The sequence below is a fragment of the Phyllobates terribilis genome, unplaced genomic scaffold (assembly GCF_046119375.1).
Source record: "Phyllobates terribilis strain yellow unplaced genomic scaffold, ASM4611937v1 Scaffold_2__4_contigs__length_985480577, whole genome shotgun sequence".
In the NCBI taxonomy this organism is placed as follows: domain Eukaryota; kingdom Metazoa; phylum Chordata; class Amphibia; order Anura; family Dendrobatidae; genus Phyllobates; species Phyllobates terribilis.
In genome coordinates this window covers 211835813-211979991 of record NW_027362762.1, presented here as the reverse complement: position 1 = coordinate 211979991, position 144179 = coordinate 211835813, and the positions used below count along the sequence as shown (strand labels likewise).

The window sequence follows — 144179 nt, the reverse complement described above, 5'->3', positions numbered from 1 at the left end:
TGCCGACTCGTAAAAAGATAGGGCTTGATCTTCAGGAGGAGACATTTGCGGTCCCACTTTGATTGGGGACCGTAGATGTTTATGAGCCGAAGCTCCTGTCCCCCCATGAAGACATCTAAAACCAAGCACCTTCCCATTTCTACTTCGATAACCCTCTGGCATTCTACCGCTGCGGTCTTAAAAAGGACCACCACCCCGCTATACAGCTCGGCCGCAAGAGACCAGTATGAGGGCCCACACCTCCACTCACTCCTTGCCTTGTGAATGGCCCCCATGTCAGTTAGTCTGGTCTCCTGCAAAAATAAAATTTCAGCCTCAAACCGGGTGAGAAAATCAAAGGCCGTAAATCTAGCCGCATCTGATTTTATGCTGGCGACATTAATGGACGCCAGCGTCAACGGGGTGGGTGCAGCCATTGGGTGATCGAATTAGATGGCTTTCTTCTTCCCTCCACCCCCCTCACCGTCCGACAAAGACCCCTTGCTGTCACGCTCACGGCGTTTGAGGGACACTGTCATATCCATAGCACCCCCCTCCCCTTTTTTCCTCACCCCCAGGTTCAGGGACAGTCCCTCCCCGAGAGGAAGATGGCATACCCCCCGAGGGAAGGACCTCGCCGTCCTCCACAGGCCCCTCAGGTGGCTCCCCCGGCTCTTTGCCCTCGACCCCCGCCACATCAGGGTCCTCGAGGACTCCAAACCGGTTGGAGACAAAGATCAGAGGGGAGATCGTGGAGCCCTCCGCCGGCACCTTGCTGGTCAAGGGGGGGGCAGATTTTTTAACCCCCTTCCCACTGATCTTCCTCGTCCTCCTTCGCCTCTTTTTTTGGGTTTCACTGTCACCCTCTGCTGTATGCTGAGCGTCCACGTCCTCCTCAAAACTTTCATATTGGGAGGAATCTGAGAGCGCAGCTGCCTCCTCCTTCTCCATCCTCCTGGTCTCCTCACTCAGCGCCTCCTCCCCCAGGGCCTCAGTGGCACCGGTCGAGACCCCCAGAGGGGGGGGCAGTCATCTCCCCAGTTGACTGGGGATCCCCCTGCCCTTCCCCAACCAGGCGCCTCTCCTGCCTCCGATGATAAGAGGGGCCCCGGACCTTCTTGTTCTTCACTGGCCCCTCAGCCTCCCCGCTTCCACCAGCCTCAGGCTCAGCAGAGGGCGCACTGCTGGGATCCACCCCGACACGGCCACCCTCCGCCTGACCAAAGACGGCGTTGGCGAAGGAACGAGGGCAGCGACTGAACGGATGCCCGACGGCATCACACAGGTGGCACCGAACCGTACCACAGGAGGCGGCGAGATGGCCTATCCCACCACACAGGGTGCATTTCTGCACCCTGCATGCTGCACTAAAGTGCCTGGGATCACCGCACCTGTGGCACACTTTCGGCTGCCCCTGGTAGAAAACCAGGATCCTGTCCCTCCCAAGGAAAGCCAAGGAAGGGATGTGGGTGACAGTGCCGCTGGACCTCTTCAACCTCATCATGAAGGTCCAGCCCCCTGACCAAATGCCCTCGTCCATGATCTTTTTTGGTGCCTCCACCACTTCTCCGTACCTGCTGAGCCAGGTCATGATATCGACTCCCGAAAGTGACTCATTGCACGTCAGCACAGTCATCTTCTTAGGGCCATTCTGGCGGGATATCGCCTCCGCGACAAGACCCCGCCATTTGGGCGTCTCTTTTGCCAGCTCATAGTTCGACCAGAAAAGCTCCATACCCTCCGGCCGAACAAAGCTAACATCAAAGATGGAGAAGCCAAAAGGATGTATCAGGGCAAAAATGTCATTCGCCCTGAATCCCATCTCCAGGAGGAGCTTCACTACCCTTGATCTTGGTGGGCACGCATCATTACCCCTCCACCGGAGACGGACCACATTTCTCCTGGACACCCCCCGCCCGGCTGTAGGGAGAGACCATACAGTCTCTCCCCCCTTTTTCTCTTGGAAAGCGGCCTGTCCAAAGTTGTCCAACCAAAAGGACAGGTCCACATCCCTCCCCTCTACTTGGATCGTCCGATCCCCACGCCTCAGGGCCTGCACGAGACGGCGGTGGAAATCTCCCTCTCCTGAGCCTGAAGGTGAGGAAGACCCCGCCACAGCCAGTGAAAAATTCATTCCGGCGCCGCCATTAGCGCCGGCACCCCTCACTTGATTGGACGGTGGACCGGCCCTCACCTCACCATTCACCCCACTTGCATCACCAGCCTCACCACTCACCCTGCCCCCTCGCAAAACTGGCCATTCATCCATTTCCACACATTCCCCATTTTCTCCATTTTTTCCATTTTCACCATTGGCGCCATTCACACCATAAACCTGCGTTTTTTCTCCCCCCCCTGCGTTTTTCCCCTCCCCCCACTCATATCCTGCCCCTCCCCTGCCACTCTCACACCAGACCCCGTCTCATTATTCCCTCCTTTGTTATTATATTTCATATTACTCACATTAACCATAGTGTGCTGATTAGGAGCAGCTGGTGTTATCCTATGGAGCCTGGGCTTAGGAATGGGTGCCTTGGGTGTAGTCTCCTCTTTCCTTCCACAGCCCTCACTGCTGCCGACCAAACTGGACACGCCCCCTGTCTTAGCAGAGCCTGCAGCCACAGTGGGAGCTGCTGCAGAGCGTTGCTCCTCCATTCCCGCCTGCAGAACGTTTCCCCTGAGGGGACCAGCCACCGCCGAGGACCCCACCGACCCAGGTAAGACCATGCCAGCGGGGGCCCCCAACGGTGCGACCCCCCCTCCCGTGGATGGGGGCGGGGCCACAGTTGCTACTGTAGTTTTAACTGTTCTTACTGATTTTGCTGATGTTTTTGCTTCTCTGGGTTTTAAAACTGGCACCGGGACTTCTGCAGACCCTGGCAGCGCCGTGCCCCCTGCCAAAGTGGCAGTCAGGGACACGGCCGGCTGTGTAGCCGCAGTTTCAACCCCCAAACGCCCGCCCTCACTCACTGCCGGAGCCGAGGCCCCTATGGCCCCTGATGGTGGCAGGCACACAGGGGACCCCGGCGACACCACCCCCACCGCCGGTGGTGCGGTCCGGGACATGGCCGGCTGCACCTCAGCCACGACAGACCTCTCGCCCCTTGATGTTACCGGCGCCAAGGCCCCCGCAGCCCCAGGTGGAAACAGGCCAGCAGGGGGCCCCGGCTGGCCGGCCCCCTCCGCCGAGCATGCGGGCGGGGGTAGGATGGCGGCGGCTATCACAGCCGACCCCTTGCTGTTACTAGCCGGCCTCGGGGCCCCCGCAGATCCGGTAGATGATGCACTTGCCAGGGACCCCAGTAGCACAACCTCCCCCACCAAGGTGAGGTTGCGGGTCAGCCGGACCTCCGCCACCATCTTCATGTTAGGTACCCTTCCCCCATCCATGCTACAGCCAGCATGGATGGCATCCTTCACCATAGTTACATTTTTCTTCCCGCCCTCTTGCACTGGGCCCACACCAGAAACCAGGCCGGGGTGGGAAGCGGGTACATAGTGGGACCCGGGGGTCCCAGGAAGGGGGACATACACAAGTTTTTCTTCCATTCTGATTTTATTCCTCCCTTTTTTCTTCCTCACCTTCCCAGTTGCCTCATCCAGGCAGCCCTCGCCCCCAAATGTAAACTGGGAGAAATCCACACCCGGGGACTCGAGCCGCCAGATCTGGCGCATGAGGTAACCCCCCTCGCCACCACTGTTACTACTCCCACCATCATCCTCCACACTACTGGCGTCCGATGGGAGCGCGACTTGGTGAGGGTCTAATAGCCCACTATGTGTGACCTGGTGATCACTTACCAGGTCCCCAGGCAGGCTGTCCGGCTTCTTCTCCTCCTCCTCCATGACAGACTCCTTGATCTTGGCAGGCTCCTTGGCCTCCTCCACCTCTGCCTGGGTCGGACAACCAGACCCCACTGGTGCCCCCCAGAACCTTTCATCGTTTATTAGTTTCTCTTTGAAGGGTCCCGCATTCAACACTAATTCTGCCTTCCTGTCCTCTGCCAGTGTGATGGAACTTTTCAGCTCTTCAACTCGGGACGACAGGGCTGGTCTCTGGTTCTTCGAAGCGTAGTTTGCAGCCTGCCGGGCACACCGCAGCTCCTCCCGAAGTCGCTTCAAGATCTTGCATACCTCTTTGTGCTCGCTGAGGTACAAGTTGAGGTGGGAGCCATAGGTGGTTATAGGCTCCCCCGTGGCCTGGACACCCCAGTCCTTGGGGACTGCCGCTGTACCCCAGCAAGCACCAGGTTCCCCTCCGGGAGGAGAGATCCCCTCTGCCCCCAGCCCAGCTGCAGCCCGCGCCCTGCCGCCTCTCTCCGGCTGCACCGCCTTGGCCTCTTTGGCCACTTTGGCCTTTTTGGTGCCCCACATCTCAGGGGAGGCCTATAGAAATAATAATAAAAATAAAAGTCCCAGCAAGTCCACACAGTCCAAAAAAATGGGACTCCCACCCCCGGTATCAACCGAGGGGTGGGAGACAGGGGACAAGCCCCACTATAGTCCACAAACCACCCTCCTTCCTCCGGATCCAAGGGTGGGGGTCCTTCCAGGAAAAAAAACCTTCCGGCCCAGGAGCTCCAAAATCACAACCACTCTCCTCAGCAGCAGTCCTCCCACTGACCAAACAGGAATTACCGCGGCTGCTGGCACCAGACTTGCCCTCCAATAGATCCTTGTAAAAGGATTTAAAGTATACTCATTCAAATTACAGAGCCAATTTAAATTACAGAGCTTAGACCTGCCTCCACCGCGGGGGGTCTTGACCCACCAGCGGACAGCCACCAGTATTGGGAGAGGGGGGCTGGCCGTCAGGGTCCACTGCGGCTCTGGCACAAACCCGACGACACGGAGGTCGCACGGGCAGGAACGGACTGGCTGTGTTGGCTTCGCACTCCAGCGTAGTCCCTCTGCCCGCTCGCGTCTGTAACCTCAAAGGGATGCGCAAACGGCTTTTCTTCCCAGGGCTGTTCCCCGCCCAGCAGGAACGTGGGGGAGCTCAGGTCGGCCTTCCACCGTACTCCCTTACCTCCATCGCCCTCTTTCCTTCTTCCATTCTCCATCTAACCCCTCAGCTCTGTGGTGTCCGCTCTCACTCCAGCTCTCTCCTTCTCACAGGTGGACTACCACATGTATTCACACTGTGGTGAATATTTTGGGCCCAGGCATAAGAAGTCATCGAGGTAATGGATAATATGTGCCCCCTTAGAAACGTCCATGACGACCCATTCAAGGAAGCAACTAAGCGCCTCAAATAGTGAGCAGGATATGGAGCACCCCATGGGCAAACAGCGATCTATATAGTATGCTCCTTCCCAGAAGCAGCCCAATAGGCGGACACTATTCGGAGGCACAGGTAGTAAGTAACCAGAACGCCCCCTCAATGTCTGTTTTGGCCATTAGGGTGCCCCTTCCCAACTTCTTGACCCGCCTGTTTGCCTTGTCAAAGGAGGTATAGGATATACTACTGTACTTGGTTCCGCGTCGATGTTGTCGTTTACTGACCTGCCCCTTGGATATGACAAATGGTGGATTAGTCCGAATGTATTGGGTTCCTTTTTTGGCACGGCTCCCAACGGGGATACCACTACGTCTTGTAAGGAAAGTGTTCTGAATGGAACCGCCATTCTACCTAAAGATATTTCTTTTTTTAATTTTCTTGTCACGACGTCTGGGTGTTGGTAGGCTGATTTTAGATTTTTACTCCAGCCTTTCTTGATTTTCATGACATGCCTATATCTGTGTCTCCTCCTCCTTTTACTCCTCCACCTCTTTTCTTTTCGCATGACTATATGTACAGTACTTGTCACTTTTCCATGTGTTAGTTGTGTTTTCTGAGCAGTTTGTCAGCTTTTGGACACCTTTTGAAGGTGTTTTCTATGTGTTTTTATTTACCTGCCATTGGTTTTAACGGTGTTCGACGAACCGAACCGAACCCGAACACTACGGGGGTGGCTCAACACTATTCAGGAGCATTATAATAACACTGCTATCATTAAGGGCATCGTGTTGCAGAGGACCAGAGAAGATGGAATTCTGCAGAGACGAGCTGTGGATGGGAAAAGTCGTCATGGCACCAGGGCCTGCGAGGTACCTAGATCTAAGAGTGGCTAAATACATTAGCTAAATGCAGGTTTTAAATGACTGCTGATCTGATATATCAAGCAGATTGTCAGTCGTTTAATAGCCTGTTTAGAAAGTCTGTGACTGCACTTTTATGTGCACAGGACAATCTTTACATGATCGTCCTGTGCACATAGAATAGAATTGTTCTTGTCAGCATGTGATCACAGGACAATGTGCTGCCAAGAAAAATTATATTTAAATGGCACCTGTCAGCCCCCAAATGACAATTAAACTACATAACCATTTATTTAGGGAACGTAGCCCATATGAAAATAATACCAGACATAAACAGTTTATCCTAATAATGGGAAAGAAAAATGCAAATGAGGGGGCATCGGTGCTCTTTTGGCGTGGCCTATGTCTTGGTGCACCATTACACCCTTCTAGTTGTATGTTAAAGCCAGTTCTCTGTGTCGATTGACAGCGCTCCATTGGTAGGAGCGAGCGCTGCCTAAAATCACTGCGCTCCAAGTGTCATTGTGGCCGTGCACACAAGTGTGGTTGCTGGTGCGTTTTTATTTCTGGTTCCTGCCGGTCTTTGGCCGCCGCTTGAGCAGCTTCAGTGAGGAGGATGAGGGGTGTTTAAGTGAGCAGACAGCATGTACACATCACATGGTGCTGTCCTCCCTGAAGTCACTCACTACACTTCCCGATGCATCGAGCGGTAATCACGGACAGGCAGGATCCACGCATCAGAGTACATCTGTAACCACAATGTGCGCACACCCGCAATGTCACTTGAAGCACTCGCTGTTTTCAACTAACTGCTGTCAATACAAGGGACTAGCTTTAATATGCAAATATTAGGGCATAACAGTGCACCAAGGCCTAGACCACGCCAAGGATGCACTGAAGCGCCCTCCTTTGTATATTAAATAAATGTGGATTTTTTTAGCAAATGTTAAGTTAAACTGTATACATCTCGTATGATTTTTGTATGTGCTACGTTCCCTGTTATAAATGTTTATGCAGTTTAATTGCCATTTTGTGGGTGACAGTCTCCCTTTAATTAACCCTAGAACGCATGACCATAAAAATCTACACTTTCACATACCTGGGGCCTTTTAGGCCCGTGTGCAAATAATAAATAAATGAACAACTGAAAATGACAAACAACTATATACCTGAGGAATACCTAGAGTTTCAAAATTCTAACTAAAGAAATCTTGCAGAAAATAGAAAACAATTAACAGGGCGGGCCTGCGAGGCCCCAGGTATGCATTCTAGGGTTAAGATTAAAAATTTCACCCTACGAACTAATGCTTTGCTCCTGCATCAGGTGATTGACAGCCTATTTAGGTAAACCGATAATCGGCTGCAGTGTAAATGCACCTTAAAGAGTAAACGTTTGAGAGATTATTTTTTTAGGATCATTAGTTCTGAGCAGATCTGTGGGGAACATCGTCCCAAGTCACCCACCAATCGATCAAAGACCTTAGAAAAGCACAGCTCATAAGACAGGAGAGCACTCAGAGCAGAGTGGATGCAGTAGAAAGTCATAGTCCTGTCTCCTGAGCTGTGCACTTCTAAGAGGTCTTTTGACAATCAGTGGGGGTCTTAGCACACATTGCTGCACCATCCTTAGAATTAGTGTACCCAAAACATCAGCACCTGATGAAGGTGGCTGTGTCCACCGAAATGCGTTGTGTGTATATTAATAAATCAGTCCTTTTAATATTTTTGCCCTGTTATTGGCGCTCTGGTACCGCTATTCATATTCTCTGAAAGACTTCTATTTTAACCTTTTCGGTCGACAGAACTTGTTTCCAAAATGTATCAGGCTTGTTTAGATGTTCTTTTGCATACTTCTGATGCTGAATTTTATGGTGAGGCTGCAGGAGAGGTTTTCTTCTGATGACTCTTCCATGAAGGTCATATTTGTGCAGGTGTCTCTGAACAGTAGAACAATGAACCACAAAGCTAGAGTCTGCTAAATCTTTCTGTAGGTCTTTTGAGGTTAAGCGGGGGTTCTGATTTGCCTCTCTAGCAATCGTACGAACAGCTCTCACTGAAATTTTGCTTGGTCTTCCAGACCTTATCTTGACCTTCACTGTTCCTGTTAACTGCCATTTCTTAATTACATTTCAAACTGAGGAAAGGGCAACTTGAAAACACTTTGCTATCTTCTTTTAGCCTTCTCCTGCTTTATGGGCCTCCACCATTTTCATTTTCAGAGTGCTAGGCAGCTGCTTAGAATAACCCATGGCTGCTGTTTTTTTTTGGCATAAAGTTAGAGGAGGCTTGGTTTTCATAAATCTGGGAAATTTTTATCACCTGGCATTTCATAACGATGGTAGTGAACAAGCCATAACCCTAACAGGCTAATTAAGGTCAGAAACCTTGGTCAAAATTATCAAAGCACACAAATCTCCAAGGGTGCCCAAACTTTTGCATAGGCCCATTTCCCGTATTGTAATTTTTTAAAATGAAAAAAAAAAACTATATATTTATTTGCCTAAAATACAACTGAAATATGTCATCTTTAACAATATGCCTTTTAGAGATCATTTCATCTTCAACTTGCTTAACTGTTCACAATAACAGAGATTTTGACCAGGGGTGCCCAAACTTTTACATGCCACTGTATTTGTGACCTGGAACAGATATGTACCTAATTAATGGACTTCAAATCATGGACCAACTTAGAAATCCTGAATACAAATTTGATTTTTAACTTGATTCAGAATGACAACTAACCAAACAACCATGAAAAACAAGTTCAGAAAACCAACTGAAATCTCTAATGAATGTCCAGTTTAAGGGGTTATTCTCAGGTTGTGTCTTCAGGAGCACACTGGTCTGCACACATCTCTGTGATCTCCTTACTTCCTGGCTGCTGGGGGCTGAGCACGCCTTGAGTGACAGTTCTGGTGAGTATTTTCCTTCTGAGCTTATGTTGCACATTTAGTCTGTGAGTACTTTTCTATTATCACTGTATTTGTATATAATGATGGCAGTGCCTTTGAACACGGAGCAGTGATTAGGAGAACTGCTTTGGAAATTGCTGGGGGCAGGTGAATTTGCAGGACTGATAACAGCAGCCCAAGAGCTGAAAGAGTAGGTAACTGCTGTACAGAAATCAATCGACTGGTGAAAGGTGACTGGGATCTTATTTTTTAACTCCTCAGCCTGGAATGTAGCTACTGCATATTCTCCGTCAGTCTCCTCGGAAACAAGCAATACACTTGGTAAGATAAGAGCTCTCACAGTAGGAGAATGACAGCAGATACAAAAACAAGTCAATTGCAAACTTGCTAATTTTCATGCTGTATAGCTAACTTAAGCAATTTACTAACATGACATTACCCGATTAAGGCATTGTGCTCTACATAGGACCTGTTTGAGATCTACTATTACCCTATCTAGGTGTTAAAGGATCAGCTGGTCCCTGAAATAAGGCCTTTAGAGGAACATTTATGTTTATATGCAGGTTGTATTTTTTTGGAGGAGATACAATTTGATTCATACTTTTGTAATTTGCTGCTACAAAGGAAGCAGTTGCCAAGCCATGCAAGACCCCATCATTTATTTAGTATAGAAATCACAATTCCAGTATACATTTAACTATATTACATTTCTTAATGTTTCTTAATATACCCATCAGTTATTACAGAATATTAAATGTAATAAATAATGAAAAGCGGAAGGCATGATACAGAAGCTGAAATAGCACTATTGTCAACAATATAATTTTAATTAATTTCAGGGCAGTCATTGAAAGGAAATATTGCACACTGTATATATTTTTTTTGCCACAATCTATTGCTAAGAGAAATTAGGCTGCAACTGTGCAGAGAAAACAGATCCTATACAAGCAAGTGTGCCCCTTTAGGACTTCTGATTTACTAAGAGGGCTCTGGGACAGAAATATGCAAATCCTATATCTATTTCACCGATTTAAGATATAGGGCAGAGCAAATGGTTTCTTTTCATAATGTATCACTTTGATAGAAAGTCAGGAAACCCATCAAAGCAAGCAGGTGTCACTGCCTGACACAAGCGCTGGACCAGAAAAAACTGTTTGCTTTGATTATACTTCCTCTCGCTTATGATTAAATTATACGTTTTTATTATATGACCTCTAAGGAAACATTTACTTTAATTTTGGAGGACATCACACTCTAATGCCTGAAATTGTTCTGCTACATCCATATTTTTATATTGAAGCATCTAATGAGCGTGTGAAAAAGTCAATGTGAAAGGAGGAGGAGCAGGGTCAGCTGTGACATGAGCTGTATGTAGAGGTGTGACCTGTGATTGCAATCCTGCCTCTGATGAGAAGGAAACTGCTATAAACTGTTCCTAAGAGAACAGGAGTTATGAGTCTAAATTAGCAACTTTCAATATCACTACTATTATTTTGTTTTTGTTTTTTTACAAAAATTATGACATGGAGAGAAAAAAAAGCATTGCTAAAAAATAAAAAAAAAATACATGTAACACAAAATCCTGATTAAAACAATAGTTTATTTTCCGATGATAGCTTCCCTTTGAGTTCATAAAGTTAACATAACTGGTCTACAATCTTTAGTATCTTTAGAAAGATGTTTATGAGAACCCAACATAGAGTGCCTAGAAAAAATATTCTTATCCTGTGAACTTTTAGGCTGTGTGCCCACGATGCGTTTTTTAAGCGTTTCCGAAGAGGCAAATACGCTGCTGGAACGCTTAAAAAACGCATGGTAGAAGGCCTGCCATGTTCCCCAATGATAATCCGCATGTGCTGTGCACATGCTGCGGAAATTTCTGCTGCGGGTTATCATTACGGAAAAAAACGCAGCACTACCAATTATTTTGCGGAAGAGCTGCGTTTTCGGCGCCATTGACTTGCATTAGATCGCATGGATTCCGCATCACTGTATGCGTAGATGCGCATTCCACGCGTTCTAATGTGCGGATGGTACCCAGGTCTAGTGAAGAGGAGACTCTCCTCCGGACCTGGGTACCATAGAGAACTGTAAAAAAAAAGAATAAAATAAAAAATAAATATTATACTTACCTTCTGGCGGCCCCCGATGCGCTCCTCCTTGCTTGCCGGCAGTTCGTGATGGACTGAAGGACCTGCGCTGACGTCATAGTCATGTGACGGGTCACGCGATGCTGACATCGGCAGGTCCTTCAGTCTACCGCTGCCGGCAGCCAGGACGGAGGGAATCAAGACTGCGGGGGCCATCGGAAGGTAAGTATAGATATTATTTTTTATTTTTTACCATTCTTTAAGGTCACACTATATAAATCCATGCCGTTTGCATGGATTTATATAGTGTGACCAAGCTGACAAGCACTTTCCAAGTGATGCTAAAATCTCTTGGAAAGCGCTTGTCAACCCGCATGCGGAAATGCAAGTGAAGAACGCTTCACATCCGCATGTCCCTGGCAGGAAAAACGCATGTACAATCCGCATATACAATCCACATGCGTTTTTTTCTGCCAGGGAGATGCTGAAACGCTCAGGAAAAAATCCTGAGCATTCCTGCATTGTGGGCACATAGCCTAACACATTTTTTCAAGTTATGTCCACAAACTTAAAAGTATTTTATTGGGATATTATGTAATATATGAACACAAAGTAGCAAGTATTTCTGAAGTATAGAGGAAATGATACATTATTTTTTTATTATTTTGAAAATATAAATCTGAAAATTGTGACGTGCATTTGTATTCAGCCCCCTGTAATCTGATACCCTAAAATAAAATACTGATGTAGCGTCGGCGTCTCTGCCTCCTGCTGGGCAGAGACGCCGATCCCCTCACCGCCGCGGTCCTGGTCCGTTATCCTCCCGCTCCCCTTCTGCATCTGCTCGGGGTGACCACACCATGCGCAGTTCCCCGGGTACTGTACTTAGGGCCAATGGCCAATGGCTGGAGGACTGCCCTTATATAAGGCACCTCCTCCAAAATGGAGTTGCCTGTGCAAGGTTGTTGTTTGTGTGCTAACACTCTCTCCAGCCCTCAGGTTCCAGTGCCTGCCAGCCTGTCTTTCAGCCATGCCTACCTGCCTGTCATCAGCCGTGCCCGCCTGCCTGTCTATCAGCTGTGTCCGCCTGCCTGTCTAGCAGCCGTGCCCGCCTGCTTGTCTACCCGCATCACCTGCCTGTCTAACAGTAGTGCTCATTTGCTGTGCCTGTCGATTCAGCCATCAGTCCCGTGGGAGTCGCCTGCTCTCACACAAGGTGGGTCCCAGAGTGGCACCTGGTTCACCTTCCCAGTCCCTCCTTGGTTCACGGAGTCGACTAAGCCGCTGTGTGGCCAAGGTCGGTCCGGGTAGGCACTTAGTTATGCCCCTCTGGTCCCTCCTTGTATCACAGCACAGAGGTTCCACCACCCGGATCCGTAACAACTGAGTGACCAATTGCCTCCAGAAGTCACATACTTAATAAATTGAGTCCACCTGTGTGTAATTTATTCTCAGTATAACTACAGTTGCTCTGTCAAGGCCTCAGAGGTTTGCTTGAGAACATTAGGAATCAAACAGAATAATGAAAAGCAAAGAGCACACCAGATACAGTACAGACCAATAGTTTGGACACACCTTCTCATTTAAAGATTTTTCTGTATTTTCATGACTATGAAAATTGTACATTCACACTGAAGGCATCAAAACTATGAATTAACACATGTGGAATTATATACTTAACAAAAAAGTGTGAAACAACTGAAAATATGTCTTATATTGTAGGTTCTTCAAAGTAGCCACCTTTTGCTTTGATGACTGCTTTGCACACTCTTGGCATTCTCTTGATGAGCTTCAAGAGGTAGTCACCGGAAATGGTCTTCCAACAATCTTGAAGGAGTTCCCAGAGATGCTTAGCACTTGTTGGCCCTTTTGCCTTCACTCTGCGGTCCAGCTCACCCCAAACCATCTCGATTGTGTTCAGGTCTGGTGACTGTGGAGGCCAGGTCATCTGGCGTAGTACCCCATCACTCTCCTCCTTGGTCAAATAGCCCTTGCACAGCCTGGAGATGTGTTTAGGGTCATTGTCCTGTTGAAAAATAAATGATGGTCCAACTAAACACAATAATAGCATGCCGCTGCAAGATGCTGTGGCAGCCATGCTGGTTCAGTATGCCTTCAATTTTGAATAAATCGCCAACAGTGTCACCAGCAAAGCACACCATCACACCTCCTCCTCCTCCATGCTCCACGGTGGGTACCAGGCATGTAGAGTCCATCCGTTCACCTTTTCTGCGTCTCACAAAGACACGGTGGTTGGAACCAAAGATCTCAAATTTGGACTCATCAGACCAAAGCACAGATTTCCACTGGTCTAATGTCCATTCCTTGTGTTCTTTAGCCCAAACAAGTCTCTTCTGCTTGTTGCCTGTCATTAGCAGTGGTTTCCTAGCAGCTATTTTACCATGAAGACCTGCTGCACAAAGTCTCCTCTTAACAGTTGTTGTAGAGATGTGTCTGCTGCTAGAACTCTGTGCGGCATTGACCTGGTCTCTAATCTGAGCTGCTGTTAACCTGCGATTTCTGAGGCTGGTGACTCGGATAAACTTATCCTCAGAAGTAGAGGTGACTTTTGGTCTTCCTTTATTGGGGCGGTCCTCATGTGAGACAGTTTCTTTGTAGCGCTTGATGTTTTTTGCAACTGCACTTGGGGACACTTTCAAAGTTTTCCCAATTTTTCGCACTGACTGACCTTCATTTCTTAAAGTAATGATGGCCACTCATTTTTCTTTACTTAGCTGCTTTTTTCTTGCCATAATACAAATTCTAACAGTCTATTCAGTTGGACTATCAGCTGTGTATTCATCAGACTTCTGCACAACACAACTAACCCCATTTATAAGGCAAGAAATCCCACTTATTAAACCTGACAGGGCACACCTGTGAAGTGAAAACCATTTCCGGTGACTACCTCTTGAAGCTCATCAAGAGAATGCCAAGAGTGTGCAAAGCAGTCATCAAAGCAAAAGGTGGCTACTTTGAAGAACCTAGAATATAAGACATGTTTTCAGTTGTTCATACTTTTTTATTAAGTATATGATTCCACATGTGTTAATTCATAGTTTTGATGCCTTCATTGTGAATGTACAATTTTCATAGTCATGAAAATACAGAAAAATCTTTAAAATGAGAAGGTGTGTCCAAACTTTTGGTCTGTACTGTATGTCAGCTCTAAAGTTGTGGAAAAGAGTAAAGTAGGGTTAGGTTATAAAAAAAAGTATCCCAAGCTCTGAAAATCTCATAAAGAACTGTTTAATCCATCATTTAAAAGTGAAAGGAGTATGGCACAACTGCAAACCTATCAAGGCATGGCCGTCCACCTAGAGTGACATCCCAAGCTAGGAGAGCACTAATTAGAGAAGCAGCCAAGAGGTCCATGGTCACTCTGCAGAAGCTGATATTCTACATCACTGCAAAGTCCCTGGCAGCCCAACTCCTCCCACTTTTCAACACCTGACCCAGCTACGCTGCTCCTCCCCCCTGTCAGGGAATTTGCAGTGATTTAGAATAGCAGTTCTAATGATGACTCATGCAGGGAAAAGAGACTTCCTGTTTTTACATAGACCTTAGAAGGGTTCAGCTAGTCTGTTCTTAATCACGTGATGTCACAGACTTAATGGAAGAGAGAAGAATTAACTGAGTAAAAGGGCAAAATTAGCAATTATAAGTACACAGTGCTATATCATATCTTGATTGCAATATATTAAGATTATAAAAACTTTGATGGGGGTACTTCTTTAAGTTTGTGGGTGTAACATGGAAAAATGTAGAAAAGTTCAGAGGGTATGGATATTTTTTCAAAGATGTATTTAGGACATTTTTTTTGCATTGGCTTCTACTGTTAAAGATCTGAAGCTACATGTGGAGCCAAGGCTTTCACATGGTTTGAGAGCTGAACCTAAAATTTAACAGCACTATTATCCAGCTGGAGCCAAGAGAATCTGCCCACCCGAATGTGTTGGTTGATGTGAAACATACCTTTCTATCATAGTAGGCTTTTTGTTAAAAACTTTTATAGAGCTTGTCAGATGCAAGGGATGGGTAAAAAAATAATAAAATGATGTATAATCACTTTCTTTTTAAACACCAGAGATGCAACATGGATAAAACTGGGGATCTCTTGCAGGTGACTGGACTGACGTATCATCAAAGGGCAACCACTTTATGTACTATATGACCCTCTTAATGTTTTTATAAGTTGGCTTCGGAATCTGTTGCTGGCAAAATAGTAAAGGATAGGGTTGACACAACTATTGGAAAAGGCAATGCTAATAGTGAATGGTATAAAAACATTGAGATTATTAATAGTCCCACAGTTAGTAATAATTCCAAAGCGAGCTAACAATTTGAAGATGTTCATTATGTGAAGTGGCAACCAGCATATCAAGAAGGCTAGCACCATAGACACCACAACCCTTAAAATTTTATCACTTTTGGCTTTCTTCACTTTATTCTTAGCAGAATTCAGAATGATTTTATATATCATATAATAACAGACGCCTTGTATAATAAAAGGTATCACAAACCCAACCACATACTTCATTAAGTCCAAAAATATTGGCCAAAACAAGCTGTTTGGTGGGTACCTATTTGTACAGACAACGTGGTGAAAATGGTACGAGTAGTACGTCTGTCGGAAGTACAATGAAGGGATGCTCATCACAAAAGCTGAAACCCAAATGAGAAAGGTAACAATTTTTGCCTTGGCAAGAGTTCGCTTTTTTAGGGACTCCATAGGACGCACAAAACCAAAGTAACGGTCTATACTGAGGCAAGTAAGCAAGAAAATGCTGGCGTACATGTTCATTGATGACACTGTAGCACAGAATTTACACATTGCAGAACCAAAAATCCATTTGTAATTTCCCGAAATATCTACTGCCCAGAGTGGTAACGTGGCAACAAAAAGCAAGTCAGCGATGGCTAGATTCACAATGTAAATATTGGCCACTGACTTTTTGTGGAGGCAGCATGACAGACCCACAAGTATGATCATGTTTCCAACAATCCCTATTAGGAAGATAAGTATGTACAGTACAGGAATAACAACGAAATGATAGGAAGCACCGCTTTTCAGATGCGAGCAGTTTGTCCGGTCAACAGCACTAGGACTGTGGAATATGACATGAAGTGATCTAGTTGTTGCATTTGAAGATAACACATCCATGATCAGAGAGAAGAAACAGTGGCCCAAAACCTGAAAGAAAATTAGTTTGTGAGTGTATTTTTATGGAAAGCACAAGGAAAGGTTCTTTTTATTGCAAACTATAAGTGAATAACATATTTTATAAAGTATGGCAAACAACATATCAGGAAATACCCATATATGTATATACTGTATACCATAGACATTTGAATTATTTCTGGTAGATACATACACTGTTTTGGGTTCTGTAATGCAAACACAGCCTTTTTATTGTCCAAATGACTTAGACCTAACTTGCTAGGGGAAAATTGATGGTAACCAGAGATTACCAACAGCATGTTTAATATCACACTGCAGTTTTCCACATTTTAAGCTACCTAAATTATATAAGTGGTCTAAAAATGATCTCTTTTGGGGAGAGGGGGCAAAAATACATGTATTGCTGTTGTTTATAGACAGGTAGTGCAAACGGACTAAGCAGTGGCAGTTTTACATGGTTGGGTGCAACAATTATCCATTTTTAGGGGTTGATGTGGAAACCTATATCGAATGTTTTAGGAGAAGCTCAAAAGGTTTCATACATTTGCCAGTTTTGATCAAATCAGGGAGTCGATCGATCAGAGACAAGAGGACACAGCCATTGTCAGTATACGGGCTTGTCAGACTCTCAGATACCCAGTCAGAAATCTTTATTACAACCCCACAGATATGAAAAGGGGGGTGGCTTTACAGGCTTTACGTTACAGTAATTTTTATAATATAATACGACTGTTCTGAGGAAAAAATGTGGCTAACATATGTTAGCCACAGGCTTTGCGTTACCTAACGGAGCAGATATTTTAATTGGGGAAAGAAAGTATTTTAATTGGGAATAACAAGGTTGTATCCAGAATTTTTCTATGCCTTCTTGTAACAAAGAAAATTTAACAGAAAGACAGCTCTATATCAAAGACAATTCCCTGTGTTATTCCTTTTTATGAATAACCCTTATAAAGTTAATACTAAAATACAAAATTATCAAAAATATATGAATTGTCTAAATAATAATCAAAGCAAAGTATAAATATTTACCATAACAGGAGGTATAAACATCTTGCACTTTACTAAGTGAAGAAGCGTGTTATCTTTTTCATAAGCCGTCCAAAAATTATCCCTTTCATTAAGGAGACAAAACTGGTGTACTGTATGGTTCTGAAAGTGAAGAAGTAATGGCCTCTTAACTAGAAGTTTAAAAAATTAAGCTTTTGAGGGTCCACAACTGGTTTGCTTATCACAAAATGATTAGGCAATTAGAAAGACTTTTTACAAAGCTGTTCAAAAGTGATCCTCTTTTTTTCTGGAGACAAAACAGTTGCATTGTTATGAACATGAATAAGTTATGGACTGTTGTCACTAAACCTCTTAAAAAATGAGCCCTACTTTTAGAGCAGTTTCTTAATGTTACAAAAACATGAGAGTACATTTCCGAGCATCTGCAGTACTGTATAACACTATAAAACACAGTGGGCTGTCAGGAGGTGTTTGGCTGGCAAGGCTGTGCAGTGGCTGCAGCAAGAGCAGCACAGTAGAGAGTTAAGACAGGGCAGGCAAGGAGATGCTTGGCAGTTTAGAGCCAGCAATGGCAGCAGTACTAAAGTATGGATGACATGATGGACAGAGGGGAGATGCCCGGCAGAGTGTGGTCCATCGTCAATGGTGGCAGAAGAATGATATAGACGGCATTCGATGGACAGCCATGCAGGTAAATAGATTGTATGACCAATTTAATCAATGGCGGTGCGTGAAAGTCTGCATTGATCCGTGCCTGATTAATTTTCACAAATATTATGTTTTTCACACTTGTAATGTATAACTTCGGTCCCCTTTGGTTGGATTTGGTTTGGAAATCCATTGGCCATGCTGAACACCCTTTCTGACATTACACTGTAGGCTGGAGATGATAGTAGCAAACTGGGCCAGTTTATGTTACTGGTCCAATTTGTTCACTTAGAAAAACAAGGGATCTAGGTACAAAGTATCTGCTTAAAAAAGGGCACAGTCTAGGTAAGACTGAAACTGGCTGTTTAGGTTGTGCAAATCCATTTTACTGATATGCATAACTGATGCTGCTGCTGTCTCGGTTATTTCTACAATTGTTAATTTTGTGGAAGAAAATTGTATGTATAGAAATTTTAAACAACTTGGCCTTTTTTGATAATTTTTCCCTGTCTGCTCTGCCCTGTGCAGAGACTGAACATTCGGAGAAGCAGAGACTCTGCAGGGAGCGCATAATGGAAACGAGATTATACGTGCGGTCGACAACTGTCCACTGTGCAAAAGTTTCAACAATTTGTGAACGCCTATTTCTCTGGTAATACACCAATTCCCCAGCCCCAAACATTTCTTAACAATTTTGGAAAAAATTTATCATTTTTTGACAGAAAGTTTTGTTTAAGGAATTCAAAGTATTTTTACTTATTCATTTTAAACAACTTTGCCTTCAATGACCTGCTCTGCGCAGGGGCCACACACATATAAGTGTTGATTTTGCATGGAGCGCATAGTGGTCACCTGTTCATACATGCGGTAACCTTCCACTGTGTAAAAGCTTCAACGATTAGGGAATCGGATTTTCCTGCTAATATGACAATTCCACCACCCCAAAAACTTCTGAACAATTCTGGAAAAAATATATAATTTTGGTAAATAAGAGTATAGTTATGGAAGTCAATGAATTTTGGTTTGATAATTTTCAACAATTTTGCACTTTCTGACAATTTTTTTCTTTCTGGTCTGCCCTGGCAGTGGAAAGAGTTTTCCTGGTCAGACATATGATTGGCAACCGTTCACTGTGCAAAACTTTTACCAATTAATGAACACAGATTTTCCTGCTAATGTGCCAATTCCACCACCCCTAAAATTTCCCAACAATTTTGGAAAACAATTATTTATTTATTTTAATTCAATTATGAAGTTCAGAGAATTTTGGTTGGATAATTTTCAACAATTTTGCTCTTTCTCACCATCAGGGTAGGGTACTACCAGGAATATACTACAAAAAAACTGACCATCACTTCAGAATAAGGCAAGTATGAACAGGTGAAAGCTGCTATGACTGCATAATATTAGAATAAAAGAATACAGCAGCATTTTGCATATGATATGCATGCAAACATTGAATATATAAATTTTATATTGTATTAGATTTTGTTATTGTTATATAGAATACAATTATAAAATTAATGTACTTAGTGAACAAATTAGCCAGTTCATTAGAGCCCACCAGCCATGACAAGCCATACCTTCCTTTGATGGGACCATAAACCTAAGGGCTCTTTCAGACGTCAGTATTTCAGGTACGTGTGGTAACAGTTTCCACACATACCGGAGACACTGACACACGTCAGTCTGCACACATGTCAGTGTGTTTCCATGGACTGTGTGTCCGTGTGATCCACACGTAGATATGTCCATTTTTTTGGCCAGCAGCATAGATCACACGGACACATTCAAGTCAATGGGTCCGTGAAAACACATATCACACACAGATGCCATCCATGTGACACATACCGGAGCTTGGGAATCAGCTGTACATTTAGCGCTGTTCCCAAGCACCGGGTGCTGAACGCTGCCCTCATCATAGTCTTCTGCCGGCTCTGTGATCAGAAAACTATTAGGCCGGTTTCACACGTCCAGATATTTCCAGTAACAGAAAAACCCCTACTGGAGATATCCATGTCTTTGTGTCCGTTTGCACCTGTGTGGCACACGGGTGCCGTCCGTGTGCCACATCATGAGCACACGTACCAGCATTTGGGAATCAGCGGTACAGTTAGCGATGTTCCCAAGTGCTGGGTGCTGAACGCTGCTCTCATCATTGTCCCTTGCTCGTGCTGTGATCAGCACCAGCAGGGACAATGATGAGAGTAGTAGGGTCTACTCCCGATGTCTCCACCTGTATAATCAAGATTAAAATAAAAAAATTCCTATACTCACCTGTCCTAAGAGTCCCCTGCTGTAATCCATGTGACTGTCCAGCAGAGGAGCCAGGGAGGATGACTCCTGCAGCGAGTGGGCCCTGGACCTCTGCTGAGCTCAGTGAGTGACAGGACACCGCTCGCTGAGTGCAGCTCCGGGGCACACTCGCCGCAGGAGTCATTCTCCCCGGCTCCTCTGCTGAGCGGTCGCATGGATTACAGTGGGGGACACTTAGGACAGGTGAGTATAAGGATTTTTTTATTTTATTCTTATTTTTAAAGGTGGAGACACCGGGAGCAGACACTACTGCTGTCATCATTTTCCCTGTTGGTGCTGATCAAAGCACGAGCAAGGGACAATGATGAGAGCAGCGTTCAGCACCCGGCGCTTGGGAATATCGCTAACTGTACCGCTGATTCCGAAATGCCGGTATGTGTGCTCCTGATGCGGCACACGGACTGCACCCGTGTGCCACACAGGTGCAAACGGACACAAGGACATGAATATCTCCGGTACGGGTTTTTCTGTTACCGGAAATATTTGGACGTGTGAAACCGGCCTAATAGTTATAAAACATGCCTCGTTTGGGCTAAAAGCCTACAAATTTACAGAGCAGTTAGGATTCAGCACTAAATAAAAATAGCCTTAGGCTGATGGGAGTTGTGCTCTGCCAAACATGGAGGAAGTTACCACCTCCAATAGTATGTTTTAAAAAATACAACTGACAATCATTTCAGAATAAAGTAAGTGTGAAAAGGCACAAACTACTATGACTGCATAATATACAAACAAAAGAATACAGCAGAACTCTGTATATGCTAAGATGTATGCAAACATTGACTATATAAATTTTGGACAGCATTGCTGCTATCTATTTATCTGTATTTGTACACCATATCATGTTATACATTGAAGCATGTACTTAAATAAAAACCTACATACAGGGGTGTAATAATACATTTTTAGGCAAAAAAACCATTACATATTTCGGGGAAAGTTTTCTAGTTGGTGTTCATTTTCTGTGGATTGCTGTAGTTGACATTTCAAAAAAACTCTACAGTAATAATTATCTGGCTAGAATAGTGATATTTGCACCTATTGAGATTCCAGTAGCAGCAATGAGTAACCTACCATTGCATAAAATGACAGCATATCAGAAGACAAGTATTCAAAATCATTTATACCTTCCAGTGACATCAATACTTACACATAACATCCTGGAAATGTTTCTTTACAGACAATATATCTGGATTTTATAAAGAAAAAACTTACCAAATCCCTTGGAATCACTTCTATGGGTAGTCATTTGTTTCCAGATTTCTGCTCTTAGACATCCTGTCTGAACAGTGACAACAGCTGAATACAGAGCTTTGTTTGCAATGGACTTTCATAGGGATTACATGTATAGAACACATTTATAGTTGGGTTTCAGGATTTTTCCACAGTGTAGTATCAGAGCAACATCATCCTCCATCCATTCTTCTGTCTACTATGAACAGTGCAGAACTTTCCTAGACATCTAGCAATCTGTCATCCACTTTGATTGTGTTAGGGTCGATCACTGGACTTAGCATCTGGGTGGAGTGTATCTGTCTGCCTACAGCAATAAGAAGCCCTCCCTGTAGTTAATTTATACAGCATGTAGTCTTCATGGATGATTCATCTGAGTGTTCAGGGAACAGTATATATGTCATCACTGGCGCTTTTCAATAGCGAAAGACAGCACAAGATCATTGAACCGGAGTATTATAATAGTCTTTATTCATCACTAATTTTCTCCCTGTATGGCTCGTTACAACATATCAGTACTTTACTACATAAAAGAAAATGTAAATCTTATTACCAGGGGAACCTTTTGAAAAGGTCTCCCAGATGATACTAGTACTCTAAATGATATCCCTACAATAACTGTGACAGTTCTTGTTTTCCAGGAAAATGCTAAGTTTTGTGGAATACAAAGGTTTAGTAGTGAGCTCCTCAAATAATGCTACAGTATGTACAGATGCATACAGGGTCGGACTGGAGCACTGGGACACCGGACGATTCTCCGGTGGGCCCTGGGTCCTGGGCTGGACCCCGAGCAGGACGTAGAGGGGGCCCGCTGGTTTCAACTGAATGTGCATCCGAGCACGCACATTTAGTTGAACTGAGTTGTGGTGCAGTAGTTAAAGGGAGCACTGACGTCAGCCGCCGGCCTCTGATAGGTTGACAGCCATTTTAACACTACGGCACCGGATTTGAAGGAAGAGGACGCTGTGTGGCGCCTGGAGCGCAGGCAGCATAGAGGAATCTTTTTTTTTTCTTTTTCTTCTGTGGATGCGCAATGAGGCGGGGCCAGCACAAGGGACATGGGACCAAGGCAAGCAACATGAGCCCAGGACAAGGGACACATGGGGCCAGGACAAGGGACATGGGCCCAGAACAAAGAATATATGAGCCAGGACAAGGGACATATGGGGCAGGACAAGGGACATATGGGCCAGGACAAGGGACATATGGGCCATGACAAGGGACATGGGGCCAGGATAAGGGGCAAATGAGCCCAGTACAAGGGACATATGGACCAGGACAAGGGACATGGGGACATAACAAGGGGCATGGGGATAGGACAAGGGACATGGGGCCAGGATAAGGGACAAATGGGCCCAGTACAAGGGACATATGGACCAGGACAAGGGACATGGGGACAGGGCAAGGGACATGGGGTCTGGACAAGGAACATAGGGACCAGGACAAGGGACATGGGCCAGGACAAGAAACAAATGAACCACGACAAAGGACATATTGGCCAGGACAAGAAACATGGGGTCAGGACAAGAGACATGGGGCCAGTACAAGGGAAATATGGGCCAGGACCAGGGATAAATGGGCCAGGACATAGGACATATTGGTCAAGACAAGGAACATATTGGCCAGGACAAGGGACAATGGGGCCAGGAACAGAGACAAATGGGCCTGGACAAGGGAAAAATGGGCCAAGACATGGGGACCAGGACAAAGGACATAGGGGCCAGGACAAGGGACATAGGGGCCCAAGACAGGAGAATATTGGGTCCTTGGATGGTGGACATGGGGGCCAGGATGGGGAACATAAGGGCATAAAATGGGGTAACATAGGGTCCCAGGATGGGGGACATTATTAATTAAATAATGGGGCCAGGTTAATGGACTTAATTACTGTATGGAGGCCAAGATTAGGAACATACATTAATAGCTTATGGTGGCAAGTAGGTACATACAGTACAGACCAAAAGTTTGGACACACCTTTTCATTTAAAGATTTTTCTGTATTTTCATGACTATGAAAATTATACATTCACACTGAAGGCATCAAAACTATGAATTAACACATGTGGAATTATATAATTAACAAAAAAGTGTGAAACAACTGAAAATATGTCTTATATTCTAGGTTCTTCAAAGTAGACCCCTTTTGCTTTGATGACTGCTTTGCACACTTTTGGCATTCTCTTGATCGGTTCAAGAGGTAGTCACCGGAAATGGTCTTCCAACAATCTTGAAGGAGTTCCCAGAGATGCTTAGCACTTGTTGGCCCTTTTGCCTTCACTCTGCGGTCCAGCTCACAACAAACCATCTTGATTGCGTTCAAGTCTGGTGACTGTGGAGGCCAGGTCATCTGGCATAGCACCCCATCACTCTCCTTCTTGGTCAAATAGCCCTTACACAGCCTGGAGGTGTGTTTGGGGTCATTGTCCTATTGAAAAATAAATGATGGTCCAACTAAACGCAAACCTAATGGAATAGCATGCCACTGCAAGATGCTGTGGTAGCCATGCTGGTTCAGTATACCTTCAATTTTGAATAAATCCCCAACAGTGTCACCAGCAAAGCACCCCCACACCATCACACCTCCTCCTCCATGCTTCAGGGTGGGAACCAGGCATGTAGAGTCGATCCGTTCACCTTTTCTGCGTCGCACAAAGACACGGTGGTTGGAACCAAAGATCTCAAATTTGGACTCATCAGACCAAAGCACAGATTTCCACTGGTCTAATGTCCATTCCTTGTGTTCTTTAGCCCAAACAAGTCTCTTCTGCTTGTTGCCTGTCCTTAGCAGTGGTTTCCTAGCAGCTATTTTACCATGAAGGCCTGCTGCACAAAGTCTCCTCTTAACAGTTGTTGTAGAGATGTGTCTGCTGCTAGAACTCTGTGTGGCATTGACCTGGTCTCTAATCTGAGCTGCTGTTAACCTGCGATTTCTGAGTCTGGTAACTCGAATAAACTAATCCTCAAAAGCAGAGGTGACTCTTGGTCTTCCTTTCTTTGTAGCGCTTGATGTTTTTTGCAACTGCACTTGGGGACACTTTCAAAGTTTTCCCAATTTTTCGGACTGACTGACCTTCATTTCTTAAAGTAATGATGGCCACTCGTGTTTATTTACTTAGCTGCTTTTTTCTTGCCATAATACAAATTCTAACAGTCTATTCAGTAGGACTATCAGCTGTGTATCCACCAGACTTCTGCACAACACAACTGATGGTCCCAACCCCATTTATAAGGCAAGAAATCCCACTTATTAAACCTGACAGGGCACACCTGTGAAGTGAAAACCATTTCCGGTGACCACCTCTTGAAGCTCATCAAGAGAATGCCAAGAGTGTGCAAAGCAGTCATCAAAGCAAAAGGTGGCTACTTTGAAGAACCTAGAATCTAAGACATATTTTCAGTCATTTCACACCTTTTTGTTAAGTATATAATTCCACATGTGTTAATTCATAGTTTTGATGCCTTCAGTGTGAATGTACAATTTTCATAGTCATGAAAATACAGAAAAATCTTAAAATGAGAAGGTGTGTCCAAACTTTTGGTCTGTACTGTAATTACTGTAGGGACCAATTAGGGGACATTATTTTTGCTGTATTATAATTTACTTTTTAGAATACTGTAGTCCATGGGGGGAGCAAAAAAGGGAGGTTCTGTTACTGTGCAGGGCGGCACTATGTCGCTTTTTTTCTTCATCTGGCATTGTGTATAAGTCGAGTAATAAGTGGGGAATGTGCTCTGGAAGCGATCAGCTATTGATAACTGTGTGTTGTTTTCTGCAGAGACGAGTCCTGGCTGGAAGAAGTGATGGCAGTCTGTGCTAGATGAAGAAGAAAAGCGAAGATGAAGGACTTCCCCTAGAGATGTCACTGGTAAGTGTAACGTACGTGGTAGTGAAACCACTGTGTGTCATGGACCGAGAAGAGCCTGAAAGGGCATGACTAGGCGAACACCTGACTCTTCGCTAGAGCCCCTGCTACTCCAGGACAGACCTCGAACATACGGAATAGGAAGGTTCGGCTGGTACAGACAGGTACGGCAGGTATATAGGAACAGCAGGTGCTGGCAGACATGGCTGGTATACAGGCAGGCACGGCAGGTACTGGCAGGTATGGCTGGTATACAGGCAGGCACGGCAGGTACGGCTGGTAAACAGGCAGGCACTGCAGGTGCTGACAGGTACGGCTGGTAAACAGGAAGGCACAGAAGATGAAGGCAGGTACAGACTGGTATACCATAACAGGGGACCTGAGAACTAGCAAGCATGCAAACAAGTAGAGTGAACAATTTGCTCTGACACCTCCCAACAGGTGGAGGTGACTTACATAATAAGTGTCTTCCAGCCATTGGCTGGGGACACTTTAGGATGGTATGCGCTGTCTCTTTAAGAGAACAGGAGAACGCGCACCCTAAGCGCAGTGCCTGTGGATATGCCAGGCATGTGCAGATCCCGGGAGACCGCAGCAGGAGGAGGCACAGGCCGAGGGTCGGGGCAGTGAGTAAGCCAGCATTCCAGCCAGGGGGAGAGGAGAATGGGGATCATGCAGGTACACCGGTGCTACAGTGAATCAGTGTGTTACCTGTACACTTACACTATATACTATATAAAGAGCTCCTGTGTATAATGTCACTGATAATCCCTGTATTACCTTTACACTGACACTATATACAGAGCTCCTGTGTATAATGTCACCAGTGATCCCTGTATTACTTGTTCACTATACACTATATACAGAGCTCCTGTGTATAATGTCACTGGTGATCACTATATTAGCTGTACACTATACACTATATACAGAGCTTCTGTGTATAATGCCATTGGTGATCTGTGTATTACCTGTACACTTACACTATATAGAGAGCTCAAGTGTATAATGTAACTGGTGGTAATAACACTGTTGTTAGTATTGTGGTTTTTATTAATGAACAGCATTGTAATATTCGGTCACTGTGTTGTAATATGTGGTCCGGTCATGGTGTGGCGGTATTTATCCCTGTATGTGGTATTATTCGGTCATCATGTGATCTGGTCATGGTGTGATGGTGTTTGTCCCTTGTATGTGGTATTATTTGGTCACTTTGTGGTAGTAATATGTGGCCCTGTCATGGTGTGGCTGTATTTCTCCCTTGTGCAATATGTGGTATTATTCAGTCACTATGTGTTGGTTATATGTAGGCCAGTCATGGTGTGGTGGTATTTCTCCCTTATATGTAGTATTATTCAATCACTCTGTGTTCTGGTCATGGTGTGGCGGTATTTCTCCTTTGTACAGTATGTGGTATTATTCTGTCACTATATGGTGGTAATATGTAGTCCAGTCCTGGTGTGGCGGTATTTCTCCCTTGAATGTGGTATTATTGGTCTTGGTATAGTGGATTGTGTTGCGATTGGCGGTCATTTGTTCTCTCTGATATTAATTAGGAGAAGATTCTTTATTTCCATTAGTGATTAAATGCTTGGAACAAGATGCACTTACAGGGGTTATCCGGTGAAAACAAGTAATCACCTCTCCACAGGATAAGTGATAAATTATTGATTGGTGGGGTTCTGACTGCTGGGACCCGCACTGATCGGCAGAATGTGGAGCTTTTACCTCCATTAGACTGGTGTGGCATGTGCGACTTGACTACTGATCCATTCATTCACTCAATGGCTGCGAGTGCTGCGCTTCTTTTCTTCTGGAAACCCCAAAGAGAATGAATGGAGCTGCGGTCAGACATCCCACCTGCCTCTCCATTTTAAAATGGGGATAAAAGTGTCATGTCAGGGATAAAAGTTCCCCATTCTTCCGATCGGTGCAGTTTCCAATGGTCGGACTCAAATGATCAATACATTATCACCTATCCTGTAGATCCCATGGATCGGTGTGTTTTAACCAAAGAAGCCCTTTGACGTAAACTACCATAATTGTACATCCCAGTTATGGTGTGCGCACAGTAGATGTGCAGGAGCCTGCTGTGTTTTACAGTCGATGCTCCACTATAACAGAGACAACCTATTTAGGGATGATAGGGGAGTCAGGGTGTTGTTAGATCTGCTTAGGGGTCTCCACTCCCCCATTCCCTAGATGTTGAGCTTACCCCCTTTTCCCGTCGTCATACGCTGGGTTCTTCCCATACCTAGCATGACATTATATGACTGGGGGCATGACACCTCCAACAGACAATGGTACGAGATGTACCCCTTGAACCCGGCTCTGACCCTCCTGGGTCCTTGGATGCTCCTCAGATGTGGTCTTGGGCCCCTTCTTTTGCGGATCCCAGAAAGGTGACCTACTTGACTGCTCAGGGAGTTCTCCTCAGCCAAATATATTTCCACAAGGCTCACAAGGTCATCTGCATTCTGTGGATCTGACGCGCCCCCTGGGCCTGTGTTGTGTAGCGTTGCGCACGCAGGGAATACCCGGAGCCGGATCTGTCGGGGTTAGTAGTCCTCGTGGCGGTGACCCGGTCCGTGCCCAGGGTGTCAAACTAAGTGGCGGAATTTAGCAGAAGATGTTATAGTGTTCGACTACGCCACCCGTTGAATGCGGTTATGAAGCCGCCGCTGCAGGGCAGACCGCTGAGGCCGGTGGTACAGTTGTGCAGCGTGGGTAGTATAACCCCCAACGGGAGGGGTATGGCCTCAGGGCAGCAGACGTGGATGATGGGGATAGCAGAATTGCACGCAGGCACCAGGAACCACTCAGAGACGGTGCGGTGTAGTTCAGGGTCTTTACTGGTGGCAAAGGTAGACCCTCCCGGGAGTACTGGCTAGCGATCGGGGCCTGGTCAGTCCGTGAGCAGATAGGATCTCCCCCGGCCAGGCGGAGTTGTAGGCCTCCCCAACTAATTGTACTCTTCCTGGCTACCTTGCTAGAAGCGGGTAAAAGTAGCCCACGTCCCTGAGTGTACCGTGTGGTGCTCACCCGTATGGCCGGTGACTCGGGGCCTTCTGGTAGCCTCCGCTCCACGACGGCGGTGCTGGTCCCTTGCGTGTGACCGTGCCTTCGGGTTTCTTGGCCAGAGGACCTGAAATCCCCTGCCGGACGGTTTCTGCTGCTGGGTATGGAACAGTCCCCACAGCCTCGGACTCCGTGTCCGGTGAGATCTCTTCAGTCAGGACGAGCTCTACAGCTTCCAGTCCTGGACCCCTTTTATCACTGCTCCCACAGAGCTCCTGATCTTGCTCTCCCTGCATCTGCTCCACTCCCGACCAGACTGTGTCTCTGTCTGGGACTCCTCTTCTTCTCTTCTTTTTTTTTTTTAACCCCACCTCAGCCCCAGTTTATATAGGGGAAGTTCTTCCCCTCCCAGGACTGGGCAGGAGGTGTGGCATGCTTAGGGTTCCTGACCAGGAGACCTCCCACCTGCTCACAGACGTAATATTGCTATTACTGTGGTAACCAGAACCCTGGGGTGCCACATTCCCCCCTAGTAAAATTTAGTACTCCGGGACTAAACATATTTTTGAAAACATAACAGGGTATAAACAGGAACAATACAATAAGGAAAAACACGTTAGGGTGGTCACGGAGTGTCCGCAACCGGGTGCAATTTTTGAAGCAAAAAGGGTGTCCATTTCACCAAAGAACGGGGAGCCGTAACCAGGTAGGGGTCTGTCCTGCCCCGAGTCTTTAACAGTCTATAGTCCGTTCCTGGGTTACGCTCCAAACATATATACAACAGGGTTCCGGTTAATCCACAAAAGACACCTATAAAATAACTGGAAAAACATAATTATTTACAAGCAACAGTAAACAGGTAAATACCAATAAGACAGTCTGAACACTTTAGATCCTCCAACGTACGGGCAACTGGCCTCTATTGGCCCTAGTAGACCTACGGAGCTTACTGACCGGTCCTGAGCTACAGGGTGTAGGAGCTGTCAAAGGTAAGCTGGGCAGCTGTCTACGGACTCTTTGGCTCACTAGGGGCATGGCAGGCTCACTATAAGCAGAGGGTCGATTCTCCTGGTCTGCTTGTGTGGGGTCTTCTGCCTCCTGGACCGGCTGCTCTTCCAGCTCTACCTGTTTTTCCGTAGGCACTTGGGATGCTGGCTGGAGGAAGGTGAGGACGGGTACCACAACAGCGCCATTTACCTGTGTCCAAGACCGAGGGAAGTCTCCGAGTACAGTACTGACCATCTCTTCCCTTTCCTCTGCGGGTCGAGGGTTTTCTTGATCTTCTTCAGGGTTTCGTAGCTGCTCGGGACACTTCTTCAGGTGATCTCGGGAGACAATGGCTGTGGTTTCTCCTCCATCCTTACTGATTGTGCAGATTTTTGGGTTTTCATGGCTTGATGGCAGTACGGTGTACGGGTCCTTCTCCCACTGGTCGTCCAACTTGTGGAGCCGTCTTTTCCTCTTCAAGACCTGCTCTCCAGGTACCAGGGGAACAGCGGGAGCACACTGGTTGTAAGTCTTCTCCTGTCTTTCTCTTGCTTGACGGAGACTTCGCTCAACGCTCTCCTGTACTTTCCGGTACTGCTGCTGCCTCTCTGTGTCCCAGTCTGCTTCTGGTGAAGTGTCCTCGGGTGTCAGGACTCCCATATCCAGATCAACAGGCAGCTTACCAGGTCTTGCTCTCATTAGGTAAGCCGGAGTACAGTTGGTAGAACCTACAGGGATGTGGTTGTATAGGTCCACCAGATCAGGCAGTTTCTCAGGCCACAGACTGCGTTCTTCCAGGGGCAATGTTTTCAGAAGGTCTATCACCACCTGGTTCATCTTCTCGCAAAGTCCATTGGTTTGCGGATGATAGGGTGTTGTTCTTATCTTCCGGCAGCCATACAGAGTGCAGAACTCCTGGAAGACTTCCGCTTCAAAGGCAGGTCCTTGGTCCGTCAGCACCTGCTCTGGGTATCCGTGTGGACGACAGAAGTGCTGCTGGAAGGCTCTAGCTGCTGTTTGAGTCGTTAAGTCCTTGACGGGGACTACAACCAAGAACCGGGAGTAGTGATCCACGATGGTTAACGCATAGACGTAGCCACTTCTGCTGGGGGTCAATTTTACATGGTCCAAGGCTACCAGTTCCAACGGCTGCCTGGTGACGATGGACTGCAGGGGAGTCTTCTGGCTGGCACGGTCCTTCCTTCTTAGGTTGCATGGGCCACAGTCTCTGCACCACCTCTCGATGGTCCCTCTCATGCCTACCCAGTGGAACCGCCCGCGCAGCAGGAACTCCAGCTTCTTCCATCCGAAGTGCCCAGCTCCGTCGTGGTATGCCTCCAGTACCATAGCCGCGTCTCTTCTTGGCACCACTACTTGCCAGATCAGTTCATGCGTCCGGGAGTTAACCATTCTGCGGCACAACTTCCCCTTGTAAAGAAACAGTCGACTCTTCTCAGCCCACAGTTGCTTGGTCTCCTCCGGAGCGTCTGGGTCAAGGCGGGCATCTGGCCGAGTCAGCATCTCCTTCACTAGTCGGACGGCGGGGTCACTGTCTTGTGTTTCCGCCCAGTTGTAATGAGGTAAGGGGTTGAACGTAGCGGATTGCTTACCCCTTACACGGTGGGAATACTGGGTAGTCCCATGACGGTGAAACGAGGGGAGTTCAACTTCTTCCAGTTCCTCTGGATCTTCCCCTACGTCCGGTAGGTTTGGCATTCTGGACAAGGCATCCGCGTTGGTATTGGAGCGTCCTGCCCGGTATTTGATCGTGAACTCATAGTTGGACAGGCGGGCCATCCATCTCTGCTCCAGGGCACCGAGTCTTGCAGTGTCCAGGTGTGTCAACGGGTTGTTATCCGTGTACACGGTGAACCGCGAAGAGGCGAGGTAGTGCTTAAAACGTTCGGTGACTGCCCACACTACCGCCAGGAACACTAGCTTGAATGAGCTGTAATTCTCAGGGTTTCTTTCGGTGGATCGCAGTTTTCGGCTGGCGTAAGCAATTACCCGTTCTCTCCCCTGCTGGATCTGGGACAGTACGGCTCCTAGCCCGATGTTACTTGCGTCGGTGTAGAGGATAAAGGGCTGGCTGTAATCAGGGTACGCCAGGATTTCATCCCCCGTGAGGGCCATCTTCAGCTGGCGGAAGGACTCTTCTTCCAGCTTCTCCCATCTGAAGGGCGGCTTCTGGTTCTTGACCTTCCTGGACTGGCCTATCAGGAGGTCCTGCATAGGAGCTGCCTTTTTGGTGAAACCGGGAATGAATATTCGGTAGTAGCCTACCAACCCGAGGAACTGCCGCACTTCCTTTACGCTGGAGGGTCTTGGCCATTCCTTAATCGCGGTGATCTTATCAGGGTCAGGAGCCACTCCGTCAGCACTCACCACGTGTCCCAGGTACTGCACTTTTGGTTTTAGCAGGTGACACTTCGACGGTTTCACCTTCAGACCGTAGTTTGCCAGGGCTTCGAACACTTCCGCCAGGTGTTTCAGGTGGTCCTCGTAGGTTTTGGAATAAACTATAACATCGTCCAGGTACAGCAGGACCGTCTCAAAGTTCCGGTGTCCCAGACAGCATTCCATCAATCGTTGGAAGGTTCCTGGTGCGTTGCAGAGTCCGAACGGCATGCAGGTAAACTCGCTAAGTCCCATCGGGGTAGTGAATGCGGTCTTCTCCCGGTCCGCCTCTGCGACAGGAACCTGCCAGTACCCGCTAGTGAGATCCAAAGTGGAGAAGAAGTTAGCAGATTTTAAAGCAGCCAAAGACTCCTCTATCCTTGGTAAGGGGTACGCATCTTTGTGTGTGATACGGTTGATTTTCCGGTAATCTACACACATTCTCATGGTGTTGTCTTTTTTTTTAACCAAGACTAGTGGAGCTGCCCAGGGGCTACAGCTATCCCTGATTACCCCAGCCTCCTTCATGTCTCTAAGCATCCCCTTGGCATGTTGGTAGTGTGCAGGGGGTACGGGCCGATACCTCTCTTTTATGGGAGGATGGTCTCCCGTGGGGATGTGATGTTCCACTCCCTTTACTCGCCCGAAGTCCAGCGGGTGTTTACTGAACACTCTCTCGTATTCCTGGATCACCCGGTAGACTCCCTGCTTTTGGTGAGCAGGTGTGGAGTCAGTACCCAAATGCAGTTGCTGACACCAGTCCTCCATTTGTTGCTTAGAGCCGTTACCTTCCTCTGGATGAGATGGAGGCAAGGGTTCCACGGACTGTACAGAATTTTGGTTGATGGTATACAATTTGGCTAGCGTAGCATACCGGGGCAGGTACACTTCCCTCTTCCCGATATTTATTATGCGAACGGGCACCCTCCCATGGCGTACATCAACTACCCCCCGTGCCGTCAAAATGGTGGGCCTACTATCTGAGTAGACTGGTTCTACCATTGCCTGGTAATCTCTACCTCTCAGACCAATAGCTGCCCGGCACCAAATCATCATTTCACTTTTCGGGGGCATGGCAATAGGGAAAGGGTCACACATTCTCACGCTACCAATCTCACCACCGGAGAGTTCCACCTGTTGCCGTCGCATCAGTGCCCGGATCTCTTTTTGGAGCACTCGCTGCTGGCCGGAGCTGGCGTTCTTGGCAACCTGCTGTAAAATGAGAATCACCTCTGCAAGACAATTTTCAATCACATTAGTTCCTAGAGTTATCTTTGGGTGACTCTCGCGCTTGTCAATGTCTACAATGATCAGTCCCTGTGCTGCCAGTTCGACTTTACCGATTTTAATGGTCATCTCTTTAAATCCGATCTGTGGCACGGGCTGACCATTGCTGGCGATGATACTCAAGTCGTCGTCTGGGTAGCGGGTTATATCCGAGTCATTCCAGTACTGCTTGAAGAGCACGTACGGGATGGTGGTGACCTGTGACCTGGTGTCAAGTAGGGCACTCATAGGAATGCCATCCAGTACTACAGGCAAGACTGGACGTCCTCCCACGTATTTGTCACGCCAGTTCGATGGGCCTGGTGATCTTATTCCTAGGGGTTGGCCCTCTACCCCAGGTTGTGCCAGTACCTTGCCATATGTCCGGGTTGATTGCAGCGGCGGCAGATGGGTTGTCCGTCCTCGTTGTATCGGTCGCTGGGTCTTCCTCTGGCCGGTGGGGTCCTCCTTGGTCGGCGCCACGGGATATCCTCTGGTCCGGATGCCAGCTGGATCTTCCCTGGAGTAGAAACCTGTAAAGACTGCACAGTTCGGGTTAGCGCGGCAACGCTTCTAGTTAGCTCTTGTACCTGACGGTGCAGGTCTGTAGCCGGGTCATTGTTTAAAGCCTGCGCATCAGCTCCCACAGGCCCTGCCGACAAGGGCGCCATCTCCTGGTGGTAAATGGTAGCAGGGCGTTTGTGGGTCACAGCGCCACCTGGTGCCGGTTCTCGGAGCACCCGGATGGCTCTGTCCTTGAACTGTGCAAAGTCCAGATGAGGGTCCTGTAAGGCCATTGCTCGCAACTGGGTTCGGTGGGCATTGCAATGTAGACCCTCTATATATTGTTCAGTCAACAACTTGTCTTCGTTTCCCACGCCGTCAGGGTCGGCCTGCTTAATGGCTCTCAGGGCCTCTTGTAGGTTTAGTGCATAGTCCCTTATATTCTCATGTGCTCGCTGCTTGCACCCGTAGAATCTAAGCTTGATCTCGGCTGAGGTACGGGTATCAAAGGTGTCCTTCAGCCGGGCTAGTATCTCTGCGACAGTCCTCCTCCTCCCAAGTGGCCAGGACTTTACCTCCCTTTGGGCTGCCCCTGTTAATTGAGCCACCAGGATGCTCACTTTTTGCTCTTCTGTGAGGGGGTTCACCTGGAAGAGGCTATCCAGCCTTTCTCTGAAGTCATTTAGGGTATGGGACTCCCCTGAGTACTGGGGTAGCCAGGCTGCCCCCGGGATGTAGGGCATGGTGAAAGGCATGACCGCAGCAGCGGTGGTGCTGGCGGTGGCTGTAGCAGTGAAGCTCTCCTCCGTATCCGACATCCTCCTCCCCCCTAGTGGACCGTGGCCTACCTTGCGATGATCCTCTTCCGTAGGCCGCGGCTCCGCAGTGGATCGTCAGGGTTGAGGACCTTCCGTCGCGCTCCTGTGACGTCGGCGTCTGCTGGGCTCCTTCCAGGACCTTACGCAACGTCCGGACGTGAGGCGGGGCTTCAGTTCTCGCGCGCTTTCGGAGTCCACGCCCCTCTTCTTCTCGCGCGGCGTCCTCGAGATGGCGTCCAATGGCGGGAAAACTCCACGGATGGCGGGAAGAAGGCAAAAGATGGCGTCGGATGGCGGGAAAACTCCACGGTTGGCGGGAAGAAGGCAAAAGATGGCGTCGGATGGCGGGAATCTTCACCACAGGTAAGTTTAACAGTCTTTTTCAGGCACGCAGTACCCGGTGGTTGCGGGCACGAGATCCTACCGACTACGCCAAAGTTGACGCGCCCCCTGGGCCTGTGTTGTGTAGCGTTGCGCACGCGGGGAATACCCGGAGCCGGATCTGTCGGGGTTAGTAGTCCTCGTGGCGGTGACCCGGTCCGTGCCCAGGGTGTCAAACTAAGTGGCGGAATTTAGCAGAAGATGTTATAGTGTTCGACTACACCACCCGTTGAATGCGGTTATGAAGCCGCCGCTGCAGGGCAGACCGCTGAGGCCGGTGGTACAGTTGTGCAGCGTGGGTAGTATAACCCCCAACGGGAGGGGTATGGCCTCAGGGCAGCAGACGTGGATGATGGGGATAGCAGAATTGCACGCAGGCACCAGGAACCACTCAGAGACGGTGCGGTGTAGTTCAGGGTCTTTACTGGTGGCAAAGGTAGACCCTCCCGGGAGTACTGGCTAGCGATCGGGGCCTGGTCAGTCCGTGAGCAGATAGGATCTCCCCCGGCCAGGCGGAGTTGTAGGCCTCCCCAACTAATTGTACTCTTCCTGGCTACCTTGCTAGAAGCGGGTAAAAGTAGCCCACGTCCCTGAGTGTACCGTGTGATGCTCACCCGTATGGCCGGTGACTCGGGGCCTTCTGGTAGCCTCCGCTCCACGACGGCGGTGCTGGTCCCTTGCGTGTGACCGTGCCTTCGGGTTTCTTGGCCAGAGGACCTGAAATCCCCTGCCGGACGGTTTCTGCTGCTGGGTATGGAACAGTCCCCACAGCCTCGGACTCCATGTCCGGTGAGATCTCTTCAGTCAGGACGAGCTCTACAGCTTCCAGTCCTGGACCCCTTTTATCACTGCTCCCACAGAGCTCCTGATCTTGCTCTCCCTGCATCTGCTCCACTCCCGACCAGACTGTGTCTCTGTCTGGGACTCCTCTTCTTCTCTTCTTTTTTTTTTTTAACCCCACCTCAGACCCAGTTTATATAGGGGAAGTTCTTCCCCTCCCAGGACTGGGCAGGAGGTGTGGCATGCTTAGGGTTCCTGACCAGGAGACCTCCCACCTGCTCACAGACGTAATATTGCTATTACTGTGGTAACCAGAACCCTGGGGTGCCACAGATCTCCTTGGGCAATCCAGGTATGCTGAGATTTAGGTAGGGAGTGGATACATCATGCTACCACCACTCTTTCCACCATCTGTGCCAGAGAGCAGGTCTCAGGCTGCAGCAATTTTTGTACCAAGTCCAACATTTGAGACAAACATTTGGGACCTGGGAGACTTGTCCCTTTGGTAGCACCAGAGGTATGCCCATTGTGCCCTGACTGCCAAGGTGATGCTCAAACAAGCTATAATCTCCACCGTCAGCTTGCCATACTCCTTGGCATCCTGCACAACAAGATCATAGTACGCTTTCTGCTGTACCCCAGTAAGGCACGGAGCGAGGATCTCTGCCTTTTGTCAGGGGGCAGTTTCTCTTTGTTTGCCACCCTCTCAAAGACAGTCAGGAAAGCCTTCTTCCACAATGTTTTCTTCCACAGTGTTACACTCGCGCCCGGACTGACTGGCGTGAGCGTGATTAGTGATCCCACTGGACCATGAACCGATGAGTGCCTGGAGGGGCGTAACTAAGTATTAACCCGGTCCGACCAAGGTCGCATGGCGGCTCAGTCGACTCCGTGAACCAGGGAGGAATCGAGCTGAGGGACCAGGTGCTACTCCAGGTCAGACCCCGGTCACAGCTGTTGACCCACACCGGGGAATGCGGGAACAGGCAGGTTAGACTGGCATATTGACAGGTGGGTACTGGCAGGCACGGCTGGCATGCAGACAGGTGGGCACAGGCAGGCACGGCTGACATGTAGACAGGCGGGTACTGGCAGGTAGGAACGTAGGCAGGATAGGGACCAGTAGAGACTGGGATACAAGAACGGAGCCGCAGGTGCGGTAGACAAGCAGAGCAGAGCAAAACCCGCAGGTTCGGTAGACAAGCAGGGCAATGCAAAACTGCAAGTGCGGTAGACAAGCGGAGCAGAGCAAAACCCGCAGGTGCGGTGAACAAGCAGAGCAGAGCAAAGCCGCAGGTGCGGTAACCAAGCAGTGCAGAGCAAAACTCGCAGATGCGGTGAACAAGCAGAGCAGAGCAAAACCGCAGATGCGGTGAACAAGCAAAGCAGAGCAAAACCCGCAGATGTGGTGAACAAGCAGAGCAGAGCAAAATCGCAGGTGCGGTGAACAAGCAGAGCAGAGCAAAACCGCAGGTGCGGTGAACAAGCAGAGCAAAGCAAAACCCGCAGATGCGGTAGATAGGACAGGGCTCTGTTCACATGGAACAGACTGGAAAACACAAGAAGATAGCTGGAACACAGGAGTTAGATACAGAGGCAGGGAAACAGAACGAGCAGAACCAGATACACACAAGGTACTTGCAATGAAGTAGCGAGTGGACACAAAACTCACAAACAGATGTACAGAGACAACGAGTTGGAGTTAGGTGCAGGTTCAGATACTGCAGGAAAAGGGGAAGGTACAGACATAGAGACAAACAGGTAACGAACTAGGACACTGTTCAGACAAGATCTGAACCAGGAACAAGATACAGGAATGAGCCTGGGAACTCAGCCCCCAGAGTGGCGGAAACTGACTAGAAGTCACAGGTACAGGTAACAGGCCTGGGTATACAGCCCCCAGGGTGGCAGAAACAGACTAGATACAGGACAGGACCTGGCAACTCAGTTGTAAGAAACACACAGATGGAAAGTGTTGCTCTGGCCCCTCCTACTGGGTGGAGGGGGTTTAAGTATCCAGTGACTCACAGCAATTGGCTGGGGACGCATTAGGACTGCGCACACTGTAGCTTTAAGAATCAAGAAGTAACAGCGCCGCCACCCTAAGCCAGCAGACAAGAAACACACAAACAGCAGGTACTGAAGCAAACTGTGCAGCCTGGCCTGATAGGTAAGATTGCGGTCTTGCATGGTGAGAGGTGGTAAGCCATGCAAGCACGCCGCCAGGGATGTTACAGTACCCCCCCCCCCCTTTACGCCCCCTCTTCTTCAAGCCAGCAAGGATTTTCTGCAGAGAATTTGGAGGCCGATCCTTCTCTTCAAGAAAATTACCTCTTCTGTCCACTAGAGGGAGCGAAACTAGTCTCACCATCTTGGTGACTAGGATGCTTCCTCCCATCGAGCCATCCTCAGCAACAGATGAAGTGAGTGAAGTACCAGGGACAGGACACAGGAAAGTCTCTCTCCATTTGTTAATATCGGGTAGCACCCCAAAGAATTCACGGGACAACTGGAGATCCTCCACCGGGTAGGAGGGGTGCAGAGACTCGGGAGTAACCACCGCCTTGATGTACACTTTGCCAAGCTTACTGGATGAAGTGGGCGAAGTACCAGGTTCAGGGTGCAGAAAAGTCTCTTTCCATTTGTTATCAGGTAGTACCCCGGAGGATTCAGGAGGCAACTGGAGGTCATCCACTGGGTAGGAGGGGTGCAGAGACTCGGGAGTAACATCCGCTTTGATGTACACTTTGCCAAGCTTACTGGATGAAATGGGCAAAGTACCAGGTACAGGGTGCAGAAAAGTCTCTCTCCATTTGTTATCAGGTAGTACCCCAAAGGATTCAGGAGGCAACTGTAGGTCCTCCACCGGGTTGGAGGGGTGCAGAGACTCGGGGGTAACCACCGCCTTGATGTACACTTTGCCAAGCTTACTGGATGAAGTGGGCGAAGTACCAGGTTCAGGGTGCAGAAAAGTCTCTTTCCATTTGTTATCAGGTAGTACCCCGGAGGATTCAGGAGGCAACTGGAGGTCATCCACTGGGTAGGAGGGGTGCAGAGACTCGGGAGTAACATCCGCTTTGATGTACACTTTGCCAAGCTTACTGGATGAAGTGGGCCAAGTACCAGGTACAGGGTGCAGAAAAGTCTCTTTCCATTTGTTATGAGAAAGCACCCCAGAGGATTCAGGAGGCAACTGGAGGTCCTCCGCCTGGTTGGAGGGGTGCAGAGACTTGAAGGTAGCCACTGCCTTGATGGACTTATTACCAGATTTGTTAGAGATGGAGAATCCTTGCTTAGGGACCAACTTCAGTCTGGTTTCTGAGATGACACGTCTGCGAGGCGGGGCGGTGCCTAAAGCCAGATCATTGGTAGAATCATCGAGACCGTGTAGGAACAATGCCTCCGCTTCCCTTCCTTCGGAGACTTCAGCACACAGCGAGTCAGCGACTAGCAGATCTGGTGAAGATGAAGAAGAAACTGCTGACTGTCCTGAAGATATGGGGACTGGACACCCCTTGCACCTCAGCAGTCCCCAGGAAACACCATGCAGGATCTCCAGACCTGAGCGGGCACTAGATCTCTCGGCTCTGGATGACCTGAGGGTAAACCAGACAGCACCTGGAATGTGAACTTCTTCGTGTGTAATGCTTCAATCTGGAGCTTAATTTGTACAGACATATTTTGACTGTTTCTGAGAAGGGCTCGTCCTTCCACTGACAATGCCCAAACCGGCTTCTGGAGTTGTCGGACGGGAATCAAACACCGACTCTTCAAGGCTTTAAGCCCGAAACTTCCGGTTAATCCGAGGCCTTCACTTGCCACGGAGACAGTCACGGTCATCTGTGGAGAGGAAACACTAATGCCAAGGGCAGCCTCTCCCACAGGCCTAATGTCTTGGGATTCTCCAACCTTCGCTGGACAAAGACCGTCAGGGGGTCCCAAACAACCGCAGCGGGACCGCAATCCGATTTTGTGACTGAGTTCTGGCCTCTGCTTTGCCTGACGAACATAGTCATCCTTCATGGATTCTGTGCGGAAATCTGCCTCTACAGGCTGGGGAACAGAAGGTCTTTGGGAGGACAGAACCTGGCGTGACGGTTTACCTCTACGCCTTACACGTCTGGACTGCCTCTTGAGGTTGGGAAGGGAAGTATTCTGTAGAGCATTGTCATCCTGTGTTGATTCTGTGTGGGCAACAGTCTCTTCAGCTGGAGAACTGGTAGGCTACCTACACACATTACCCATCAGGGCTGCTCCAGGTTACTGGGAAGGGAAGCTTTAGCAGAAGCCTCAGGGTTAGGGTCGTCGAAGACCATTAGAAAGGCCACCAGGAAGGCCTGCAGGTCAGAGACGATAGGATCCCATGCTTCCCATAGGGGGGTGATCCAATTCAAGGCATCACCCGTTAAGTAGGACATCATGAATGCTACTTTCACCCGATCAGTGGGAAAATAGTGAGCATAGAATTTGAAATGCAGCATACATTGCTCCACAAACGCACGGCTTTGTTTTGGATCCCCATAGTAACGTGGTGGATCCGCAGGAACGAGTGCTGATAGCTCCATTTGGGCTGGTGCGTAAATCGCCTGGACCTCAGCTTGAGAAAAAATTTTTCCTTGGTGCACGTATTCGCCAGACAAGAATTCAAATGTCTCCGAGAGCGAAGGGCCGTGGGGCTCAACGGGGACCATGGCCTGAGCAAACTGTTACGCTCGCGCCCGGACTGACTGGCGTGAGCGTGATTAGAGATCCCACTGGACCATGAACCGAGGAGTGCCTGGAGGGGCGTAACTAAGTATCAACCCGGTCCGACCAAGGTCGCACGGCGGCTCAGTCGACTCCGTGAACCAGGGAGGAACCGAGCAGAGGGACCAGGTGCTACTCCAGGTCAGACCCCGGTCACAGCTGTTGACCCACACCGGGAAATGCAGGAACAGGCAGGTTAGACTGGCATATTGACAGGTGGGTACTGGCAGGCACGGCTGGTATGCAGACAGGTGGATATTGACAGGCACAGCTGGTATGCAGACAGGTGGATATTGACAGGCACAGCTGGTATGCAGACAGATGGGCACTGGCAGGCACGGCTGTCATGCAGACAGGTGGGCACAGGCAGGCACGGCTGACATGCAGACAGGCGGGTACTGGCAGGTAGGAACGTAGGCAGGATAGGGACCAGTACAGACTGGGATACAGGAACGGAGCTGCAGATGCGGTAGACAAGCAGAGCAGAGCAAACCCCGCAGGTGCGGTAGACAAGCAGAGCAAAGCAAAACCCGCAAGTGCGGTAGACAAGCGGAGCAGAGCAAAACCCGCAGGTGCGGTAAACAAGCAGAGCAAAGCAAAACCCGCAGATACGGTGAACAAGCAAAGCAGAGCAAAACCCGCAGATGCGGTGAACAAGCAAAGCAGAGCAAAACCCGCAGATGCAGTGAACAAGCAGAGCAGAGCAAAACCGCAGGTGCGGTGAACAAGCAGAGCAAAGCAAAACCCGCAGATGCGGTGAACAAGCAGAGCAGAGCAAAACCGCAGGTGCGGTAAACAAGCAGAGCAAAGCAAAACCCGCAGATGCGGTGAACAAGCAGAGCTGAGCAAAACCGCAGATGCGGTGAACAAGTAGAGCAGAGCAAAATCGCAGGTGCGGTGAACAAGCAGAGCAAAACCGCAGGTGCGGTGAACAAGCAGAGCAAAGCAAAACCCACAGATGCGGTAGACAGGACAGGGCTCTGTTCACATGGAACAGATTGGAAAACACAAGAAGATAGCTGGAACACAGGAGTTAGATACAGAGGCAGGGAAACAGAACGAGCAGAACCAGATACACACAAGGTACTTGCAATGAAGTAGCGAGTGGACACAAATCTCACAAACAGAAGTACAGAGACAACGAGTTGGAGTTAGGTGCAGGTTCAGATACTGCAGGAAAAGGGGAAGGTACAGACATAGAGACAAACAGGTAACGAACTAGGACACTGTTCAGACAGGATCTGAACCAGGAACAAGATACAGGAACGAGCCTGGGAACTCAGCCCCCAGGGTGGCATAAACTGACTAGAAGTCACAGGTACAGGTAACAGGCCTGGTTATACAGCCACCAGGGTGGCAGAAACAGACTAGATACAGGACAGGACCTGGCAAATCAGTTGCAAGAAACACACAGATGTAAAGTGTTGCTCAGGCCCCTCCTACTGGGTGGACTCACGGCAATAGGCTGAGGACGCATTAGGACTGCGCACACTGTAGCTTTAAGAATCAAGAAGTAACAGTGCCGCCACCCTAAGCCAGCAGACAAGAGACACACAAACAGCCGGTACTGGAGCAAAGTGTGCAGCCTGGCCTGATAGGTAAGATTGCGGTCTTGCATGGTGAGAGGTGGTAAGCCATGCAAGCACGCCGCCAGGGATGTTACACACAGTCATTTTCTGCAAGGCCTCCCGTACTGTTTGCCTCACACCATTACCTTCACTGCTGCTACGGTATGTGCTTCTACTGCTGCTGCATCAGGATCAATTGCTTAACAAGCTCCTCCAAACTTTCAGACTGTGTTGCAATGCTGTAGCAGCCTTTACCCAAGACATTCAATCTTTACACTGTAATCACCTGCGCTCTTTGGGGTTCGGTGCCCGCATTCTCCAAGAATTGTATGGATTCATGCTCTCAGGTAAGCACATGAGCAACGGATTCTTGTGTCAAAGCCGTGTGAGGTTTATTAAACTCCATAAACTTGCACAGCTGTTTAAATGAAAACAGCCTTTTCTTGGAACATATGTAATAACAAAAATCAGAGTCTTTTTCCAATTAAGGCAAAGCAATAACGGTGTCTCACCCAGATAGCAATTCAGGTACTAATTCAGGCTGAGTGGGCTCACATTCACTGGTGATTCAGACGCAGCTGAGCTAGTCCCAGTTTGGTCACACAAAATGGCTATTGTCCATAGCAACCAGTGATACTTGAAGTTTGGTAAGCACGACATGTGCAGTCTCCTCTCAGAGAGATTCTGGCTTGCCTCTCTGCAGCTCCAACACAACACAACCCACTCTGCTCAGCCTCCCCAGCTGACTGACTAAAAATGAATACAGGGTCTTGCTGTAGACATAGCTAACCAGGTGCACGTAATGCGGACTTTCAGTGTTTGGTTTTAACATAGTCCTAACTGGCTTTCCTACACTACTTAAATGTTTGGTACATATAAAAGATGTCATGAAGTTGTCATAAAAACGGATACACATTACATAGTGCATGGAAGATAGATAATATGAATGGTTTGTTAGTACCCTAAATGATTCTTTTAGTAGCTTGTAGTATTCTAACTTACTTTAGACATCCAGTTTCAATGTGTTTATAACTTCATAGTGAATAATAAAAAAAGAATAAATGTGACAAAAACAAAGCTGGGCATGAAAAAAAAAAAGAATTTGTATCTTTAATTAGTTCATGACAAATGAATATTGATTCTGCCATCAGTAATAAAAAAAAATACATTACTGTTCTTTTCCGACCAGAAGGCTTGTATACCTAACAGCATAGAAAGTGATAATTGTCACCAAATGATACCTTGTTGGTAAATTCTTACAAATGTACTCAATGAAAGGACTGTTCAGTGTAGGTTAAGTTTAAAGGCGGTTGGTTTATAAAAGGCATATGTAGGCATATTACGCATGTCGCTAGCTTTTTAAACTTTAAGTCCTCTCCCCATGAGACAAGCAAACACTGTCATGACCATCTTTGGCTTCACTTCCACCAAGTCTTCAGGCAAAGCATAAACTCTTGCACCAATCTTCCTTGCCATTGATATAGCATATCTGCATTGAAAAAAAACCAATAACCTGTTAAATCCAGTGGCAATGGCAGCATATGGCCTTTAAAACAGTTTTATGACTGTTATCTTCTAAATGTGCCTCTGCTATCTGAGTTGACTATAAAACAATTTCCCCTTACGCAATTATCATTATAGTGATGAAAGGGAAAATATTGCATCTTTACAGCTTCCTATCTGTCTTTACAAATTCCTTGGTCTACAAGACATTTACTGAAAATTTAAAGATGTTTCTGGGAGCTGCAAGAAAAATTTATTACAATGAGCACCCTAGTTCACACATTATGGGAAATTTTCACTGAGGATTTGATCACAAATCTGCAGCAAATCTTCAGACGGAATCCTGCTTGCAGATTTTGCTGTGGATTTGGCTGCAGATTTTACTCTACTGCAGTATTAAGCATTAAATAGGGTGAAATCTGCAATGAAAATTTTGCACAAGAAATATTTAAAATCCACACAATGCTTTCATTTTTTTTGCACTACATGTGAATGGGATTTTGAAAAACTTTTATTATTTTTATTGTACAGGAAATTGCTGTGGATTTGCAGTGCAAAATCTCCATTGCAAATCTGTGACAAATCAATGACATGAATCACCAAGTCTAAGTGAGACCAATATGCAGATTTTCCATAATCTGATCCATTTGCTGCTGAAAACATCCACAATTTAAATTGACCAGCGATGTGGAGTGAGTTTATTCTGCAGAATGTCATCATTTATTGTTGTTCAGCAGCTACATTCTTTTCACTGTGGAAACATATAAGTCTCACGTGGATATACGCTATATAATATGAAAAGCTAGACCGTCTCGATGGGCCGAAAATGATTGGAACAATTATATGAGTAGTGAAACATCCAGTTCCTACTTACTTAGCATTATTGAGTTTCTCGTCATCCTGTAGGTCTTCTGTTTTCAGAATGTCATAGTTAATGGATCCTGGCTGAATAGCATCAATTAAATCCAATACTGGCATACTGCTGCTGATTTTACCATCCTGTTTAAATATAGAAAATACATATTATTAATACAGTTAGCAACATGTTGGGTGACTTTCCCACAAGTGTATTTTGTTATCAATATTACATATATATATTTGATGTGTAATACATAGACAATAGTAATTTATGGGGCCAGTCCTATGTATAATGTATATATGTATTAAAAACATTATGCAATAACTTCATCTGCTATCAGATGGAAGACGACCATTAAAATTGTGAAAAGATTGTTTAAAATACAAATTTATCAATGTGCCTACTGAATGCCATGAGTATGACATCAGAATTGCATGTCTTTTACAAAAGGAACCGTGGGTGTTTTTTTGTTTCTTCCTAGAAGACAGGCCAATAGTCTTATGGATTGATAAAATATACACTTTTATTAACCAAAATGCTCCTCTGTAAGCAGAATTTATACTGATATGGAACAGAATACGTCTGTAATCACATTACCTATGGGAGAATTCAAGCTGATGGATAAGATCTGAGCTACTTTTTAGGTCAATCCTTATTCTGAATATGAGATTTAAGCTACAAAAGCATAAAACAGTAAATATAGTGTGAAGACATGCTGCAGGACATCTTCTAGGGTACTCCCACGCTAAGACGGGAAGTACTTCCTGCCACTATTCAGTTAAAGGAGTTTTCCTTTACTCCGATGTGGATGACCTATCCACTGGATAGCGTATCAATATCGGATTGGTGGCGGCTATCACCCAGCTTCCACACTGATCAGGTGCTTGGAGCTCCGGCAGCAGTCTGATGTAAACAATGTGATGGCGTACCCGGCAGTACCTGGCAGCGACCACTAAACAGCATGATGGAAGAGTTTAATCTTACCTCACCAGAGCTCCCACCCCACCAGTGAGATTTTGGTGGGGGTGCCAGGTGTCGCCTCATTACACTCACACACTGAACTGATATTGATAACCTATTTCTTGGATAGGTTATCAGTATTGAATTAGTGGAAAACCCTTGCATAGGACTTATAATATGATACCTTAATATTTCAGACATGGTGGTTTTTGGAAAGGCAGTGCATGTTGAGTAATTCTCCTCTTTGCAAATGCAAGCATGTTAGTCACGACACACTGGGCATGATCCCAGCACGTTGTAGCACTGGGATCGGTCCAGGACTAATCCGTTACCCGCACGCAGGGAGGATTTACTATTGTTTTTGAACACATAAGTAACATTTAGCTATAACTCATGGACAGATTTGAACTGGCCAACAGGAGAACAGGAGAATCCTCGGGTGGGCCCCTTTAAAGGCCACCAACAGTATTAGGAGGCTGATAAAGCGTTCCTAAAGGCTCCTAAGAGTAAATCCTGCTGTCAAGTTCCCTTTAACTGTTTAAAATTCAAATGGATTTTTCTATGCTACATTTTATGTCCATTGTGGCCTCCAATGTTCAGTATGTAAGTTTTACCTTGAAGCCAGAGATGGTTGTTGACTTTCCAGCCTGTTGGAGTGTTTCATTCACCCAGCTAATAATTGTGTCATCGTTAACTTTCTGTCCTCCTCCAATGTCCTCCAGGATATTCAGTGTATATCTGCAAGATAAGTAGGCTTAGATGATAATAATCGAACCATAATATATAGGATTAAAGATAGGACTTATCAACAATGAAATCCACAGTGGTCAAAATGTCATCTACTTTGCTGGTGCTGTAAAACTCTGGATTTTCCACATGCAAATCTACTGTTTGGACATACCGTAATATTTAGATAAAGATGTTATTTTCCATAGACATGATTATTAACACAGAACTTGTTACAAAATGGTCTATTTTGCTGGTTCCCTATCAGTCAGTGTGCCCGTTCCTATCTGATGAAATATATTTTAATCACTGCCTGATTTCTCCCCTCAATCCTAATCTTAAAGTCACCCTCCACCCCAGACATTAAATGTGACTATACATTTCTAATGCATAGTTATTATACATCTGTCAGACTAGGACCCGGTTTTCTTCTCCAAAATGACTATCGTTGAGTCATCGAGTCCTTCAGCGCCTTTTCTCTGGTGTGAAAAAAACTGATGATGACGGTGCTATATTCATACAGTTACAGACAGTGGCAGCATAACAGAGGCCATTAGTTATGGCGGCTATACATCAGAGATGTATGTAAAAAAGACAAATGTTATTACCCACAGCGACATGTAAAGCAGTGAATCACTATGCACAAAACTACAGAAGGCCAAACCAATCAGCAATGTGCAAGACACAGAAAGAATAAAATCAGGATACTTTATAAGTATACGAAAAATACAGTCAAAAATTATTATATAAAAACAGCAAAACTAATACACAGCAACAAAAACAACAGCAACAAATGGTTGGGGAACCAGATATGCTGCAAAGTGAATTAGCGCAATGGGCAGGCGCATCAATACATCAATGGGCAATAAAGGAACTAACCATAAAATGCAAGTGCAGTAGCTAGCAAAATGTTCATAGGAATGAAGAGAAACCAAGGTCTGCCTATAGAGTAGGTGTAAATTAGCAAGGCATAAAAAAGCCTATAAAAGTGAGCAGGTCATTAGAGCAACAAGAGCTTTGTCCATTGCAACATATCTGGTTCACCTACCAGTGGTTGTTTTTGTCTTTGTGGGCATGTATTAGTTTTGTGTTTGCATTTTATCATTTCTACCAAGTGTAAGTACAGTGGCATGTAAAAGTTTGGGCACCCCTGGTCAAAATTACTGTTATTGTGGATAGTTAAGCAAGTTGAAAATGAAATGATCTCTAAAAGGCCTAAAGTTAAAGATGACACATTTTATTTGTATTTTAGGCAAAAAAAAATATATATAGTCATTTTTTTAAATTTTACAAAATTACAAAAAGGAAAATGGGCCGATGCAAAAGTTTTGGCAGTCTTGGAGATTTATGTACTCGGATAACTTTGACCAAGGTTTCAGACCTTAATTAGCCTGTTAGGGTTATGGCTTGTTCACTATCATCGTTAAGAAAGGCCAGGTGATCCAATTTTCCCAGCTTTATAATAACCAAGCCTCCTCTAACCTTGTGTCAAAAACTGCAGCCATGGGTTCTTCTAAGCAGCTGCCTAGCACTCTGAAAATGAAAATGGTGGAGGACCACAAAGCAGGAGGAGGCTATAAGAAGATAGCAAAGCATTTTCAAGTTGCCCTTTCCTCAGTTCAAAATGTAATTAAGAAATGGCAGTTAACAGGAACAGTGGAGGGCAAGATAAGGTCTGGAAGACCAAGCAAAATTTCAATGAGAGGTGCTTGTAGGATTGCTAGAGAGGCAAATCAGAACCCCTGCTTGACTGCAAAAGACCTTCATAACGATTTAGCAGACTCTGGAGTTGTGGTACATTGTTCGATTGTTCAGAGACATCTGCACCATGGAAGAGACATCAGAAGAAAACCTCTCCTGCATCCTCGCCACAAAATTCAGTGTCAGAAGCATGCAAAGAACATCTAAACAAGCCTGATGCATTTTGGAAACAAGTCCTGTGGACCGATTAGGTTAAAATATAACTTTTTGGCCACAAAGATCAAAGGTATGTGTGAAGAAAAACGGTAACAGTAATTTTGACAAAGGGTGCCTAAACTTTTACATGCCATTGTACACCTTGTGCTGTCATTGCGAATTTGCCAAGAGTTTTTAACAATATTGTCCCACAAAGGAACACAAAAAAATAATTATTATACCTTCTCATTAACTGCCAGAGCAAAGCAAGTGTGAGTTTTCGATTTCCCTCATGCAAGTCCTGTCCAGCAATGCCAACGAGAGAAAATTTTGCCTTGTTCTTCCCTAGGTCCACTGCGTAGTTACAGTTTTCAAGCTATAAAAATATGAAAAAATGACAATTATTATGGTGATGATGAAACTTTGACCAAACTTTATGGTAAAAACTGAAAAACTGATGAAACGCTAATTGAATACTCTGATGAAACTCGGACCATTTTTTGCGTACTAGAAAAATCACTGACATGTGTGTGAATGAGCCCTTAGTGAGACACAGTGTCACGGTTCCAGCCCTCATTGTGTTTGGGATGCAGTTACTGACAGCTCAGACGTCCAATCTTGTACAGGGGCGTGCTGGAGCTGTCAGTACAGTGATTGACAGCTCGACCATCCAATCTGGTACAGGGGCGTGCAATAGCTGTCAGTGTGGTGACTGATAGCTCGGCTGTCCAACCTGAGACTGTGAGGCACTGGCTATCTTCAGGTGTTCATTATTCCAGTTGAATGCCTGGCTACTTAACTGAGCTGTTTCCCCCAGATCTCTGCCAGACGTACATTCAGCTTGTGTGTGGTTTGCTCTCGGTGCCATGAATTCTGTTTATTAATCTTGTTGCCTGACCTTGGACCTTGTTCTGACCATCCGTCTGTTTAACCCCTTCTGCTCTGATCTGCTTTCCTCCTGGTATTCTGGAACGTTACCTGACTACGCCTTTGCCTCTTCCCTGTGTTTATGACATACCCTCCGGGCTTTGACTTCAGACTCCTTGACTATCCCGTCTCACGGCCTAGCCGTGAAAAGTGACTCAGCGTCACACAAAGGTGGTGACGCTTTCACTGCCATCATCAGTACTCCAAATTAGTACATTCTATATCAGTACAGCAAAAAGCAGACAAATAGACTGGGGAAGTCACCTGATAAAGTAAATCGCAGAGTTTCATAATCTTCATTGCTGGACAAAATTATTAAAAAAAAAGTAAATTGTCTCTTCAGAGAGGAAGAGGACTAGAACTCTAGTGCCACCTTCAGGTGGCACTAGAGTGTCTCTTTCCACAAGGAGAAATGATACCCAGCCAAACTAGAACTCACACTTTGCTCTGACGAGGGGCAGCACCCTGAAACTCAGTGTCTGCAAATTGAGTTTCTAGTTCAAGCTTATATCCTAAGTCATGTGATAAGGCTCATTAAATGGTCACTATTGACTTTTAGGATTGCTACTTCCTGTAGGTGGCACTAGAGATTTGGTCCTCTTCCTCTCTGAAGAGACAATTTGCATATTTCCCAGAGGAGCATTGCGGCTTTAAAAGTCTCCTCACCTTGATATGATTTAACATTTCTCTCTCCACAAGGAGAAATGTTACCCCTTAGATTAAAAAAAAAAGTAAAGTTTAGTTACTCATTAATACTTTGTACCCTATTTGTAGTAAACTTTATTCATCCAGGAATACAAGCAGTGTAACAGGCATGTATATTACGTAAGGGAAGATACCTTTTTCATTTTTTCTCCCAGCTTAGGGTAGGGTGGTTTATTTACTCTGTTCCAATCCACGGGTACCTTTATCTTCTCATACAGCTGGAATATGATCAGGGCATCTGAAAGGTCACTGGGAAAATGCCAATTAACATTCAGTTTAATTGATGAAGTAAGAACAAAGATCAAAATACCTCCGCCAACATCTTAGTAATTACTTAGTAATTTAGGGATTCTTCTAGTCATTAAAAATAATGTGCAGTAAAATTAGTCCATTACTAATGTGTTGTCTGTTGAAATGCCATTGTAAAGCCCATGATTCATATTAGATTATTGCTGGAAAAAATGCCAATTTTGGCAGGACTGGGTAATAGTTACATTTAGATAGGGCTTCCCAGCTCTGACTGGTAAGCTGCCTCAGCTCTGCCCATAAAAACAAATGCATGCTCGGCTGAGCTGAGCACGCATGGCATGTCTATAGCAAGGTTGCAAATGATAGCTGAAGAAAGAGGCAATGTCCTTAAGAGGGCATAGGAATTGTGGGAACTGTAGTTCTTCACGTCTGTTTTCTCACCCACCGCAACCTCTGGCATAAACAAGGCAAGGGCGTTATACTGCTATACTACTTCTGATCTATGGCGGTGTCATCTAGTGATAATTTTTAGACACATTATACATTTTTCCATTTTTTAGAAACCCCCCAAAAAAACTTTTTAAAATGTTTCCGTCGGTACATTCACCCAGATGTTGCCTGTGCTGCACGGTGCCATTATGTCCTCTACAGATCTTACCTGTACAAATGATTAACTCGCGGATTAACTCCCAGTGAGTTCATCCAGTTCCTGAACGTTCTCTCTTCTCTCGTTTCACCTGCATGAATAATTCAATTTCTTTTATGAGAGAAAATAATTAACATAAGGTCTCATTGTTATTCCCACTTTTAATGTGGCAGGTATGTCTGCCCCTACTGCCCTTATTTTACAATTGCTTAAAATGGCATATCAGCTGGTGAGTGCTGTAGTGGTCAATGAACTTATGCCTTGCTGTATAAGGTTCCTTACTGTGTCACTTTCAAATACTGTATATATTGTGTGCAAGATAATCTTTTGCATCGTCTTAGACACGTTTCAAGTGTATGGCCCTAATTCATCAAGGCTGGAGTTCTGTACTCCAGTCTTGATGAGGTGTGTACTGGAGTAAGCTATGCATACACCTCTTAATGAATTTGCCGCGTCTTTCAGCTGCACTGTGCCACCATAAAAAATGTATTTGTGACTGGAGTTCATCTCTGTCCTGATATTTGACACTTTTTCACGAAAATTTGGATTAACTTGATAGCTGTACTTGGCTATGCCCCCCTACCATCCACGCTCCGCTCGCTTGCTGGTGCTGACAGAGACTATCATAATAATGGCCCACAACCCACAAATCTATTCAGCAGCAGATGTATGTTATTCAAGACGCAAGATTAAGTGCCACCGAAATCACTGACACTCGGATGTAATTTACAGACGTATTTCTATAGTCCGTCAAAGCATGCATTTTCCGTGGATTTTACCTTAAATGGAAACTATCACCAGGTTTTTGCTACTCCATCTGAGAACCGCGTTATGTAGGTGCTGAGACCCTAATTCCAGAGATGTGTCACTTACTGGGCTGCTTGCTATCATTTTGATAAAATCACTGTTTTCTCTGCTGCAGATCTACCAGTTCTCTGAATGCTGAGCTCTGTATAATCCATCCACACCACTGATTGGCAGATTTCTGTGTATACTATGCATAAGCAGAAACCTGCCAATCAGTAGTGAGAGTTATACAGAGCTCATGAATATGGAAGACTACATGGTAGCTGGTTTACTAGTCCTCTAGTGATTATCTCCTGTTGATAAAACAGTGATTTTATCAAAACTACATCAAGCATCCCAGTAAGTAACACATCACTGGAATCAGGGTCTCTGTCTCTACAACTGGCTGCTCTTAGATTAGGTAGCAAAATCCTGGTAACAAATTCTGTTTAAGAACAAAGTTGCTGACCCCAATAGTTTTTCTTGCATTTTTCTCTTTGATTTACAATTTTTTCTTAATTTATTTATGGGAAGAGATGTGTCACTTTACTTATAAAACTATTTGGTTTGGAGTAGTGTCGCTCCCCAATGGCACCATTATTGCTGATCAGACACATTGCTCTTGCACTAGTCAGTGTATAAAGTATCACTTCAAAAGGATTCTCCTACGATTAAATGTATCATCACTCAAAGCTAATCTCACAAATATGTGAATTTACCCATTGTTATTGCCGTTACAATCAGAATCAGAAGAACAGCAGGGGCACCATGACAAGTATCTAACAACAATATCTAGACACATGAGCATTTTTTTTAATTAATGCAAATGAGAAGTGTCATGTTTTACATGATCTATCAGAGAAATGTAATGTTTTGTGCGACAATCCCTTCAAACGTTCAGTACTTTTTTTAAAAAAATGCTGCACTACCTTGTCAATATCTCAACTACCTCAACTTTTAGGCTGTGTGCCCACTATGCGTTTTTTAAGCGTTTCTGCAGCGGCAATTCCGCCGCAAAAACGCTTAAAAAACGCTTGGTAGAAGGTCTGCAATGTTCCCCAATGATAATCTGCATATGCTGTGCACATGCCGCGGAAATTTCCGCTGCGGATTATCATTGCAGAAAAATACGCAGCATGTCCATTAATTTTGCGAACACGCAGCTTAATTGCCGCCATTGACTTGCATTGAATCGCTTAATATCCGCATGACTATATGTGCACATGCGGATATTAAGCGATTCACTGTGCGGATGGTATCCGGGTCTGGAGAAGAGGAGACTCTCCTCCAGACCCGGGTACCATAGTACCTGTAAAAAAAAAAGAATTTAAAATTAAAATAAACATTATACTCACCTTCTGATGTCCCCCGGTCTCCTGTATGATGCGTTCTAGCTCCCCGGTGGCTCGCGATAGTGTATAAGGACCTTCCATGACGTCATTTAGTTATGTGACAGGTTACCCGACCGCTGATGTCGGCGGTCGCGTGACCGATCACATGACTAAATGACGTCATGGAAGTTCCTTTTACACCACCGCGAGCCACCGGGGAGACCGGAGAAGGAGACCGGGGGCCATCGGAAGGTGAGCATAATGTTTTTTTTTATTTTTTACCATTAGTTTTTTTTTTTAACTATTAACTTGGTCACACTACATAAATCCATGCCGGTTGCATGGATTTATATAGTGTGACCAAGTTGTCAAGCACTTTTCCAAGTGATGCTAAAATCGCTTGGAAAGGCGCTTGACCCCCCACATGCGAAATCGCATGTGCAAAATGCGTGACAAACGCTTGTCCCAAGCTGAAAAAACGCATTTAAAATCCGAATGCATTTTTTCTGCTAGGGAGATGCAGAAACGCTCAGGAAAAATCCAGAGCATTTCTGCACCGTGGGCACTTAGCCTCAATATATTCCTTTAAAATTAAATATTAGTGAATATCAGAAACCATTACAATTGTCATTTTACCTTCAATAGAGCTCCAGTCAATGTCCTGGTTTTCTGGTTTCTTCAGGGCAGGATACTTGTTAAACAAGTTTGCAATGAAAGCCAAATTAAGCTTTGGATTTCCACGCACAACATCTGTAGCTGTCACAAATTGGCGACAGCCTAGTCTTTCCGCCTGTACCAGCATGACCTCTGCTCTCTTTAGGTCTTCTTTCTCCTGGAATCAGAAAATGTGAATGCGACAAAATGAGTGCAGAAAAATTAGAGGGATACTCCTGCTCCATTCACTTTCTGCATTGGGAGGTGAGGTCACATCTATTGCTACAAATGGCAGATTATAATCTATTAATGAAGCATGGTGGTTCAGGGGTTAGCACTGCTGCTTTACACCGCTGTTGTCCTGGATTCAAATCCCACTCAGGACAACGTCTGCAATGTTGTATGTTCTCCATGTGTTTTTATGGCTTTCATCTAGGTTCTCAGGTTCCTTCCCACACTCCAGAGATATGCTGATAGGGAATATAGATTGTGAGCCCCAATGTCTGTAAAGTGCTGCGGAATATGATAGCGCTTTATAAGCGAGTAATAATAGGACAGCTGCATAATACCTTCCAATTGTGCACACGACCTGGAAGGTATAAGTCAGGTATAAGTCAGGGGCGGACCTACCGCCAGTACAACAGTCCCGGGACCCAGCGGTGCAGAGGGGCCCTTGCCGGGCGGCTAATATTGAGGGCAATCTGGCCTACTTCTCGGTGCCCCAGGCCCTAGGGGGGCCATGGTCAGATTACCTCCATCATATGCGGCGGGAAGGAGCGATCCCTCCAGCTCTGCTGCTGACAGGCGAAAAATGGGGATTTGCCCTCACCTCTGCTTCCTGCCCGGTGCCTCCTCCCTGACACAAGCCCGCGTTGCTTGATGACGTCATCATGCAGCACACGCCTGTGTCAGAGCGAAAGTTTCCGGCAACGAGGAGGATGCTGTAGGGGAGCGGGCTGAGAGGTAAGTTGTGTTTTTTATTTTTTTTATTTTTTTTTTATACTGAGATGCTGGGGAGAGGAACGGGAGAATGAGGGGAGGTGGGGGAGAGTGTGGCACCCCAGGGGTCTGGTCTCCACAGTAATAGCAATGTTATGTCTGAGAGCAGGTGGGAGGTCTCTTGGTCAGGAATCCTATGCATGCCACACCTCCTGCCCAGTCCTGGGAGGGGAAGAACTTCCCCTATATAAAGCTGGGGCTGAGGCAGGGTTGGGGAGAAGAGTAGAGAGAAGAAGAGGAGCAGCATAGGAAAGAAAGATCAGGAGCTCAGTGGGAGCAGTGCTAAAAGGAATCAGGGGCTGGCAGCTGAAGAGCTCGCCCTGATTGAAGAGTTACCACCTGACCCGGAGTCCGAGGCTGTGGGGATTAACCCAGACCCAGCAGCAGAAACCGCCCGGCAGGGGATTTCAGGTCCTCTGGCCAAGAAACCCGAAGGCACGGTCACACGCGTGGGACCAGCACCGCCGTCGTGGAGCGGAAGCCACTAGAAGGCCCCGAGTCACCGGCCATACGGGTGAGCACCACACGGTACACTCAGGGACGTGGGCTACCTTTACCCGCCTCTAGCAAGGAAGCCAGAAGAGTACAATTAGTTGGGGAGGCCTACAACTCCGCCTGGCCAAGGGGGATCCCATCTGCTCAAGGACTGACCAGGCCCCGACCGCTAGCCAGTACTCCGGGAGGGTCTATCTTTGTCACCAGTAAAGACCCTGAACTACACCGCATCGTCTCTGAGTGGTTCCTGCTACACCCATCATCCACGTCGGCTGCCCTGAGGCCATACCCCTCCCGTTGGGGGTTATACCATCTACGCTGCACTATCCTACCACCGGCCTCAGCGGTCTGCCCTGCAGCGGCAGCTCCATAGCTGCATTCAACGGGTGGCGTAGTCGTCCTACATCTACTGCTAATATACCGCCACTCAGCTTGACTCCCTGGGCACGGACCGGGTCACCGCCACGAGACTACTACCCCTATCAGATCCGGCTCCGGGTAGGCTCCCGCGTGCGCAACGCTACTCAGCACAGGCCCAGGGGCGCGTCAGCTTTTGGCGTAGTCGGCAGGATTACGTGCCCGCAACCGCCGGGTACTGCGTGCCTGAAAAAGAGACTTTTAAACTAACCTGTGGTGAAGATTCCCGCCATCCGGCACCATCTTCAGCCTTCTTCCCGCCATCCGCGAAGATTCCCGCCATCCGGCGCCATCTTCAGCCTTCTTCCCGCCATCCGTGAAGTTTTCCCACCATCCGGCGCCATTTTCAGCCTTCTTTCCGCCTTCCGTGGAGTTTTCCCGCCGTTGGACGCCATCTTGAAGACGCCGCGTGGGAAGAAGAGGGGCGTGGACTCCAAAAGCGCGCGAGAACTGAAGCCCCGCCTCACGTCCAGACGTCGCGTAAGGTCCTGGAAGGAGCCCAGCAGATGCTGACGTCACAGGAGCGCGACGGAAGGTCCTCAACCCTGACGATCCACTGCGGAGCCGCGGCCTACGGAAGAGGATCATCGCAAGGTAGGCCACGGTCCACTAGGGGGGAGGAAGATGTCGGATACGGAGGAGAGCTTCACTGCCTCAACCCCCGCCAGCGCCAGCGCTGCTGCAGTCATGCCTTTTACCAAGACCTATATCCCGGGAGCAGCCTGGCTACCCCAATACTCAGGGGAGTCACATACCCTGAATGACTTTAGAGAAAAGCTGGATAGCCTCTTCCAGGTGTACCCCCTCACAGAAGAGCAAAAAGTGAGCATCCTGGTGGCCCAACTAACCGGGGCAGCCCAAAGGGAGGTAAAGTCCTGGCCACCTGGGAGGAGGACTGTCGCGGGGATACTAACCCGGCTGAGGGACACCTTTGATACCCGCACCTCAGCCGAGATTAAGCTTAAATTCTATGGGTGCAAGCAGCGAGCACATGAGAGTATAAGGGACTATGCACTAAACCTACAAGAGGCCCTGAGAGCCATTAAGCAGACCGACCCCGACAGCGTGGGAAACGAGGACAGGCTGTTGACCGAACAATTTATAGAGGGACTGTATTGCAATGTCCACCGAACCCAGTTGCGGGCCATAGCCTTACAGGATCCTCATCTGGACTTTGCACAGTTCAAGGACAGAGCCATCCGGGTGCTCCGAGAACCGGCACCGGGTGGCGTTGTGACCCACAGGCGCCCAGCTATCACTTACCACCAGGAGGCGGCGCCCTTGTCGGCAGGGCCTGTGGGGGCTGATGCGCAGGCTTTGAACAATGACCCGGCTCCAGACCTGCACCATCAGGTCCAAGAGCTAGCTAAAAGCGTTGCTGCGCTAACCCGAACTGTGCAGTCTTTACAGGTTTCCACTCCAGGGAAGATCCAGCTGGCATCCGGACCGGAGGACATCCCGTGGCGTCGACCAAGGAGGACCCCACCGGCCAGAGGAAGACCTAGCGACCGATACAACGAGGACGGACAACCCATCTGCCTCCGCTGCAATCAACCCGGACATATGGCAAGGTACTGTCCTTTAAACTGGCACAACCTGGGGTAGAGGGCCAACCCCCAGGAAAAAGATCACCAGGCCCATCGAGCTGGCGCGACAAATATGTGGGAGGATGTCCAGTCTTGCCTGTGGTACTGGATGGCATTCCTATGAGTGCCCTACTGGACACCGGGTCACAGGTCACCACCATCCCGTACGTGCTCTTCAAGCAGTACTGGAATGACTCGGATATAACCCGCTACCCTGACGACGACTTGAGTATTATTGCCAGCAATGGTCAACCCGTGCCGCAGATCGGATTTAAAGAGATGACCATTAAAATCGGTAGAGTCGAACTGGCAGCACAGGGACTGATCATTGTGGACATTGACAAGCGCGAGAGTCACCCAAAGATAACTCTAGGAACTAATGTGATTGAAAATTGTCTTGCAGAGGTGATTTTCATTTTACAGCAGGTTGCCAAGAACGCCAGCTCCGGCCAGCAGCGAGTGCTCCAGAAAGAGATCCGGGCACTGATGCGACGGCAACAAGTGGAACTCTCCGGCGGTGAGATTGGTAGCGTAAGAATGTGTGACCCTTTCCCTATTGCCATACCCCCGAAAAGTGAAATGATGATTTGGTGCCGGGCAGCTATTGGTCTGAGAGGTAGAGATTACCAGGCCATGGTAGAGCCAGTCTACTCAGACAGTAGGCCCACCATTTTGACAGCCCGGGGGGTAGTTGATGTACGCCATGGGAGGGTACCCGTTCGCATAATAAATATTGGGAAAAGGGAAGTATACCTGCCCCGGTATGCTACGCTAGCCAAATTATATACTATCAACCAAAATTCTATACAGTCTGTGGAACCCTTGCCTCCATCTCATCCGGAGGAAGGTAACGGCTCTGAGAAAATAATGGAGGATTGGTGTCAGCAACTACATTTGGGTACTGACTCCACTCCCTCCCACCAGAAACAGGGAGTCTACCGGGTGGTTCAAGAGTACGAGAGAGTGTTTAGTAAACACCCGTTAGACTTCGGGCGAGTCAAGGGGGTAGAACACCACATCCCCACGGGAGACCATCCTCCCATAAAAGAGAGGTATCGGCCCGTACCCCCTGCACACTACCAACACGCCAAGGGGATGCTTAGAGACATGAAGGAGGCTGGGGTAATCAGGGATAGCTGTAGCCCCTGGGCAGCTCCACTAGTCTTGGTCAAAAAGAAAGACAACACCATGAGAATGTGTGTAGATTACCGGAAAATTAACCGTATCACACACAAAGATGCGTACCCCTTACCAAGAATAGAGGAGTCTTTGGCTGCTTTAAAATCTGCTAACTTCTTCTCCACCTTGGATCTCACTAGCGGGTACTGGCAGGTTCCTGTAGCAGAGGCGGACCGGGAGAAGACCGCATTCACCACCCCGATGGGACTTAGCGAGTTTACCTGCATGCCGTTTGGACTCTGCAACGCACCAGGAACCTTCCAGCGATTGATGGAGTGCTGTCTGGGACACCGGAACTTTGAGACGGTCCTGTTATACCTGGACGATGTCATCGTCTACTCCAAGACCTACGAGGACCACCTGAAACACCTGGCAGAAGTGTTCGAAGCCCTGGCAAACTACGGCCTAAAGGTGAAACCCTCCAAGTGTCACCTCCTGAAACCAAAGGTGCAGTACCTGGGACACGTGGTGAGTGCTGACGGAGTGGCTCCCGACCCTGATAAGATCACCGCAATTAAGGAATGGCCAAGCCCCTCCAGCGTAAAGGAAGTGAGGCAGTTCCTCGGGTTGGTAGGCTACTACCGAAGATTCATTCCCGGTTTCACCAAAAAGGCAGCTCCTATGCAGGACCTCCTGATAGGCCAGTCCAGGAAGGCCAAGAACCAGAAGCCGCCCTTCAGATGGGAGAAGCTGGAAGAAGAGTCCTTCCGCCAGCTGAAGATGGCCCTCACGGGGGATGAAATCCTGGCGTACCCGGATTACAGCCAGCCCTTTATCCTCTACACCGACGCCAGTAACATCGGGCTAGGAGCCGTACTATCCCAGATCCAGCAGGGGAAAGAACGGGTAATTGCTTACGCCAGCCGGAAACTGCGACCCACCGAAAGAAACCCTGAGAATTACAGCTCATTTAAGCTAGAGTTCCTGGCAGTGGTGTGGGCAGTCACCGAACGCTTTAAGCACTACCTCGCTTCTTCCCGGTTCACCGTGTACACGGATAACAACCCGTTGACACACCTGGACACTGCAAGACTCGGTGCCCTAGAGCAGAGATGGATGGCCCGCTTGTCCAACTATGAGTTTACAATCAAATACCGGGCAGGACGCTCCAATACCAACGCAGACGCCCTGTCCAGGATGCCAAACCTACCGGACGTAGGGGAAGATTCAGAGGAACTGGAAGAAGTTGAGCTCCCCGCGTTCCACCGTCATGGGACTATCCAGTATTCCCACCGTGTAAGAAGTAAGCAAACCGCTATGTTCAACCCCTTACCTCATTACAACTGGGTGGAGACGCAAGACAGTGACCCTGCCGTCCGACTGGTAAAGGAGATGCTGACTCGGCCAGATGCACGCCTTGACCCAGACGCTCCGGAGGAAGCCAAGCAACTGTGGGCTGAGAAGAGTCGACTGTTCCTTTACAAGGGGAAGTTGTGCCGCAGAATGGTTAACTCCCGGACGCATGAACTAATCTGGCAAGTAGTGGTGCCAAGAAGAGACGCAGCTATGGTGATGGAGGCATATCACGACGGAGCTGGGCATTTCGGATGGAAGAAGCTGGAGTTTCTGCTGCGTGGGCGGTTCCATTGGGTAGGCATGAGAGGAACCATCGAGAGGTGGTGCAGAGACTGTGGCCCATGCAACTTAAGAAGGAGGGACCGTGCCAGCCAGAAGACTCCCCTGCGGTCCATCATCACCAGACAGCCGTTGGAACTGGTAGCCTTGGATCATGTAAAACTGACCCCAAGCAGAAGTGGCTACGTCTACGCGTTAACCATCGTGGATCACTACTCCCGGTTCTTGGTTGTCGTCCCCGTCAAGGACTTAACGGCTCACACAGCAGCTAGAGCCTTCCAGCAGCACTTCTGCCGTCCGCATGGATACCCGGAGCAGGTGCTGATGGACCAGGGGCCTGCCTTTGAAGCAGAGGTCTTCCAGGAGTTCTGCACCCTGTATGGCTGCCGGAAGATTAGAACAACACCCTATCACCCGCAAACTAATGGACTTTGTGAGAAAATGAACCAGGTGGTGATAGATCTTCTGAAAACATTGCCCCTGGAAGAACGTAGTCTGTGGCCTGAAAAGCTGCCCGACCTGGTGGACCTATACAACCACATCCCTGTAGGTTCCACCAACTGTACCCCGGCTTACCTAATGAGGGCAAGACCTGGTAAGCTTCCTGTTGATCTGGAGATGGGAGTCCTGACACCCGAGGACACTTCACCAGAAGCCAACTGGGACACAGAGAGGCAGCAGCAATACCGAAAAGTACAGGAGAGCGTGGAGCGTAGTCTCTGTCAAGCTAGGGAAAGACAAGAGAAAACTTACAACCAGTATGCTCCCGCTGTTCCCCTGGTGCCCGGAGAGCAGGTCTTGAAGAGGAAAAGACGGCTCCACAAGTTGGACGACCAATGGGAGAAGGACCCGTACACCGTACTGCCCTCAAGCCACGACAACCCGAAGATCTGTACAATCAGTAAAGACGGAGGGGAAACCACAGCCATTGTATCCCGGGATCACCTAAAGAAGTGTCCCGAACAGCTACGGAACCCTGAAGAGGGACAAGAGGACCCTCGACCCGTAGAGGAAAGGGAAGATATGGTTAGTACTGTGCTCGGAGACTTCCCTCTGTCTTGGACTCAAGTCAGTGGTGCTGTTGTGGTACCCGTCCTCACGTTCCTCCAACCAGCATCCCAAGTGCCTACGGAGACACAGGTAGAACTGGAAGAACAGCCGGTCCAGGAGGCAGAAGACCCCACACAAGCAGACCAGGAGAATCAACCCTCTGCTTATAGTGAGCCTGCCATACCCCTAGTGAGCCAAAGAGTCTGTAGACGGCTGCCCAGTTTACCCTTGACAGCTCCTATACCCTGTAGCTCAGGACCAATCAACCAGCTCCGTAGGTCCACTAGGGTCACTAGAGGCCAGCTGCCCATACGGTGGAGGATCTAAATGTTCAAGCTATTTTATTAATGTTTACCTGTTTATTGTTGCTTGTGTATAATTATGTGTTTCTAGTTATTTGTAGGAGTCTTTGGTGGATTTACCGGGAATCCTTTGTACATATGTTGGAGCGTAACCAGGAATGGACTGAAAGACTGTTAAGGACTCGGGGCAGGACAGACCCCTACCTGGTTACGTCTCCCTGTGTTGGTGAAATGGACACCCTTGTTTTCTTGAAAAACTGCACCCGGTTGCGGACACGCCGTGACCATCCTAATGTTTTTCTTTATTGCGTTGTTTCTGTTTGTAATTTGTTATGTTTACAAAAGTATGTTTAGTCCCGGAGTACTAACTTTCACTAGGGGGGAATGTGGCACCCCAGGGGTCTGGTCTCCACAGTAATAGCAATGTTATGTCTGAGAGCAGGTGGGAGGTCTCTTGGTCAGGAATCCTATGCATGCCACACCTCCTGCCCAGTCCTGGGAGGGAAAGAACTTCCCCTATATAAAGCTGGGGCTGAGGCAGGGTTGGGGAGAAGAGTAGAGAGAAGAAGAGGAGCAGCATAGGAAAGAAAGATCAGGAGCTCAGTGGGAGCAGTGCTAAAAGGAATCAGGGGCTGGCAGCTGAAGAGCTCGCCCTGATTGAAGAGTTACCACCGGACCCGGAGTCCGAGGCTGTGGGGATTAACCCAGACCCAGCAGCAGAAACCGCCCGGCAGGGGATTTCAGGTCCTCTGGCCAAGAAACCCGAAGGCACGGTCACACGCGTGGGACCAGCACCGCCGTCGTGGAGCGGAAGCCACTAGAAGGCCCCGAGTCACCGGCCATACGGGTGAGCACCACACGGTACACTCAGGGACGTGGGCTACCTTTACCCGCCTCTAGCAAGGAAGCCAGAAGAGTACAATTAGTTGGGGAGGCCTACAACTCCGCCTGGCCAAGGGGGATCCCATCTGCTCAAGGACTGACCAGGCCCCGACCGCTAGCCAGTACTCCGGGAGGGTCTATCTTTGTCACCAGTAAAGACCCTGAACTACACCGCATCGTCTCTGAGTGGTTCCTGCTACCCCCATCATCCACGTCGGCTGCCCTGAGGCCATACCCCTCCCGTTGGGGGTTATACCATCTACGCTGCACTATCCTACCACCGGCCTCAGCGGTCTGCCCTGCAGCGGCAGCTCCATAGCTGCATTCAACGGGTGGCGTAGTCGTCCTACATCTACTGCTAATATACCGCCACTCAGCTTGACTCCCTGGGCACGGACCGGGTCACCGCCACGAGACTACTACCCCTATCAGATCCGGCTCCGGGTAGGCTCCCGCGTGCGCAACGCTACTCAGCACAGGCCCAGGGGCGCGTCAAGAGCAATGGTGGCGATGGGGAGAGTAATGATGGGGCTGGGGAGAGCAATGATGGGGATGGGGAGAGCAATGATGGGGCTGGAGTGAGCAATAATGGGGCTGGAGTGAGCAATGATGGGGCTGGAGAGAGCAATAATGGGGCTGGAGTGAGCAATGATGGGGATGGGGAGAGAAATAATAGGGATGGGGAGAGCAATGATGGGGCTGGGGAGAGAAATAATGGGGCTGGGGAGAGCAATGATGGGCCTGGGGAGAGCAATGATGGGCCTGGGGAGAGCAATGATGGGCCTGTGGAGAGCAATGATGGGGCTGGGGAAAGCAATGATGGGGCTGGGGAGAGCAATGATGGGGTTGGGGAGAGCAATGATGGGGCTGGGGAGAGCAATGATGGGGCTGGGGAGAGCAATGATGGGTCTGCGGTGAACAATGATGGGGCTGGAGTGAGCAATGATGGGGATGGGGAGAGAAATAATAGGGCTGGGAAGAGCAATGATGGGGCTGGGGAGAGAAATAATGGGGCTGGGGAGAGCAATGATGGGCCTGGGGAGAGCAATGATGGGGCTGGGGAAAGCAATGATGGGGCTGGGGAGAGCAATGATGGGGTTGGGGAGAGCAATGATGGGGCTGGGGAGAGCAATGATGGGGCTGGGGAGAGCAATGATGGGGCTGGGGAGAGCAATGATGGGTCTGCGGTGAACAATGATGGGGCTGGAGTGAGCAATGATGGGATGGGGAGAGAAATGATAGGGCTGGGGAGAGCAATGATGGGGCTTGGGAGAGAAATGATGGGGCTGGGAAGAGCAATGATGGGCCTGGGGAAAGCAATTATAGGGCTGGGGAGAGCAATGATGGGGTTGGGGAGAGCAATGATGGGGCTGAGGTGAGCAATGATGGGGCTGAGGTGAGCAATGATGGGGCTGGGGAGAGCAATGATGGGACTGGGGAGAGAAATGATGGGGATGGGGAGAGCAATGATGGAGCTGGGGAGAGAAATAATGGGACTGGGGAGAGCAGTGATGTGGCTGGGGATAGCAATGATGGGGCTGGGGAGAGCAATGATGGGGCTGGGGAGAGCAATGATGGGTCTGCGGTGAACAATGATGGGGCTGAGGTGAGCAATGATGGGGCTGGGGAGAGCAATGATGGGGGTGAGGAGGAGAGCAATGATTGGGCTGGAGTGAGCAATGATGGGGCTGGGGAGAGCAATCATGGGGATGGGTAGAGCAATGATGGAGCTAGGGAGAGCAATTATAGGGCTGGGGAGAGCAATGATGGGGCTGGGGAGAGCAATGATGGGGCTGGGGAGAGCAATGATGGGGCTGGGGAGAGCAATGTGGGGGCTGGGGAGAGCAATTATGGGGCTGGGGAGAGAAATAATGGGACTAGGGAGAGAAGTGATGGGGCTGGGGAGAGCAATGATGGGGCTGGGGAGAGCAATGATGGGGCTGGGGAGAGCAATGAGGGGGCTGGGGAGATCAATGATGAGGATGGGGAGAGCAATGATGGAGATGGTGGGGATGGGGAGAGCAATTATGGGGATGGGGAGAGCAATGATGAGGATGGGTAGAGCAATGATGGGGATGGTTGAGATGGGGAGAGCAATGATGAGGATGGTGGGGATGGGGAGAGCAATGATGAGGCTGGAGAGAGCAATGATGGGGGTTGCTGGGAGAGAGCAATGATGGGGTGGTGTGGGGAGAGCAATGATGGGGTGGTGGGAGAACAATGATGGGGTGCTGGGAGATAGCAATGACGGGGTTCTGGGAGAGAGCAGTGATGGGGGAGCTGGGAGAGAGCAATGATGAGGGTGCTGGGAGAGAGAAATGATGGGGTGGGGAGAGCAATGATGGGGCTGGGGAGAGCAATGATGGGGCTGAGGAAAGCAATGATGGGGCTGGGGAGAGCAATGATGGGGATGGGGAAAGCAATGATGGGGTTGGGGAGAGCAATGATGAGGATGGGGAGAGCAATGATGGAGATGGTGGGGATGGGGAGAGCAATGATGGGGATGGGGAGAGCAATGATGAGGATGGGTAGAGCAATGATGGGGATGGTGGACATGGGGAGAGCAATGATGAGGATGGTGGGGATGGGGAGAGCAATGATGAGGATGGGGAGAGCAATGATGGAGATGGTGGGGATGGGGAGAGCAATGATGAGGATGGGTAGAGCAATGATGGGGATGGTGGACATGGGGAGAGCAATGATGAGGATGGTGGGGGTGGGGAGAGCAATGATGGGGGTTGCTGGGAGAAAGCAATGATGGGGGTGGTGTGGGGAGAGCAATGATGGGGTGGTGGGAGAACAATGATGTGGTGCTGGGTGAGAGCAATGATGGGGTGCTGGGAGAGAGCAGTGATGGGGGTGCTGGGAGAGAGCAATGATGAGGGTGCTGGGAGAGAGAAATGATGGGGGTTTCACTTTGCTTCTACTGTAAAGCTTTGTATATATATTTTCCGTGTGCACATAGCCTTACAGTTAATTGGGGAGAGTCACAGAGACTGAATAATTTATATTATTGGCCGCTGGAGATGATAGTTAATGGGGGGCACAGTGCTGATTATCACTTTATATTTTGATTGGTGCATGGCTAATAGTATATTAATGGGGGGTACATATCTGTAGTCAGGGGCGCAGTGTGGGGGAGACACATGTATATATACAATATATGTGACCTTGTTATTTTCTAGGCTGGAGATCATCGTGACAAGACAAGTCGTGGCTGGGAGATGTAGACATGAAGGTCTGACCAGTTGGAGAAGAAGCAGCAGAAACCGTCTCTGATCAGATGAGACGTCAGTGGTAAGTGCCTGGATGTAAATATTATTCTGTATCTGCACTGTGTGACTTGGAGTGATAATGTTATCTGTAAAATCCCTTAGGCTGCGTTCTCACATTTGTGTGAAATGTCTGTGAGTTGCCAGATTTTTTTATCGGATGATCCATGGACTCGTAGAGTTTTATAGATCCATTCACACATCCATGAAAATCACGGATCTGAGAATGAGATCTGTGAGGGTAAGAAAGTGTCCTGATCTGATCTGATTTTGAGAATCAGAATAAGACATGCTCAATGTGTCTGTAAAAGCAGGCGGCACACCGACACTGCACACAGATGCAGGAATGTAGCCGTATTATGTATAGCACAGTCCCTTAGTATATAGTGTAGTCACTTACTATGTATAGCGCCATCCTTAGTTACAAAGTTTCATCTTTTATTATGTATAACACCCTCCTTTATTATGTACCATTCTCTCTAGTTATATATGGTACAGTCTCTTATTATATAGCTTCCTCTGCTGTTATGTACAGTGCTGTCCCTTACAAAACGTATTCTTGTTATTTTTGTTACAGCGCAATCTTTAATTACATAGTCATCTCTTGTTAGATATAAAATGACTGCTGATGGAGCAGCCAGTGAGCAGAGGACCAGTCCATCAGCTCCTCCATTAGAAAAGCAGCTTTCCCATGCTCCATCAGCTGTCATTGCATTATATATCTAACAAGAGAAGACAGTATGTACTAAGAACAGGGCGCTATAGATAATCCAATATGTAAGGGACGGTGCTGTACATAACAAGAGAGGGCACTGTGTAATAAGGGGCAGCCATATACATAATAAAGGAGGCTATGTAAGAGGTATACAGTGGTGGCCAAAAGTATTGGCACCCCTGCAATTCTGTCAGATAATACTCAGTTTCTTCCTGAAAATGATTGCAATCACAAATTCTTTGGTATTATTCTCTTCATTTAATTTGCTTGCAAGGAAAAAACACAAAAGAGAATGAAGCAAAAATCAAATCATTGATCATTTCACACAAAACTCCAAAAATGGGCCAGACAAAAGTATTGGCACCCTCAGCCTAATACTTGGTTGCACAACCTTTAGCCAAAATAACTGCGAACAACCACTTCCGGTAACCATCAATGAGTTTCTTACAATGCTCTGCTGGAATTGTAGACCATTCTTCTTTGGCAAACTGCTCCAGGTCCCTGATATTTCAAGGGTGCCTTCTCCAAACTGCCATTTTGAGATCTCTCCACAGGTGTTCTATGGGATTCAGGTCTGGACTCATTGCTGGCCACCTTAGAAGTCTCCAGTGCTTTCTCTTAAACCATTTTATAGTGCTTTTGGAAGTGTGTTTTGGGTCATTGTCCTGCTGGAAGACCCATGACCTCTGAGGGAGACCCAGCTTTCTCACACTGGGCCCTACATTATGCTGTAAAACTTGTTGGTAGTCTTCAGACTTCATAATGCCATGCACATGGTCAAGCAGTCCAGAGGCAGCAAAGCAACCCCAAAACATCAGGGAACCTCCGCCATGTTTGACTGTAGGGACCGTGTTCTTTTCTTTGAAAGCCTCTTTTTTTTTCCTGTACACTCTATGTTGATGCTTTTTGCCAAAAAGCTCTACTTTTGTCTCATCTGACCAGAGAACATTCTTCCAAAACGTTTTAGGCTTTCTCAGGTAAGTTTTGGCAAACTCCAGCCTGGCTTTTTTATGTCTCGGGGTAAGAAGTGGGGTCTTCCTGGGTATCCTACCATACAGTCCCTTTTCATTCAGACGCCGACGGATAGTACGGGTTGACACTGTTGTACCCTCGAACTGCAGGGCAGCTTGAACTTGTTTGGATGTTAGTCGAGGTTCTTTATCCACCATCCGCACAATCTTGCGTTGAAATCTCTCGTCAATTTTTCTTTTCCGTCCACATCTAGGGAGGTTAGCCACAGTGCCATGGGCTTTAAACTTCTTGACGACACTGCACACGGAAGACACAGGAACATTCAGGTCTTTGGAGATGGACTTGTAGCCTTGAGATTGCTCATGCTTCCTCACAATTTGGTTTCTCAAGTCCTCAGACAGTTCTTTGGTCTTCTTTCTTTTCTCCATGCTCAATGTGGTACACACAAGGACACAGGACAGAGGTTGAGTCAACTTTAATCCATGTTAACTGGCTGCAAGTGTGATTTAGTTATTGCCAACACCTGTTAGGTGCCACAGGTAAGTTACAGGTGCTGTTAATTACACGAATTAGAGAAGGATCACATGATTTTTCAAACAGTGCCAATACTTTTGTCCACCCACTTTTTTAGGTTTGGTGTGGAATTATAGCCAATTTGGCTTTAGGACAATTCTTTTTGTGTTTTTTCATTGAAGACAAATTAAATGAAGATAATAATACCAAAGAATTTGTGATTGCAATCATTTTCAGGAAGAAGCTGAGTATTATCTGACAGAATTGCAGGGGTGCCAATACTTTTGGCCACCACTGTATATGTATGTGTGGCTATATATACATCTGTAGCTTTGTCGCCATAAAAGGTGGGGGGCCCAGACACATTTCTTGCACAGGGTCCCCAAGCAGTCAGTATCCGCCCCTGGTGTAAGTAGATGGGACATCACCAGCCGTGCTCACCTCCTGGTGTGGAAGTTGTGTAATAGTCTTTTTTTTCACATATAATAACTATGTTTCTATAATCCTACAATACAGACTGAACAATTGTAATTGTAGGCATGGACTAACCACTAAAACATGCTATCAATTGGCAATGGTCACATTGCAGTACCATATATACTATACATCATGTGATAGATGTCACCACATAGCTTAAATGAACAGCTTATATCAAACCAATTCATTGAAATGTATTTAATAGGTAAATCTACATATCTTTTATTATTAGAACAATTGTATATTATCGCAGTCAGTGTAAAGGCAGACATATTATACAATATGATGTGGTTGCCATATCTGTATAAAATATAATGATTTGGGAAAATATTTACCCTCAGTCCAGCCATGTCAATGACTATTGCTGGTATTCCTTCTTCATCACCTTTGGGAGCAACTTGATTAAGTAAGTTGTAATACGCTTTGGAGTCCTAAAAGATCAAGAAAATAATGTTTCAGAAATATTCATGCAGAATTTTGTTCCTAACAGTATTCTTCCTGACAATATTCCTTACAATAAATGTACAATACAACTGTACACAATAAAAATTAATGCATACAGTACATCCAAGCTAATACATGATAATACATTTTTGTGTCTTCCACCCATTCAGTATATGTCAGTGATATAGGTAGAATAGAAATGACAAGTATTCAGATGGTGACCAAAAAAATGTCTCCCCATCTATTACATCACCCATGAGCTACAGTGGGTACGGAAAGTATTCAGACCCCTTTAAATTTTTCACTCTTTGTTTCATTGCAGCCATTTGGTAAATTCTAAGTAGTTCATTTTTTTTCTCATTAAAGTACACTCTGCACCCCATCTTTGAATGAAAAAAAACACATGTAGAATTTTTTGCAAATTTATTAGAAAAGAAAAACTGAAATATCACATGGTCATAAGTATTCAGACCCTTTGCTCAGTATTGAGTAGAAGCACCCTTTTGAGCTAGTACAGCGATGAGTCTTCTTGGGAATGATGCAACAAGCTTTTCACACCTGGATTTGGGGATCCTCTGCCATTCTTCCTTGCAGATCCTCTCCAGTTCCGTCAGGTTGGATGGTGAACGTTGGTGGACGGCCATTTTCAGGTCTCTCCAGAGATGCTCAATTGGGTTTAGGTCAGGGCTCTGGCTGGGCCAGTCAAGAAGGGTCACAGAGTTGTTCTGAAGCCACTCCTGTTATTTTAGCTGTGTGCTTAGGATCATTGTCTTGTTGGAAGGTGAACCTTCGGCCAAGTCTGAGGTCCAGAGCACTCTGGAAGAGGTTTTCATCCAGGATCTCTGTACTTGGCCGAATTCATGTTTCCTTCAATTGCAACTAGTCGTCCTGTCCCTGCAGCTGAAAAACACCCGCAAAGCATGAAGCTGCCACCACCATGATTCACTGTTGGGATTGTTTTGGGCAGTTGATGAGCAGTGCCTGGTTTTCTCCAAACATACTGCTTAGAATTATCACCAAAAGTTCTATCTTCATCTCATCAGACCAGAGAATCTTGTTTCTCATAGCCTGGGAGTCCTTCATGTGTTTTTGAGCAAACTCTATGTGGGCTTTCATATGTCTTGCACTGAGGAGAGGCTTCCGTCGGGCCACTCTGCCATAAAGGCCCGACTGGTGGAGGGCTGCAGTGATAGTTGACTTTGTGGAACTTTCTCATATCTCCCTACTGCATCTCTGGAGCTCAGCCACAGTGATCTTGGGGTTTTTCTTTACCTCACCAAGGCTCTTCTCCCACGATTGCTCAGTTTGGTTGGACGGCCAGGTCTAGGAAGACTTCTGATGGTCCCAAACATCTTCCATTTAAGGATTATGGAGGCCACTGTGCTCTTAGGAACCATGAGTAATGCAGAAATTCTTTTGTAACCTTGGCCAGATGTGTGCTTTTGCACAATTCTGTCTCTGAGCTTCTTGGGCAGTTTCTTTGAGCTCATGATTCTCATTTGGTCTGACATGCACTGTGAGCTTTGAGGTCTTATATAGACAGGTGTGTGCCTTTCCAAATCAAGTCCTATCAGTTTAATTAAACACAGCTGGACTCCAATGAAGGAGTAGAACCATCTCAAGAGGATCACAAGGAAATGGACAGCATGTGACTTAAATATGAGTGTCTGAGCAAAGGGTCTGAATACTTATGACCATGTGATATTTCAATTTTTCTTTAATAAATGTTCAAAAATTTCTACATTTCTGTTTTTTTCAGTCAAGATGGGGTGCAGAGTGTACTTTAATGAGAAAAAAAATGAACTTTTTAGAATTTACCAAATGGCTGCAATGAAACAAAGAGTGAAAAATTTAAAGGGGTCTGAATACTTTCCGTACCCACTGTACATAGTTCTTACTAACTTAGGAGGTGACAACGCCATATTAAGCTGTAATAATTTTTTGAGCTCCCCATCATTATATGTAAGTATCTCTAGCACAGAATAGTTTATTTTAAGTAGGACATAGGCAAAGAGAAGATCCCATCAGCATTAAAGGGGTTGGCCACTACTTTACCTGTCCCTTTCATGTAAACTAACTGCTATAGATAAGAACTTAACTAAATACCTTCCTTTGCTAAATCCTTCTGTTACCTGAGCTGCTCTCCTGATAATATGATCTCTGAGTGAGAATCTTCTGGCTTCCTGTGATGTCACGTCAGTTCCGAGCAGGGCTTGCCGCACGGCGGAGGAGCTGCAGTCAGCAGAGCTCACTCAGTTTATATGAACGATGCTAGTTCTTCCTTGCATCTGTATGTATACAGCTGGGTGAATATACATGTACATACACTGCTGTATACCCTGTGTAATGTATATACACCCTGCTGTATTTTCTTTATAATATGAATACATTCAGATCTCTCCCCATCCATCCATTGATCCATTCCATCCATCCAAATATCCATCCCATCATCCATGTCAGTGAAGGGGGGTATGGAATAATATTTATTGTCAAGGTTGCTGTTCTGGTGCTTTGTGCATTACTTCTATTCCTTGCAGTGTCCTGTACAGGAGATCATGCTGATGCTGTGTGTCCCATGAGGAGTTACAAGTCTGTGCTCACTGCTGTCTTGCAGCCCAGCATGAGGAATGATGGGAAATGTAGTAAGAAGAAAAAGAGAAGATTCTGAAGAGGAAGTGATTGCTATGACAGAGTAGGTCAGAGTAAGTCAACCAGAAAGACATAAAATAACATGAAATTTGGCAATAAAAGGTATATGGGGTTATTTAGGGGCCTTAACCTTAAGCATTTATGGCAAAACCCATAACTGAATCGGGTAGTGGACAACTTCTTTAACTATGACATTTCCCAAAATACAGCAGCCAATGAAATTTAATGCCATATCTGATATTTAGGAAACTAAACATTAGCATTGAAGTAAAACAATAATCGAACCCCTAATGTTCCTCAATATAAATCCATGCACCATCATCTCCGATCCAGGCTGTCTGACACACCACAGTACTGTCTAGGAACAAATCTTAATCACAGTATATCCAGCTTGTAAACTTTAGTAATGATAATCATACAATAGAAAGTCTTGTATCCCAAAGAAATGTTTATATTGTCCAACTAATATTTTAAAACAATTGAACTTTGAAGGCTTTCTCAATGGCATAAATGGAAATTGAACTGTATAGGTTACTATGAGTAATATCTGAAAAGGAAAGATAAGTATACTTTACCATATAATAGCTTTATATAGCAATCAATAAAAAAACAAAAAAACACAGCTTTATGCTCCACTTTTTATGTGTAACTACTGCCTAAGGTGCAGATGCGATGTGCCATGTGGTCATGGCATTTTATCTGGGAGCTTTGTATCTTCTGCATAACTCAGATATTCCCTTATTTCAATGGTGCCCTCATTAAAATCAGTGAGACTATGACATACATTCATTACAAGCTATGGCCTCCCAATCGTGTCTTCAATAATTTCTCATCGGTATTTCAGATTATAACGTGAAAATTTACTTTAAAGCTAATCTCCTGCCCCCTGGCTTGCTCTCAGTCCCCTGCCCCCTGGCTTACTCTCAGTCCCTTGCCCCCTGGCTTACTCTCAGTCCCTTGCCCCCTGGCTTACTCTCAGTCCCTTGCCCTCTGGCTTACTCTCAGTCCCCTGCCCCCTGGCTTACTCTCAGTCCCTTGCCCCCTGGCTTACTCTCACCTTCTGGCGTCTTCATCTGCTATCAGCACTGCTACCGTTGGTCTCCGGCAGTTTGTGACCTGCCAACTGCTCCAACCATGGAGCAAGCTGGAGGTCACAACTCAATACAAGTCTATGAAAACCATAGACTTGCATTGAGAGCTTGTCAAGTCAAAAGCTGTGCTCACAAGATGGTGCTGAGGAACCGGAACGGCACCGAAAAAAGGTGAAGACGCCGGAGGGTGAGTATATGACTGGTTGATAGGTTTAAAGCACCATTCCAGCGCTGAAAAAAACCCTGTTGGAATGGTGCTTTAACTGAGATATGAAATGCAGCTCTTATTTTGATCCTAGAGATTTCCAAATATACGTTTTGGTTTATTCAGTATTCTGTACAGCTATGTTTCCAATAAAATATTTACTGAGTACATCTGTCAGGGTCACCAACCACCGCAACTGTCCATAAAAATAAATTGATGCATTTGTGATTTTTTTTTTTAAGTTGAAGCTATTTGCACAAATTAATAGGACTACCACTGATAATAATAAATAATATTACTGTTATTATTTTAGCGTTCACAGTGAATGCAGCTAATGTCTTCTTTTCTGAATAATGGGCTGTAGACATATATCACTTAAAATGTTAATGATTTATTATGACTTTCTAATGTGTCAGCAGAAAAAAAGTTGTCTGTCTGTGATTTTTTTGAAAAGCCATCCAGAGAAAAAAAAAGTTGGCATCTTTGATTTTCGTCAGTGTTTAGCGCTGTTTCTATAATTGCGAAAAATGTGTGCATAGCAATTGGTGAAACTTGCACCTACATTTTCAGCATATATTGACATGCTCCTCTCAATTTTTGCTGCAAATATATTTTGCAGCATGTGCATCAGATTTCTTAAAATGTCATACCCTTTGCTGGCACTGTAAAACGAAGCAGATTTTCCACAAGTTAATATGTAGTGAAAAATTTGCAATTTTTTTCCACCGTGGAGTGCAGAAAAGGAGTTTGTGAAATCTCAAGTGGTCCACCCAACTACTTCAACTATTGTCCTGTTTTCAGGGGAGGAGGGGGAATGAGAACAGGACCACAGAAGCTACCTGACAGTGGAGTTGAAAACCATCTGGCATCATTCTGAGCTCCAGTCGGAGATAAAGAAGGCTATAAAGCAATTATATCTCTGTACAGTCCTCTGTATATCCTGCTCTACACTAATCTCTATGATCAGTGCAGAGCCGGAAATGAAAGCTGATCATGATTAGCTTAAGTTTGACTGGTCAAATTACTGTCAGGATGATGCTGGACGGCTCTGACACTTTGATGATGGTTTTGCTTGAATTGCATTTTTTGAAAACAGCCCTTATTTATTCCCATGACTTACATACAGAACATACCTTGATATCTGAACTGAAGTTATTAATTTTGCTGCATCCAGCATTCTCCAGATGGTAGTTAGCCCACCTCAGGAGTAGCTCTTCTGGGGAAAGCTTCATGAGATCTTCTAAGCTCTCTCCGTCCCGTAACAAGGCTATTAAAGCTGGACAGAACAGGGTAGATTTTTAGATTATGGAAGAATGATAATGAGCTACATAAACTGGCCATACACATGAAAGGAGAAAAGTTAGCTGAGATCACTAACACCAACAATATCAGCTGATCATTGAATATGTAGGGTGTCTAGTCAACTTTCAAGGGAAGAGGGACATGGTGGATTGGAACATGTCTGATCCTATGTTTTCACATTACATATGCCACGTCCAGAAGTATCTGTTTAAGGGCTCACTCACACCACCGTGAGAAAAAAATCATCCCACTTTATTGGATAAGAATGGAACCAATTTTTTTATACTGCCCGGCCTAAGTCTTCTTGTGTATACTGGTGTTGGGACCAATCTCATGTGTATACAGACAGCTAAACTTTTTGAATGAGACAATATTCAAATTTGAGGAAACGTCAAACTAAAAACTTTACATATTGTAAAAGTTTTCTCTTCCATATACTCACAATGGCATTAAAAAGACCATGACTTAATAATAATAATAATAATAATAACAACTTATTTTTATGACTAAAACTCAATAGTTATTGCACCTTCATTCCTGCTCAGCTCAATGTCTGCAAACAGCCCAATCTTGATAACTTGCCACAGAAGTCCCAGCACCAAGTATGGCTTCCCTTCCTTTAAATCTTCTGCACCAATGTTGACCACGTGACACCCAATGGCTGATGCTGAGTTCAAAGCTAAATTTAAATTTTCCTAAAACAAATATAAACACAAAATAGGAAATAATTAAATTCAGCTCAATTTTTTAAAGGGGTTGTACCAAGTACAAAAGTTAACCCCTATCACTACCAATCCCAAGAATGGAGCTCTGAAGAGTCTAGAACAAAGTACAAATAAAAATATATATAGTAGTATGTACAGTATATACAGTATATTTATATGCCTTGTACATATACATACTACTTGACCCTGCTATTATGTCTGTCTTTCATACCTATGGCTGAGAAATAGATTGTAAGCTCTGTATGATTTTAGGGTGATTTTCAAAGGCAAACTTTTATTGCAATCTAAAATCACTATCTGACGCATTAAAAAAGAAAAGGAACCTGTTCGGTGATTTGTGGTGCCTGAACCATGGACAGCATGAATCAGAAATAAGCTTTGTAATTGCGGATATCTATGTTCTACTCTGAAATGCAGACTTAAAGCAGACTTGTCATGTAAAAAAACGCTATTAACCTGCAAATATGAGGTCAATCTGCAGTTACTAGCGTTCTAAAGCCCTGCAATGCCCCCACTGAAAGCCCAGCTGGCGGGAGGAAATTAACTTTATTCCTTTCTACAGCCTCTGGCTTTCAGTCATGGAGTTCGGCTTCAGTCAACATTCAGTACATAGTGAGCGGCGGCTGTAACCATGTCCTGGCACTGACTGACAGCCAGCTCAGCAGTGTATCAGTTAGTGCTTAGTTAAGCCGTTACTCACTATGCGCTGAGGCGATGACTGAAAGCCGGAGGCTGTCATTAGTAATAAAGTTCATTTACTCGCTATCAGTGCAGGAGCCGTACGGCTTTAGAGCACTATTAACCTGAAGATTAACTTTACATCTGCAAGTTAATAGCGTTTTTGGGACATGACAGATTCCCTTTATGCAGAAGGCAGGAACAGGGGGCGATTAGACTCCTTCTTTGATTCATGCTGCTTATGGTTCTGACTCCATGAATCACCTGACATGTTCCCTTTAAGAGGTTGCCTATATTTCCTATATATACAGACATAATAGAGAGTGATTACTTATTCAGAACCCCTCTAGAAACCAGGGAGGATAGTCAGTACAGCGAACAGCTCCTTCTCTGATGTACTCCGCATGACCATGTACAACTTTAGAAAAAAGGACCAAATCATACAACATTTTCCTTGAGAGGCAACAGCAGAGCTTAATGGCTCCATGTTTAGGGGTTAGAGGAGCTGGATTCAATGTATTCGGTTGCAACATGAGGCATCTTTGGGCTAGGATCACACGACAGTATTTTCTCTCATCTGAGAGAATCTGGCCAATTGTGCAAATCACACTCTGATCACAGTTTGATCAGAGTATGATCATGGAGTGATCCGATTCTCTAGGATGAGAAGATGGAGACAAAAAAATCTCCATCTTCTACCTTCTGTCAGTCTGTGGAAATCAGACTATACTCAGACGTCATCCGAGTGGAGTCCGATGTTTTCCAGACACTCATTGACTTGCATGGCCAAGTGCGATCCGAATATCTGATCAAACACGGGCATGCTGCGATTTTTTCCTCTGATAGTCTCTGCCCGAGGAAAAAATCAGATATGTGTACAGCCCCATAGAATAACATGGGTACAAGTCCTATCAGTCAAAATGATGAATAACACTCGTCCAATTCTTATGGTCGTCTGCCCTTTACCTTACAAACCATTTAGGCTAAGTTCTCACAATGAGTATTTCCTGATGCACAAAAAACGCAGTATATTACAGTTTCAGCAAAGTTGATGAGGTTGATGTAAAACTTGCATCCACTATGCTGTTTTTTTTTAAAGCTGCGGAGATTTTTAAAACCGCAGCATGTCAATTTCTTTTGCAGTAAAAATTAGTTTTATTTGCAGATTTTCTCTATAGACTTTAAAAAGATGCGGAAAATCAGCAAATAAAAAAGCATAAGTATTTTTAGGGCATTTCTGCTGTGGAAGATGCACGTAATAAAAATTGTATCAAAGCTAAATAATAGGAAATTTCCTAAATTAAAGCAGTTTTATTTAACATGAAATACCAAGAAAAGACAAAAAAAGCATGTGAAAAAAACATAAAATAAACTCACAAAAAGACTAAATTAGCTAATTTGTGCACAAATGCTGCAAAAAACCTGCAACATCAAAATACACCAAATTCTCATCATGGGAACTCAGCCTTAAAGGGCATCTTACACCAGGTTATTCTTACCTAATTTGAGAGCAGCATGATGTAGGGGAAGAGACCCTGATGCCAGTGATGTAGCATTTACTGGGCTGCTTGCTGCAGTTCTGACAAAATCTCTGTTTTATCTGCTGCAGATCGACCAGTTCTCTGAATGCTGAGCTCTGTATAATCCCACCCACACCACTGATTGGCAACTTTCTGTGTACACTGTGCATAGGCAGAAAGCAGCCAATCAATAGAGGGTGCCACAACATGAATGCAAGAGTTAGTGGTGTATTTATATTGTACCTGGATAGTGAAAGGAGTTAACTTCTTTTTGTTGATGGCTCGTTCATCAATTGTGTCTGGAACTGAGAGGTTGATCATTTTGCTTAGAAAAAAAAAATATTAGCTTAGAATGTTTTGTTGTGAGCATGAAAAATGATCTAGAAATACATAACTGACACATACACACTTTTTAAAGTGTACTATTTACATTATAATATATATATCTATATATAGATATATATATATATATATATATAGATATATACGGTGCAAATGCCACTGTTCTCCTGAATTTGGCGTTGTTTCTCTCTTGTCTTTAGTTCCTGAACCTCTTCATTCATGAGATATGGCCCCCTATTCCCTGCAAGTAAATCTAGTCTTTGTATCCATGTGGGCGTGGACATCAGCTCCTCAATGGTGGTCTTATTGAGGACCACACCCAGTTGGCTAAACAGACCAGCATTATACAAAACAAGAGGGGTCACATCTCAGGAACATAGAGGCAAATGAACAAACACTAAACAAGGTGAGAGTCAGTAGAAGAGCGGCATTTAGACCAGATAGACAATACACATTTATGGCAAGTCAGAGGTTCTCTTTGAGGGTGTTATCTCATCAGAAAAAAAACCCTTTCAAAATGAGGCTGCCTGATTATCCCTGGTGATCATGGCACCCCCGGCAAACAGTTCAATTTGCCAGGGTAGTACATAGCCATTGAGGCATTTCAGCAGACATTGCAGGGGAACCTAGCATTACATGATGCCCCCCTCAAAGGGCAAATGAACAGGGCTGTTCTTCTTGAGACATTCCATTTAAACAACATATGTACAATATTAAAAAATAAATTATCAATGGATTGTCCTTCTATTTTCCACACTGAACATGGCAGAAACAAATAGTTAGATGCTCAGCATGTGCTGAATGTTAGGGCCCAGACTGCACTACTTTGCACTTGTTTCATGTATAAGCTCTAATGTATACAGGAGTAAAGGAAACAAAGAAACCTACCAGAGGACAATCCCATCACCCACTGCTTTGAACAGGTCATCTGTGTCTGGGTTCATGGGAATGACATGTTTGCAGTCTGGATCTTTTTCTAATGCCTTATTAATCCAGTTCACAAAAGCATATTTTTCCTCTTCTGTAATGAGGACATGAAGATATAAAGTATATTAATATATGTACTTAAAGAGATATTCCGATGTTTTATTAACAAAGTGTCTCTTTCCATATTGCTCTTCAGCGCTTTGCTTAGCTGAATCAAGAATTGGCTTTCTCTATCCGCTACACTTGAGCTGGGCAAAGTGTGACCCATGGGTCACATGTGGCCCTTTGGCTGTTCCTGTGTGGCTGCAGCCAAAGGGTTGGAAATAGAGGCGTCACACACCATATGGCCGCCCTCTGTCCGGCATCTTAATCCCTCAGGATGCAGTTACCGGTGGATATAATGATGGAACACAGAGTCATCAGCGCCTTCTTTCACCATTGAGTCAGTGTGTCTGAGAGCACAGCAGGTGCCATGATGTCATTACTTTTCGCTCACTGTGTGGATCATCAGTAGACATTGCAGACCAGTGCAGCAGGGGAACAGGGTTAGGTGAGTAGTTTTGTTTATTTTTTTTAACTGTCAGTACTTGTGGGAAAATGTGGGGGCCTCGTACTGCATGGGGTGGCATCATACTGTGTGGGGGGGATCACACCGTGTGAAGGGCTGTGAGAGGACATCAAACTGTGTGGCGGGCTTTTTGGTAACATACTGTTTGAGGGGCTATGTGAGGACAACATATTCTGTGGGGAGCTGTGTGGGGACATCATACTGTTTGAGGGATTGTTTGGGGACATCATATTGTGTGGGAGGACATCATACTGTGTTGTTTGGGGACATCATATTGTGTGGGAGGACATCATACTGTGTGAGGCACTTTGTGGGGACATCATACTGTGTGTGGAGCTTTGTGGTAACACCATGGGCAGCATGATGGCTCAGTGGTTAACTCTGTAGCCTTGCAGCGCTGGAGTCCTAGGTTCAAATCCCACAAGAACAACATCTTCAAGGAGTTTGTATAATCAACTTTTACTTGCATGGGTTTTCTCTGGGTACTCCCACACTTCCAAGTTATCTCCTACACTGCAAAGACATACTGATAGGGTAGATTCCCTATCCAGATTCATTGTGACTCCCAATCTGAACACTGATGATAATTTCTGTAAAGCGCTGTGGAAATTAATAATGCTATATATGTGAGAAAACTAAATCATACTGTGGGGGGGGATGTTTACTTAACCCTTAAGTAATTAACAGGAAGTCAGAACTGGAATGGAGCTGGCAAGGGAGGTGAGATGTTTTGATTTTGACAAGGAAAAACACTCAGATTGAAAGGGGTTGTCCTAGTGATGGACAACCCCTTTAATTATGCTCAATATTAAGTGACAAAAATTAATCTAATACAATAATAATAATAAGAAGAAGAATTATGTTTGACCTGTTGGCTCAGCCCTTCACAATTGTCACGATTAGTGTTGGGCGAGCGTGCTTGGCACGGCTCGATACTCGATTGCGCATCAGGGTGCTCGATCAAGTAGCGAGCAGTGGCGAGTATCGTGTGCTGCTCGAGTGCTCGGATCCCCTTAAGTCAGTGTTTCTTAACTCCAGTCCTCAGGACCCCACAACAGATCAAGTTTTCAGGATCTCCTTAGTATTGCACAGGTGAGAGAACTTCCATCACCTGTGCAATACTAAGGAAATCCTGAAAACATGGCCTGTTGCGGGGTCCTGGGGACTGGAGTTGAGAAACATTGCCTTAAGTGAATTATCTGAGCCGGGGAAAGAGAGAGAGTTTTTCCATCCTTTGGAAAAATGCTTGAGTTTGCCATTCACTGCTATTGTACTCGCTACTCAAGTCGAGCAAGTCCAAGCGTCCAATGTGCTCGATTTGAGTACCGAGCACTGAAGCATTTCACTGCTCGATCAACACTAGTCACAATCTTTCATGCGGCCCCTTAGGAAAATTAATTGCCTATTTCTGCTCTAAACCATAATAATCAACTAATGGAACTCGGTATTACATCTGGATTTACCTATACCGTGCTGAAGGTTATTATGAGTGAAGTAAGAAAATAATCCACAAATGTACCTACCTGAATAGGAATGCTGAGTGCCCACACTGGACTGTTCAGATGTGCCACCAATTGCACAAATACCTTCTTTCTTGTTTATAGCCTTTCTGAATGTTTTGGCCACATCTGAGCTTTTAAGGTCATGAATAACCTACAAAAAGAGAAAATACTTCGTAAATCTACTATTAGTGGAATAAATGTAGCATATACTATGTGCTGTCAAAAACAATGACATAAAAACACTTATCTCTTGCAAGATAGATCTGTACATGAAAGTCACATTGCTTTTTGGAATAAAGCTGGGGCTACACTGCAACATGTGTCGCGTGACAGCAATTCTCAGACAAGTCGCACAACCAAAAACATCTGAGCAACTTGTTATGCGACTATTGTAGAGCTGTAAAAAAAAAATGGCCAAGTCGCAGATAAGTTTCATGCAAATTGTAGTAGCCTGTGACTTGTAGTGAAGTCTATGGCAAGTCAGTTGCATGTGACTTTCAACCCGCAAAAGAACAGGACATATGAGTCTAGTTGTAAGCTCAGTAACCAGTGTGAAAATTCCAAGATTTCAATTTTTTTTTTAAATAGATAGCAGAATGGAAAATTAAAAATAAGAATAATCAAAAATTAAAAAAAAAAATTAACATGAAAACATAATTTTAATTGGCTTCCTCTACTTTAAAAGTTATTGTCAATAGGCCTGGGTGGGATAATAAAAAAAATAAATTCTGTACTCACTTCCCAATTGGAAGAAGCCAGCATAGGCATAATGTGAAACCTGCAGCGAATTAGTGGTCACATAACACCCCCACTGTATGTTGATGCCACAAGAACGGCAGCTGACAAAGTAGTGAGTACAGAGGAGCAGAACTGGTTCAGAAGGAGAGCGTAGAATTGCTTTTTTTTTCTTACCCCAAACTGGGCCCATTCACAATAAAGCCACGTTCACACGTTCAGTATTTGTTAAGTATTTTACATCAGTATTTTTAAGCCAAAACCAGGAGTGGAACAATCATATGAAAAGTATAATAGAAACACATCACCACTTCTGGATTTATTACGAACTCCTGGTTTTGGCTTACAAATACTGACCAAATAGTGAACGTGTGAACGTGGCCTAACTTTTAAAGCAGGGGAAAATCTATTTACACAATGGGTCATTTTCTGAGGACACATTCCCTTTAAAGAACCGGATAACCCCTTTAGTGAAGCTTATCGGGGTGTTGTATTAACAATCTATTCTATTAACACAAAATGCAAAGAAAGCATTTTAGGTCCATGTTAAAAAAATAATGATGATGATGATAGTGATGAAGTATAAGAATAATGACATTTGGCAACTGGTCTTTGTATCACAACACAAATACCATCATTTGGAACCAATTAAGATGATATGAATTTACACCCAACCAGCAGTGAGAAATAGTAATTAATATAACAGTAGTTAATCACGTATCACCTACGATGGAGGACTTGGCGCCTATACTGATGAAAGATGGCATGATGCCATGTGATACAGACATAGAAAAAATATTAGGTAATGATTGGTACATAATAGCTAATTCTAAGTGATGGTTACACAGTCAACAGATACATTTGCTTCTGAGCAACTACTCTGTTCACTACAAAGAATACAGGCTGTACACATAAAAGCCTCAATCAAATATAAGAATTTAAATTTTCTCCAATGATTCAGGGTAAACTTACTGAGATAAATTCATCAAAACTGATCTTCCCATCTCTGTTCTTATCTCCTGTTTCCATAAGGCTTTGGATTATCTCTCGTAGTTTATACCCAGGGAGGGGCAGATTAGCAGCTTTGAACAGGTCATTTAATTCATTAGGGCTTATGTAACCATTTCCATCAGTATCTAAAACGAGAAAATAAAGATGTTACCAGGTACTATAATATGGTGGGCATATTTATTTAGGAGAACTTATTGATATATAACTCAATATTTATATATTAATTTTATATACATTGATGGAATACTGAGTATAATTTTGGGCTCTAGCGGGACATAGAAGGACATACCTGAAGAGGAGTGCAGAGAAGAGCGACCAAGGTTGTTAAGGGAACTCAGGGTTATTCAGTTTGGAAAAATGATGGCTTAGGTGCCATCTTATTACAATGTACAGATATATGAAGGGAGAGTACAATGATATTTCTAATGATTTTGTTACAGGCCTTCAACAGTGACAAGGGGACATCCTCTACTTTTAGAGGAAAGAAAGTTTAACCTTCATTACTAGTGTTGAGCGAACGTGCTCAGATAATATGCTATCCGAGCATGCTCGAGTCTTATCCAAGTATCTTTGTGTCTGAATGGCGCTCCTACGGGTCCATACACTCATAGTATGGACCTGTAGAAGAGCCATTCAGACGCGAAACAGCCATTAACCACTCTCTCCCGCACATATCCACTGCAAACCTGCACACCGCTGAAAATTTCCAAACTGTTGGATTAAAGGACTTTTAAGCAACAAGGATTCGGTAAGTGCTGCTTTTCGTTTTTTCTTTGATACATATTTCGGGCATGGTATACTAGCCCCAGATAAAGTGGAAATTCAGCCACATAGCACCGCTGACTGTGTGTCTCATGACCCAGCAGCTCCTGCTCCCTCCCGATACCCAGTGTTCACATGATAGCTGGGTCTGGAAGAGGGAGCACTGACATTGCTTCATAATCTTGTTCATGTTTATGTACAGAGTGATCAGTAAGGCAGAGAGAGTGCTTAACTCTCCCTGCTTTCTCTATAGGGAGTCTTGACTGTGTCTGACAGCCGTATCCTCAACCCCGCAGCTGAACAATCTCCTACAAGTTGTTTACTCTGCATTGACATTTTAGAATGTCACTACAGAGTAAAATAAGAAAACCGTCCGGACGCACAAAGTCTATGGGTGGTCCAGAAGTAGTTAAAGATCACAGGTCAGTGGCATTTATAACTAAAAAATTGCAAATATTTTTTCAGGTGGAGTCATATTACATAATTTTCCTTTTGTGTCCGTTCAGTCAATAATTAACAATATTTCTGGATTCTAATGCTCCGTCCCGGTACATGACTGACAAGTTCCCCAACATATAACACTGCTATTACAGAAGTCTCCAATGTATGCCATTGTATAGGCGCACAATGGCACAACTTTTTTTTTACTGTATTCCAATGAATAGGAAAACTCATAGGATTATGCTAAAAAATAAACATATGTGGACACATATTGGCAAAGCGTATAAGCTGAATGCATGGGAACCTATGGATACCTTCGGAATACATGTTGAGAAAGGAACAGAGCCTAATATAGTCATACAGGTATTTCTATAAGAATCAGTAGAATATTCTTCCAGTATTTGTGGTTTGCTGTTTATGATTACATATCTTACCAATCTTGCTAAACGCTTCCCTGAGCTCCTCCATTTCCTCCTCTGTGATTGGCCTTGATTCCATGATGTTCTTTTATTCAGTTCTGCCCTGGATACAATACATAAGTAGATATTTCATGTAATAACTTGCACAGTGGTTCAGTGGTTAGCAGTGTTTTATTGCAGCACTGGGATCTTTATGTGTAAATCTAACCAAAGAAACCATCATGTTCTCTGTGTGCATGGAGTTCCCCTGAATACTCCCACACTCAAAAACATTCTGATGTACAATGGTTCAACCATCCTTTATAAAAATCATGGTAGTACACATAACGCTGCATGAGCCAGGCACCCTCCCAGTGATGTTGTAGGCATAAATATGAAGGGTATAATGGTGCAAGGACTGTGGGTGTAAGTGTTGAATGAGGGGGTCAGGTTCTGAAGAATGATGTGTGAGAGTGGGAGTAAAAGTAAAGGCGTGGAGAAGTCAGAATAAGCAATATAACTAGGCTACCTAAATGCGTGCTTGTGTGAATGTTGGGAATTAATCTGACTGTCTGGGGTAGCGCATTTCAGAGAACTGGTGCAGCAGGAGATAAGTTTTGGAAATAGGAATAGAAGGTTTGGAATATGGCAATGTTAGTCTTAGATCGGTGGACGAATATAGGATTGGGTGGTAGACAGAGATGAGAGAGGACATGCAGTTCCGGGCTGCACTGTGGAAAGTTTGTGGGAGAGAGTAATATGTTTAAATGGTACTCTATGGTGGACTTTTACTGGGTATGGCGGGTGGCATGGAATATGAGCTTCGCTGGCATATTCAAAACAGGTTGGAAAGTTGTGAATTTAGTGAGGGGAAGGCAGATTAGTAATCAAGGCAAGAATGATTTCGATCGCAAAAAGTTTCTCGATTTCTACGATAAGAATAGAGCTGTATAAAGATTAGCACCACACCAAGAAGCCCAGACTGCAATGTTACTCATTGTTAATGTGTAAAATGTCTGAATTTACAAAATGGTCACTACTTACAGTATACAACAGAAGCACACTACATACAGTACAGGCATACTTGCAGGATTATTACACAGTCTTGCATGTAAATACTAAAAAAATGCAACATATACTTTACACTTTTGCTAATTTAATGCACGTTTTATTTAACACCCATGGCTGATCATGTTTATATGCTAGCAGGAAAACCACTTAACCATTTTCCTGACTATGCTTTATTTCCTGCATAAGGCGTGCTGTAAAAACTGCAAATGTTTCGACTATGCAAATACATTTTGTGGGGCCAGTTATTACACCTTCAATATAAAACCACAGATAATTATAGTCTTGCAACATGCATGAGGCTAGCAATGATGAGATATAGAGAAAGGATTCGTAAAGAGTGACTTTTTCTACATAAAAAAATATAATGTGTCAATGTGAAGATCTGTCAAATGAACTTTTTCCAATAGAATATCATTTATAGGTAAGTCCATAATCAATATACTTTAATGGATAGTTATTCCTAAAACCATAATGCTACATTCCATGTTCTATGCTGGTTTATGGTATAGTCATTTCCTCTGTAACTTCTCAGTCTTGCTTCTGATTTGGTTTTTCCCACCCTAGGATGAGAGCTACTTCCCTGTTACAGTTCCGCTTTTTTCTGACTCACAAAAATGAGCTGTTTCAGCCTAATTTCTTTCCTATTCACAGTATCTGCTTGCTTGCTTACTTGCTGCTTTATATACCTATCACGTGGCAAGTGCCCACATGCTTGGCGGAAATCCACAGATTGCATTGTGGGATGCACAATCTGGTTTCCCATACACATATACGTAAGTCAATTTAAAAGTTTACACAGGTCAATGCACCGCTGAGAACGATGATCTTTAGCTTTGCACAAAAGATCATTTCACCTGATGAACAAGTGTCCTGCTTGTTCATCGGGTGTTCGGCAGCCTGTTTACATGGCAAGATATCATGAAACAAGTATTTTTAACATAGTTACTTTATGATTATCATGCAGTGTAAATGCCCCTTTAGAGAACATTAAGACCAGCAGTTCAAAATCAGGCAAATCGGATCCCTATCTCCGGGGGTCCCCAAACACATTAGACTGTTGGCCGAACCCTTGGATATCGGCAGGTTTGGCCGATGTTATGCTAACGTGTAAAAGGGCCCTAAAATGTGACCCACTAATAATAATACACAGCTAGGTTTAGTAGAAATCCTTGTTGACCAGTGGTTACTACAGGATGTTGCCACAGACCTATTGTGTAAATTGCATGTGACAATCTCTGTCTTTGTACTAATGAAAGCAAAAATGCAATACCTTTACCACAATTCCTAAGCAGAACTCAGCAGCAAGAGACAGGTTAATGCAGAAAGGAGAAAGATGACCAGTCCAAAGTTTTCATCACCCATGGGTGATCATCCAGCTGCATTGTCGGTGGCTACCTCCTTTGAGATCAGACATAGCATTTGGTGCACTTGCCCAATGGTCCCAATGCTTCACTCCTTTCCTCATTTATATCCAATGAGAGTATACATTGAATGCTTCATTTCTAAATCCGCACTGATCCATCATTTATACATTATATAGACAATTTACCCCTCCTAACTCTAATGCATAAATGTTTCTTTGCATAGTTGCTCCACTGCATTTTCCCATCTTAAGTCACCACTTGTGATTTCAGCTAACTGCTCATCTAATACATCATTTATAAATGTTTTCATTTTCTTATATATTGACATTTGCTTTTAGGATAACACTTAATAAATTCTTTCTTTCTCATATCTCATAAATAAATCTGAAAAATTTGTTTGCAAAGACTTTATCTGTATTAAGTATTAAAAAAGTTGTCCAGTACTTTATATTATCCCCCCAATGTATCCCCCTGGGGCCCCTAAGACTTTTTGTAATTACCTTACGTTGCTGATAATGCCTGTGAGCGGCGCTATCGGTGGCCGCTCACAGGCATCACGTGACCCCGCACTGACGTCACAACAAGTGAGGCGTGACTCAGCGCTGGGGTCCCCGCGGTGGCTGCTGGGTTGTGGGCGGGGTTATTCCTCTGCGTCACACCCAGCATCCACCACGCTCTTTCCCAATAAATGGGGAGAGTCAGAGTGCGCGGTGGATGCCGGGTGTGATGCGGGGGGTAACCCCGCCCACAGCCTGGCATCCACCTGGAACGCGGAAGACAAAGACCCCCGGCTGCTGCCAGCACTTGTTGTAACATCAGCGGATGTCAGAGCCGGCTGCAGCCGGGGGTCACGTGATGCCTGTGAGCGGCCAGTGATAGCGCCGCTCACAGGCAGTATCTGCAACGCAAGGTAATTACAAAACTCCTTAGGGGTCCCGGGAGGATACCTTGAGGGAGTAATATAAAGTACTGGACAACCCCTTTAAGTATGGTGGGGGGACAAGACTAGATAACTAGGCCATTGCTTTACAGACTATAGTTGTGCCTTTGAGTAGACCTTGGGCCTCACTCCCTAAACGCTGCATCCTTTAATTTAGTATTTCTGTTCGACTTATGATGGAGATCCAGGTGAAAAGGACAGATTGTGGGCACAGTACAGGGTGACCGCTGCGGGCAGGTAATCACCAGCTCTTCCTGATGTCAAGCTGATGATAGATAAGAATACAGGCATAGTCCGGCTTTATGCTACAAGTCTGCAGTCACTCTATGTGACTGCAGACTTGTGAATCCTGACAATGCGTGCATTGCATATGGCGACGCGGTGGACACGTGACCACAAGTATGCAACTTGCATGCATGCGGTTATGTGCAGACTAGACATGCGTGGACTTGCAATGCAATGCAAGCGTATTGAGAGACACATATAGTCGGAATGTGGCCAGAAGTATGCAAATCGCATATTTGCGGTCACATGACAGCCCTCTCGCGGCACCAGAACCAGACAATCCTCATAGTGCACAGTACATAGGATGCGAGGATTCACAAGACTGCAGTCACATACACTATTCCCTCCTGGATTTGGCTTACAAATACAGATGCAAAATACTGACCACATACTGAACGTGTGAACGTGGCCTTACCCAACCACTATGTGAAGCTAAACAATTCTCTTGGTGTCTCCCTTTACAATAAATATTCCTCCAGTCTCAAAGTATATTGGAATAAAACTTTTTTAATTAGAAGTAAAAAATATAACATATCTAAAAACTTTAGAAACAAACATGTTTTCGATCCTGGACAGAATCTTTATCAACAATAGTGGTAGTGAGACAGCATCAAGCTTTAATACCATGTAGAAGTATGAACGCCAAATGTGGGATGATCCCTACTCCCATGCAAAATCCAAGTAAAAAAAAGTGGCTTCAGCATCCAATAATGATCAACTAGCTTTATTATGGCATCACAAATACAGAAACAGCAGTCAAAATTCGACCCTTAGTGTAAATTTGTTTCTATATTGTTGATGTTTCTGTATTTGTGATGCAACAATAAAGCAAGTTGATCATTACGGGATGTTGAAGACACCTTCTTTTACTTGAAGGATCTTCATCAGGTAGTCATCCCGGTAATCAGCTGGAAGGAGTTGGCTGCAGTCCTTATCTTACTATGCCTATAAGGTGAGCAGATAAGAATTTTTCTCATTGTGGGTATCAACAGTAACAAACTATACTAGTTAAGGGCTCACCTTTTGTCTTTCTCTCTCCTTCTTTATCCCACTATTACCCTACCACTGAGCACTGATTATGTTCTGTTTAGGTTGAAGTTGAGGAGCACAAGAGACTTTTTTTGTTGGTTTCGCAGAAAAACAATTTCCCGTTTTCGAGCCCAATCCCCCTCCACACCTATTCCTTGTCCCTCTATGTTCAGTTCCCTGCTTTCTCAGATGGAGGATCCTTCCAGAATTGCTGGGTTTACCAAAGGTTTGACTGGTATACACAGAATCCTGATCCAGACCTCAGCAAATCTCCCCTTAATCTGGGAGAGCTGGCAAATTTATTCTGTAACTCTAAATCATTACAACATATGTAAATCAATGTATTTCCAAAGTTTTTCAACGTTATATATTTATATAAAGTATAAGATATTTCAAAAGAACAATTTTGCTATATGTTGAGAAAAGATGTCTAAAGGATTGCAGCACAAAAGGGTATGTCACACGCCGAACATTTGTTGCAGAAATTTCTACAACTGGAAATAAGTTCCATTCTTCTGAATGAGGTTTTTCCTACAGCATATGTATGGATTTCTGCAAAAGTGATACAGATGAATGGGACAGTTGCAAGCTGTCCACGAGTGAATATACTAAGGGACACTTCACTTGAAGTTTTAGGTAATTTCTCACTCTGCGATGTTAGAGGACATATTGAAGGTAATGGTCAGAGTTGTAACTTGAAGCTCTTAGGCCATGTGCCCACATAGCGTTCTTGTAGCGTTTTTGCGCCGCTTTTACGGCCGTGAAAACGCTTGTAAAACCGTCTGCCATGCAAAGCAATGTGAATTCGGATGTGCTGTGCACATGATGCGCTAATTAGCGCGCCTGCAAAACGCAGCATGACCATTTCTACCGCGATTACGCCGCAAATTCGCGGCCATTGAGGAACATTGAAACGCAGCAAACCCGCAGGTATATGTGGATTTGCTGTGTTTCAATTAAATTCACTGGCCGCGAATTTGCGGGGTAATCGCGGTGTGTGTGACACCCAGGATGAAGAGGAGACTACAACTCCTCTTCATCCCGGCTACCACGCGGTGAAGAAAAGAAATAAAAAAGTTAAAAATAAAAAAAAACTGTCATTTAATCGGCTGATGGTCACGCGACGTCAGCGGTCAGGTGATGATCGAGTGACCATCAGCTGACTAAATGACGTCACCGCAGGTCCTGCCAGTACACCGCGGGACACCAAGGAGAGAGGATCGCCACCGCCGAGAGGAGACCGGGGGCCACCGGAAAGGTGGGTATACAGTTTTTTTTTATTTTTAACTTTTTAATTCTTTTTTTTACTATAGATGCAGCATTTAAAGCATGTAAGTTGGTCACACAATATAAATCCATGCCAGTTCATTGGATTAATATTGTGTGACCAACTTGTCAAGCACTTTTTCAAGTGATGCTCAAAATTGCTTGGAAAAGCGCTTGAAAAAACACATGCGAAAACGCATGTAAAAACGCTGAAAAAATGCTTCTCCCTGGCAGAAAAAAAAGCATGTAAGGCTGGGTTGCCCACGTAGCGTTTTTCAAGCGTTTATGCTGCGGAATTTCAGCAGCATAAACGCTTGTGAAACGCTAGGTAATCCGCACCCCATGGTCCCCAAGGGGATTCCGCATGCTCTATGCACATGCTGCGGATTTTTCCGCAGTGTTTATGCAGCGTACAAAAATCCGCACCATGTCATTTAATTTTGCGGAAGCGCAGCGGAACTCCTGCCATTGACTTGCATTGAGACGCATAGAAACCGCGACTGTACATTTGTACAAGCGGCTTCTATGCGTCTCTATGTGCGGATGGTACCCAGTTCTGGAGGAGAGGAGACTCTCATCCAGACCTGGGTACCATTCTACCTGTAAAAAATAATAAAATAACAAATAAAGTTTATACTCACCTTTCCGAAGGCTTCTCTCTGAATGCCGGCATCGCTTGAGGACCTGCGGTGACGTCACAGTCATGTGACCGCAGGCCCTTCACCGCTCTGTCTCGCGATATGCCGGGAACCAGCCAGGAAGGAGCGCTGCAGCCACGCCGGGGCCTCAGGGGTGAGTATAGCTTTATTTGTTTTAATTTTTACGGTTCACACTGTATAAATCCATGCTGTTTGCATGGATTTATACAGTGTGACCTAGTTGTCAAGCACTTTCCAAGTGATGCTATCGCCTGGAAAGCGCTTGTCATCTGCATGCGGAAACGCATGTGAATCCGCATGTGGATCCGCATGTATTCTGCAGGAAAAACGCATGCACAATCTGCATGCATTTTTTCTGCCAGGGAGATGCAGAAATGCAGCAGAAATTTTCTGCTTCATTTCTGCATCGTGGGCACATAGCCTAAATCTGCATGCGTTTTTTTCTGCCAGGGAGAGGCAAAAACGCTCTTTATCAAATCTGCATCGTTGGCACTTACCCTTACAATCTGCTGTCTTTGCAACTCAACATTGAAATTGTAACACCAAACATTTGGAAAATCACAGGATAGATAGACGTTAGTGATCATCTTGATTTATTAAGTACCAGGAATGAGCGCCACAAGTAGGAATACCTCACTTACATGACTTTGCATGCTATCAACAGTTATCTGAGGAATGTTCTGCCATGCTGATTGCACTTGGGCAAATCATCGAGATCTGCTGCTGGCATCTTCCTTTGTACTTTCAAATTAATGACATCCCAGATGTGGTTGAAGGGAGACAAGTCTGTAGACGTTGCAGGCCATGGTAGCAGTTTTGGCCATGGAGAGTGCTCACAGTAGCATAAGCAACATGCGGCCTAGTGTTGTTGTGTTGAACAAAGGCTCCTAGGGCACTTTGGAGAAATGACTGTACCACTGGTTCCATAACCAAATTAATGTACCTGCCAAACTTTTAGTGTACCTGAAATTAAGACTAGAGGGGTCCGGCTACCATATATTATGCCACCATACACCATAATCCTTAAGTGGAACCAGAGTGATGATCCCTCGTGAAAGTCTCTGCATGGCATTGAACATGTGGTCTCCAGATAGAGACTGGAGGCTAGAATGAAGATCTATCCTTCAGCGATGAGTCCCACTTTGGTCATAGATCTTGATGACTGTGTGGCGCCCCTGAGGGTTCGGTCGCCACAGAGGTATTGCATCTCACCCAGAGGTGTGGTATCTCACTCTCAGGTAAGGAAGGAGTATGGCTCGGGACCCTAACACCTGCATTCACTACACCACATTTCCGGGGGACAGGGCGAGATTGCTCCTACGGGAGAGCACAGTCCCTGGTCCCTGGCTGGAGTGCTGGGAACCACCTAGAGAGGGGGAACTATGTAGTGGATGGGGTGGAGGACGTACAGTACAGACTAAAAGTTTGGACACACCTTCTCATTTAAAGATTTTTCTGTATTTTCATGACTATGAAAATTGTACATTCACACTGAAGGCATCAAAACTATGAATTAACACATGTGGAATTATATACTTAACAAAAAAGTGTGAAACAACTGAAAATATGTCTTATATTCTAGGTTCTTCAAAGTAGCCACCTTTTGCTTTGATGACTGCTTTGCACACTCTTGGCATTCTCTTGCACGAGCTCTGCTCCGGAGGTGGGCCTAGCACTGAGGCCTGAGCCTGAGAGAGAGAAGAGGGAGCAGGACGGCTCCAGGAATGAGAAGAGAAGGGACCCTAGGGGTACGGGCCATGCAGAAGGCCACCCGGACGCCCGTTGCTACCAGGAGGTAGAGGGGTCAGGCCAGAACAGGGATCCGGATCCCTCAACTAGTAGAGACACCGCAAATGCTTAACTAGGAACCGGAGGCTGCAGCATTTCAAGTACTGCAGGCCACAAGTCCACACCAGTACACTAAGAAGGTAGCCACATAGGACCCAGGGGACAGAACATACGTCGCCCGCCAAGGCCCGAGGGTACCGGATAGAAGTGGCGCTGGGTGTGAGGTGCAGGAAGAGGCCAGAGGAATGTACACAGAACGGGGTCCTGATAAGTGCTCTGGAAATACCTGAGGGTGGACTGAACCCCTCACTGAGTACGCACAGCACGACGGGGGAAGATTGCTTGGTACCTGTAATCTGAACTCAACAACAGTGAGTAAAGACCCTGGGACTGCACTATCTTGTCTCTGTGTTCCTTGCGTCACCAGCACTCACAGCACTAGAACGCCCTGCACAATCACTACCATCATCCATACACGCTGCCCTGAAGCTACATTCTTCCTGTGGGGAGTTACATCACCTTGCTGCACATACCACCAGCTTCAGCGGACTGCTCCGCAGCAGCGGTTCCCAATAACCGCATTCCACAGGTGCCGTAGTCGGACATTAACGTTTGTACACATAGACTACCCTCTTGGTTTGACCGCCCTGGGTCATGGACCGGGTCGCCGCCACGGTGACTACAACCCCCAGCATCTACAGGCCCGGCTCCGGGTACCCCACGGCTCAGGGGGCGCGTCAACTGCATGCCCTAGTGCATTCAGCATGGCAGAACATTTGTCAGACAACCATTAATAACCTCATTAATAACATGCCATGATATGTATGTGCATGTATTTGTGCAAGATGTTCATACGGAATACTGAGTAAATCGAAATGTTTTGAAAATTTAGTTTCCATTTTTTCATCATTGGCATATCACTAACATGTCTATCCATCCTGTGAGTTTCATAACTCCACGAGTTTTCCTTCTTTATGTTGCAATTTCAATGTTGAGTGTATGAAATAGGTTCCTCTTATGTTTCAGAAAGGCTATTGAGCCACTGAGGAGCTGGATCCTTGGTGCAACTGCTACTTCTGCACCATCTAAAGTTACGCCCTTCCTAATAGCTGCTTTTGTACTAATTGTAGATTGTAACCTTTCGAGTAGAACCCTATCCCCCTAAAGTTGTTAATGTAATATTGTACCTCATGGTAATTTTGTCATTGTACCTTATAACCTATTGTATGTCTCTGCAAATCTCTTCATAAGTAGAATTACTATTATTATTATTGTTATAATTCATTAACGATTGTAATTGTATTACTGTACCCAATAACCTATTTTATGTCTCTGCAAAACTCTTCATAAGTAGATTTATTATTATTATTATTATATATTCATGTTTTCTTTTTTCTTCACATTCTTCATGGAAACGATATAGCTCTTCCCTTGCAGGTATTGGACAAACCACAAGCTTTGAATAGAATGTTACAGCCTAGGACTTATACACAAGACATTACCATGTGCACGGACCCTGTAAGATAACACATGGAGAAGCTACAAATCTGCATTACATACACATATGGTGTCTCTGTTAGGCATTACACTTTATCTCAGATGCAATATTTTAAAATAGAATAACTAGGGAAAAACGATGTGCTCCCATATAAAGCGGGGGCCATATAGCAGATCTATACAACAAGAATTTGTTATACAACCTTGCGCATGAAACCCAAAACACTCTACACAGAGTATAATTGTTAATAGGATTTGACTTTCACGGTAATTCATGCAACCCATGAATTTCCATGGTTTCAACAACGCAGTTACCCAGTAGACTCACAAATGACCACGTTTTCCCACTATAACTCACCATGTGGCCATACTCTCTTTGGGGGGGGTTAGCTTTCCATTCTTAAACTTATTATATGCTTAGAGGGTCAGAATCAAATTTCACTCTCCAGGCACTTGTTACACCAATGGATTTTATATAAATTTGATTTTTCATTTTTTTGTGATAATTTAAAAAGGCTTGAAATGGTGATTGCTCTGTGATTATCATTTGCTCTGACCACAAGCTTCCTGTGTAGTTGTACAGCTCAGAGCTCAGAGCTTACAGCTATAGTAGAATTACTATCAGGGTGGGGCAAATGATAATTCACCATTGGACTGTTGCTCATAATAATTTAGTGCATTAAAAAATTTACTTTGGGTACAGAATTAAGAAAACAATATCTTACCTCTTTCAATACGTGGCAGGTCCTGGGCAATGCAACAGGGATGTATTTAGAGAAGCCTGGTGCACCGAGAAACCCTAGTAAAGCTTTATTTTGTGGTTAGTAGAAGGAAGTGACTGACGTAAAATTTTGACTTTATAAGGAAATGTCAGCCGTTTTAACCCTTCCTCTATTTTCAGAACCACCTGATTAGTCAAAAAGATGTTAACACCATTACCCACTTCCTAGCCTGTTGTGTGGCGTGCTTTAGCAATGCTAGGTGCCATTTCTGTCTCTTGGATTGCATTGCTCAGTCATTTGTTACAGACTGAACATCCACTTATGTATTACGGGAACTATAGGCAGAGTCCCTTTGGCCGCCCAGAGATTCCTAAGTTGAACCCAGCGTGTAGCACATACATGTCAAACTCTGGCCCGTGGGGCAAATCTGCCCCGCAGGGTAATTATATTTGGCCCGCGACACCAGAACCGCTACCCCTATGTGGGGCCCATTATTCTGTATGGAGGACAATGTGAGGCCCATTATTCTGTATGGAGGACTATGTGAGGCCCATTATTCTTTATGGAGGACTATGTGGGACAATTATTCTGTATGGAGGACTATGTGGGGCTCATTATTCTGTATGGAGGACTATGTGGGGCCCATTATTCTGTATGGAGGACTATGTGGGGCCCATTATTCTGTATGGAGGACTATGTGGGGCCCATTATTCTGTATGGAGGACTATGTGGGGACCATTATTTTGTATGGAGGAGTATGTGGGGCCCATTATGCTGTATGGAGGACTATGTGGGGCCCATTATTCTTTATGGAGGACTGTGTGGGGCCATTCTACTGTATGGAGGACTATGTGGGGCCATTATACTGTATGGAGGACTATGTGGGGCCCATTATTCTGTATGGAGGACTATGTGGGACCCATTATTCTGTATGGAGCACTATGTGGGGCCCATTATTCTGTATGGAGGACTATGTGGGGCCCATTATTTTGTATGGAGGACTATGTGGGGCCCATTATACTGTATGGAGGACTATGTGGGGCCCATTATTCTGTATGGAGCACTATGTGGGGCCCATTATTCTGTATGGAGGACTATGTGGGGCCCATTATTTTGTATGGAGGACTATGTGGGGCCCATTATACTGCATGGTTACCACAGCATCTTGCAGCGACATGCTATTCCATCCGGTTTGCGTTTAGTTGGATCATCATTTATTTTTCATCAGGACAATGACCCCAAACACACCTCCAGGCTGTGTAAGGGCTATTTGACCAAGAAGGAGAGTGATGGGGTGCTACGCCAGATGACCTGGCCTCCACAGTCACCAGACCTGAACCCAATCGAGATGGTTTGGGGTGAGCTGGACCGCAGAGTGAAGGCAAAAGGGTCAACAAGTGCTAAGCATCTCTGGGAACTCCTTCAAGATTGTTGGAAGACCATTTCCGGTGACTACCTCTTGAAGCTCATCAAGAGAATGCCAAGAGTGTGCAAAGCAGTCATCAAAGCAAAAGGTGGCTACTTTGAAGAACCTAGAATATAAGACATATTTTCAGTTGTTTCACACTTTTTTGTTAAGTATATTATTCCACATGTGTTAATTCATAGTTTTGATGCCTTCAGTGTGAATGTACAATTTTCAAAGTCATGAAAATACAGAAAAATCTTTAAATGAGGTGTGTCCAAACTTTTGGTCTGTACTGTAGGTATAATTAAAAAAACAAGGCCTAATATAGAAAAGCGGTTAAAAAATACAAAAAATAAGAATGATGGAATTAGGGGCAAAACCAGAAAAATTCCTTTAGTCTTTAACTTGGAAATCAGCTTTGTCTTTTGGGTTTGCCGCCAAACTGCATTTATTACGTCTCCACAGGAGAATTGTAGGATCATCGAGGGTCCACAAACGGGGCCACTACCGATTATGAAAAAGGGGTCCTATGTCCTCTTTATGAATGGGGCAGTTGTGTGATTGTGTGTGGTGGTCATTGCCACTACCATAGGCCCATAAGAGTGTGGGGAGCCGTGGTTATGTAGGGATGTGGACTGTCTTACCCTGTTCCTGCCCCTGAAGACAACAGACTCGCTATGTGAATACCGTTGTGCGGTTTTATATATAAAAGTATCGTGTGTCTAATGTAATGTAATGTATTATTGTGATGTACAGTATATAAGGTGTTAATACATAATGTGAGTATAGCATAAAGATAAGTTTAGGACAGTATAGAATATAGAATAAGTATAAATAGGTTTAGCATGTAAGATACGAAATGGTTAAGGATAGGATTAGGCCAGTGGGTGGGCACTAGTGTTAATAAAAGGGGGTCACTTCCTGGTTAGAGGGAGTTCAGTGTCAGTTAGTGAAGTGCCTAGTGAAGACTAAGTTCAGGTGGGTTGGTGGCTTGCTAGGGGCAGCATGGGCCAAATGTTTGAGGCAGTGGGAGGCCAAATGGAGCTCCCTGTTGGACATTCCAACAGCGTCCAGAGCCTAGGGCTCGGGCCAGGTACCACGGAGTGGGCCTGGTGTCCTGACATCACTATGTCAGTGGACATGAAGTTACATGAGGGGCAGGTGGTCGGTCCCAAGTGCACTGCCGGAGTGGACAATGAATCCCTGAGGCTGATAGAAACATCGGGCTTGGAGGTAGACCAGAACAAACGGGCGGCAAGACAGAAGAGGAGTTGTACTAAGGAGGAAGGAAGTGTGAATTGCTGTGCCCTATCCCACTTGTGCCCACCTGATGAACTTGGACTGTTTAGTAGAAGTTTGATTGTTATGAAGAACCTGGTGTCCTATGCATTGTATGCGGAGGCTCCTGAGAACGGAAGCCTGTAGGCAGCAGAGGCCTGCGGCCTACAAGTGAGTGTACCGCCACTCCATGACCAGACCACATATTACCACCTCATAGTGACCGAATAATAGCACATAAAAGGAACAAATACCGCCACACTATGACTAGACTACATATTTGCACCATATAGTGACCGAATAATACCACATTCAAGGAACAAATACCGCCACACCATGACTAGACCACATATTACCACCACATAAATACCAAATAATACCACATACAAGGAAAAAATACCGCCACACAGTGACCAAACGCATATTACCACCACATAGTGACCGAATACTATAATACTGATCATTAATAAAAAAAACACAATACTACAACCCCTGGCAAAAATTATGGAATCGGCTCAGAGGATGTTCATTCAGTTGTTTAATGTTGTTGAAAAAAAGCAGATCACAGACATGGAACAAAACTAAAGTTATTTCAAATGGCAACTTTATGGCTTTAAGAAACACTAAAAGAAATCAAGATAAAAAATGTGCTACTCAATAAGGGTAATTTTTTTCAGACCAAGCAGAGGGAAAAAATTATGGAATCACTCAATTCTGATGAAAAAATTATGGAATCATGAAAAACAAGCGCACAAAAGAACACTCCAATACATCACTAGTATTTTGTTGCACCACCTCTGGCTTTAATAACTGCTTGCAGTCTCTGAGGCATGGACTTAATGAGTGACAAACAGTACTCTTCATCAATCTGGCTCCAACTTTCTCTGATTGCTGTTGCCAGTTCAGCTTTGCAGGTTGGAGCCTTGTCATGGACCATTTTCTTCAACTTCCACCAAAGATTTTCAATTGGATTGAGATCCGGACTATTTGCAGGCCATGACATTGACCTTATGTGTCTTCTTTCAAGGAATGTTTTCACAGCTTTTGCTCTATGGCAGGGTGCATTATCATCTTGAAAAATGATGTCATCATCCCCAAACATCCTTTCAATTGATGGGATAAGAAAACTGTCCAAAATATCAATGCAAACTTGGGCATTTATTGAAGATGTAATGACAGCCATCTCCCCAGTGCCTTTACCTGACATGCAGCCCCATATGATCAATGACTGTGGAAATTTGCATGTTCTCTTCATGCAGTCATCTTTATAAATCTCATTGGAACGGCACCAAACAAAAGTTCCAGCATCAACACAGTCCACGATAGCTTTTCCTTAGCGCATTGTAACCTTGTTTTTTTCTGTTTAGGTATTAATGATGGATTTTGTTTAGCTTTTCTTTATGTAAATCCCATTTCCTTTAGGCAGTTTCTTACAGTTCGGTCACAGACATTGACTCCAGTTTCCTCCTATTCGTTCATTTGTTTTGTTGTGCATTTCCTGTTTTGGAGACATATTGCTTTAAGTTTCCGGTCTTGACGCTTTGATGTCTTCCTTGGTCTACCAATATGTTTGCCTTTAACAACCTTCCCATGTTGTTTGTATTTGGTCCAGATTTTAGACACAGCTGACTGTGAACAACCAATATCTTTTGCAACATTGCGTGATGATTTACCTTCTTTTAAGAGTTTGATAATCCTCTCCTTTGTTTCAATTGACATCTCTCGTGTTGGAGCCATGATCCATGTCAGTCCACTTGATGCAACAGCTGTTAGAACCCTCCTGTTTGTTTTTTCCATCTTGTGTTTTGCGGTCACGTGACCATCTGCCTTTATATTCCAGCTCTGCCCTTTTGGCTGTGCTGGACTTCAGTGTTTGACTGTTTCTCTAGCCAGGTGCTTCTGTGCCTTTCTCTGTCAGTTCGTTTGGTCCTTCTGGGATCTCTAGTACCTTTTTGTCTGTCTTTTTGTGTTATGCAACAACTTCTCTGTTTAGGAGGTGTCCCATTTTTGTCCCAGTCCTTAGTTCTTTTAGGGACCCCTCCCCTTATGCTATAGGTCTTCATTCAGACTAGCCAAGGACTAAGGCGGGTCTGTTCGCTAGGAACAGGTGGCCTGCTACATCGTAGGGATTCAGCTTAGTTTTACTGTAGGGACAGTTTTCCCTTATCTTTCCTTAGTACATGTTGTAGATCATAACAACAGCTCTCCAAGGTGTGATCACTCCTTTTTAGATGCAGACTAACGAGCAGATCTAATTTGATGCAGGTGTTAGATTTGGAAATGAAAATCTACAGGGTGATTCCATAATTTTTTCCTCAGAATTGAGTGATTCCATAATTTTTTCTCTCTGCGTGGTCTGAAAAAAATTACCCTTACTGAGTACCACATTTTTTATCTTGATTTCTTTTAGTGTTTCTTAAAGCCCTAAAGCTGCCATTTGAAATGACTTTAGTTTTGTGCCATGCCTGTGATCTGCTTTTTTTCAACAACATTAAACGACTGAATGAACATCCTCCGATCCTGGTGATTCCATAATTTTTGCCAGGGGTTGTAATATTACCATAAGTGCCATTTTACACAGGATCTTTGTACATAGTATACAGTGTATAGTGTAAGTGTACAGGTACGGTGATCACCGGTGACATTATACACAGGAGCTCTGTATATAGTGTATAGTGTCAGGTAATACAGTGATCACCAGTGACATTATACACAGGAGTTCTGTATATAGTGTATAGTGTCAGGTAATACAGTGATCACCGGTGACATTACACACAGGAATTCTGTATATAGTGTATAGTGTCAGTTAATACAGTGATCACCAGTGACTATACACAGGAGCTCTGTACATAGTACATAGTGTCAGTGTAGAGATAACACACTGACTCACCGGTGAAATCTCTAGTTGAAGTCCTTCATCTTTGCTTTTCTCCTTCATCCAGCTAAGACCGCCATCACTTCTTTCAGCCAGGACTCGTCTCTGCTTAAAATAACACAGTTATCTAGAGCACCGCTTCCATAGCACATTCCCTAACTTCTATAATACCACCATTAATATATAATTAGTTATTATGCAACCCACCATTCCAAATATAAAACTGTAATCCACCACTGTGCCCCCACTAACTATAAATAGCCACTTTCCCCGCCCAATAAATATATAAATTACTTAGAACCTGTACTCTTTCCCCCAATTCAATACCAGTAACACTTCTGCATCCTCAAAGGCCCCCACTCTGTACCTCCCGTTCCCACAATTCATTATTTTTACATGCCCCCCTCCACCCCAATTCATTATGTCATGCCCTCTCTCTCTCCCACCCCCTACCCTCTATTCATAATCATTTGCTCTCCCACCCATCCTCAATTCATTATCATTTGCTCTCCCACCCACCCTCAATTCATCATCATTTGCTCTCCCCCTTCACCCTCAAGTCATCATTTGCTCTCCCTACCCCCCACCCTCATCATTTGCTGTCCCCGTCTCCCAACCGTCAATTCATTATTTGCTCTTTCCCACCCCTAATTCATAATTTGCTCTCCCCGTCCCCCACCCTCAATTCATCATTATTTGCGCTCCCCCACCCTCAATTCATCATTTGCTCTCCCCATCTCCCACTCCCAATGCATCATTTGCTCTCCCCACCCCCCACTCCTAATTCATCATTTGCACTCCCCAGCTCCCAATTCATCCTTTGCTCTCCCCATCCACAATTTATCATTTGCTCTCCCCACCCCCCACTCCATATTCATCATTTGCTCTCCCCACCCCCCACTCCCAATTCATCATTTGCTCTCCCCACCCCCCTACTCCCAGTTCATCATTTGCTCTCCCCACCCCCCTACTCCCAGTTCATCATTTGCACTCCCCACCCCCCACTCCCAATTCATCATTTGCGCTCTCCACCCCCAATTCATCCTTTGCTCTCCCCACCCACAATTTATCATTTGCTCTCCCCACCCCCCACTCAATATTCATCATTTGCTCTCCCCACCCCCCACTCCCAATTCATCATTTGCTCTCCCCACCCCCCACTCCCAATTCATCATTTGCTCTCCCCATTCCCAATTCATCATTTGCGCTCCACACCCCCAATTCATCATTTGCAGGCCCTACCTCCCACTCCCAATTCATCATTTGCTGTCCCCCACCCTCAATTCATTTGCTCTATCCACCTCCACCCTCAATTTATAATTTGCTCCCCCCACCCTGCACTCTCAATTCATCATTATTTGCGCTCCCTCACTCCCAACTCGTCATTTGCTCTCCCCCACTCCCAATTCATCATTTGCTCTCCCCACCCCCCCCACTCCCAATTCATCATTTGCTCTCCCCAACCCCCACTCCCAATTCGTCATTTGCTCTCCCCACCCCCCAATTTGTCATTTGCTCTCCTCACCCCCACTCCCAATTTGTCATTTGCTCTCCTCACTCCCACTCCCAATTCATCATTTGCTGTACCCCAAGACCATTTAATTAATTTTATTGCAAAAAAAGTTTTATATACTTACCTCTCATACGATCCCCTGCAGCTCCACTTCTGGACTGGCATCCTGGCACTCGTACATGCCAACGTGTACATGATGACGTCATCGCATACACGCCGTCACCAGTGCATCACAGAAGAGGCGGAGGGACTCCCTTGGAGCGCACGGCACCCCCCTCTTTACTTCTGTTCACCAGGCCCCATACAGCAGTAAGGGCAGTAATGCCCTGATTGTGGCCCTGGATGATCCCCACACTCTACAGCACACTGGGACACCCCTTGTCTGTAAAGTTCCATGGTGTAACCGGATAGCAGCTCAGTCGCGATTACCGCCCTCGGACACTTTACAGCTACACATACGCATCTCCAATCACAAGGAGGACATGAGACCCCTACGGTCAGGATGAGTGGGGTCCCAGCAGTTTGCTCCCCGCTGATCAATTAATCAATTATCAAACTGATGTGAATTATCAATCATCGCTATCAAGTATCAAATATCCCGGGATAAGTAATAAATACTGTTTTTGGGAGTCGGGACAATCCCTTTAAATCTCATAGCAGATGACATTTTTAGAACAATGTGGGGTCCAACCTTTGCAGAAGTACAAAATAAAAGAAACATTTATAACACAGTAATGACACAAAAGTGTAGAAGTAATTATGGTAGAGCTGTAACCATAACAACCCGTGCGCTGAAGATAGTTACTATTACGTACGGTAACAGCGTAGAAAAATCTATGGCAGAGTTACCTTCTTATATAAAAAAATGTAACAAAATTGTATATATTCCAAAATTAATTTGCAACTTGTCCCCACAAAAGTCAAAATGACAGGAGCTAAAAACAGCAAAACATGTTCAGCGGTCCTGAAGCTCAAAAATGGCTCAAACAATCAAGGGTTAACTTTCCATGCTCCATTACGAGACGTATAGTGATAAGTTATTCCGCATATGAAGGGGACGAGTCATTAATGTTGCTGCTAGGAGAAATGAACATTATGGGATACATGGGAAACGGGCCGTTATGGGATAGATATCGAGCGCACATTCCTACAGAGGACGCTGTCGCTAGCCATCGACAGACTCGACAGGGCACTCTGCTGCGCATGCGCTCTGGGAGCCGCTGTGCTGCGTTGTCAGGGCCGGTTGCTATGGACACTGTGGAGCGGTTCTGAATCCATGAAAGATCGGATCTGTAGAAGTTCTGCGGTCACGTGACAGGTGGGTGAGATGGCGGCGGGTGTAATGTGCGTCCTGTGGCGTAGTCAGGGTCAGTGACAGGTGCCTCTATGTGTATATACGTACACTGTGGATATACTGCGTGAGACTGAGGAACAGCTTCTGGCTTCACAATGACAAACCCCAGTAGTAATCCTCCCGTGGCCAGGCTCTGCGCCATTATTCCTTCCCAGCCCTTCTTTGGCCTTTTTGTCTTGTATGGCAAATAAAAGAACACCATGAATTTCATGCACTTCTCTTTTTTTCATAGAAATGTTTTTTTTTCAGCCATTTTTATCTGTCACAGTGTGTTCACTCTGTATTTTTTTCAGTTAAAGAAATGGCGGAAAAAGCGCTAGCAAGCCGAAAGAAAGTCCTATTAATTTGTATGGGAAATGACTCGTCGTCCACCTGTTTAGGCTTTTGATCGTCCCTTTCACACGTCAGTGTTTTCAGTACTTGTGGAGACGGTTTTCACACGTACTGGAGACACTGACACACGTAGACCCAATCAAATGAATGGGTCTGTGCACATGTCAGCGTGTTTCCACAGGCCGTGTGTCCGTGGGCAAAACATGTAGACATGTCAGTTTTTTTCTCTCAGCACAGGCCGCAAAACGTCCCACACTTATGACACACGGATGACATCAGTGTGACACATACCGGCGCCTGGGAATCAGCGTTACAGTTAGCGCTGTTCCCAAACACCGGGTGCTGAACGCTGCCCTCATCATTGTCCCCTGCTTGTGCTGCGATCAGCGTTAGCATGGGGACAATGATGAGAGTAGTAGCCTGCTCCCACTGTGTCCTGGTGTAAAAATAAGAATAAAATAAAAAAAATCCTTATACTCACCTGTCCGAAGGTGTCCCCCCGCTGTAATCCACCTCACTGCTCATGCAGAGGAGCCAGGGAGAATGACTCACTCCAGCAAGCGAGCCCCAGACCTCCACTGAGCTCAGTGAGTGACAGGACACTGCAAATAATTTTTTCCAGCTTGTCAGCATGAGTGGTCAGATGGATTACAGCAGGGGACATCCTCGGACAGGTGAGTATAAGGATTTTTTATTTTATTCTTATTTTTACACCAGGACACAGCAGCAGCAGAATACTACTCTTATCATTGTCCCTTGCTGGTGCTGATCGCAGCGCAAGCAGGGGACATTGATGAGGGCAGCGTTCAGCACCTGGCTCTTGGGAACAGCGCTAACTGTACCGCTGATTTCCAGGCACTTGTGATTCTGATGTGGCACGCGGTTGCCACACATGTGTAAACGGGTGTAAACGGATATCTCCGGTACTGTTTTTTCCAGTACCAGAAATATCCAGACGTCTGAAACGCGCCTTAGGCTACATTCCCACGATGAGTTTTTGGTAAGATTTTGATGCTGCAAAATTTCGCCACGGTTTCTGCATCTATTATATAAATTAGGTTACTTGTGTTTTTTTATTGCATTTTCTGTGCGTTTTTTCAGCATGCGGTTTTCTCGCGTTTTTGACTCTCAGATTTTTGTCTCTTGTTGTTATGTGATGCTTTAAATAAAGCTGCTTTGTTTTTGATACTTCCTGATCTTTGGCTTTGACAAAACTTTACTGACATACATAGGTGCGGATTACACTAGTTTTTGATGCGTTTCCTCTGCAGAAACACACTTAAACTGTATGTGCGTTCTTTACCTGTGGAATTTCTGCACCTGATGCAAGTCTATGGGGAAAATACGCACAGAAAACTCAGCGTACCTGCAAGAGAAACTGACATGCTGCGGTTGTGAAAAATGCACCACAGGTCAGTTTATGGTTAGTTAAAAAGAAACACATTGGACATGAGATTTCTATAAATCCGGACAACCCCTTTAAATGCCTCAGGCTTGCAAAGACACCAAGCGGTTAAAAGACATGTACATTCTGCTGACGCTTTCTGCTATGAAGGCCTTAGATATGCGTTCACATACAGCATTTTTTTTTCTGCTTCCTTTTTTTTTTAATACAAATTAGACGCTGCTTTTTACAGTACCAGCAAACGCTCTGACATTTCAGAAATCTCATGCACGCGTTTTTTCCCTGACTGAATTTTGAGAACTGCAGCATTTTTTTATTTCTGCAGCATGTCAATTCTTTCAGGGCTTTTGCAGCTTTTTTTCTCCCACAGAAAGCAACGAGAAAGTGAAAAAATGCTGCAAAAAAACCTTGCAACTGCTGTTTTGAAGCATTTTTTAGTGAAGAAAACTAACTTCATTAAACTTGTACGGTAGGCAAAGCAGACATGTAATCTAGTCTTGCCACAGACAAGTTGCAGAAATATTTTTGGTTGCACGCCTTGTCTGAGAATTGCCGTCACGTAGCACCGTATAGCCCCAGCCTTAGGATACATTCACATTTATCTATTCTGTTTTAGGAAGAGTAAATGGGATTCAGAACAAATAACTAATTCAAAAGGAAGCAGGGGGGCTCCGCTGATTATTAGGGGGTCGTTCTGGGTTCCATTTGGTGTCAGTTTTTTATGAAAAAAAAAAAGTTCTGCAAAATGCAGTTTTTTTTTAGTTCTAAACAGGTACCAAATGGAAACCTGATGGACCCCATAATAATCAGTGGGGCCCCTCTGCTTCCGTTGTCACCAGCTAGCAAACCGATCTGTTTGGGCGAGGATTCCCTGTCTCTGTTTCTCAATGGAACGGACAAGCAGACACATGAGCTCAGACTTCGGGTAGGTTCACACGAGCGGATAAAAAATCGTCAAGAGTCCAGAAAAGTAGGACAATTTTTTCCTCACTTGTCATCCGTATACAATCCTTTTTTTTTTTACAGCCGCAGCTATTAATCATTTACAAGATCATTTACAGTTTCCTGTGTCACAGAATTGCAATATATCCCTAAAAATCAAATGTTGTACTGTGTCTCTGTATGGCATTCGATTTTTTTCACGCACCCATAGACTTGAGTGGGTAATTCTCATCTGACACACAGAAAAAAACTAGTGCTGCAATTTTTTTCACACGCAGATTTGGTCAGTGAAAAAAATCACTCATCTGCGCTGCCCCATTGAAGAACATTGGTCCAAGTGCTATCCGATTTTTTCACAGACCGTACACGCACCAAAAAAACGGTCGTGTGAACAAGGCTTTAAATTGGTGATAAGTATTTTTTTCTGCTGTTTTCCAGTTTTACAAAGAAGCCCATGTAAATAAATACAACAATTTCCAATGTGGAGTCATCAGTATTAGAGTGCGTGCACACGGTCAGTAAACGCTGCAGATTAGACTCAGCGCACCGGCACTACGTGCAATCCGCAGCGGCCAGATGTTACAGCATAGTGGATGGGATTTCAAGAAATCCCACTATGCGTCTCCGTGCTCCTCTGGATCACCCGCGGACACGGACATGTGGCGCATCTTCACAGATCACAGCATGTTAATTTCTCTTGCGGAGACCCTAGTTTCCGCAAGAGGAATTCTATCACTATAATGTATAGGATGCGGTCAACGAACACGTGCGGATTCACCTGCGTGCCGCGCTTTGGCCGCAGTATATAGTATGCTGCGTTTGAAGCGCTGCCAAAAAGGATCATATGCACATACCCTTATCGTCAAGAACTCAATTATAGCAATGCAACAACAAGATCCTTGGCTTAATTAAGGCCCAAGATACACATGAGTGTTTTTACCCTAAAATTGTCCTTATTCAAAATGTTATAAATATATAATAAAAACAGTGATAGCAAAAATATCAGAGTAAAACTAAAAAAGCAGGGATACATAACATGTAATCAATCATCTGGCAAAATACCAACTGTAAGTCAAAATATCTACAGCAACAAGGTTAATTTTAGTCAATCCCATCATTTATGCATAGTTATAGTGTAGCCTGTAGGTACTATACAACCTACATATATTTATATTATATGATATATTTATAGTTTTTTAAAAAAGACTATTTTAGGGTAAAAATACTCTTTTTAAGTGTGTGGAGAGCGAGCCTGCGCCCATTGGCTGGGGTATGTATAACACATACATACCCTCCTTTACCGGGTCTGAAACGGGCGAATCCCCGCAGCGCACAGTGCATGTGCTGGGGGCATTCATAAGTCTGCAGTCACACAGAGTGACTGCAGACTTACCACTTTTGACCGGACAACCCATTTAAAGAAAAAGCTTGTCATGCTCACATCCTGCCCAGTTCTGTATTAAACTGTAAATCATCAGCTGCTCATGTCCTTTGCATTATTAGTGATCTATAAACTGTTACATATGCTTCCATTAAAAGCAGACAGCTACTTACAGACCTCCTATCTCGAACCCCCGCCTGATCAGTTGCTTAAGGATGTGAAATGTCCCCTGATCTTTGTATATATCGAGTAGTGCTTTATATATGACTGTAATTTTAGCTTAGGAACCGCATACACAATAGTCAAAAGTCATCCGAACCTGCTGACATTGGAGGGATTGTCCAACAGTCTAATGTGTATGGGTGCCACCTGACTCTCCCTAGACATCGTAGGAGAAGTATCTGGCCTGTTGGATTTCCTATGGCCAATCCTTTTGTTCTAGATGTATAAATCTCAATTTACACAGAAAAATTGACAATATTTATTTTCCATTGCCCTTCTAGGTCGGCAGCATCATTATTACCTTGCTGCAGCTTTCCCAGGAGCCGTGATCAAGAGACAGTTATTAAAAATAAACTTTACCAAAAATTCCAACTTTTTTTCTTGTTTATCTAGGGATGACATTTTATTTCACATTTAATATGTATAACATCTGCCATTCTCAGTACGGATTTCTTTCAGTAGGAATCACAGCTTTAGCTTTGGTACAGCACTCAATTGATATTTCTATTTCTGTTTCATGTTGGCCAGGTTCACATGGTCGTATTCTACAGTTCATATATAGCCCGCAGTACCCAGCCTGAGCTTGGTTCTCCTGTCCCACAGTTACAACCTCATATACGCCTCTCAGGTTATAAGTTCTTATCTGGGTAATAAAACAAAATAACTATTTATTGATATTAATCACAAAGGTGGGATTCTGGCTGGTGGAAGATGCCACCAGCACGATATCAGAATTTGCATTTCTTTCTCTTTAGTAATGGAGCTTCCATGTCTACCACTGAAAAGTTTGTTGGAACCACCAAAGCTCTTACGTAGACCACTTCCACCAAAAATCCTACCTGCACTCAGTGGAAAACGACCAAACTCAAGCCAAAAGACAGGTAACTTGTACTGTAGCTAGAGTTTAACTGAGAATGCCATTTATCCCATGCCACAGAAGTGTGGCTAGTTATTATAGGACCCCATAGCAGAAACTGGACTCGGGCGCACTTAGGTATGTTTTTTTGCTGAATCCCACTTTAATCATTCGCTTCATTGGGGAAAAGAAAATTGGTATAATCAAATTTACTGTTCTTCTTGACTGAATGTAGGTTTATGGTAGCCTTCACTGCCGGAATAAAATTCTCTTGATGTAGTGGAGTTGAAGGTTTTTATTGCCTCAACGACGTATCGGCGTCTTTATCAAGTAAAGATGATGGCACGGCGTTGAAATGCGTTGTGGCAATAAAAAGCTCAACTTCACTAACTCAAAAGCTATAAATGTGAATTGTCCACCCTGGTCAATTTCTTCTGGCAGATTTCTTCCCCCAGTCATGGGGCAGGAGCAGTTTGTATGCTTTACTTATTCGGTAGTTGTGTCTCACAAAACCACTCTAGGTGAGCATCACCAATTGTTTCAGTGTCCTCCTCCATTTGGGTTTTTTCTGTCTCTCTATTCCCTCTACATCTTTATTTTTTATCAGCTGAATGCAAATGCCTTTTACAGAGGCTATGTTCTTCAGTTTTCTTTCCCATAGGCTTCCCTAGAGTACTTGAAATATGAAACAACACTAGATTATCAAGAAATGATGAGCCTTGTTGCTGGCAATATTGAGAAGTTATTTGTACATTTGAACATAGTTCAGGGGAGCCAGGTGTCATGAAAGACAGTAGGTCTTGGGTTGAGTTCCCATGATGAATTTTCGGTGAAATTTTGATGCTGCATATTTTCGAAGGACACACATACAGCTGAAGTAGTTCCTGACGATCCCTGCAACCGCCGGAAATTACCCCCCTGGTGCACAGGTTTAGGATTTGCAGCAGAAAATTCTTCTGCAAATCCTTTGGCAGGAAAACAACTTCGTAAGTTTTTGATGCATTTTTTACATGCGTTTTTGCTGCGTATTTTTCACCACTAAATTTTTGTTTAAAACACGACTTACTAAAAAGAGATAAAAACTGCAGCTGAAAAAAACATGTAAAAAAACCCCACACACTCAAAATGCGCTGATAAAATGCAAGTAACTTAAATTTACCTAATTGATGCAAAAATGCTGGACAAAATCCTCAACATCAAAAATATACCAAATATTCATCATGAAAACTTAGCTTTAGAGTCTGATATTCCCATGGAGAGATTTAATTCACTGGTTATGGTTGGGGGGGTTGGGCCTCCCTATATACAGTATGATCTCACATACAGGTCTCCCCCCTTATGTATTGTATGAACCTACACACATATTTAAAAAAAGCAAAAAAAAAACCCCACATACTCACCTCGCTCTTGTTCCCCTGGCGCACTGCTCCGATCTTTGCTGTGTGCACTGACGCTCCGCACAACAGATGCGATGTAGTGGCGTCATAACGTCTGCTGTCTCAGTCGCACATGATGGAAGAAGGAGCCGGCTTTATATTCCACCATTATATTCACCGCTATTTGCATCCTGAGAATGCAGATGGCGGTGAAATTGGGATACTTAGTGCAAGAGGGTGGACGCATGGGCCAATGTTTTCAGCCCTTAAGCTGTCTCTGTCCGTAAAGGAACAGCCATGGGGCCGGATGTTACCCGCTGGCTGCACTTTGTCCAGATCTGGCCTAGATCTATTACAACTGCCTACCCTGAAATTATTTTCTTCATTTTTCCCTCTCTCCTTTGGACTGGACTCTATGAAGAAGGAGAATTCTGATCTAGCACAATTTCTTTGTTACGGTCTTGCTCATGTTGCTGATTGGTACAGGCATCTGTGTTTATTTCCCCTCAGAAGTTCCAGTTCCATAAATATGTTATCTGAGGTTAAAAGAGAACAGCCAAACAATCAATATAACAGTAATGAAATTAGCTTACATTAAAACCTAAAGTCTAAATATAAAGTCTGCATTTGATTTTTTTAGGAAGTCCATCTTGTTGCACACAAGAAAACCAGCCACAGCTCTTATTGCTGCAAAGATCAAATCATGGAAACAATACATCCAACTATGTTATGGAAAAGATGGACCATCTCACTGAAAGTATGTATGTTTTAATAGATCATTTTAAATGACAGCTAAAGCCCAGTAAATCCACCGAAGCTCGAAAGACTGATGCTCACCCAATAAAGCCCAGACCAGATTGTTATTTTGTATGCTTTGCTTTCTTATGGCCTAGCTATGGCAAATCAAGTGGCTACTTTGCAACCATATTATTGTCCTAACGCATCTACTATATAATATGAAATGAAGCAACTTTGCTTTACGTCTGCCTACCAGTTTGGTTCTACAGTTCCTGTGTAGACCTTTGTGTCTCCATAGCAACAGACTACAAACAAATTCTGCGTAGTCTGATTCTGTATTCACGTTCTGTTCTATCTGTCTTCTACGCCTAACTAATATACATTTGGTAGGTTAGCAAGACGCAGTGGAGAAATGATGGAAGACTGCAGGGTTTGTTTGTAGTCAGCAAACATTGAGGTTTTTTTTTTCCTCAATAATAATAAGTATGTAATTAATAATCATTTAATTTATTTTTCATTTTATTGAAGTTTGGCAAAAAGGTAAGGGGAAATCTAAAATATCACGAGCAACATAAATAAAAGCATGACTGGTAAAAAAGAACCAGTCACAGGAAAAAATAGAAAAATGGTCAGAAGAGCAGTATAGTGCTTACACATTATAATTTCTAGACAATGCAGAATGGGTGAAGAATAGTGTTGAGCATTCCGATACTGAAATATCGGGTATCGGCCGATATTCGCCGTATCGGAATTCCGATACTTAATTCCGATACTTTTACAATATCGAATACCGGAATCGGAAGTTCCCATAATGCCTGCGCTCTGCAGTGTCTCTGAAGTATGACAAGCTGGATGGCAGCGCTCAGCTGCGATCCAGCCTGTCATCAGAATGACATCCCAGCGTGGGAGAATTCTGATTGTTTAAAAGCCGGCGGGCGGTAAAAAGCCGCCGGCTTTTAAACAATCGCACAGCCCCATACTGCTTCCCCGCAGTCTCCCACCCCTATCCTCCGCTCCTCTCGCCACCTCCAATCCCAATCGTAAGTTAGGACCGGGCGGGGAGCGCAGCACCAAGGAGCGGGGAGCGAAGGACCCGGGCGGGGAAGCCGGCAGTGAAAAGACTTCACCGCCGGCTTTCCCGTTCTGTGCTGCGCTTTCCCGCCGGTTATTTCAAATGAACAGCTGAGGTATCAGGTGATGCTGATCAGCTGTTCATTTGAAGTAGCCGTGGTGCCCTCAGAGGGTTCATGTGAGTTCATGCTTGACTGCATTGCATGAACTCACATGAACTTTCCCACAGCCACACAGGTCAGCCACACCTCCCAGACCATCAGCCCGTCATGATTGGTGTGCTCCGGGTGTCTGTGCGATGTCTGCGAGTGTGTGCGGTGTCTGTGCGATGTCTGCGAGTGTGTGCGGTGTCTGTGCGTGTGTCTGCGAGTGTGTGCGGGTGTGTGCGATGTGTGCGGTGTCTGCGCGATGTCTGCGGGTGTGTGCGATGTGTGCGGGTGTGTGCTTGCAGGCAGACATAGGCCGATGTGACACTACTACTCCCATCGGCCTATGTCTGTCCCCCGTCCACTCTTGCCAGCAGGATCAGCTCGATGGGAGCAGTAGTTCCCATCAGCCTGATCCTGCTATTTAAATTGCCCTACTGTGTCCCCAATAAATGTTAAATACATGTCTTTGGTGGCCAGTGGTTGCCTACAATAAATTAGTTCATACATTACCTGTCCCCGCCGATCGCCACCTAAAATAAAGTAAAAAATAAAAAACTACACCTATACTCACCTAGACACCTAATTCCCCGAAGCCATCGATCTCCTGTAGTAAAATATAAAATAATAAACCACAACCATATCCTTACCCCTCCGTAGTAGTCCACGAGTGTCCCACGATGATCTCCAGTTTAGAGCAGCCACATAGAATGTGACCGCTCTGAACCGCTGCCGCCGCTAGAATGACGGGGCCGTAAAGCAGCCCCGTCATTGCATAAGCGGGTTCACCGGAGTTCAGGCAGCGCTGCTCCGGTCAGCTCCTTTACGGCCCTGCTGTATCGTGAGAAATTCCCACGGTACAGCAGTGCCGTAAAGGAGGTCTCCGGAGCAGCGCTACCTGAATGCACTCCGGTGACCTCAGTCAGGGGCTCCCGCTGCCGGGAGCGGACGTGTTCCCGGCAGCGTGAGCTTACAGCAGCCATGCACAGCTGTCACCATCTCCAGATGTGACAGCTGTGCATGGGAGATCAGCGCAGGAACGTGGACAGGTAACTATTTTTTTTTTTTAGTAAACTAAGAATTAAATAAAATGGTGTGTTTTATTTCAAATAAATTATTTTTTTCTGGGTGTAGTGTGTTTTTTCTTTTTAACACTTTGTAGGTTAGTAATGGGGGTGTCTTATAGACGCCCATCATTACTAACCTGGACTTCATGGCAGCTGGCGCTGACATGAACCCCAGCCCTATTACCCCCTGCCACCGCACCAGGGCAGCGTGGAAGAGCGAGGCTAAGTGCCAGAATTGGCGCATCCTATGGATGCGCCATTTCTGGGGCGGCTGACGGCTGGTGTTTCTAGCCTGGGAGGGGGCCAATATTCATGGCACCCTTCCTGGGCTATTAATATCAGCCCCCAGCTGTCTGCCTAGCCTTTGCTAGCTATTAAAATAGGGGGGACCCCACGTCATTTTTTGGGGGGGGTCCCCCATTTTAATAGCTAGTAAAGGCTAGGTATTCAGCTGGGGGCTGATATTAGTAGCCTGGGAAGCTCCGTGGGTATTACCCCCTTCCCAGGCTTCAAACATCTGCCCCAGCCGTCTGCTTAACCTCCGCTAGAGACTAAAATTATGGGGGATCCCACGCCAATTTTTTTTTTAAATAAATCCTTTATTTTAACACTAAATGACATTTGAGGAGTTAATAAAGATGCAGTCCCTAAATTATTATTTATTTTTTAATTAATTTTTCACAAAAATTTTGACGTGGGCTTTGCTATATTTTTGTATGCCAGCTAGGTACAGCATCCAGCTTCTATGAACGCGCCATTTTCCGGGGTGGCTGCGGACTGCAATTTGCAGCCGGGGGGGGGCCCAGAAAGCTTTTGCCTCCCTGCGCTGCAGATTCCATCCCCCAGCTGCCTAGTTGTACCTGGCTGGACACAAAAATAGGGAGAAGCCCCACGTATTTTTTTTTTTAATTATTTCATGAAATTCATGAAATAATAAAGAAAAAAAGGGCTTCCCTATATTGTTGTGTCCGGCCAGGTACAAATAGGCAGCTGGTGGTTGGGGGCAGCCCGTTCCTGCCTGCTGTACCTGGCTGGACCCAAATATAGTGCGAAGCCCCACGTCAATTTTTTTTTAATTATTTCAGGAAATTCATGAAATAATTAAAAAAAAAATTGATGTGGGGCTTCGTCCTATATTTGTGTCCAGCCAGGTACAGCAGGCAGGAACGGGCTGCCCCCAACCACCAGCTGCCTATTTGTACCTGGCCGGACACAACAATATAGGGAAGCCCTTTTTTTCTTAATTATTCCATGAATTTCATGAAATAATTAAAAAAAAAAAAACGTGGAGCTTCGCCCTATTTTTGTGTCCAGCCAGGTACAACTAGGCAGCTGGGGGCTGGAATCTGCAGCGCAGGGAGGCCCAAGCTTTCTGGGCCCCACCCGCTGCAAATTGCAGTCCGCAGCCGCCCCGGAAAATGGCGCGTTCATAGAAGCGCCATCTTCTGGCGCTGTACCCAACTCATCCAGGGCCCTGGTGCGGTGGCTCACTGGGTAATAAAGGGGTTAAGGCCAGCTTGGCATTATCAGCTGGCCCTAAGCCCGAAATTCATGGGGTCACGCCAATATTAGACATGACCACCATGAATTTCTAGTAAAGTATTTAAAAAAAACACAACACCCAGAATAAAGTCCTTTAATTGAAATAAACACACAATTCTTTATTGTTCTAAATTAAACTATACTTACCATCACGCCCATTCCAGCTGAAGCCAACGATCTCCTGCAATAAAAGAAAAATAATAAACCAACATCATCCTTACCTTTCCATGGTTCCCATGACAGCTTCAGCTCTGCTACATCGAGATGACAGGCTGGACCGCAGCAGAACGCTGCCATCCAGCCTGTCATCCCGCAGACACTGAGAAGCGCAGGCATGCTTGCGCTCCTCAGTGTCTCTCTGTGACGGCATCCAGATGAGCCGAGGTCATGTCCAATGAACTCGGCTCACCTCATGCACGTCACTGACAGCGTGGGAAAATTCTCACGCTGAAGCGCTGAGTGCAGGAGAATTTTCCCACGCTGTCAGTGACGTGCATGAGGTGAGCCGAGTTCATTGTCGGCTCATCTGGATGCCGTCACAGAGAGACACTGAGGAGCGCAAGCATGCCTGCGCTTCTCAGTGTCTGCGGGATGACAGGCTGGATGGCAGCGTTCTGCTGCGGTCCAGCCTGTCATCTCGATGTAGCAGAGCTGGAGCCATCGTGGGAACCATGGAAAGGTAAGGATGAGGTTGCTTTATTATTTTTCTTTTATTGCAGGAGATCGTTGGCTTCAGCTGGAATGGGCGTGATGGTAAGTATGGTTTAATTTAGAACAATAAAGAATTGTGTGTTTATTTCTATTAAAGGACTTTATTCTGGGTGTTTGTGTTTTTTTTTTTAACTTTGACTATGGGGTTAGTAATGGGGGTGTCTTATAGACGCCTCTCCATTACTAACCTGGGCTTGATGTCAGCTGGCATTATAAGCTGACATCAACCCCAGCCCTATTACCCCCTGCCACCGCTACAGGGCAGTGGGAAGAGCGAGGCTAAGTGCCAGAATTGGCGCATCCTATGGATTCGCCATTTCTGGGGCGGCTGACGGCTGGTGTTTCTAGCCTGGGAGGGGGCCAATATTCATGGCTCCCTTCCTGGGCTATTAATATCAGCCCCCAGCTGTCTGCCTAGCCTTTGCTGGCTATTAAATTAGGGGGGACCCCACGTCATTTTTTTGGGGGGGTCCCCCATTTTAATAGCTAGTAAAGGCTATGTATTCAGCTGGGGGCTGATATTAGTAGCCTGGGAAGCTCCGTGGGTATTACCCCCTTCCCAGGCTTCAAACATCTGCCCCAGCCGTCTGCTTAACCTCCGCTAGAGACTAAAATTACGGGGAACCCCACGCCAATTTTTTTTTAAATAAATCCTTTATTTTAACATTAAATGACAAGTACAGTAATCAACACTGTCACTGTACTTCATATATATGTGACTGACATGTTTCTATCTATCTAATCTATGTATGATTCTCTATTCCTTCTATTCTAAATTGTCGGGTACAGATGCTGAATTGCCGGCCGGCTTTTTTAAAGAGACGGTGCATGAAAACACTATTATTTTTTTAAATAAATCCTTTACACTAAATGACAAGTACAGTAAGCAACACTGTCACTGTACTTCATATATATGTGACTGACATGTTTCTATCTATCTAATCTATGTATGATGCTCTATCTTTCTGTTCTAAATTGTCGGGTACCGCTGCTGAATTGCCGGCCGGCTTTCTTAAAGAGACGGTGCATGAAAACACTATTATTTTTTTTAATAAATCCTTTACACTAAATGACAAGTACAGTAAGCAACACTGTCACTGTACTTATTATGTATGTGACTGACATGTTTCTATCTATCTAATCTATGTGTGAAGCTCTATTCTTTCTGTTGTAAATTGTCGGGTACCGGTGTATGCGCTGATGAATTGCCGGCTTTTCGCATAATACATTCTACATTATTCTTAGTTGTTTTACTTCATGTAGAATTAACCCTACAAGGAAAGAAAGGGTTTATTTTCATTCCGATATTTGTGTCCCATTGACTTGCATTGGTTTCCGGTATCGGAATAGGCGATATCCGATACTTTTTGAGTATCGGTCCGATCCAATCCGATACGATATTTCCTGATATCGGAAGGTATCGCTCAACACTAGTGAAGAACCATTTTTTTATCCAGAATTTGTCAGCGCAGATTTACAAAGTAACAACTCATCCATAACTGTTGTGTACATATGATGATGATTGTTGGTAATGGGAGTAAACACAGTAATCTTGTGGACGAACCTCTCGATCGCTGCATGCACTAAAACAAAAAAAAGAAATTCATTAGCATATTGGGCAACCAAAACAAGGAAGAAGCATACGTTAAACAATATGTAATGTCTAAATAATCACTGGGGTTTTTACTTGACAGATTGGATCCTTGACAATGAAGCCCCTACACCGGATGCAAGTCGATTACACAGTGATGATTACCCATTACCCTGGAACAACATGAGCATATTGAGTGGTAACCATGGACCACACAAGTATGCTATCTCTGAGCAAACACAAGACGTGGAGTTAATGCACAGTGGACCTGCAGACTTTCCATTAAAGAGACGCCAGAAACAGCGAGTAGTAACTGTTCTGTCAAGTGAGAATGAAAGTCTTTCCTATCAACTTCCGCCACCAGAATTTACCTTTAATGACATTATCGCAAGAACAGATCACCATGCAGGAAATGTAAGTGATTTACTAAGGAAGCAAACAGTCTCCAAATTGCACTACAGGATCATGGAAGACAACATCGCTAGGTTACAGAAGAAGACGCAAGAAAAGGTGCACAGCGTGATATTATCATCTCATCACCTACCCGAGATAACAAAACGAATCCCACCACGACTGCAGCTTGCCCTCGGTAACATATCATGTTAATTACGTTGTGTGACACATTCATTGCTGTTGATATGTCTTAACATGTTACCTGTTTTCACTTTCTAATACAATGAAATCTTACTGTCAAAGATTGCAGCCTGGGGGATCGCGCTGATCCACCCCGCTGTTACCCTTTTGTCATGAACAGCCTTCTGCTGCCTCCTATCATCAGGACAATTTCGCAATTGTCTGACGATTAACGGAGGAGTCTGGGGCTGTTTCCACTACTAGGCCGATTATTGGGGAACTCACAGTGAGCGAGTTGTATATATACAACTAATTCCAAAGCATGGAATTTGTATATATCCCGGTAGGTCACTGCTAACTCCACGATAACCCAAGAAAGATTATTAGCTGTCACCACCAATCGTTTTACAGGCCAATTGGATGCTCGTTACAGGTAGCGTATAGCTTCCAAGAGTGCGGTTTACAGAACAAAAGGAACAGAACCATTACATTTTATATTTAATCCTGAAAGATAGGCAGTGTTTATAAAAAAATGTACAAAAGATTTTACAAAGGGGACAAAATAATACAGCATATATAATTACATCAAGTAAAAAGGATTAACAAAAGAAACTGACTAAACACTGGTCACAGAGATGGCTCAGAGCTTAACGAAGGGGAGCACTTCGATTGAGAAACATCTGGTGAATTGTGGAACGTGGATCATGCGTACAGTGGTATGTATCTTCCTCCATTGAACACAAATTGTAATTGGCATTTGCCTTTTATTAGCTCCTAGGTTACACCCACGCAGTCCCCTTGATGACCTCATGTAGGCCGGGTTGTGGGATGTTCTCAGACCTTCAGGATTTTATGAAATCCCCTACTTATGAGATATCTCCACTTATGAAGGTCTCCGGCGCTAGACATTGCCGTCATATTTTTTATCATGATTTTACCGTTACATAGACCCCAAATATCAGGCCCTTATACTATTGAAGGAATTCTAGCAGCCCTACACTGATGTGAGTACATCACAATTGTCGCTTCGCTACGACGCTGAAAATCTATATCCCATAAATGTCAGATCAACACAAACCCCAATATTCATATCTGACCATCGGAGATGGCGTGACTAGAATCTGGGCCTGGGAAAGGGTAGTTCACCTCCCATTTCAACCTAGTTTCCCAGAACAGATGTCCTGTTCTCCACAATAGATATCCTTCTTTAACCATTTAGTCACCGCAGGCAGTCCCAGCTTCAAAGGGGATTTTAATTAGTTTTGTCACTTCTTAGCCATGTAATTTACCCTCTTCCCATATGTTAACATGTGGTTCTACTTCAATGAAGTGTAAGCTCTTGTACTTCTGGAGATTTTAATTTTTTCTATGACGCTGACCATTGAAGAATACTTAACAAAATGAAGGAAAAAAATCCAGTTTTCCTTCCTCCTGCAGCACAGTGGGGTGTTAGTTCTCTATTAATAGATTGTTACGGGTTTATTATGTGGATTATCCAAAGTTTACACCACCTATTAGTTTGCGTGAGAAATTTGCCCCAAAATTGTAGGCCAATTTTGATGCATTGTGTTTAGGAATGAGTGGATCCATCCGTGGAGGATCTAATTTGAGTCATATTTCCCGAAATTTGCGGTGCCCTGAGAATTTGAACACTTTAAGATTCGATTTGTGATTTGCAAAAAAAATTTGCACCATTTCCCACCCTAGCGAAGAGAGCGGATTAATGTAGTTTTGTGCAGCCAAGTGAGCTCCCCATAATGCCCTGCAGCTATGACATTACATCCTAGTTTATCAGGCAGATTATCATACCTTTCACAGTGGTGGTTAGTGAAACCACTGGGTCATCGGAGATCGGCAGTTCCCAGTGGAGTACAGTCAGTATTGGGCTGGTGATATGTGCGACAGAGCTGGATTCCATCTCCAGATCATATTGAAATGATATATGTTATTAATGTGGGTAGTCTCTCTCTCTGACTCTCTCATTAATCGTATGTTTGGGGAAAGTTCGGCAAAGCCAGAAAATTTAAATTTCAAACGATCCACTCACTTCTAACCTTGTTGCATCTCAAGCAATGCCCTGGTTACCATGAAGCCTCATATTTTCTAAGCCATGTCCTCCAAGGAAGAAAAAGTGTCTAAAACACATAATAAATGTGTAGGATTTGACAGACAGTTTTTGATGAAAATTCAGCCAGAATTCAGGTATATTTAGCTTGTAAACCCCCCCCCATAATGTAAGCCCTGTTAAGCCTTCTTGCTCCTCTCTGCCCTCAGTGCTGAATATTTGGATTACTGCGGACAGTCTGGTATTCCTATTGCAATGTCTGAGATTGTTAAGCCACATATCAATTGGCAGTGACTGTCTTATCACGGCAACTATAGGGGTTCAGGGGTGTCAGTCTCACCTGTGCCCTCAAACCTAAGGAGACCCTAAAGATCCCTATGCATCATATGGGGTAACCAGTACAGTACTGCGCCCCTATTATAGACTTTGTATTGGGCTGAGCAGCTTCAACTTACGTCACATATGACTCAACTGTCCATCTCAAAGCTATGCTGGCACTGTGATACTAGTGAGAGAAAAAGCCTCTGTCTGCTGTCATGTCACCCCCTTTTTCCCCCATTTGGGTTGCTGGCATTTTGTTGGACAGAACTCTCTTAAACCAGTGAAACGATTAACCAACATAATCAGATGGCTCACGATGAAAATAAGAATTATATCAACTTGCAATTCTGAAAACTGAAGTAGATAGACTTAAAGCAGCACTCTTGCATTTACTTTTACTTTACTGCTGGAGTGATTGAGTGGTTCTTCTAATGTAAGGTCCCTGCCCCTATTCTGATACCTGCCGCCATCTTCACTTCTATCGCCACCGCTCCCGCCGGTCTCCAGAAGTTTGTGACCTGTCGGCTGCTCCAGTGTTTCATGGAGCACGTCGGAGATGACAACTCAATACAAACACATGAGAACCTTGTTCTGTCTCTCATAAACTTGCATTAAGCGCTTGTGACGTAACTTCAGACTTCCGGCCAGTCAGAAGCTGCGGTCAGAAGATGGCGCCGAGAAAAGGCATCTTTCTCCTCCTGGACTGATATCTCAATATCAATTCTAGGGTCATTATAAATAAATCCCTAAATACATTTAATTTGCTATAGGATTAAAATGGCCGCCACCTTCATACACTGACAGAAACCTGTCCTACAATGTTAGCACATGTGCCTGTGAGAATGTGCAGTAGGAAGCTCCGCCGCTGTGACCTGGAGATACTGATATTGTTATTTAGAAAGACAGGGCACACAGAAGCGGCCTCTTCTTACCTCAGAACTTCTGGTATCTCCAGTAATATTAGTGAAGCGCATCTTCCTACATATGAAGGAGGACAGCGCTTCTTACAGCACATGCTCACAGTCACCTGGCCTAACATTGTAGGACAGGTTCCTCTCAGTGAAACAAAGCGGCAGCCATTTTAAGTCTTTATTGATTACCTTCCTAGATTAAATTTATTATGATTTGCTATTTTAATATATGTAGAAATCTATTTATATTGACTTTTTTTTTAGTTATTTAGTGTTTTCTATTTACAGAGAAACCCTTTAAAGTGTCATTTTAAGAGAACTTGCAGCAGAATGTCGGTGTCGGCCTCTCACTCCTCCCCTCACCACTGCCATCTCCTATCTCAGTAATGGGAATATCGGTCTTCACTGAATACAGATTAAACCTGTGAATAGCGGGAGGAGAAATATCTTATCATAGAAATCTGATTCTATTACACAGTTTCCTATGTTCTTTAAAGAGATGACATATACACTCACAATTGTTTTTAACTTTTTTAATCATGTCCATTAGTAATTGTGTATTTATATGAATTAACAAACATAATTATATATTTGCTCCTCTACAGCTCATTGGTGTATACAGCCATGGGCCGGACAAAATTGTTGGCACCCTGAACTTAATATTTGGTTGCACACCCTTTGGAATAAATAATTGCAATCAATTGCTTCCTATAATCATCAGCAAGCTGCTTACACCTCTCTATTGGCATTTTGGACTATTCTTCTTTTGCAAACTGCTGCAGGTCTCTCATTTTTAAAGGGTGCCGTCCCCAACAGCAATTTTAAGATCTCTCCACAGGTGTTCAATAGGATTTAGATCCGGTCTCACTGCTGGCCACTTCAGAACTCTCCAGCGCTTTGTTTCCATCTATTTAGGATTTATGTGTACTTCTTGAAGTATGTTTGGGGTCATTCTTCTGCTGAAAGATCCATGACCTAGGACACAAACCCAGCTTTCTGACACTGGGCACTACATTGCGACTCAAAATCCTTTGGTATCCTTCAGATTTCATGATGCCTTGCACACAGTCAAGGCACCTAGTGCCAAAGGTAACAAAACAACCCCAAGACATCTTTGAATCTCCACCATATTTGACTGTATGTACTCTGTTCTTTTCTTTTGTAGGCCTCATTTCTTTTTTGGTAAACAGTAGAGTGATGTGCATTACCAAAAAGCTCTATTTTGGTCTCCTGTCCACAAGAAGCTTTCCCAGATGGATTTTGTCTTACTCACGTACATTTTGTGAAACTGCAGTCTTTCTTTTTTATGTCTCTGTATCAGAAATGGGGTCCTCCTGGGTCTTCTGCCATAGCGTTTCATTCCATTCAAATGTCGACGGATAGTTCGCACTGACACTGATGCACCCTGAGCCTGCAGGACAGCTTGAATTTCTTTGGAATTTGATTGGGGCTGCTTCTCCACCGTCTGGACTATCCTGCGTTGCAACCTTTCATCAATTTTTCTCTGCCATCCACGTACTTGGAGATTAGCTACAGTGCCATGGTATGATGTGCACATTGGATAAAGGAACATCAAGATCTCTGGAGATGGACTTATATATAACCTTGAGATTGTTGATATTTTTCAACAATTTTGGTTCTCAAGTCCTCAGACAGTTCTCTTCTCCTCTTTCTGTTCTCCATGCTTAGTGAGGCACACACAGACATACAATGCAAAGATTGAGTCAACTCCTGTTTTTATCTGGTTTCAGGTGTGATTTTCATATTGACAAGAAATCACAGATTATAATGGAAGTGGATAGTATTTAAACAATTTCACCGAAAAAATACTCCTAAAATGTATGTTTATTAGTATCATTAAAAATTCAATTGTAACTGACCCTCAAAAAAACAAACAAAAAATACCAAAAATGGTCAAAAGGCTGTACAGTATTCTCAGTCTGGGAATACTTTACAGCCTTTTAACCATTTTTGGTGTTTTTTTTTTTTGTTTTTTTTGAGGGTCAATAACAATTGAATTTTTATGATACTAATAAACATACATTTTAGGTGTATTTTTTCGTAGAAATTGACTTTCATTTTGCCCACACCTGTTACTTGCCACAGGTGAGTTTGAACAAGTATCACATGCTAGAAACAAAGTTGTTTACCCACAATTTTGGAAATGTGCCAAAAATTTTGTCCAGTCCATTTTTGAGGAAATGAACATGTGTAGAACAAATTTTGTAATTGCAATAATTTACTGGAAGAAATACTTCATTTTCTAGAACAACTTCAAGGGTGCCAACACTTTTGACCATGACTGTATATTTTCTTGGTGCTATTTTTTTTGGGGGGGGGTCTGTCTCTTAAATCTGTGTCTCTCTTAGATTAACCACAACTATTGCCTTGTAGTATTCTCACATACAGTGGAGAAAAAAAGTATTTAGTCAGCCACCAATTGTGCAAGAGAGGCCTGTAATTGACATCATTGGTAGACCTCAACTATGAGAGACAAAATGAGAAAACAAATCCTGAAAATCACATTGTCTGGTTTGGAAAGAAATTTTTTTCAAATTTTGGTGGAAAATAAGTATTTGATCAATTACAAACAAGCAAGATTTCTGGCTCTCACAGACCTGTAACTTTTTCTTTAACAGGCTCCTATGTCCTCCACTCATTACATGTAGTACTGACACTTGTTTGAACTTGTTATCAGTATAAAAGACACCTGTCTGCAACCTCAAACAGTCACACTCCAAACTACACTATGGTGAAGACCAAAGAGCTGTCGAAGGGCACCAGAAACAAAATTGTAGCCCTGCACCCGGCTGGGAAGACTGAATCTGCAATAGGCAAGCAGCTTGTTGTGAAGAAATCAACTGTGGGAGCAATAATTAGAAAATGGAAGACATACAAGACCACTGATAATCTCCTTCGATCTGGGGCTCCACACAAGATCTCACCCCGTGGGGTCAAAATGATCTCAAGAACGGTGAGCAAAAATCCCAGAACCATACCGGGGGACTTAGTGAATGACCTGCAGAGATCTGGGACCAATGTTACACAGGCTACCATCAGTAACACACTATGCCGCCAGGGACTCAGATCCTGCAGTGCCAGATGTGTCCCCCTGCTTAAGCCATTATATGTCCGGGCCCGTCTGAAGTTTGCTAGAGAGCATTTGGATGATCCAGAAGAGTATTGGGAGAATGTCATATGGTCAGATGAAACCAAAGTAGAACTGTTTGGTAGAAACACAACTCGTCGTGTTTGGAGGAGAAATAATGCTGAGTTGCATCCAAAGAACACCATACCTACTGTGAGGCATGGGGGTGGCAACATCATGCTTTGGGGCTGTTTCTCTGCCAAGGGACCAGAACGACTGATCCGTGTACATGAAGGAATGATTAGGGCCATGTATCGTGAGATTTTGAGTGCAAACCTCCTTCCATCAGCAAGGGCATTAAAGATGAAACATGGCTGGGTCTTTCAGCATGACAATGATCCCAAGCACACCGCCAGGGCAATGAAGAAGTGGCTTCGTAAGAAGCATTTCAAGGTCCTGGAGTGGCCTAGCCAGTCTCCAGATCTAAACCCTATAGAAAACGTTTGGAGGGAGTTGAAAGTCCGTGTTGCCCAGCGACAGCCCCAAAACATCACTGCTCTAGAGGAGATCTGCATGGAGGAATAGGCCAACATACCAGCAACAGTGTGTGCTAACCTCGTGAAGACTTACAGAAAACGTTTGACCTCTGTCATTGCCAACAAAGGATATATAACAAAGTATTGAGATGAACTTTTGTAATTGACCAAATACTTATTTTCCACCAAAATTTGAAAAACATTTCTTTCCAAATCAGGCAATGTGATTTTCAGGATTTGTTTTCTCATTTTGTCTCTCATAGTTGAGGTCTACCTATGATGTCAATTACAGACCTCTCTCATCTTTTTAAGTGGGAGAACTTGCACAATTGGTGGCTGACTAAATACTTTTTTTCCCCACTGTAGATAAATATGAACATGTACTGAGACTTATATTGAAAGCAGAAGGTGATAAAGTATAGGAATGTTTTCCATACATAGTGCGCGGCAGTAATGGCTTGAGGCCACGTTCACATGTTTAGTATTTGGTCAGTATTTAACATCAGTATTTGTAAGACAAAACCAGGAGTGGGTGTTAAATGCAGAAGTGGTGCACGTATTTCTATTGCACTTTTCCTCTGATTGTTCCTCTCCTGATTTTAGCTTAGAAATACTGATGTAAAATCCTGACCAAATATTGAACATGTGAACGTAGCCTGACTCCGGGCCTCGATCCAGTGATCTCTGGCTGTGGGTCTGTTTCCCTCTCTGTTTGACGACAGCCTGTGTTGTCTCTGTCCAACTGCTGATAATTCCCTTGCCTTTGGTTTGCTGTTTTGCTTCTGTACAAGTGTTTTCACTGGCTTGTTTAGTTTGTCCTATTACATCTTGGGAGGGGCTATTTATACTCTCCAGGCACATGCAATCTTTGCTAGCTATATTCTAAATTAGATGGATGTTTGTAGTCCCAGCTCCCTAGTGAAGGATTATCTTGCTGAGGTTTTCTCTATTGCTTCTCCTGCGGTTTGTTTGTGTGTTCCCCTTTCCCCTTCTCAGCTCTTCTCCCATTTTATTACATTCAAGGTCTGGCGGTTCTCACATATACCAATGGTCTTTTTGGGTTCTTTTCTTTTCCTTCGGTCTTCCATTTATGACTGTGCAAACACGTCTTTAGCCCTGTGTCTCACCCTCTGTCTGTGTGCACTCCGTTTTGTTGTTGTGGTTTTGGGTTACACTCTGTTTATAGTTGAGGGTGCAGTTATGGACACTCAGGGTCAGGTGACGTTGAGTGGTGGCACCATTTTGTAATTTTAGGGTGCCAGCCTCCGCGGTCAGGCAGGGACAAATTAGGGTCAGGTTAGGGATTGCCTAGTCTGTATACGACCCTATGGTGTGCAGGTTTAAAATCTCCCCTGGTTTGTTCATCCCCGTGTGAGTGTTAAGGTTCAGTCATAACAGCGGCTCTCCAATAGAAAAAAGTTAGAATTTTAAATACAGCACCACATTTATTAGGATGTGTGCTCTTACATGCAAAATGACTTGTGTTATGTTCTTGTAATTAATAGAACAGCAGCAGGCCATGATAAAAGAGGAAGAAGATGCCAACCTGCAAAATCTAAGTAAGTGACCTGCCATTATAACTGTGCTGCTCTCTTGAAAGGTGATTCAGCTCAATATACCATACCACTCCTACCTTGTTACGAGGCCGCTTGACTACACCCCTGACTGCTGATACTCTGTTCTTACTGCTCGCTCCATAGACCGAATTGGAGCAGACTGTGCAGTAATTCCATTCAGCAATTGAGAATCATGGTGGCTTCATTTATTACAATGCCATACAGTTCTTAAAGTTGATTTGTCACCAGGTTTTTGCTATCCTGTCTGAGAGCAGCATGATGTAGGTGCGGAGACCCTGATTCTAGTGATGTATCACTTACTTTGATGTTTGTTTCAGTTTTTGTTAAAAACTTTTATTTGCTTCATCTCTACTAGTTCTTTAAATGCTGTGCTCTGTATGACCCCGCCCACACCATTGGCCGACAGCTTTCTGTGTACACTGTGCATAGGCAGAAAGCTGCCAATCGGTAGTGGTGGTGGGGTTATACAGAGCTCATGAATGTGGAGGACTACATGGCTGCAGGTTTACTAGTCCTCTAGTGATAAAACACCTATTTAAAAAAAAAAAAAAATACCGCAAGCAGCCTAGTAAGTGACACATCAGGGTTTCTGTCTATACTGCATGCTGCTTTCAGAATAGGTAGCCAAAATATGGTGACAGATTCCCTTTAAACCCCTACATGTAGTAATTACTTCACTTCTTTTAGCTTCCCTTTTTTACCAAGATGGGTGAAACTCTATAGCACTAAATGTAATCTCGACCAAGTGTAAAAACAAACCGCTGTCCACCAAAGGTTGGTAACGGACATGAGTTCTTGTGAGAATATGCGTCTTCTGGACGTTTATCTCTCACTATCCAGGTGCCTGAGTGGTAGTAGCCATTTCTCTCTTGTGATTTTGTAGGAGAAGATTCCATTCATCAGCTCTTTAAATCACAGAGGTTGCAAAATTCACAAACTTTATATGATGAACAGAGTAAGATCTTAGCAACTCACTGTGACCTCGCCATGCTGGAGTGCCTTGTGAATGGAGGACACGCTTTAAGTTTAAAGGTAAGACGCTATGCGTGCTAATACATTATAATATGAAGTTATGCAACTCTACTGCGGCCACCAGTGTGATATGGTAATATGGGTGCATTTCTATCCCTGCAAAACTTAGTACGATTGTGGGTCTTTTCACCCAAACTCTAGATCCTAGGTCTTTATGATACTATTATTTGGATGATAAGTCCCCCAGTCTAGTCACCCCATTTATTTTACTCCATATATTTTACCCCATTTGCGATAGTTTAATAAGGGATAGAATTCAGTTTATCTGGAAGAGTTCTACATGAAAAATGTGAAGCCCAAGAGTCAGTCTGCATGGAGGGAAAATTACTTTCTTTCAAGATTTTCAGACAATATAAATTAAATTTTTAACTCTCATCCATATGATGCAGAATTTTTCCAATAAAAATTAATTCACCTTCTGCTATTCTGTTTTCCAGCAGGGCTGTTGAGTCGGTAAGCCAAACCTCCGACTCCGACTCCTCACAGACTCCGACTCCACGACTCCCTCATACATGGCTCATGTTTAAGTGATAAGTTTACTGTAGCACAGATTCATCTCAGATAAAAGTCTAGACCCTTAGATCAGGAATAGGACAGACATTTATAGGACATTTCATAACTTTCCCAAATTCTTCTGAAAAAATATTCCCCACAAACTGCATTGAACTACTGTACCCAATTTATTATATATCTTACTAGTTGGAGTCGGTCCATTTTATTCCGACTCCATCAAAATGGACACCGACTCTGACTCCACGACTCCGACTCCACAGCCCTGTTTTCCAGCACTGCTTAGTTTCTTTTACGTTAGGAAGAGCTGTCATATAACACTATCCACTCCTTGATGGCTGCTCAAGTTAAAAAAATGCTGTTTGCCTTTCAAAGGGTTTTTAGATTAGGGTTACCCCATCTATATTGTTATGTCATTTGGGTCCATCAAGATCAACCTTTCTCCACCAGTTATACATTATCTATCACTAGATTATATATAACCAACTATGTCACTTGTTGAGATAAAAGCATCCATCCCTTTTATAAAAGCTGTTATAGTGTCTGCCATCACTACCTCTTGTGGTAGGACATTCCAGTCTGACTGCTCTGACTGTAAAGAACCCTTTCCTATATAGATTCAGGAATCACCTCTCTTCCCCTATTAATGAATGTCCCCTGGTTCTATTGGATCGAATAAGTCATGTGCCAGTCCTTTGTACTAACCACATACTTATTTATACATGGAAATTAGATCACCTCTAAGGTGTCTTCTTATTTAGCTAAACAAACCCAACTTTTCTAACCTCTCATTATAAGAGAGACCTTCCCTCCCATGTAATAAGCGAATTGTCCTCCTTTAAACTCCTTCTAGTTTTCCAATATCTTTTTTAAAATGTGGACCCCAAAACTGGATTTGATATTCTAGATGTTCCCTTAAAGTGATTTAGAGAGGCGTAATAATATATTGGAATCACAAGATTTTATCTCTCTTTTTTATACACCCTAATATCTCACTTCCTCTTGCAGCTGCTGCTTGACATTGAGCACTGCTGCTCAGCTTACTTGTAACCAGAATACCCAAGTCCTTCCCCTGTTTTGTTGTCCTGAGTATACTCCCATTTAATGTATATGCAGCAATAGGATTACGCCATCCTTAGGTACATTACTCTACATTTATCTACATTAAACCTCATCTGCCATATGTTTGCACTTGCAGACATCTATCCAGATGCTTTTGTAATATACTCTCATGCTCAGTTTTTATTAACTTACAAAGTTTTATGTCATCAGGAAAGACTGACACTTTAGTTTCAATCCCATCCAATTGGTCATTAACCCATTCGGGACAGGTCAATTTTTATTATTTCATTTTTTCCTCCCTTTCAAGAGCCTTAGCTTTTACATTTTTCTATATAGGTGTATGAGGGCTTGTTTTTTTGTGGAATGTGTTGTCATTTTGAATGACACCATTCATTTTATCATATCATGTACTGAAAAATGAGGAAACAAATTCCAAATGTGGTGAAATAGTGAAAAAACTGCAATTCCACAATTGTTTTTACGACGTTAATTGTGCAGTAAAAATGACTTGGCAACATAATTTTACAGATCAGTACAGTTTTGGGCATCTCAAAATTATATAATTTTTTTATATCTATTTTAGTAGTTAAAAAAAAGATCTGCCATTTGTCAATAAAAATAAGTTGGTTTTGTGTCAACGTTTTCTGAGACCCATAACTTTTTTTCGTCTTTTTGTCAATGGATCTGCTTGAGGGCTTATATTTTACGTGCTGAGTTAGCATTTTTATTGATACCATTGTGGGTTACATAAGTTATATTGATCACTTTTTTTGCATTTTCTTTGGGGTGGGGGGAATGCCCATGACTGGCAAGCTGCAAGTCTGGCTTTTTGATCTTTCTTTTCTTTTTGTTATACAACGTATGTTTCAAATAATTTTATATTTTGATAGACCAGACTTTACCAATTATGATTATGTCTCCTTATTCTATATACTTCTATAGAAGCCGTGAGAGCAATTATGATCTTTATTATTATATTCTTTTATTTTTTTATTTTAAGACAAAAATAAAAGGGGGCTGATGTAGACGTGTGTATGTATATATATATGTGTATATATATATATATATATATATATATATATATATATATATATATATATATAAATTTTCTTACCCAAGTGCATACAATTTCCCTTAGTCCCGGCTTAGTACAAAGCTTCTGTGTGGTACAGTATCAAATGCCTTTGCAAAGTTTGTATATATTTCATCAGCCGCATTACCAACATCCATATAATCCCCATTATGAATGGTCTCTATGAATGCTAGTAAAAGCACATTGTCTATGCTACAAACAAGGTTAAGATTCCTAATATAAAATTTCCTAAAGAGTGTTTTAAATTAGGCCATATAACTATACAGCAGTATACAATGTTCATAAAACTTCTTCCTGCTGTAAACAAGTCTTTCTATTTCAGGCATACTTTATATCCAAGCTTCCTGACCTGACACCTTTGTATAATTCTTTATTTTACCTCAACCTTTCTTTTAATGAATTCTGGCAATTCCCTGTAGAGGTAAGTTGCATTTTTATAAAAATGTATCTTTGCATTTCTGGATTTAGAAGCTCTGCTTAAAGAAAATCTGTCACCAGGTTTTTGCCGCATAATCTGAGAGCAGCATAGTGTAGAGACAGAGACCCTGATTCCAGTGATGTGTCACTTACTAGGGTGCTTACTGTAGTTTTTATAAAATTAATGTTTTATCACTAGAGGACTAGTAAACCTGCCACCATTTAGTCCCCCATATTCATGACCTCTTTATTACCCCGCCAACACCACTGACTGGCAGCTTTTTGCCTATGCACAGTGTACACAGAAAGCCAATCAGTGGTGTGGGTGTGGTTATACAGAGCTCAGCATTCAGAGAACTGGTAGATCTGCAGAAGATAAAACTGCTCCCAGATAGGGTAGCGAGAGCCTGGTTACTGATTCCCTTTAAATTTGATTTACCCTTTAAATCAATGCCATCATATATAATGAGGTTTTGGTTTTGAGGCTGGCACATTATTATGGGCACTATAAAAATGGTATTTGGAAGCTGATTGTGTCATTTTTTGCCACATACAACTAATGTATATTTCCAGTCTTAGATATAGAGAGATAAAAGTACATAAAGCAGTGGTTATTTATAATAAAACACGTTTTTCAATAAAATAATATTGACTGTAATTGAGTAAAACTTATGACACACATAAGCTTTATAGATTTCCTTCACCTCCAATTACTTTATTTGGACAGAAAAAATAAAGTGGTATTATTTCCATACTGATTAAAAAACACAATGGCATTAGCCTGTGTCCTATAGAACTCAGTAAGATCTATCAATAAATCCACTATAATCTGTTATTGGCACAACTGGTGAGGTGGATTCGCTAAGCCATAGGTTGGGGTGAGCTATACAGACTTAAAGAGATCATGTCACCAGGTCAAAAGTGGACAGTCTTTACTCTTATTCTTGCCGTACCTCAAAATAAGCAGTTTTTTTTTCTCTAAATCCGCTGTATGGTCCCAGAGATATGGACCGTTTTACTTAGTGCTATTTTTTATGTCTCTACCAAGGATTACAGGATTCTCAGTGCTTTGTGTCTTCAGGCTGATCTGCATAACTACCATGTGAGCCATGCCTCCATAATACAGACCATAAAAATTAGCTTTAAATAAAAAAGGCCTGTATCTCTGGAACTGTTTGGCGGATTTTAAAAGAATAAAAACTGGCATACCTAGTGGAGTAGTGGGAATAAAATAATAGCAAAAACTGGTCACTTTTGTCTTTGTGACAGTTTCTGCTTAAGTGGGTACAGAGGACGGGACTTGCCAGATGGTATGTAGATCATTGAGGACCAGGATAGTAGGACATGCAGTACAGTAGGCAGACTAGCAGATCACTAACTGAACCAGAAGTGTAGATTTACACATGAACAGAAGTGTAGATTTACACATGAACAGAAGTGTATAGTCAGTCTAGGACTTGCAGCAATCAAATGTTTAATGGTAGAGGTTATGCTGTCAGTAGACTGATAATCAATGGCAGAGACATATGCAATCAGCAAGTGGGTGGTTAACTGCAGTAGTGATAAACAAACAATACTTTCTTGCAGAGAAAGGTTACTGTTGCAGCAGCATGATAGTGTGTACAGCTCCAGTATTAACAGAGAAGAGTTATTCTTACAGCAAAACTCCTGTAGTACGTGTTAACTGAATGCAAAGCTGCTAAAAACTCAGACAGCACATAGCTGTCAGTTTTATAAAGCCTTGTGTGAAGATGTCAAAGAAGCTCGCCGGGTTACTTGAAAAACTCAATGTGGAGTAGAGAAAAGAGAGATGGCCATTAGTGATGAGTATGTTCTGTTAACCCTTTCGCCGAGTATGCTCGGACCGAGCTCCGAGTATTTACAGCTGCTCGGTGATATGTTTAAATCGCTCCCGTGTGCATGATTTGCGACTGTTTGACAGTTTTATTACATGTGAGGAATGTCTATTTCTTACACACTCCTCACATGTAATAAAGCTGTCAAACAGTTGCAAATCATGCACACGGGAGCGATTCAACCTTATCACCGAGCAGCTCTAAATACTCGGTGCTCGCCCGAGCATACTTGGCGAAAGGGTTAACAGAACATACTCGCTCATCACTAATGGCCATAGGAAATGAGAGTAGGACCTGGGGCTGAGATAAGTAACATGATCTGCTTAGGCTAGTATCCCACAATGTGGCTTACAGCCATTCCTGGCTTTGGCCTCCAGAGAGTGCCTGAGTTAGTGGTAATAGTGAAATATTATCCATAAACTTGTGCTCTTTTGCCCATGCGGGTGGGATTGGCAGTGGGTAAATGCAGCAGCAAGGCTTATTTTGGTCATTATTTTACATGACAGATGTGCTACCATTAGACCATTAGCTTACTGACTGCGAGTAGAGCTTCATCCGGGCAACTAGCCGCAACATGTGACTGCAACCTTAATGTTTCTGCTAAATTATTATTACTTCTGTGTATTGCAGGTGTACAGTCTTGAATATTTGGAATCACTTAAACTAAGAAACAACCCCATAAAGGAAATCCCGTATGGTATTCACAAGCTGAAGAGGCTCCGGACTTTCATTGTATCATTTTGTTCTTTGTCATCTCTTCCTGCTGGGTATGATGCTCACTACACTGTAGAAAGTTTAAAGGAGAATGTCCATCTGTTATATGTATAGCATGTCCACAGAATATGCTATGAATGTATGACAGATGTACAGCCCATCTAACTAAAGGACAAGCCTTATTGTGGGCTGCTGCCAGAGATCAGTTGGTCTAATATGTGGCTCTTTTTTATTGTCTTACATTTACTAAAGATTGTACATCATTTTCTCAGAATTTTATATAATTTCCTTTGTTATGTAAAATAGATTGACTCTTGTGTTATACAGTATAGACCATTGGTATAACTCATATGTGCTTCAGGCCGTACATCTTACATTGTAATAGTGGTGTTTCGTCTCTGTCTCTTTGATAAACATTTCTTTTTTTTTAGGCTGTTCCTACTGCCATATCTGCAGGTGCTGGATGTGTCCTACAATAACATTACTTCAATTCCAAATGATATATCTAATCTCAGGTAGTAAATAATAAATGAATATTGTCATACTTGCATAAAGGCAATTCTAACTTCGCTGGTGATTTGTTTTCATATACTGACAGTGGCATTACTGAGCCCTCACTAAAGAAATACTTAGACGGCGTAAACATTAGACTAGACAATCTGAATATGAGACAGATTTATGACAGTAGCTCCTGCTGGATCATAAATCTGATGCAATTTTAATCACATTTGTCTAACCTCTTGGTAGCATACTGGGCTAAGACGAGCATATGAAAAATGTTCTTTTTTTATCCAGAAAAAAATGTCAATTTTGGCTTCAATATAGTATTTTTATATATGTGATCTGAATTTCATCCATTTGTCCAATTTTGCCATCCACATCACACCTGTATTGCATCCGTTTTATACATCAAAATTGAAAAGAAAATTATACAAGGCCTATGTTATATTAATTGCAGTGGATCCATTACAGAATGGATGCCATACTGATGGTGACCTTATAGAATTTTTTGTGCACCCATTGAGTTTATTTGTCTCCCTGATGAAGTTGTGTAAAGGACGATAGGCGTGAGCTTTCTGTGCATTCCAGGCCTGTGACTTAACCCCCAATTACCCCAAGTATTTGTACTTATTGTGTGTCTTTTTTCTTCGATGCACTTTTACTTAAATGTTTCATGTATTAGCATCGAAAAAATGCAAGAGCGCAATAGGATCTTATCCAATTAATAATTGTTACAGAAGTATTAAAAACTGCTCACCTAGTAGGGTTGTGTGGGACACAACACCTATAAAGCCTGGACTCCAGATGCTGCAGCTTCCTATGGATATGTCAGAGATAGATGCTGGGAAAGGAAGTAGTTTCTGCGCTCTCTGGAGTCACGACAAACCATTAGTATGGATAAAAATGTAGGTTTAGTGTCTACGCGTTTCAGAGTCCACCGACTCCTTCCTCAGGACAACCATACATTTATGGTTGTCCTGAGGAAGGAGTCGGTGGACTCTGAAATGCGTAGACACTAAACCTACATTTTTATCCATACTAATGATTTGTCGTGACTCCAGAGAGCACAGAAACAACTTTCTTTCCCAGCATCTATCTAATGTATTAGCATGTTATTCCTGCACTAGTAGTCAGCTTCAGGGTTGTCATTGTGGGTTTCCTTTTCACAGGCATACATATATATAAGTTTTGCTGAATTCACCTCTATTAGCACATACTGTTTTGCCTTATAGGGTATAGGAGGGTCTGCTGGGACACTGTCACGATATTGCAGTTTGATTTCCTGGGAGAATTGTCTCCTACCCTGTACCTCAAGCTAAGGGAGCCCTAGGCTATCCCAGTCCTGCAGATTACCCCTGATGGTGGGGATGCCGGGGTCTCGTACATTGCTAATCTCCTATATGAACAGTTATCTGTTTCCTCCCCTCACCCAGGGAATTATGGGACAGAAGCATATGAAATAACACAAACCTGAAAGACAGGGGAAAACAGACCGGGATAAAAGAAGACCACAATCATACAAATATACTCACAAAACAACCGAGTGGGAAACAAGGGAGGGATAGGTGGGACAAACCAAATGGGAAGAGAATTAGGAGAAATGCACCCAAACCAACTCCACACAGAAATCTCCTAAAAACAACTCCATCCGTCTGCCCTTAACTCTGAACTCTCCTTCAACTCCAAACCAGGAAGTGGTAAGCTATCACTGGAAAAGAAAGAAGCAAGGAGGGGTGTTTTTAAATTTGGGAGTAACCAACTCAGAACAGCTGATACAAAAAGACAGAGAACTCCAGGAGTCCAACTAAGCAGTTTAACTCTTCTAGAAACAGAGCAAAGAAAGCCAGAACTGCTAATAGGACGGTGAAGCCGTTTTAACAACCGCAGGTGTATGTGTCACCAGACGCTGCGATCGTCTGACCCCATTCTGTCGCAGTATCCCCGTGACAGACACAGATACATTGTCTGCTGTCCTGTGCAATCGTTTTTGTTTTTAGATGTTTTTATAATACGTGGATGTTTGTCTTATTTAGCCTCTATAAATGCATTTTATACAGATTTTTATATTTTGCATATTACTTGTATGTTCATGGTTATCCTTTTCTATATGATGTGTGCTTGTTTGATTGTACTTTGTTCTGATCCAAAACACAAATCAAACTAGTGCACGCACCGAATTTTACATGCTGACAATCATGGAAAAAATTTCATGTCAACTACCCCATTGACTTGCATTGGTCCATTTGTCTGTTATGTACAGCATACGGAACAAAGATGCACTCGTCTCAAAGAACCCTTAGAACAATTTTTTTTGTGCAAAATTTAAGTTATGCACTCTTTAGAGGTAAACGATGGCCTCCCTGTGGGGCTAAATCCCTTTTGAATGAGGAGCATACAGGCAGTAAAAAACTAATGGTATGTACACAGGACATCTTTTAGACACCAGTGTATTGAGTTTTTCAAACAGAAGATGGTTTAGGAAAGCACCAGTTTTATCCAGAAAAATGGGACAATTTTTTTTTCCACTTCCGTGTGCAGTCTGTATGCAATCCGTTTTTTTACAGCAGCAGCTATTAAAGGGAACCTGTCGCAGACCAATCTGCTTGCAGCATGTCACAGAGTGGGGGGAGCTGAGTAGTTTAATATATAGTTTTGTAAGAAAAGATTCAGCAGAAGGGGACCTGAGAGGCGCTGGAAACTGGGGAAGGCAGCGATCAGTGAGTATATTAACACACTTACAATATATTTCATATAATATAATATATACAAAATATTTTAAAATGAGGTCATACACATAGCTTTGAAATTAGAAAATGTATTTTTCAGTGATTCAGGAAAAGATTTTCCTGAAAATTATTAAAACTTGAAAAAATACTTTACAGTGAGCTCACACTGAGGTTTTTTTTTTTGCCTGTCAAAGAAAAACAAGTTTTCTAGCGGAAACTACTTCAGGAAACTCTCCTTCTTTGGGGAGCTTTGTGGAGTTTTTAGTTTCCATGAAGCTTTTTTTTTTGCAGCCTTTTGATTGACAATGCCTAGATAGTAGCGTTTTTTGATTAGGAGACGTTTCAAAGAAGTGACATCCACTAACTTTTCTCCTACCAGCCTTTTTTGTAAGCCTGAAGTATTTAAAAGACGCTCAAAAAACTGAATATATGAACATCAAGTTGTTCCATAGAAGTGAATAGGAAGATTCTTTTGTGCATTTTGTGTGGACTTCTCAAAAAACACTGGAAAAAGACACAGTGTGAACATTCGTTAACTTTTATGCCAGTTGTGGATTAAAAACTAAAAATTTGGTAAACAAGTTGTGATATTCACTGTTTTGTTCATGTATTTGGCACTACAGTCATTTTTGGCAGCGATTTTTTTTTTCCATCACTGTCTTTCAAGGATTATGCTTTTTTTTTTTATGACATAGCCAAATGAGTCCCTGTTTTTTTGTAAAACTTAGTTGTATTTCTGATACATTTAATGTACCATATAATGTATTAAAAAACTTTAAAAGATTTTATTTTTCTGGGGTGGAATGGAATAAAAAAAGTCATTCCGTAACTTTTCAGGATTGTTTTTTGGGTTTTGTTTTGATGGGGTTCTCTGGGCAGTAAAAATTACATACTAGCTTTCTTTTTTGGGTCTGTATGGTAATGGTGATACCAAATTTATAGAGTAGTAGTATTATTTGTCATATTCATAATGTTATTATTTTTTCTTTTACTTAAAAAAAAAATAAAATAAAGTTATGGTTCTCAGAATAAGGTGACATAATTTATTTAATCAATGGAGCTAGTGTGATGGCTTTTTTGTAGGGTATGCTGCCGTTTATATTGGTACTACTGTGTCAAACGACAGATGTGGTGATACCATTTTACATATTTATATTTTATATACAACATATTTTATTGTTTTCTTGTTTAGATTTTTTATAATTGGAGAAAAGTATGATACTGTAGTTTATTCCTGACTATTTGCCCATTTGGACAGGCCAGCAAACACCTGATGAACCAGCGAAATGCAAGTTCCCCATGTAAACAGGACATATACTGCTGATGACAAGATATTCTATGGGTACAGAAAGATTATTTTTTTAATGTTTTTTTTTTGCGCGCATAGAATTCTGGTTGGCTTGTTTAAACAGATCAGGAACGATCGGCGATATTCTTGTTATGGGGATATTGGGACAGAGAGGGGCCAGAAGATTGCGGTGTCTGGTTACACGAACTCCTGCACTGATTGGAACTGCTTCACCATCCTATTAAACAGTGCAAGTTTTCCTTGCTCTGTCATTGCAAGGGTTAATCAGTTCAGTTGATCTCCTGGAGCTCTCCATCCTGAATTGTCTCAGCTGTTCTGTGTTGGCCACTCCCCTCTGGTATTTATGCTCACCACTGGCACTTGGGAGTTGCCAGTGATAGTTGTTTTACTTCCTGGTTTGGTGTTGAAGGAGAAGTTCAGTGTTTGGAGTAGGCAGTTGGACAGTTTTTCAGGAGATTGCTGCATGGAGTTGGTTTGCATTTTTATCCTCATCCTCTCCCATTTGGTTTGTGCCTCCTGTTCCTCCCATTTCTCACTCTGTTGTTTTGTGAATGTATTTGTATGATTATAGTTTTCTTCTATCCCTGTCTGTTAACCCATGCCTGTCTGGTTAGTGTTTTCCAATACACTTCAGCCTCACGCTTCCCTGGGTGGGGGAGGGAACAGATAAGGGTTAAGATAGGAGCATAGCAAGGTATGAAACCCTGGCGTCTCCACCATCCAGGATAATCCAGGGGACAGGGATAGGCTAGGGTACCCCTAGTTCAAGTGATTAGGTAGGTGCACACAGTCCTTTGTCGCTACATGACAATTCTTGTATGTAGTCAATCGGCGGTCATTTAACAGCCTGGTTTGTGGTGTGTAAAACTGTCATTTACCTGTCAGTGTGATGCTAATTAGCTCGGCCATGACTCACTACTGTACTGTGATCATTTTGTTGGTGGCTAATTAAGCCTAGTTATTTTTTTCCTTATCTTATTTTTAGGGTCATGCTCATGTCGATACATCACATTTATATGTTTAGCTGTGGTATTTCTTGTTCTTCAACCACTAGTCACATGCTTTACTTCACTTCAGTCCAGAACATTAGCCCAGGTTTTTATTGTCAGTAGATGGTCAATACAGTAGTTTTGCTGAACCGTGCCGATATGATGCTGTTCTGCAAAATGCGTCAATGCAAATAGTTCTGTAATTGAGTAAAAAGAACAGTGTGTGCCTGACTAATAAAGAGGTAAAAGGCAGACAGGAAACAAGTATTCACGACATCCACATCATCAGTGATGCAATATATAAAGGTTTTGTGTTACTGGAACCTCCGACGTGAATAGTCTTAAACTAGATTTCTCCAAGTGGAACACTGCACCAAAAAATAATAATCAATATAAACCTCCTCTAATTACAATCCATGCAACGTTGACAAAAAATATTCATTCTAAAATAAGTCAGGAATTGATATTAGGTATCAATCTTGTACCAGGTGACTACAGTTTTACCTATTAAAGGAAATCTGTCAGCAGGTTTTTGCTATTTAATATGAGAGTAGCATAATTTAGGGTAAGTCAGCCTGATTCCAATAATCTATCACTTAGTTACTGGGTGCAGCAGTTGTGACACATCAGAGTTCATAGATGCAGCAGAGCTGAGAAAGCTTACCCCGTCTACACCAGGCTCTCCATGTACATTGTATATTGACAATGAGCTGCTTATCAGAGGAGCGGGTGTGGTTAGTCCAGGGCTCACAGGCTGCTGAAGTCCAGCAGTGATTATCTCCTAATGATAAAATCTTAATTGTAAGTAAACAACAGCACTCAGCCAAAAAAGAGACACATCTTTGAATTCAGTGTCTCAGCCCCTACCTCATGCTGCCCTTAGATGAAATAGCAAAATCCTGCTGACAGATTCCCTTTCAAGTGATTCTCAGTTTACAAGACAATATACAAATACCGTGTAAATCCTTAAATCTAGAAAGATTGATAATCTGACACTTTGGTTCCAGCACACAACTACAATATAATGTTAAACTTCAAAAGATCAACTTTCAAGATTTCACTTAGCAGAAATAAGGACTAAACAAAACTTAACCAATAAAAAAAAATCTGATTCAGAATAAAATGTTAAAATATAATCTGCTCCTATAGTGTTTTTTTTCCCTATTTCTTTTTTTAATGGTTCTCAACCCTTATGTGGGTGTTTTATAAACTTATCCATGGCTGCTGGATGATCCAGGATGATAACCCAGCCAATAATCCAATGATGCTTGAGTAAAGAAGTCTAGGCCCCGATCTATCAAAAAGTTTTTGCCAGAACTCTGGAGTCGTTTTTGAACCTCTCAAAAAGTTTTGACTTTTGGCATTTTTACCCCAGTTCTGACCAGCTTTGCCAAAGCTGGGACGGGACAGGGCGTGGCGAAACCTGATAAATTCATCATAATTTACCCCATAAAAAAGACTTAAGTTACACCAGCAATGCATGGTAGTGGTACGATGTGCCAAATTCACTAAGAGGCGCAAACCTCCTAATCAATTTGGGCCTCTTACTCCAGCGCTTCCCTTCATTAAGACTGGCTACCCTTAGTGAATCGGGGCCTTAGTGTACAGTATATTCTAACATTTTGGAATTTCTGGCTTCACAAGCCAGACTATTCCAATAATATAGGCTATATCCTGTAAATTGATTTACAGGGCAATGGTAAGAATTTCCCTGTATGTTTATTGTTGGAAAGCTCCTACCTGTAAATGAAGCTGTTTCATGAAATATATATTTTATTTTTCTTGCAATTACATAACGTAAAGATGCATCTTACTGTCGAGAGACTCTTTTAACAAAAAAATATATATTGCAGCATACACGGTTTAGATGAATGTAGATTGCCGGTATTGATCCATGTGCAGCATATGTGGTCCAGATCATTCCTGCATATATAGGAGAAATAACAGTTTATAAATCTAGAAAAAATTTAATATGATACTATCTTTCACAAGAGTTTTCTAATTGAGAAAAAATGTTATTTTTTTTAATTGCATATACAGAAGTAGCAGATTACATCAGGGTCAAAGCCATTTCATCTGCTAACCACATACTTTCCTCATAAGAAAATGACTGATTTGTAGACATAACAGGCTGTCTTAAATGCGTGTTATCTGAACATGGTCTGGTGTGAAAATTTCTTGCAGCATTATTCCCTGGATGAGGGTGCTTTAGCTTAAATTTATCTGTTTGGTCTAGTGATTTTAGCTAGTCCTGGACTATAACATTATAATAATGCAATCAATCTAGATATCTGTCTAATTAAAGGGAATCTGTCGCCAGGTTTTTGCTATGTAATCTGAGAGCCGCATGACATAGGAACAGAGACTCTGATTCCAGTGATGTATCACTTACTGATCTGCTTTTTCACAGTTTTGATAAAATCACAGTTTTTTGTCCTGCGAATCTACTAATTCTCTGAATAAGAGCTCTGTATAACCCCACCCACACCACTGATTGACAGCTCGCTGTGTACATTGTGCATAGGTAGAAAGCTGCCAATCAGTGGTCAGGATGGGGTTGCACAGCGCATGAGGACTACATGGCACAATACAACTATTCCTCTAGTGATAATCTCCTGCTGATAAAACACTGATTTTATTGAAACTACTGTACATTAAGCAGCCCAGTAAGTGACATGAAATCAGGGTCTCTATCTCTACAGATTACATAGCAAAAACCTGATTTCAGATTCCTTTTAACAATAAGCAGATAATTTTTTAAAGGTTTTCACCATGAAAATATTAAGCACAATCTATGTAATATGGGTGCTGCATGCCCTATTATTGCATATAGCATTTGTAGCCACTTTTAGATGTATATGCTTAAGAGGAATACACCCAAAAAGGGCCACAGTCTGGATGGATGCCTAGACATCTGTCCACAATGGGTACCCTTTGCAAAAATAAAAAAAAGTATACCGCACAGTATAGGATTTTTTGTGGTGGCCCTCTGCATAAGACACTGTTCTTAGCTATGCCGTTAAATAAAAAATTATGAGGCTGCAGAGCAGTCAGATGGAGGCCAAAAGCACACACTTTGGGATTCGGTTTGGTGAAATGGGGCTATGGCAATGCAAAAGTATGCAACAGGAAAAACTTTTGGTTTTTCGGCTAAATAAAGAATCTGCGGGACATGTGTAAATGGAATAATGTGTATCTTCCTAGGGCGCTGGAGTACCTAAACGTGGAAGGAAATAGTTTACCTGCATTACCCTGTGGAGCACTGAAGCTGAAGATAAAACACCTACGTGTGGGGAATAATCGGATGCACCCTCTGTTCTGGGGAGAAAACACCCACATTCAACCACAACGTCTAATGGACTTAGCAGCCATGTCCTTTGGCAAAAACAACATGTTTCGCTATTTCACAGCTATTCCTAGTGAAGTGACTCACATACTACAGAGGTAAGTCCTTCCATGTTCTGAGTTGTACGTATAATACCAAATTAGGGTCGGGAGTACAAAGTGCATTAGCTACACTTTATGATTAGGGTGCCACATGTACATCTACAGGTGCATCTCACACAATTAGAATATCATCAAAAAGTTAATTTATTTCAGTTCTTCAATACAAAAAGTGAAACTCATATATTATATAGAGTCATTACAGAGTGATCAATTGCAAGTGTTTATTTCTGTTAATGTTGATGATTATGGTTTACAGACAATGAAAACACAGAAGTCATTATCTCAGTAAATTGAAATAATTAACAAAAACACCTGCAAAGGCTTCCTAAGCGTTAAAAAAGGTCCCTTAGTCTGTTTCAGTAGGCTCCACAATCATGGGGAAGACCGCTGACTTGGCAGATGTCCAGAAGGCAGTCATTGACATACTCCACAAGGTGCCAGAGTTCCAATTTCCATTTGGAAATCAAGGTCCCAGAGTCTGGAGGAAGAGTGGAGAGGCCACAATCCAAGCTGCTTGAGGTCTAGTGTGAAGTTTCCACAATCAGTGATGGTTTGGGGAGCCATGTCATCTGCTGGTGTAGGTCCACTGTGTTTTATCAAGACCAAAGTCAGCGCAGCAGTCTACCAGGAAATTTTAGAGCACTTCATGCTTCCCTCTGCCGACAAGCTTTATGGAGATAGAAATTTCATTCTCCAGCAGGACTTGGCACCTGTCCACACTGCCAAAAGTACCAATACCTGGTTTAAAAGCAACAGTATCACTGTGCTTGATTGGCCAGCAAACTCGCCCAACCTTAACCCCATAGAGAATCTATGGGGTATTGTCAAGAGGAAGATGAGACAGCAGACAAAACAATGCAGACGAGCTGAAGGCTGCTATCAAAGCAACCTGGGCTTCCATAACACCTCAGCAGGGCCACAGGCTGATCGCCTCCATGCCACACCACATTGATGCAGTAATTGATGCAAAAGGAGCCCGACCAAGTATTGAGTGCATTTACTGAACATACATTTCAGTAGGCCAACATTTCAGATTTTAAAAACATTTTTCAAGCTGTTATAAAGTATTCTAATTTACTGAGATAATGACTTTTGTGTTTTCTTTGGCTGTAAGCCATAATCAACAACATTAACAGAAATAAACACTTGAACTAGATCACTCTGTTTGTAATGACTCTATATAATATATGAGTTTCACTGTTTGTATTGAAGAACTGAAATAAATGAACTTTTTGATGATATTCTAATTTAGTGAGCTGCACCTGTATCTCCCAACTTTTAAATAGCATGTATTGAAGCATTTACAAAGTTATTTTGCCCCTATTTAAGCCCCTTAATATTCTCATCAACTATGATAACACTTTCATGGCCTCCATAAAGAATGATGCCCCCGAGTGACTGTAACACAGTATGATGGCCCCACAGTCCCATAATACAGTATAATGGCCCCCACAGCCCTCCACACAGCTTAATGACCTCCACAAAGTATAATGGCCCCCACACAGTCCTGTACACAGTATAATGGACCACACACAATATTAATGCCCTCACAGCTCCACCATAGTCCCCCTACATACAGTTGATTGCCTCCAAAGCTCTCCACACTTTATGATGTACCCACACACCCCTACACACAGTATATTGGCCTCACAATATATACCCCACACACAGTATATACACCACACACAATATATCCCCATCATTGCTAAAAAAAACTACACACCTAACTACCGTTCCCCCACTGACCCGATTTCTGCAGTATGTGTTCTGAAGAACTGTGATTCAGAGCTTAGATGCACAGAGCGACTGATGGAACAGGAAGGTGACGGTTCCCTCTTCCATCATTTTCTTCAACTTTGTCTGCATCCAGGATGCAGATACCATTGAAAGTGCAATGCCGAGCGGGTGGTGCGGGCTCCACTGTATCACAGCACCCCTAGAAGTATGCACCTGATTGCATCTTTATTAGCCTAGACAAGGAGTGGAAACAAAAAAATGAGTCAAGATATGAAGCTAGCCAGTCACATTAGATAGTTGGCGACTAAATACTCATTGTGTGATGCTGAGTGCACATTTGTGTAACTGGAGAGAAGAGGTGATGTGTGTGGTCGAGATTTATCTTCTGTGGGAACACAGGAGTGAGAATGCTAATATATAACATGTGCCAACATAGGACAGTTGGGGGACTTCATGCATATCACACATAGATCATCATCATGGCTAGTTTTAGGTTAGGGCTTCAATACAAATTGACATAAAATTGCGTCATTGCCGCAGTGTTTTCCTATGAGAAGCAAAGCCAAGTATAACCTTGGGACCATAATAAAAAATGTGAGCCATATTCAAATATTAAAGGAAACCTGACAGCTGATTCATGCTGCCCAAACCAAAGGCAGCATGACTCACAGCCGGATGCACGATTGCAGCCAGATATATTTCTCTCTCAAATGCACCAGCGTTTCAAAGAAAATATAGTTTGAAGATGCAAGTAAACCAGCTTGGTATCATCCCAGGCCGTCTTTTCCTTGCTCCGCTAGAGGCAGTTTACACACGGGAGAGATCTGTCAGTGATCTAGAGAGGTGCAGGAAGAAGCCAGCCGGGGGAAACACCAGACTAGCCTCATCTCTAACTGTGGTCCTGCTGAATCTTCAAAATATGTTTTCCCTGAAATGCTGGAGCATTGCGGAAAATAATATACCAGGCTGCATTCGTGCATCCATGCTCTGATTGATGCTGCCCGCTTTTTGGGCAGCATGAATCACTTGACAGGTTCCCTTTAGGTCAGTCAGAATGTGGGAGACAACCAACATTTGCAGTATATCCATAGGTTTCATCTTATATATAGTCCCAGTCTGTCCTTCTGCTTACTCTAAGCTTTGAAGTAGTTTCTTGGGTTTCCTTATTTTAGTTGATCTGTTTTGTGTGCAGATGACTTTAGTGTGTCTTAGTGTTTAGAACATTTAGGTTTTAATATGATGTTCCCTTTTCTACCCAGCTTAACAGTCTGTGACTGCTGCCGAGGTGTCTTATCAGGGGAAGGACTTCGTTTTATTCGACCTTGTGAGAAAATCTTTGGAATCCGCAAGCTACCATTTCTGTTTCATAGCTGCTCGCCCTCCTGTTACAGAAGTTTTATGTGCCAGACAGAGTCACTTACTCATCATCTATATGACAGTTAGCGCGCATTCTTCATAGTAGTAAATGAGCAACATCTTTCTAATTAAAGAGAACCCATCCGGTCCCAAACGGCCACCCTTACAATTTACAGGCCTATTCCTTCAGTCCAGCATAGTGATTCCCTAGACAAACATTTCTACCTGTTCAATAACAACCTTTAAATAAACACTCCCAATTATTAGCTATACCTGTGTAAATGTTTGTTAATGTAGTGTAACTACAGGTGCTTCTCACTAAATTAGAATATCATCAAAAAGTTAATTTATTTCAGTTCTTCAATGCAAAAAGTGAAACTCATATATAGAGTCATTACAAACAGAGTGATCTATTTCAAGTGTTTATTTCTGTTAATGTTGATGATTATGGGTTACAGCCAATGAAAACACAAAAGTCATTATCTCAGTAAATTAGAATAATTAACAAAAAACCTGCAAAGGCTTCCTAAGCATTTAAAAAGGTCCTTTAGTCTGTTTCAGTAGGCTCCACAATCATGGGGAAGACTGCTGACTTGACAGATGTCCAGAAGGCAGTCATTGACACACTCCACAAGGAGGGTAAGCCACAAAAGGTCATTGGTAAAGAAGATGGCTGTTCACAGAGTGCTGCATCCAAGCATATTAATGGAAAGTTGAATGTAGGGAAAAAGTGTGGTAGGAAAAGGTGCACAAGCAACCGGGATAACCGCAGCCTTGAAAGGATTGTTAAGAAAAGGCCATTCAAAAATTTGGGGGAGATTAACAAGGAGTGGACTGCTGCTGGAGTCAGTGCTTCAAGAGCCACCACACACAGACGTATCCAAGATATGGGCTACAAGTGTTGTATTCCTTGTGTCAAGCCACTCATGACCAATAGACAACGCCAGGAAAAAAAGACTTGGACTGTTGCTCAGTGGCCCAAGATGTTTTCAGATGAAAGTAAATTTTGCAATTTTCATTTGGAAATCAAGGTTCCAGAGTTTGGAGGAAGAGTGGAGAGGCCACAATCCAAGCTGCTTGAGGTCTAGTGTGAAGTTTCCACAATCAGTGATGGTTTGGGGAGCCATGTCATCTGCTGGTGTAGGTCCACTGTGTTTTATCAAGACCAAAGTCAGA

At 44.2% G+C, this 144179-nt stretch overlaps 3 protein-coding genes across 5 annotated transcripts; 1 reads left to right on the top strand and 2 right to left on the bottom strand.

Moving 5' to 3' along the window:
* Positions 1-15144: 15144 nt before the first annotated feature.
* Positions 15145-16226, bottom strand: LOC141245348 (type-2 angiotensin II receptor-like). The gene has a single exon (XM_073669063.1). The coding sequence runs from the start codon at positions 16224-16226 to the stop codon at positions 15222-15224; it is 1005 nt and encodes a 334-aa protein (XP_073525164.1). The 3' UTR covers positions 15145-15221.
* An 8960-nt stretch (positions 16227-25186) lies between these two features.
* On the top strand, positions 25187-143404 carry LRRC63 (leucine rich repeat containing 63). 3 transcript variants are annotated; one of them, XM_073670283.1, is made up of 11 exons: positions 25187-25318; positions 106841-106966; positions 108958-109074; positions 115287-115772; positions 124183-124236; positions 125138-125286; positions 128274-128372; positions 130855-130991; positions 131370-131453; positions 139668-139907; positions 142907-143404. In XM_073670283.1, the coding sequence occupies exons 2-11, from the start codon at positions 106843-106845 to the stop codon at positions 143088-143090; spliced, it is 1674 nt and encodes a 557-aa protein (XP_073526384.1). In that variant the 5' UTR covers positions 25187-25318; positions 106841-106842; the 3' UTR covers positions 143091-143404. The 3 variants fall into 3 exon arrangements, with proteins under 3 accessions (XP_073526384.1, XP_073526379.1, XP_073526387.1); XM_073670278.1 differs by lacking the exon at positions 25187-25318 and adding an exon at positions 101613-101766; XM_073670286.1 differs by lacking the exons at positions 25187-25318; positions 106841-106966; positions 108958-109074 and adding an exon at positions 101626-101766.
* LCP1 (lymphocyte cytosolic protein 1) lies at positions 42857-93523 on the bottom strand. The gene is made up of 16 exons (XM_073663840.1): positions 93378-93523; positions 82790-82877; positions 81114-81277; positions 79428-79557; positions 77298-77430; positions 76311-76392; positions 73674-73839; positions 72976-73118; positions 67789-67884; positions 53002-53197; positions 50261-50339; positions 49488-49602; positions 47964-48097; positions 45714-45837; positions 44155-44279; positions 42857-43266 (listed from the first exon to the last, which is right to left on the bottom strand). Exons 2-16 carry the CDS (start codon positions 82851-82853, stop codon positions 43137-43139), a joined length of 1881 nt encoding a protein of 626 aa, XP_073519941.1. The 5' UTR covers positions 82854-82877; positions 93378-93523; the 3' UTR covers positions 42857-43136.
* Positions 143405-144179: the final 775 nt, after the last annotated feature.

Bases quoted from the DNA above. Each gene is read 5' to 3' on its own strand.
- LOC141245348 (XM_073669063.1), bottom strand. From the start codon at position 16,226: ATGGATGTGTTATCTTCAAATGCAACAACTAGATCACTTCATGTCATA.
- LCP1 (XM_073663840.1), bottom strand. From the start codon at position 82,853: ATGGAATCAAGGCCAATCACAGAGGAGGAAATGGAGGAGCTCAGGGAA. The intron at 53,198-67,788 runs GTAAATATTTTC...TTCTGATTCCAG, and splicing joins TTGACATGGCTGGACTGAGG to GAGAAAGAAGACCTAAAGAG. The intron at 45,838-47,963 runs GTATAATAATTA...CTTATCTTGCAG, and splicing joins CTCTGGCAGTTAATGAGAAG to ATATACACTGAATATCCTGG.
- LRRC63 (XM_073670283.1), top strand. From the start codon at position 106,843: ATGGAGCTTCCATGTCTACCACTGAAAAGTTTGTTGGAACCACCAAAG. The intron at 106,967-108,957 runs GTAACTTGTACT...TGATTTTTTTAG, and splicing joins AAACTCAAGCCAAAAGACAG to GAAGTCCATCTTGTTGCACA. The intron at 128,373-130,854 runs GTAAGTTGCATT...TGTGTATTGCAG, and splicing joins TCTGGCAATTCCCTGTAGAG to GTGTACAGTCTTGAATATTT.